The following is a 124494-nucleotide window of genomic DNA, read 5'->3' on the forward strand; positions in this document are numbered from 1 at the left end:
CTAGATCTGTATCATATACAGATATAGCTTATATATCTGTATCATATACAGATATATCCTTACATATAAATGTAAGGATAATAGCCCCTTACATTTAGATAACACTTTTCCACTTCACAAAGCACTTTAACAACAATTAATCTCATTTAAGCTGAGCCACAGCCCAGTGATGGAGGCAGCCTGCTTATTATTCTTATCTACATTTTACAGATGAAGCTGAGGCTCAAAGAAGTTAAGTGACTTCCCTGAGGTCCTATAGCCAGGACCTGGTGGAGCTGGGACTAGAACCCAAGCTCCTGGTTGGTGGTCCTCTGCACTTTCTCCTGCACCTGTTGGCTTCCTGCACTCCTAAAGAACGCGAGGTGTCCTTTGGACACCCACCATTTATCAGCACATCTGCTTAACTCATTGTGGGGCGAGCAGCATCCATCTCCTGAGCTCCTGAGATATAAGGCAGAATGTGTTGAGAAAGTGATCATAATAACAGATAGCATGTTTAAGTGACCAGGTTGTGTCAGGTGCTGTGCTAGATGTCTTTTAGAGATCTTATCTCTAATACCACTGCCATACATAGTAGGCATTATTATACCTATTTTACAAATGAGGAAGCAGCCTCAGAGTAGCTAGCTTGTCCAAAGTGATCTGCTATATCTCTAGAAATTTCTCTGGCCTCTCACAGTTGTTTGGAACAGGTCACTGTGCCTAGGCTTTGACATCAGGCATACCTTGGTTTAAATGCTAGCTCTAACTACCAGCTTGCTGTATGACCATGAGCTCTGAGCCTGTTGTCCAAAAAATAGGAGGAAAAACTGCTCATTCACGGAGCGCTCTACTGAGGATTGACTGTCAGGCCTAGCTGAGGCTTGGCTGACGGGAAAGGCGATTAAGCACCAAGCTGGATTCAGGAAGGTGCCAGGGTCATTAGGGCTGGAGAGGAGCAGCAGGCTAGCAGTGTGTCTGTCTGCCCAGTATGCTGGAGGGGTCCATGCTTTAGTTTTAGTATTTCCCTCATTTGGAAGTCTTGTCAGGTGATGCCTTTTGTCTGTAGCTGTAGACTTCAGAAAATGAGGTACAGCTTGCTCAGTGTTACACAGGCCTAATAAAGTCATCTATTGAAATCGGTATTATTTTCTGCCTACTTATTACAATTCAACACCTGTCATTCATGTCTTTCTTCCTCTTCATCCTGATATTTAGTAGAAGATTCTTCATGGGTACAACTCCCTATAACCCCTGGACTGCAGGTGAAAGCAACCATCGAAGTGGGCAGGATGCTTAATGCCACACCACACCTGGTGGGATGTGCTGGTTTTCATAGCTTGAGCTCAACCAGAGAGAGCACTTTTGAAATGGAAATGCACTGTCATCCAAACAGTGAATGGTGTGCCCTGCCCTGTGCCAGCCACAGCCCAAGGCAAAGAACACTGCGTACAGAGCCTGGGAGCCAAGTGCCCACCAAGTTGAGGCAAGAGGTAAGAGGCTCCCTTTGCCCAAGGGAGCCTCTTACCTTTCTTGGGTGGAGCCCAGATTTTTACGATGACTGGGTGGGCACTGTTGGATTCAGGGTGGAAGATGCTGACTTGACTCTTGGGCATCTAATTCTCCATGCAGGCTTTAGGCAAGCTACTTGGCTTCCATTTATCCATCAATGAATTCACTCAGAAGTATTTGCCCAGATCCTGGAATGGCCCTGGCTTTGGGCTCAGGGATGAACAAGGGTAGACCTCATGGAGCTCCCATCTAGCCATGGGATCCACCTGCCTTGGTGACAACTCCTTGCATCCATATCTTCTGGCTGGGTTTGGATGGGTAATTCATCCATCCACACTGAACTGGACTCAGAAGCTGTGGGGTAGCAATAACGAACAATGTAGATTGGATTGCATCATCACTCTTTCTTCCATGGCTCCCCATAACTCTTGGGGTCTTGAATAAGGCCCTGCATGGTCTGTCCTCCTCTCCCACCCTCTCTCTCACACTTTCTGTGCTCCTATTCCTCAAACAGGCTATGCTTCCTCCCATTCTAGGGTCTTTGCACATGCTATTCCCTTTACCTGGTTGTTCTCTGTGGTGAACAGACTTTAAGGTTGCCCTCATGATCCCCATCTCCTGGTGCTCACACCCTTAAGTGTGGGTGGGGCCTGTGATTCCAATATGGCAAAGGTAATGGAATGTCACTTCTGTGCTTATATTAAGTTATATAAGACTCCATCTTGGTAGTAGATTCACTCTAGATTCTTCTGTCATGCACACTAGCTTTAAATAAACATGAGTCCTACAGCCACAGGAAATAAACTCTGCTAAGAACCAAGAGAACTTGGAAGCAGACCCTTCCCCAGTTAAGCCTCCACATGAGAACTCATCCCTGGCTCGCATCTTAATTGAAGCATTGCAAGAGACCCACTTCTGCAGAAACTGCAATATAATAATTGTGTTGTTTTGGGCTGGGTGCAGTGGCTCACACCTGTAATCCCAGCACTTTGGGAGGCCAAGGTGGGTGGATCAACTGAGGTCAGGACTTTGAGGCCAGCCTGGCCAACATGGTGAAACCTTGTCTCTACTAAAAAAATACAAAAAAAATTAGCCTGGTGCAGTGGTGTGTGCCTGTAATCCCAGCTACTCAGGAGGTTGAAGCAGGAAAATCACTTGAACCTGGGAGGCAGAGGTTGCAGTGAGCCGAGATTGTGCCATTGCACTCCAGCCTGGGCAACAAGAGCGAAACTCCATCTCAAAATAGTAATAATAATAATAATAATAATTGTGTTGTTTTTGCTGGGTGCTGTGGCTCACACCTATAATCCCAGCACTTTGGGAGGCCGAGGCAGGTGGATCACCTGAGGTCAGGAGTTCAAGACCAGCCTGGCCAATGTGGCAAAACTCCATCAATACTAAAAATATAAAAATTTTTTAAAAAATTAAAAAATATATATAAATTAACTGGGTGTAGTGGTGGGTGCCTGAATCCCAGCTACTCAGGAGACTGAGACAGGAGAATTGCTTGAACCGGGGAGGCGGAGGTTGCAGTGAGCCGAGATCACGCCGCTGCACTCCAACCTGGGTGACAGAGCAGGACTCCTTCTCAAAATAATAATAATAATAATAATAAGAGTAATAATAATTGTGTTATTTTAAACCACTGAGTTTGTTGTTTGAAAAAAAAATTGAGCAAATTCATTATTATTTCTTATATGCAGCACAGGAAACTAAAGTATTCTCTAATATTCACCTAGTTGACTCCTACGCACCTCTTATAATCCTCTTCCCAGTCAGATTAATTTTGTCAGGGAAGCCCTCCTTACCCTCTCTGCCAAGGCCCAATCTCCTTGTCATAGGCTTCATGTCCCTGTGTGCCTCTCCTCCACATGACCTGTCCAGTTATAATTGTGTGAGGATTCAATTAATATCTGCCCCTCCACTAAAATTGTATGTTCTATGAAAGCAGCCTGTCATGTTCTCCACTTTTTCTCAGGGACTAGCACAGTGTCTGGCACATGTAAGGTGCTCAATAAATATCTTTTGAATAAATAAATGATTTGTAGGACATTCAGAGTGAGGAGAAGTGGAGTGATAGGCAGGGGCTGGATTGCTCAGTGGTTAGAGGCTAAAATGTCACAGGGAAATGTTTAATGATGTAGTGCTAAAAACTCACTTTTTTTTTTTTTTTTTTTTTTTTTTTTTTTTTTTTTTTTTTTTTTTAGACAGAGTCTCCCTTTGCCACCAGGCTGGAGTACAGTGGTGCGATCTCAGCTCACTGCAACCTCTGCCTTCTAGGTTCAAGAATTCCCCAGCCTCAGCCTCCTGAGTAGTTGGGATTACAGGCACCTGGCACCATACCCGGCTAATTTTTGTATTTTTAGTAGAGACAGGGTTTCACTATGTTGGCCAGGCTGATCTCGAACTCCTGACCTTAAGTGACCTGCCCACCTTGACCTCCCAAAGTGCTGGGATTACAGGCATGAGCCACTGCGCCCAGCCAAAACTCACTTTTATTGTGACATATCTGGACAACTGGAGCTAAAGCGTGTTTGGGAACATCCTTGATGGGAATATGTTTCCATAAAACAGTCACACCAAGCCACCCCAGGGCTTGGCTTCTCTTGGAAACTCCAGGGTCCTTCCTCCTTCTAGATGTTCCTTCTAGAAGAACATCTTGTATTCTGATCCCCAGATAACTTTCTTAACCATATCCTCCCTATGAGTTCTACCTTCATGGTCAGAGAAGGGAAATGCAGGGGGAGAAGAGAGGGGTGCAATGAGGAGGAGGGAGCTACAGCTTGGCAGTTTTAATAAAGCCCACAAAATGCCAAATAGCTGATAGATAGAAAGGTGAGTCCATGGGGTGCTATGGATGGAATTCTCCTCAAAATTCTTATGTTGAAGCCCTAACCTTCCAAGTGACTGTCTTTGGAAATGGGGCCCATAAAAAGTTAATTATGGTTAAATGAGGCCATAAGGGTAGAACCCTAATCCAATAGGGCTGGTGCCCTTTTAAGAACAGGAAGAGAGGCCAGGCATGGTGGCTCACACCTGTAATCCCAGCACTTTGGGAGGCAAGGCAGGCAGATCACGAAGTCAGGAGATTGAGACCATCCTGGCAACATGGTGAAACCCCATCTCTACTAAAAATACAAAAATTAGCTGGGCATGGTGGCGTGTGCCTGTAATCCCAGCTACTCAGGAGTCTGGAGCAGGACAATCACTTGAACCAGGGAGTCGGAGGTTGCAGTGAGCCGAGATCATGCCACTGCACTCCAGCCTGGCGACAGAGTGAGACTCTGTCTCAAAAAAAAAAAAAAAAAAAGAACAGGGAGAGAACCTGGAGCAAGCATGTGAGGACACAGAAAGAAGGTAAGAAGGTGGCCATCTACAAGCCAGGAAGACAGCCCTCACCAGAACCATCAGCCAGCACCTTGGTCTTGGACTTCTCAACCTCTAGAACTGTGAGAAAGTACATTTCTATTGCTTAAGCTACCCAGTCTATGGTATTTTGTTATGGTAGCCTGAGCTAAGATAGAGGGTTATCCAAAAGGCTCCATTTTGTGCTATAAAAATAAGGTTGAGAGGCTTCAGCGTTCTTAGTCTTGTGTTCTCCACTATCTTCAACTGGACTTTTTCTGTCCCTTCTGTTTTGTTGGCATCAGAATTTAAATACGTCCAAGTCTCTCCAGCCTTAAACATCCCTCCCCAGGTCCTGGGGCCCTTCCTAGCTATAACCATACTTTCCTCTTTCCTTCCAGCCAAGCTTCCTAAAAGCATTGTCTACACTTGCCAAACACTGTCTCATTTCCATCCATTCACTCCTCACTTACGTTTTGGCCTCTACCCAGTCAGAAACTGCTTTGATGTCACATCCAGTGGATATTTTGGTCCTCCTCTGACTGTTCTCTTTTTTGACCATTTGTCCTCCCTCAAATTTCTGGACACTGGTCTCTTCTGCTTTTCCTCATTCCTTCTTGGCATCTTCTGTTTGTTTTTGATTTTGTTTTGAGACAGGGCCTCCCTCTATTGCCCAGACTGGAGTGCAGTTGTGTGATCTGGGCTCACTGCAGCATAGACCTCCTGGGCTTAAGCAATTCTCCTGCCTCAGCCTCCCACATAGCTGGGATCACAGGTCCATGCTACCACATGTGGCTAATTTTTTTTTTTTGAGACGGAGTCTTGCTCTGTCACCAGGCTGGAGTACAGTGGTGCAATTTCAGCTCACTGCAGTCTCCGCCTCCCAGGTTCAAGTGATTCTCCTGCCTCAGCCTCCTGAGTAGCTGGGATTACACCCAGCTAATTTTTTTTTTTTTGTATTTTTAGTAGAGACGGGGCTTCACCACATTGGCCAGGATGGTCTCGATCTCCTGATCTTGTGATCTGCCCACCTCGACCTCCCAAAGTGCTGGGATTACAGGTGTGAGCCACCACGCCTGGCCACATCTGGCTAATTTTAAAAAAAAAATTTGGCTGGGCATGGTGACTCACCTGTAATCCCAGCACTTTGGGAGGCCAAGGCGAGAGGATCACTTGAGGTCAGGAGTTCGAGACTAGCCTGGCCAACATGGTGAAACCCCGTCTCTACTAAAAACTACAAAAATTAGCCAGGCATGGTAGTGGGCGCCTGTAGTCCCAGCTACTTGGGAGGCTGAGGCAGGAGAATCACTTGAACCCAGGAGGCAGAGGTTGCAGTGAGCCAAGATCACGCCATTGCACTCCAGCCTGGGTGACAGAGTGAAACTCCATCTCAAAAAAAAAAAAAAAATTCTTCTTTTTTTTTTTTTTTGTAGAGACGAGGTCTCACTATACTGCCTAGGCTGGGCAGCGAACTCCTGGGCACAAACTGTTATAACTGTCCTGTTAATAAATAAATCCTCCTGTTTCCCATATCAGTCTCTCTGGTCCTCTGTTTCCCACAGCAAAATGATCCTCCTGCCTTGGCCCCTCAAAGTGCTGGGATTACAGGCATAAGCCACCATGCCCTGCCCTTTTTGGTCTTTATCTCCAGTCTGCTGCCCTAGTGCCCCTCACAGAAATGTTGATGTTCCCCAGGTTTTGCCGTTGGTCTTCTTCTTTTCTCACTCCACACCTCCCTCAGGTGAGCCTGCCCACTCCTGTTGTTTCAGCTTCTTCCAATGGTTCCCAAATCTGTAGCTTCAGCCTAGATTCCTTGCTAAGACCCCAGCTCAGATATCTAACTTCCTCCGGGTGTCCCTCTAACTGGATGTCTCCTAAATAAAGCCTGCTGTCTCCCCCTGCCAGTTCCCCCGTCCCCTGCATGCCCTCTCTTGGTACATGACATCACGATCCTTCTGATCATTCCATCTTGGTACATGACATCACGATCCTTCTGATCATTCCAGCCAAAAACTAAAGGTCAACCTCAATTCCTCTTTTTCCTTACTCCTCATATCTAATCAGTTACAATGACTTGTCTTTTCTATCTCTTAAATATCTACGTGCCTCTCTCTGTTTCTGTCTTTTCTGCCTCTTAGTCCCATAGGGAGAAGCTGAAAGACTGTGACGTATCTGTTGGCTCTGTATGGCTTTAAAAAAAACAAAAACAAAAACAAACAAACAAACAAAAAAAACACAGGCAAAAGGGAAAGGAGCAATGGATGCACAGGGGAAATGTTCTTTTGCTCTTTTTTTTTTTTTTTTTTTGTATTTTTAGTAGAGATGGGGTTTTGCCATGTTGGCCAGGCTGGTTTTGAACTCCTGACCTCAAGTGATCCGCCCATCTCGGCCTGCCAAAGTCCTGGGATTACAAGCGTGAGCCACCACACATTTCCTTAGTCTATTCTATTTATAAGAAATGTTGGTATTGGGAGGCGAAGCTTGCAGTGAGCCGAGATCAGGGGCCACCGCACTCCAGCCTGGGCGACAGAGCAAGACTCTGTCTCAGAAAAAAAAAAAAAAAAAAAACAGAAAAGAAATGTTGGTATCAGCCACTGTGATTGGCACCAGCTGACATGGTTCCCAATGATTTCAACCTCCTGGTATTCTTGCCATGTGTAATTCAGTCCCCTTGAGTGTGGGCTGGACCTAGTGACTTGCTTCTATTGAATAGGACAAGAGTATTTAACCGCCCTATAGGTTCACCTTGCCCACTGCCTAGACAGAGCCGCTTTATCAAGACAGGGGAATTGCAATGGAGATAGAGTAATTCACACAGAGCCGGCTGTGCAGGAGACCAGAGTTTAATTATTACTCAAATCAGTCTCCCTGAACATTCGGGGATCAGAGTCTTTAAAGATAATTTGGCAGGTAGGGGCTTGGGAAGTGGGGAGTGCTGATTGGTTGGAATGGAGATGAAATCATAGGGTGTTAAAGTGAGGTTTTCTTGCCATCTTCTGTTCCTGGGTGCGATGGCAGAACTGGTTGCGCCAGATTACCTGTCTGGGTGGTGTCAGCCAATCAAGTGCAGGATCTGGAAAATATCTCAAGCACTGATCTTAGGTTTTACAATAGTGATGTTATCCCCAGGAGCAATTTGGGGAGGTTCACACTCTTGGAGCCAAAGGTTGCATGACCCCTAAACTGTAATTTGTTTTTTTTCAGATATTTTATCTTTTTATTAAAATCTCTTACTAAAGCCTGCTTACACTGTCTTGATGCTTCTTCAGTTTGGAGATTTGTTTTCCTTTAATTTCCATTTTCTTAACTAGACACTCTAGTTCACATTCTATGTCGTCACAGACTGAATGGCTTTCAGTTTCCTTCATTTGTTTGAGTAGTTCTTGGTGCTCCATGCTCATTTGGTCCAGCTCATCTTGCATTGCCATCAAAAGTTCAGATAAATTGTCACAAATGGAAATGGACTTTTCTGAGTCAGGAGGAATAGCTTTACACCAGGAAGTTGTTCTAGAAGGCTTGGGGAGACATCTAGTCTCAGTCACGTTAAAAGGTTTCTGAAGGATATGTGGGTCACGATGTTGCCTCATCTTTTCAGCCACAAAAGGCAGTGCTCCAAACTTTGAACAAATTTGCCAAGGTGGTCCTCTCCTTATATATTTAGTTTTCTTTGAAGATTTCTTCTTTTCCTTGGAGTGCTTTAGATTTGAAACTGAAGGCATTATAATTTTACTGATTTCAAGTCCAGTTTGAAGCTCAGAAGCTTTGTCTTGAAATAGCTTACATTGATGTTCTTCTTCCTTAAGTTTTTCTTCTAAATGTTTAATCTTGTCCTCAGCAGTTCTCTGAGTTGTTGTAAGTCTAAAACACTCTTTTTCTAAGACATCAAGCTTTTCAAGTTTTGCATACAGCTTCATCTGATCTTGCTCTTTTTCCTTCTGAAGCTGGGCCTGTTGTTCTAGGATCATGTTCTTTTCTCGCTCTCCATTGAGAACCATTCTCTTTGTATATTCTAGTTGCTTCTCTAGAAGAGTGCAACGAGACTGGGCTGAGCTTAACTGTATACTTATATCTTTTTTCTGCTTTATCAGCTCCTGATGTGCCAGATTTCTCTCATTTGTTTCATTCTCTAAGGCCTTCTTATACTGTGCTGCTTCTCTGGAAAGAATGTTCAGGTTATCTTCAGCTTGTGTTCTCTCCAGCTCTAAACAATGAATTTTTTCCTGAAGAGTTTTTAAGGCTAAAATAAGAGCTTGGCTATTTGGGCTATGAAGTATCTTAGGAGAGGTAACTTCTAAGTTCGCAAGATGGCAATTCTGAGATGGTTCATTCTGGGTGAATGAGGGAACGAATACTCTTTCTGGAGGTTTATGATAGCTTCCTACTATACTATGCATTAATTCAGAATCCATTATCAAGCAGACGCTGTCAGTCAGCCCCTGCCACCGCTAACCGTTGGTTCGCAGGCACCCCCCTAAACTGTAATTTCTAACCTTGTAGCTAATTTGTTAGTCCTGCAAAGGCAGAGTGGTCCCTGGCAAGAAGGGAGTCTTTTTTTTTTTTTTAGACAGAGTCTCACTCTGTCACCCAGGCTGGAGTGCAGTGGCATGATCTCGGCTCACTGCAACCTCCGCCTCCTGGGTTCAAGCAATTCTCCTGCCTCAGCCTCCTGAGTAGCTGGGATTACAGGTGTGCACCACCATGCCCGGCTAATTTTTGTATTTTCAGTAGAGACGGGGTTTCACCATGTTGGTCAGGCTGGTCTCGAACTATTGATCTCATGATCCGCCTGCCTCGGGCTCCCAAAGTGCTGGGATTACAGGCATGAGCCACCATGCCCGGTCACAAGAAGGGAGTCTTTTTGGGAAAGGGCTATTATCAATTTTGTTTCAGAGTAAAATCGTGAACTGAATTCCTTCCCAAAGTTAGTTCAGCCTACGGCCCAGCCATGAACAAGGACAGCTTAAGGATTAGAAGCAAGATAGAGTCGGTTAGGTGTGATTTCTTTCACTGTCATAATTTCCTCAGTTATAACTTAGCAAAGGCAGTTTCAAGTATAGATGTCACAACCAGGATTGGATTCTAAAAGACTGACTCTGCCTTTTTTTTTTTTTTTTTTTTTTTTTTTGAGACAGAGTCTCACTGTCGCCCAGGCTGTAGTGCAGTGGCGTGATCTCTACTCACTGTAGCCTCCACCTCCCAGGTTCAAGCGATTCTCCTGCCTCAGCCTCCCGAGTAGCTGGGACTACAGGCGTGTGTCACCACACCTGGCTAATTTTTGCATTTTTAGTAGAGATGGGGTTTCACCAGGTCTGCCAGGCTGGTCTTGAACTCCTGACCTCATGTGATCCGCCCACCTAGGCCTCCCAAAGTGCTAGGATTACAAGTGTGAGCCACTACACCCAACCAAGGCCCTTTTTTTTTTTTTTTTTTTTTTTGAGATGGAGTCTCCCTCCATTGCCCAGGCTGGAGTGCAGTGGTGTGATCTCTGCTCACTGCAACCTCTGCCTCCTGGGTTCAAGCGATTCTCGTGCCTCAACCTCCCAAGTAGCCGGGACTACAGATGCACGCCACCAAACCCAGCTAATTTTTGTAATTTTAGTAGAGACAGGATTTCACCATGTTGGCCAGGCTGGTCTCAAACTCCTGACCTGAAGTGATTCACCTGCCTCAGCTTCCCAAAGTGCTGGTATTACACGCATGAGCCACTGGGACCAGCCCCAAGGCCCTATTTTTAAGGTTACTTTTTATCTATGGCAAATGACACTATTTTCCACTTGTGGAATGATATACAATTCCTTTTTAAAAATAAATGTTTTTTTTTAAGTTAAAAAGTGAGTTGAAGGAAAAATATAAGTAAATAGTACTATGGTGTGTTGGTAAAGCATTTCCTTCAGAAAAAAAAAAAAAGGTCATGATTTGTAGTGTGTGCTGATTTCTATGGTGTAAGTTCTTCCACCATGCCTATTTCTAGTAATCCAGGTGATGGCACTGTACCCAGAGCTGGGAAAAAATGGGCAGAAGGAGCAAGCTCCGAGTCTGCACAAGTGACTCCGGCTCACCACTGGATGGGGCTCAGATATAGCAAAAATCAGGAAGGTGGTATGGCAACAACTGAAGCTTGAGAAATGCTTTTTGAGTCACCTTTGATAAGAATCGTATTTTCCATAGCAGAGCACAACTGCCTTGAGTTCTTGCTAATTTGACTACTTCTTGCTAATTTTCGTAAACCTGCAGTACCTGGCAGGGTAAGAGGGGTGGGCACCTCTCAACAGGCTGAACCTTCTGGAAGAGGTACTGGGGTAACTACTCTTCTGCCTTAGGATGGCAGTGACTTGGAGTGACCTCTAGTTCCTGGCTGTTGGTAGCTCAGCTCCAGGGAGAGGTGCGGCCCCAGGTGGAGGACAGAGTGAGAAACAGGATGATGTGTGGGGGCAGGGTCTGACTCACACCTGTGGAAGGTAGGAACTTCTCGGTTCGTTTTTATTTAAATGTTCCTTCCTCCCTTCCTCCCTCCCTCCCTCCCTCCCTTCCTTTTTTTTGCGGGGTGGGGACGGAGTTTTGCTCTTGTCACTCAGGCTGGAGTGCAATGGCCCAATTTTGGCTCACTGCAACCTCTGCCTCCCTGGTTCAAGCGATTCCCCTGCCTCAGCCTCCCAAGTAGCTGGAATTACAGGTGCCCGCCACTGCGCCCGGCTAATTTTTGTATTTTTAGTAGAGACAGAGTTTCACCATATTGGCCAGGCTGGTCTCGAACTCCTGATCTCAGTTGATCCGCCCACCTCGGCCTCCCAAAGTGCTGGGATTATAGGCGTCAGCCACTGTGCCCGGCCTCTTCTCTTTTCTTTTCTGTCTCTCTCTCTCTCTCTCTCCCTCCCTTCCTCCTTCCCTTCCTCCCTCCCTTCCTTCCCTACTTTCTTGCTTTTTTTTTTTTTTTTGAGATGGAGTTTCACTCTTGTGGCCCAGGCTGGAGTGCAATGGCACAATCTCGGCTTACTGCAACCTCTGCCTCCTGGGTTAAAGCGACTCTCCTGCCTCAGCCTCCCTAGTAGCTGGGATTACAGGCACCCACCACCACACCCAGCTAATTTTTTCTATTTTTAGTAGAGACGGGGTTTCACTATGTTGGCCAGGCTGGCCTTGAACTCCTGACCTCAGGTGTTCCACCCTCCTCAGCCTCCCAAAGTGCTGGGATTACAGGCATGAGCCACCGCACCTGGCAAAGATGATTTTCTTTCAAGAGGTGTGAGATAAGGGCCAATATGAGGAGAATAGAGTGGAAAAGGAGAGATTTACAGTTTTATATTGTATTACAGCTACTGCAACAAAGTGCTGCAGGCCAGGTATCTTACCAACAGAAATGCATTGTCTCACAGTTCTGGAGTCTAGAAATCTGAAATCAAGGTATTCGTTGGGTCCTTCTGAAAGCTATGAGGGAAGGATCTGTTCCAAGCCTTTCTCTTTAGCTTGTAGGTGGCCATCTTCTCCCTGTGTCTCTTTACATGATCTTCCCTCTATGCATGTCTGCCTGTCTACCAATAACCACTTCTTATAAGGACACCAATCATATTGGATTAGGACCCACCCTAATGACCTCAATTTTAACTTGATTCCTTCTGTAAAGACCCTACCTCCAAGTGAGGCCACATTCTGAGGTACTAGGGGTTAGGACTACAACATATCTTTTTTTTTTTTTTTTTCTGGTGGATGTGCTAGACCAATTAGCAGGCCTAGAAGTTCTTTGATGAGGAGTAGACTCCATCAGGGTCTTCAGTCACAGGAGTTGAGATGCTGACTCTGTCAATGGGATACTGTCCCTTTTACAAGTGCCCTGAGAATTTATCCTGCCCAGTGAGGGGCAGACCCTTCAGGGAATAACCACAGAACAATTTTGTCTTAGCACAAGAGTCTTCCTATCTGCAAGTAATTTGCAAGGATTTCAAACATCTCCAGAGGCTGTGGCCAAGCCCTGGCAAACATCCGAGTCTGTTCAGGGTGTACAGCTTCTGACTCAGGTGGCCAGGCTTGGACCACCTCGCTAAGGGGTCCAGGCCTCTAAAGACGCTCTGGGTCTCTTCAGAGGAGACTATTTGTTTGGGGCCAGTTGAGCTTCTTCACTGAGAAGCCTCAGGGCCTTCCCTTGCACAGCCCTACCTTCCTGATTCCCTCACTTGCTGTTCTGAAACTGAAAATGGCCATGAACGGCGTGAGGCTTATAGACCCTAACAGTGAGGGATAATATTTTGCCAATTGACTGCATTGAATGGAGTCAGTAAACATAGTGACTGAAAATCTTACCACTGTTGATACGTATTTTCTGAGTACCCAATAGGTATTGTAAGAATACTTTTTTTTTTTTGAGACCTGGTCTTCCTCCTGGGCTCAAGGGCTCAAGCTATCCTCCCATCTCAGCCTCCTGAGTAGCTGGGACTACAGGCCCATGCCACCACGCCCGGCTACTTTTTGTATTTTTTGTAGAGATAGGGTTTCACCATGTTGCCAGGCTGCTCTCAAACTCGTGAGCTCAAGTGATCCTCCCGCCTCAGCCTCCCAAAGTGCTGAGATGACAGGCGTGAGCCACGGAGCCCAGCCCAAGAATACTTATGGAGTCCTGTGACAGATTACAAAATTAGCCCCCACTCTCTGCTCATCCCTGTACTCATATTCTTTGCAATGTGACTTTGCTGCTCCTCCCATCAGGAGATGGAGTCTATTTCTTCACCCTTGAACCTGGGTTGGCCTTGCCATTTGGTTTAGTCGATACAACTGTGGAAGTGGACTAGTGCCAATTTTGAGCCTAGACTTTGAGAGACCTTGCACCATTCCACTCTTGCTCTCGGAGCCCTGCAGCTCCATGTGAACAAATTAGGCTAGCCTGTTAGTAGATGAGAGACATGCGACCTACTTGCCTCAGTTGGCAGCTAGCCACTTCCCAGAAGCAGAGCCTTCTGACTGCCTGGCGATGAACCCGTATGCATGAGGGAGTCCAGCTGAGACCAGAAGAACTGCCCAGCTAAGCCCAGCCTCAAATACTGACCCATAAAATCATGAACTAAGTAAGTATTGTTTTAAGCCACATCTAAGTTTTGGGGTGTTTTATTATGCAGGAAACACTGATGGATACAAGCACTGAACATGCATCAAGTTCTGGTATTTGCAATCAGGCAGACTCTCGGGAGTAAAGACTTGTGTAGAGATGATAGAATAATGGGTATAATGCACTAAGTGCTCTGGAGAAGCAAAAACAGTAGGAATAGAAGAGGTGGATTTGAGCTAGGGAGGGATCTTGTCTCTGTGGAGTTAGAGGGTCCAGGATGAACTGCCTGGGACAGGGAACTGGCTGAGGGAAAGCATGAATGTTGGAAACCCCAGGCTGGGGCCATCAGCCAGCAGTATCTACTGAGCCCTTACCATGGGTACAGAAACACTGTACTGGCTGTCTCAGGTCTGCGTATGGACTAGCAGGGGAGAGAAGACATCCACGTGTAAAAGTTGGGTAGAAGTGTCATGCTGGTTTTCAGTGAAAACAGAAGTAGCTATGTCTGCTTTGTCCACAGTGGCAAGCAGCATCTCTCGGCTTGGGCAGAATGGGACTCTACCCATTAGTTATTTATATCTGGTACTTGGTATATATCTGGCAGGGATGTGGTGTTGATGGGTTGAGAGAGGTCTCCATAGTTTTCCCTGGGAAGGCACAAGGGGTCAGAAAACACGGCTGCTTAAGTATCCACTTGACTGGTAACCCCTTGAGGGCAGGATCTGTGTCTGATTCGTGTCAATATACCCCAAGACACAGGGTCTTGCACATACTAAGCATTCAGTTTCAAAAGACTTAGTTTGGAGATATTTATCATCCTCTTCTCTTTATTCCTACTAACCTATTGCAGTTTTTTCCTAGGGCTGCTATAACAAATGGACATAAACTGGGTGGCGTAAAGCAACAGAAATTTATTCACTTACAGCTCTGGAAGCTATTAAGTCCAAAATCAAGGTGTCTGGAGGGTTAGTTCCTTTTTGGAGGCTCTGAAGGAGGAATTATTCCCTGCCTGTTCCTAGCTTCTGGTCCCTGCTGGCAGTGCTTGGCACTCCTGGCCTTGGAAATGCATCAGCTGATCCCTGCCGCCATCACCACCGGTGGTTCTCCCTGTGCGTCTCTTCTGTGTCTCTTCTCTTACAATGACACCAGTCTCAGTGGATTAGGGGCCTGCCCTACTCCAGCATGACCTTAACTCATTACATCTGCAATGGCCCTACTTCCAAATAAGATCACGTTCTGATGAACTTTAACATATTGTTGGGGGTGGAGAGGGCATAAGTAACCCTTAACATCCATCGAGGCCCAAGGGAATGTGTATTCTTTGACTGCCTAGACTCCCTAGAGGAGGAATTAAATATTCTTTTTTTTTTCTTTGAGACAGAGTCTCACTCTGTCCACTCAGGCTGGAGTGCTGATCTCGGCTCACTGCAACCTCCGCCTCCCGGGTTCAAGCGATTCTCCTGCCTCAGCATCCCGAGTAGCTGCGGCTACAGGCGCCCGCCACCACGCCCGGCTAATTTTTGTGTTTTTAGTGGAGACGGGGGTTTCGCCATGTTGGTCAGGCTGGTCTCGAACTCCCGACCTCAGGTGATCCGTCTACCTCGGCCTCCCAAAGTGCTGGGATTACAGGTGTGAGCCACCGCGCCCCGCCCTCAAGTCATATTTTATAGATGAGAACATTAGGATTGGAAACGCAGGGCCGAGACACAGGGCCTTGCATATACTAAAAACCTCAGTGGGCACCCGAAGTCATCATAGGAAAAGTTCCCTATGCTCCATGTTCACGTGTTTCGAAGTATCCCTGATCTGGCTAATTCAACTCCATTCCCTCGAGAAAACCCAATCTGGAGCCCCGGTCCTAGAGATCCTGGGATGTACTGCACGTCCAACTCTGTATCTCCGCCCTCTCAGGCGTTCTCCCTCTAGAAGCAGCACACAAAGCGGTTACTCCCTGCGGGCGGGAGCGCGCGGGCTGCCCTTCCGCGCGTCACCCTCGCGCGCGCCGCTCCCGCGCTGATTGGCTGCGCGCAGCCCGGGCCCTGCCTGCTCCCGCCGCGGCGCCGGTCCTGGGGCGGGGATTGGCGGAGTGGCCGCGCGCGCAGATCCCGCAGCCCCGCGCGCCCCGCCCCGCCGGCTCGGAACCCGCCTGGGGCGCCGCCGGCGGCGGAGGGAGCGTGACTGCGCTGCGCAGGGCGCTAGGAGGCATTGTCGCCGTAAGTGGAGCCAAAGCGGCCCGGAGCGGGACCACACGCTTCTTGCCCCGCAAAGTAAACGTAGTCCGAGGTCAAGCGTTGCAGGGGCTGGGGGAGAGAGGGCGAGAAGTGTCCCGATTTTTGCAGCGTCCCCTCCCCTCCCCCAGGTCACCCGGTGGAAAAGAGCAGCGGTGCACCAGCGGAGGCTCTGGCGGTGCCAAGGGGCCCGACATGCGCGGGCTCTTGCTTGCTCACCGCACCTGGACCCCGATGGTTCAGGGGAGTGGGTGCAGAGGTGCCAGGAAATAGGGAGCTCGGAGAAGCGCTCCCGGGCGGGCCTCCATTCCTCGCGGGAGGCGCCCTTGCTTGGAGAGGCTGCTGTGCATTTCGTCCCCGAAGCGACACTTTCGGGGTTTGCTTCCGCTCTGGGGAGCTGCAGACGCCTGCTCCAGAGCGTGCCTCTCGGCCTCCGGGCAGCGTGGGAGCCCCGGGGCCTCTGCGATCACTACCATTCTTCCCTCTGCCAGCTTTATTCTCCCAGTCCCCGCCTGCCAGGCCAGCGGACGAGGTGCCATTGGCTGCAGGCACCGGGGGTGAGGCGGGTCCTGGCACGCGGGGCGGGGGGACCCTTGCCTGGCTACCGTGCGTAGTGCTGGAGGCTCAGTCCGAGGATACCTAGATGTTAGCGAGGGAGCACGCGCTGAGCTTCCCGAACCCCATGCTACAAAAACAAGGCGCCAGCAGGTCCCGCTCACGTCCCAGCAGGCTTCTTTCCCTGGGGTGGGAAAGTGGGTCAACTTCGTTCTGATCTGAAGGGGGGTTTGGGACTGTTTGGGTCGCTCCTCACCTCCCCACCCGCTCCCCGGCTTGGCATGGTCCAGAGCCCGGGCTGGAGCCCGCGGTAGGGCCAGCTTGCACACATGGCTCCGGAGGCTCCGGTTGCCCATCCGAGCCGCTGCCAGGCTCTAACGTTCCCAACTGACAACACCAGTAACTAAATATAGGAGCAAATGGTGGGGACGGGCTGTCGCAGCGGCTCCTTTGCAGAGGTCTCCGGACTGCAGATAAGGTAGAGTTATTGATGGTAAGGGCTGGAGTCTGGGGGCCAGGTCAGGGTTTAAGCAAAAATCACCCCTCCCCCAGCCAGCCTGAGTCCAGGTGAAACCAGGTTATAGGGACAGGAGGGCTGTATTGCCAGCTCCCCCAAAGCAGGACAACGTTTTTGTCTGGCATTGAATTTATTACATCCAAACTTCCTCTCTACACCTGTTTGATTACCTACTGGTAATGCCTTGGTGTGGGAAACATGTAATGGTTTGCAAAGTCCTTTCCCAAAAGTTACATATCAGTTACTTCCCACAATAATCCAGTGAGGAAGGTGGTATTTCCATTTTACAAATGGGACTGCTCACAACACTGTTAACTTTGCAAAACTATGGATTCGGCTGCCTTCCTCAAAAAACTCTTAGTTCGCTACACAGAAGCAGAGGACAGCCTTGTAAGAGGGCTGCAGTTCCCTTCCTCAGTAATCTGGGAGCCCATTGGCTCCCTGTCTCTCTCTCTCCTGAATCTCTCTGTGCACCTGTTGCTCAGCCCCTGTCCCTTCCCCCTGGCCATGCCACGTGCCTTCATGCCCCCCTAGGCCTGGCCCTGTAGCCTTACTAGTATCAGGCTCATCCTGCCTCCCAGTGGGAAGCTTGTTCTAGCCCATACCCGGTCTTTGCCCCTTTACTCCCACAGTGGGGGCCTTATGGAAGGTGTCCAGGAGACATCTGCTGGATTTAAACATTTCACCGGACCAGGATGCTCACTCTGAGGAATGGGGTTGGGGGTGTGTGTGGAGAGGGCCATGCTTTGAGGATGTAGGCAGTGTGAGTATGAGCTTCGACCCTGTGCTGAAGTGTCGGATTTGGAGTGCTTTCCTTGACATTTTCGAAGGCCTACCGTCTATTGCCTGGGACTGGCTGGGACCAGTAGTGCCAGCTGGCTGGGGTGCCCCAAGCGGCGATCTGGCCCATGTGGGCTAATGGTGTCTGTTTCTCCCTTTTGGGACACTCTGACTCTCCACTACCACCATCCCTGCAGATGGCATTGACCAGGTACCCTGAGGAGCCCAGGCCTGTCAGCTGGACTTCATGAAACAATTCTTCCTTGTGGAGGAAGGGGCAGTTTTAGGTGAAGGGAGGATGGCTTCCTAGCTAGTTAATAAGTGTGGTGATTTTAAACAGCAGGAACCTTTTGGGGGTCCTGAGCACATTTGTGCTGTACTCAGAGCATCCTCCATCCTCTGGCATAGAAGGAAGGGGCCCTTCTTCCTACTGAATTGCCCTGACACCCAGACTTTACATGTTTCTGTTCCTGTACCTGTGTACACTCTGACCCACACAATAGAATGTCTGAACTTGCCACCAGTGGTGAAATTTTTAATCTGACTAGTTTTCATCAGTGGTCTAAGGCAAAGGTCCTCAACCCCTGGGCTGTGGATGGCATAGGTCCGTGGCCTGTGAGGAACCCGGCTGCACAGCAGGAGGTGAGCACCAGTAAGCATTACCGCCTGACCTCTGCCTCCTGTCAGACCAGCGGCCACATTAGATTCTCCTAGGAGCCTGAACCCTATTGCGAACTGCCAATGCGATGGATCTAGGTTGTGTGCTCCTTATGAGAATCTAATGCCTGATGATCTGAGGTGGAATAGTTTCATTCCTCTCCCGCTTCAGTGGGAAAAATTGTCTTCCAGGAAACCGAAAAAGTTGGGGACCGCTGATCTAAGGCACCACCTCCCCCACCTGGTGGCAGCTAATAGAATTGCAGGCATAGTGCCTGATTGAAAGTATTCAGCCCAGGTGATCCCACCAGGGATACCCCCGACCCTGGGCAGCTTGGTGGCTTCCCTTCCTTTCCCTCTCTGCTGTGAGGCCAGGATTGCTTCAGTGCTGTTCTTCAGAAAGCTCTTCCTCATCAGAATCGCAAGTCAGAGCTGTTTCCTGCATTTCTTTCTCCCTCTTCATTCTTATCCCTCATAGCTAGGAGATGCTTAGTAAATGTTTATGATTATTGATGATGAATTGGAGATGGAGAAAGGAGGGAGCATGGAATGGTGGGAAGAGTCCTAGGCTGGGACTTAGGATACCTGGGTTTTTTGTTTTCATCTAGCTGATTTGCCTCCCCTCTTGGGTCCTCAGCTTTCCCATTCATAAAGGGGTTAGAACAAGTCACCAAGATGCTAGCAACATGGCTATGATTTAGGCTTAGGGGTACGGTCTTCGAAGCAGCATGGTGAAGTTGCTGGGTCCAGTTTGCCACAGTCCTTTCTATTCCCTTCTGCCCTGCACTGGCTCGCCTTATGCAGATTGGCCACCTGGCACTGTTAGGCATTTGGTTTTTGACCCTTCTCAATTTTGACAATGTCTTAGACTTGTTGTAAGAGTCTCTTGACCTGTATTCAGATTGGAAACACAAATGATGTCTGCTGATCATCACCATTAGGGGATACTAACTAAGCACCTGTGTTCAGTGTGTGGAGAGAAGCACAGTATAGGTCTATTCCCTGCCCACAAGCTGCCCACAGGCCAATGGGGGAGACAAGTGTTTGTTTGTTTATTTATTTATTTTTGAGACAGAGCTTTGCTCTTATCGCCCAGGCTGGAGTGCAATGGCACGATCTCAGCTCACTGCAACCTCTGCCTCCTGGATTCAAACGATTCTTCTGCCTCAGCCTCCCTAGTAGCTGGGATTACAGGCATGTGCGACCATGCCTGGCTAATTTTTTTTTTTTTTTGAGCCCGAGGTTCACTCTTGTTGCCCAGGCTGGAGTGCAAGGACACAATCTCGGCTCACTGCAACCTCTGCCTCCTGGGTTCAAGAGATTCTCCTGCCTCAGCTTCCTGAGGCGCCTGCCACCACACCCAGCTAATTTTTGTATTTTTAGTAGAGATGGGGTTTTACCACGTTGGCCAGGCTGGTCTTGCATTCCTGACCTTAGGTGATCTGCCCACCTCGGCCTTCCAAAGTGCTGGGATTACAGGTGTGAGGCACTGCGCCCAACCATTTTTTTTTTTTTTTTGTATTTTTAGTAGAGACAGAGTTTTACCATTGTCGGTCAGGCTGGTTTCCAACTCCCGACCTCAAGTGATCCACCCGCCTAGGCCTCCTAAAGTGCTGGGATTACAGGCGGGAGTTACTGCGCCTGGCTGACAAGTGTATATTTAAAAGCTCATAAGTAATCCAGGTGACTTGTGCTAAGTCATTAAGTGCTACTGAAACTCAGAGGGAGGAGAGAACACTGAGGCAATAAGAGGAGATTTCCTGGAGGTGGAGAGATAGAAATTCCACTCATTCCTCAAAGATGAGTTCCCTCAGTGTTTTGTTCAGACTCACATGAGTATTAAACTGGGGTTATATGCTGCTGTTACATCCACATGTGCACTGCTTTATCCTCTTAACTTTTATTGAATATTTACGTGTCCTGGGCTCTGAGCTAGACAGGTATATATATTTTGTTCAATCCTCATATTAACCTAGCAAGTTGGGTATTACTAGATCTCCTATTCACATGAAGAAGAAACAGGCTGAGAGGAGTTAAGAAACTCTCCCAAGGCCTCTCAGCTAATAAATGGGGGAGTTGAGCATTTGACCTGTCTCCAAAATCAGTGTTTTCCCACTGCTCTGTATGAGTGTGTCTCAAACCTTTAGTGCCAGCCTGTTTAGTGGAAATGCACACACATACTAAACTCACAGTAACTCCCTGAAGCAGATGGGTGGGCTTGGCCAGCCCTGGCTTGGCCTTGCCTGCCCTGCTTGTCCAGCCCTGGCTTGGCCTTGCCTGCCCTGCTTGTCCAGTTGACCACGTGGGAACTTTTTCTTGGTGACTGTTAGCTCTTAGCACTGTCCCCATGCCCCTTCTCTCTGCCCTTCACCTTCTTCTGCCTTCGGCCCTTGGAGTGAGTTCACTGGAGCTTCTTGAGCTGTCTGTGAAGCTGGGACTGGGGTCTGGGGGCAAAGAGGGGTGCTGACCTTGGACTTGAGCTCATTCCTCTCTCCATGGGGTGCTGTTATTTTTATAAAGAAGTGAGCACTGGCTATGGAGCTGGGCTGACCTGATTCTTGCCACTTACTCACTTTGACCTTGGCCAGGTCACCTAGCCCCTCTCTGTGCTTGTTTCCTTCTCTGTAATAAACAGGGAGTTGAGGGTGTTTGCAAGTCCTTATGTCTTAACACCTTATCATTTTGTTTTCCTCACCTTTCTTTCAGCCTCTTTTCCTCTAGTGATCCAACTTCTCTTCTCTCATTTCCATCTCCACCCCCCCGGCCCCTGCCCGCTTTTCTTGCAGATAAACTCAGCATCAGGCTGATAATCAGGTCTGCAGGCTAGTACTGTAACCTCTCCTTCCTATTGGCACATGGGAAAGGAATTCTTAGAGACCACCCACCGCCAGTCCGTGTGTTCTGATGGGCTCACAGGGCTCTGATTTGCCTTCATGTCCCCACTTCCTGCCATGCACAAGGCAGATATGGGTGGGGTGAACAGGGGAGATGGGGAAATTGTCCTGGGCAGGGGGTGGACAGGGGACCAGCTTAGAGCCTGTGGGATGGAGGGACGGGTGTCTTTCTCCTGCAGTTGGCTGCGCCCTACCTCCTTCCCAATGCCCCGCCTATAGAGTGAATCACAGGCCAGCACACCCCTGAGTCCTCACACCTCCCTGTCTGCTGGCTCAGGCCTGGTCCCCATGTCTGGTGAGGTCACATGTTGATCCTCCCAGAAAACCAGTAGAACCCAGCTGCCAGACTGGCAGACCAGCTTGTGCAAAGGCCAAGCTGGATGTGGCCTGAGCTCTCGGCCCTGCAAGAGGAGGTGAGTGGCCTGGGGCCCTCCCTGCAGGCCTCCTGACAGCCTGGGTCCTGGGGGAGAAGGATGCTGGAGGGGGATGCCTGGGTGGGCCCCTGGCTGGCAGGCGGGCACTTCATGGCACTGCGTCTTCCCCAGGCTCAGGCCCTTTTGTGAGCAGCAGACCAGCCTGGGGGCTGGCAGCAGGACACCTGTGTCTGCATGCTGAAGAAGATGGGTGAGGCCGTGGCCAGAGTAGCAAGGAAGGTCAACGAGACGGTGGAGAGCGGCTCTGACACTCTGGGTGAGTGAGGGCAGGGCTTTTCCCAACTTCCCTGGAAGCAGTTATGAGATCAGCTTAGAAATGAAACAGAGATGAAAGACACAAGCATCAGTGTGCAACCTCATCCTGAGAATAAGTGTTTTGTGGAACTTTCATTGCAACAGTGTGTAATTTGTGTAAGACATTTCTTACTGTGGGTCCTGGTCAAAGAGGTTTGAAAACCACTGAGTGATGGGGCCTGCCTGCTTGTCCTTTGACTGCTGATGACTGAGTGTGTGTGCCCTTGGACCACGTGAAAATACAGAGCTGGTCCTGGCCAAGTAGCATCTGTGTGCCAGGCCCCGTGCTGGGCGCCTCCTGAATGTTATCTTGTTGAATCTTCACAGGCTCCCTGGGGTGAATGAAGCCAGCTGAGCGTGGTTAGCCTCAGTCATCCCATGAAGAAAGTGACGGCAAAATGGGTTCTTTGAGGTTGCCCAGCGGGGAGACCCCTTTACACTCCACTATTTTTCTTGAATTGTGTCTTATATATTTTTTTGCTTTGAATTGGCCAGGGCATTTTATTCCATCAATTACCCCAAGACTCCCAAGCATTTAGGCAAACCATCCCATTTAATTGAATTCAGCAGATACTTACTGACTGTCCACCAAGTGCAAGGGGCAGCAGGGGATACAGTGCAGTTACCTGTGTGTGTGTGCCTGTGTGTGCGTGCATGTGCCCGAGTGTGTTTGCATGTGTGTATGTGCATGTATGTCACCTCTGGAATGCAGGCACCACTGTAGAGGCCTGGAGCACAGTCCTGCCTTGGGGATGATCTTGCAGATAGGCAGGCAGAATTGGAGTTAGGTACACGGAGAGGAATTTCACAGGCAGGTAGGGTTGTGTGTGTGTGTCTGTCTGTCTATCTCACAAAGGAGCGCTTCCTTCCATGGTAGTTACTGCCTTAGCAAAGTCACAGAGACTGGAAAGGCAGTCAGAGGCAGAGAGAGGTGGTCCAGGAAGTGGAGAGACTCAGCCTTCAGGATGAGCTTGATCACTGCCTCTTCCAGGAAGCCCTCCGCCTTCCCTCATCCACCCTTTGCTCCCTTCCTCCTCCGTAGCACTCCTTCAGCATCTGTAGAGCACAGGGACCCTGTGGTTATTTGCTTCCCCCTGCCCTGCGCCAGAGCCCAGCTCAGTGTCAGGCGCTTTGTAAACGTGTGGAAGTGTTTGCTGAGCTTAGCTAAGGCCAGAGGCATTTCCTCTATCAGCAGGCTTACTGAAGATTGTCATTGGTGTTGGAGGGAAGCCTTTGGAAGGAGCTTTAAGCTAGTGAGCTGATGACTGTGAGCCCTCAGTGAAGGAATTCCGGAATCCTGTACTGGTCAGTAATATGGTTGTTTAAGGCTCTCTACCACTGAGACTGCGGTTCAGAGCTAGGCTTTGAGTCACATGGGCCTGGATTTGAATCCCTACTCTGCCACCCACTCACCTGGTACTGTAGCAGATTGCTTAACCTCTCAGAGCCTCAGTTTCTTCATCTATAAAATGGGAATGGTAATTGTGTCTACCTCATCAAGGTAGTTAAGAGTAATTGGAATGTCTTAATTCCAGTAATTGGAAGAGTAAGGTGTTTGGCACATAGGGAGCTCAATAAATGGCAGCTATTATTTTTAATTTTTGCTCATTCCCAAAAGCTGGTGGCGGGATCTAAGCCCTTCCCCTTGCAAATGCACCTTCTACGGGTGTCAGCCAGCCAGGTCTGCGCTGGGTGTTCTTCTCACTGCCTTCCAATGGAGGGTTCAGTGCAAATTGACAGATGTCTGTGGTAAGTAACCTACCCCTGCTTCAAAATGTCACAGGGGGCCGGGCATGGTGGCTCATGCCTGTAATCTCAGCACTTTGGGAGGCCAAAGCAGGTGGATCGCTTGGGGCCAGGAGTTTAAGACCAGCCTGGCCAACATACTAAAACATACTAAAAATTCAAAAAATTAGCTGGTATGGTGGTACACGCGTGTAATCCCAGCTACTTGGGAGGCTGAGGCAGGAGAATCGCCTGAACCCAGGAGATGGTGGTTGCAGTAAGTCAAGATCTCGCCACCGCACCTCCAGCTTGGGTGATGGAGCAAGGTTCCATCTCAAAAAAAAAAAAGGTGTCACAGGGGATAGGGACACAGCAGCTCCACTTCATTCAGATGTGGCAGGAGTGGAGAGGCTGCAGGGGAGGGAAAACAATTCTCACCGGGGCGTCGGGGAAGCTGCTTAGGGGGTGGGTGCTGTTTGAGAGAGGATGTTTCAGGAGGCAGCGGTGAGGAGACAGGCACTCCAGGCAGTGGCGGGGGTGTGCCTGAGTTGGAGGAGAGGCCCTGCCCAGTTACCACAGCAGCATTGGGGCAGGTGGTGAGGGATGGTGCCTGGCAGGCGGAGAGCCTGGAAGGCCGTGTTGAGGAGCCCTTGAACTTCAACCTCTGTGGACTGGAGATTGCAAGGTCAGGTGGGCTGGTGGGCAGGTGGGCATTTCTGTGAGCTGAAGAGTGGGCACCCTGCATCAGGTGAAGTGTGCAGGGCGGCTAGGGCAAGGCATGCTGCGACCAGCTCCCCTGCACTGCCTGGGGGCCATACCCACCAAGGAACCCAAGCAGTTCTCTGGCCACCCTGCCAGACCACTGCTATGCCTGGGATTGGAACCTTGATTTCTCACACCAGAGCCTGGGCCCTGTCTCCACCATGCAGCCCTGGGGTGGGGGCAGATGTTTGGTGATTGCCAGGGTCATGACTGCTGTGAAGCTCTAGTCAAGTTGGCAGAGACTTTAGCTATGGCAATCTTGCCTGAAGCTCAAGACTTTCATGTGGAGGGGACTGGGTCTAAAAGTTGTGGTTGAATAACAGGGATCTTTTGCATCTGTGCAGTGGCCAGAGAAGAAGCAAAATTTCCAACCTGGCCATAGTGGGCATCTGTAATCCTGACCCTTAGGAAATGGAGCTGACCAGGCTTATACAATCTAAGGGGGCTGGGTCTAAGCAGTTAGCATGTATTGAGTACCTGCTGTATACTGGTTGCTTGGGGGCTCCCAGGAATGTGTGTAGTAGAGTCCTGGACCTGAGACCAGCCCATCACCCACAAGACAGTCTTCAGAGAGCAGTGACACACAGGCTCCATGCTAAGGTGTGTCGGATGGAACACAGGTTGTCCTAATTCAGAGGTGGGAGATATTGCTGGGTATTGAAGTAGACCAGGAAGGCTTTCTGGAGGAGGTGGTAATTGAATTGAATCATAAAGTAACTCTGTATGGTTCTTATGTAAAATAGCTAACAATCTGAAGCATCCTAAACATCCAGCACCAGAAAATTGCTTAAATAAATTTGGTTACAGGTATACAATGCTTTTTTTTTTCTTTCTTTTTTTTCTTTTTGTTTTGAGATGGAGTCATCTTGCTTGCCCAGGCTGGAGTGCCATGGCACAATCTTGGCTCACTGCAACCTCCCTCTCCCGGGTTCAAGTGATTTTCCTTCAGCCTCCCAAGTAGCTGGGATTACAGGTGTGTGCCACCATGCCTAGCTTATTTTTCTTTTTTTTTAGTAGAGATGGGGTTTTGCCATGTTGGCCAAGCTGGTCTTGAACACCTGGCCTCAAGCGATCCACCTGCTTCAGCCTCCTAAAGTGCTGGGATTATAGGCGTGAGCCACTGCACCCGGCCTATATAATGCTATTTATGTAGCATCAACAATGGCACGTAATATTTCATTGTATGATTGAATAAAGACTGGCACATTCTTGGCCGGGTGCAGTGGCTCACGCCTGTAATCCCAGCACTTTGGGAGGCCGAGGCGTGCGGATCACAAGGTCAGGAGATCGAAACCATCCTGGCTAACATGGTGAAACCCTGTCTCTACTAAAAATACAAAAATATTAGCCGGGCGTGGTGGCGGGCACCTGTAGTCCCAGCTACTCGGGAGGCTGAGGCAGGAGAATGGCATGAACCTGGGAGGCGGAGCTTGCAGTGAGCTGAGATCGTGCCACTGGACTCCAGCCTGGGCGACAGAGTGAGACTCCATCTCAAAAAAAAAAAAAAAAAAAGAAGAACTGGCACATTCTCATATATAACGTGAATTGGAAAAAATCAAGAATGCCAAACTGTATGTAGGGTAAGGTACGAATTATGTTAAACCTGTGCATATATATAGGAAAGAAAATGGAAGGAAATAACCAACGTGGAAATGGGAGTTAGAAAATACTATTTTGCATTTTCTAAATGTTCTATAATGAACGTATTACTCTTAAAATTAGAGAACAGATTTTAGGGAAAGGACCACCTGCCACTATGGAAATAAAACACACATCTTGACAACAGATGAGAGTTCAGGGGTAGCTCATTCTCAAAGCCGAGGCCCCTGGGAGAGACATAGGCTTCCCTGGCTTTTCCCGTCCTGCTGAGTTCCCTCCTGGGGTGGTGCTCCAGAGCCACAGGTGCTGCTGCAGAGTGGGAGATCCCCTGTAGAGACTGGGCTGGAAGAGCTCAGTTACAGGCTTGCTCTCACCTTACTCACGCAAGTAACCCTGGTAAGCACTTCGCATGCTCCCCCAGTGCTCCTGCGGCACCCCTGGCTACAGCTGGAGCCGGGCCTGCTTCCTCCTGTAACTCGAGGCGAGGATCCAGCCTTTCTCACTCCACTCCAGGCTTCTCCATCCCCGGAGATGTGGGCTCCTTTCCGTTTGGCCCCTGGGAGGCCTTCAGCTTGAGTTGAAGCTGCTTTCCTCCCAGCCTCTCACCCCTCCTCAGCATCATCTTCTAGATGCTTCTAAGGAGCATGCAGAGTTGCAAACTGCCCCTTAGGTAATCTGCCTCCCCTGAGCCAGGCTCTCTTTCCCTGCCCCTTTTCTATCTGGGCTTCCATGGGTCCTGGACCGCTGAGGGGCCTCAGTCTGACCCCACCCTTCACTCCAGCCTGTGGTTGTGGGGCCAGGCTTCCCTGCACCCCGCTCCTCTCCAGGTCTTAGGCTCCCAGCTCTGCAGTGTGCACGGGGGCTGGCTTTTAAAGAATGATCGTGATGCAGAGGAGCAGGATTTGAAAAGGCCTGAGGCCCGAGACTCTACTACACACATCCCTGGGAGCCCCCAGGCACCTAGTACGCAGCAGGTACTCAATACATGCTAACTGCTTATATTTTTGGTAGAGACTCTGTCTCTACCAAAAATAAAATTTAAAAAATTAGCCAGGTGCAGTGGCACGCACCTGTAGTGTCAGCTACTTTGGGAGGCTGAGGTGAGAGGATTGCATGCGTCCTGGAGGTTGAGGCTGCAGTGAGTCATGATCGGGCCACTGCACTCCAGCCTGGGCAAGAAAAAGTTCTATTTAAAAAATCTGATATAATATACTCTAGTTTCTCTTCAGATCCAATTAATCTTTTGCTTCTTACTGAAAAAAAAATCTGATTTAAGGGAATAATCTTATTTCTTTCTTATGCTCTATTTTTTATTTCTTTAATCATTTTAGAAACAAGGTCTTGCTCTGTCACCCAGGCTGGAGTGCAGTGGCGCAATCATAGTTCCCTGCAGCCTTGAATTCCTGGGCTCAAGTGATCCTCCCACCTCAGCCTTTCAAGTAGTTGAGACTACAGGCACTTGCTACTATACCGACTAATTTTTAAAATATTTTGTAGAGATGGGGTCTCACTATGTTGCCTAGGCTGTTCTCAAGCTCCTGGCCTCAAGCTATCCTCTTGTCTCAGCCTATGCTTGTTTTAAATCTTTACTGCTTTTTCTTTTTTTTGAAACGGAGTCTCACTCTGTCGCCTAGGCTGGAGTGCAGTGGTGTGATCTCAGCTCACTGCAACCTCCACCTCCTGGGTTCGAGCAATTCTCCTGCCTCAGCCTCCCAAGTATCTGGGGTTACAGGTGCATGCCACCACACCTGGTTAATTTTTAATTTTTGTACTTTTAGTAGAGACAGGGTTTCATCATGTTGGCCAGGCTAGTCTTGAACTCCTGGCCTCAGCCTCCCGAAGTGCTAGGATTACAGGCTTGAGCCACCATGCCTGGCCTGCTTTTTCTATAACAGGACGTTCTTGAGGGTTTGAGTCTGTTGTTCCTGCTGACTCTTGCTCACAGTAGGTTATTCTGGGTGGACTTTATATAATAATTTGGACCCTGTGCTCCTGTCTGGTGAACTATCATTTGTGTAATCCTGGGTTGCAGGGCTGTGTCCTCTGGAGGGGTCGTGATTGCTTTGGTCAGGTGCCTGAGTGTGACCAGCCTAGAAGCACGTCTTCTATTAATGTCTCAGCCCTAAGCGCTTCTGTATATGAATTAAGGGCTGTGAATATTCAAACGCTAAGTATGAACAGGTCTGTGATTTCAGAATCTTAGTGGAGATTTTTGTTTTTTAACAATTCAGTGCCCAGGCAAGGACTAAACTGCTTTTTGTCTTATCAGGTAGTAGATTTTTATTATTTTATTATTTTTTATTATCAAGTAGTAGATTTGGCTAATTACAACCTCCACTTCTCGGGTTCAAGTGATTCTCCTGCCTCAGCTATCCCCCAAAATTAGCTGGACACCTGCCACCACGCCCAGCTAATTTTTGTATATTTAGTAGAGATGGGGTTTCACTGTGTTGCCCAGGCTGGTCTCGAACTGCTGACCTCAAGTGATCCACCTGTTTCAGTCTCCCAAAGTGCTGGGATTCAGATTCTCTATTTTTGGTCTTTTGGACTTGCCCTTATTAAATGCCAGGCATCGTGGTAAACAGTTTGCTGGTTTTAACTCATTTAATCCCCCATGACAACCCTATGACAAAGGTGATGTTAATACTCCCATTTTACGGATGAGGAAAGAAAGATGTGAGAAACATCTTTTATCCAGTGTGTGTGTGTGTGTGTGTGTGTGTGTGTGTGTGGTTTTTTTTTTTTTTTTTTGAGACAGGGTCTTACTCTGTCACCCAGGTGCTGGAGTGCAGTGGCACCATCTCTGCTCACGGCAATCTCTGCCTCCCAGGTTCGAGCATTTTATCTGGTGTTTTTAAGTGTTTTGTTGTACAAGGGTATTCAACTTCCCTCCTCTCCTGCTTTGCTTTTGCGGTAGTTTTCCTCTGTTTTATAGCTGCTGGAGCTAGGCTGAGTGTAGGTGACCTGCTGGTGACACAGCTGTTTGGAGTGGGAGCAGAGTTCATAGGTCAGCCTAGGGCACAGCCCTGCTTTTCGCCATCCACCCTGCTGCCTGCCCCGAGGGATGGGGGTGGAGATGAGGAGGAGGGCTGAGAGAACTAAGCGAGGCCAATGATGTGAACTTCCCTCTTCCCGCCTTCTCCCACCCACACACCTGCCTCTCCTCCCAGGTCTTCTTGGAACCGCAGTGAGCCCACCCTGTTCCTTGAAAAGGAGGAAAAAAAGCAGAGGTGAACATCTACCTTTGTACTTAATATTTACATCATTGTTAGGCTGTCTCGAGTTAAAGAAACGATGGGGACAGCCCCCATGGACTGCTTTCATGGGCAAATGTCCCTCTGTCAGTTCCTTCACTCCTGCAGGATTTTCTACAGGGTAGGTCCTGGGTAACCAATATCAGGAACTGTAGGAGTACTGGTTAAAAATGCAGATTCAGGCTGGGCACGGTAGCTCACACCTGTAATCCTAGAACTTTGGGAGGCTGAGGCGGACAGATTGCCTGAGCTCAGGAGTTCGAGACCAGCCTGGGCAACACGGTGAAACCCCGTCTCTACTAAATATACAAAAACTTAGCTAGGCGTGGCGGCATGCGCCTCTAGTCCCAGCTACTCGGGAGGCTGAGGCAGGAGAATTGCTTGAACCTGGGAGGCGGAGGTTGCACAGTGAGCTGAGATCGTGCCACTGCACTCCAGCCTAGGTGACAGAACAAGACTCAGTCCCCCCTGCCGCCAAAAATAAATAAAAATAAAACCTCAGTTAATTTCAGAAAAAAAATGCAGATTCAGGTTGGGCGCGGTGGCTGACGCCTGTAATCCTTGTGGTGGGTAGCTCACTTGAGGTCAGGAGTTCAACACCAGCCTGGCCAACATGGTGAAACCCGTCTCTACTAAAAATGCAAAAATGGCCGGGCACAGTGGCTCACTCCTGTAATCCCAGCACTTTAGGAGGCTGAGGCGGGCGGATCACAAGGTCAGGAGATCAAGACCATCCTGGCTAACACAGTGAAACCCCATCTGTACTAAAAATACATAAAATTAGCCGGGTGTGGTCTTGGGCGCCTGTAGTCCCAGCTACTTGGGAGGCTGAGGCAGGAGAATCACTTGAACCCAGGAGGTGCAGCTTGCAGTAAGCTGAGATCGTGCCACTGCACTCCACCCTGGGCGACAGAGTGAGACTCCGTTTCAAAAAAAAAAAGCAAAAATTAGCCAGGCATGGTGATGCATGCCTGTAGTCTCAGCTACTTGAGAGGCTGAAGCTGGAGAATCTCTTCAACCTGGGAGGTGGAGGTTACAGTGAGCCAAGATTGTGCTACTGCACTCCAGCCTGGGTGACGGAGCGAGACTCCATCTCAAAAATAAATAAATAAATAAATAAATAAAAAAGGCAGATTTATGGGCACTACTCCAGAGCTGTCAAAATAGAATCTCTGAGGGTGGGGGCTGGTAGTGTGGATTTTAGCAGGCCTCCCAGATGATTCTGCCATGCCTTGACCTTATGTATTTTATTGTTATAATTTATATATATAAAATTTACCCTTTTTAGTATATAGTTGAGTTCTGACAAACATATGTTTTTATAACCAACCACAACAAGACTCAGAACCTTTTTATCACCTCGTGCTCCCCGGCAGCCAAACCCTCCCCATCCCTGGTACCTGGGAGTCACTGATCTCTTTTCCATCCCTGAGGTTTTGCCTTTTCTAGGATATCATGGAAATGGAATGATAGAGTAAATAAGCTCTTGAGTCTGGCTTCTTTCACTTTAGCATCACATGTTTGAGATTCATCCATGTTTGGTGGGAATCAGTAGTTTGTTCCTTTCACTGCTGAATAGTGTTACATGGTGTGGGTGTTCCATGATCTGTTTATCCTTTCATCTGCTGAAGGACATTTGGACTGTTTCCAGTTTTTTAACATCACGAACAAAGCCTGTAAACATTTGCGTGCAGGTTTTGCTGTGAAGCAAAGTTTTCTTTTTCTTTTTCTTTTTTTTTTTTTTTTTTTTTGAGACCGGGTCTCACTCTTTTGCCCAGGCTAGATAGAGTGCAGTGCAGTGGTATGATCTTGGCTCACTGCAGCCTGCGCCCCCTGGGCTCAAGCGTCCTCCCACCTCAGCCTCCTGAGTAGCTAGGACTACAATATGTGCACCACTGTACCTGGCTAATTTTTGTATTTTTTGTAGAGATGGGGTCTCCCTGTGTTGGCGAGGCTGGTCTCAAACTCCTGGGCTCAAGCATTCCTCCCGCCTCAGCCTCCCAAAGTGCTGGGGTTATGGGCACAAACCACGGCATCTGGTCAGTAAAGTTTTCATTTCTCTCAGATAAATACACAGGAGTAGGATTGCTGGGTTGTACAGTTGTCCCTCCATATCTGAGGGGATTGGTTCCGGGAGCCCCACAGATACCAATATTCAAGGATACTCAAGTCCTTTATATAAAGTGCTATAGTATTTGCATCTAACCTACACACATCGTTTTATATACTTTAAATCATTTCTAGATTACTTATAGTATATAATACAATGTAAATGCTATGTAAATAGTTGTATTGCTTTTTAAAATTTGTATTATTTATTTATTTTCAAATATTTTCTGTGTTTGGTTGAATTTGTGGGTACAAAACCCACAGGTATAGAGAGCCAACTCTATATATTAAGTATATGTTTGACTATAAAAAACTGCCACACTCTTTTCTGAAGAGATTGAGAACTCCAATTCCTTCACATCCTTTTCAACACTCGGTATGGTTTTTAATTGTATACATTCTCTAGGGTGTAATGTATCTCATTGTAGTTTGATTTATTTTTTCTTTTTTTATAGTATTAAGAGGTGTATCATTGTAGTTTTAATTTACAGTTCTCTGATGATGAGTGATATTGAACATCTTTTATTTTTATTTTATTATTATTTTTTTGAGACAGAATTTCACTTCTTGTCACCCAGGCTAGAGTACAGTGGCACAATCTCAGCTCACTGAAACCTCCGCCTCCCAGGTTCAAGTGATTCTCCTGCCTCAGCCTCCCGAGCAGCTGGGATTACAGGCGCCTGCCACCATGCCTGGTTAATTTTTATATTTTTAGTAGAGATGGGGTTTCACTATGTTGGCCAGGCTGGTCTTGAACTCCTGACCTCAGGTGATCTGCCTGCCTCGTCCTCCCAAAGTGCTGGGACTACAGGTGTGAGCCACGTGCCTGGCCGACGTTGTACAACTTTTCATGTGCTTGTTGGCTATCCATTTGTTTTTGTTTTTGTTTTGTTTTGTTTTGTTTTGAGATGGAATCTTGCTCTGTCACCCAGGCTGGAGTGCAGTGGCACAATCTCGGCTCACTGCAGGCTCCGCCTCCCACGGTTCACACCATTCTCTTGCCTCAGCCTCCCGAGTAGCTGGGACTATACGCGCCTGCCACCTCGCCCAGCTAATTTTTTGTATTTTTAGTAGAGACGGGGTTTCACCGTGTTAGCCAGGATGATCTCGATCTCCTGACCTCATGATCCGCCCGCCTCGGCCTCCCAAAGTGCTGGGATTACAGGCGTGAGCCACTGTGCCCGGCCTATCCATTCGTTTTTGATTAAATCTCTATTCAAATCTTTTGCCCATTAAAAAACATTGGGTTTTCTTTCTTTTTAGTTTTGTTTTTTCGAGGTGGGGTCTTGGTATGTTGCCTAGGCTGGAGTGCAGTGCTGTTCACAGGCACAATCATTGCACACTGTAGCCTGGAACTCCTGGGCTCAAGAGATCCTCCTATTTCAGCTTCCAGAGTAGCTGGAACTACAAGTGCGTGCCACCTGCCTGGCTCACGTTTTTAATTTTGATGAAATTTAATTTATCATTTTTTCTTTTATGGATGATACTTTTGGTATTGTATGTGAGAAGTCTTTGCCTAACCCAAGGTCAAGAAGATTTTCTCCTATCAGGATCATTTGGGTATTGGTTAAGCATACAGATCCACGGACCCTAACTCTAGAGCTTTAAAAGTTGAATCTCGCCGGGCGCGGTGGCTCACGCCTGTAATCCCAGCACTTTGGGAGGCCGAGGTGGTTGGATCACGAGGTCAGGAGTTCGAGACCAGCCTGACCAACATGGTGAAACCCCGTCTCTACTAAAAATACAAAAATTAGCTGGGCGTGGTGGCGCACGCCTGTAATCCCAGCTACTCGGGAGGCGGAGGCAGGAGAATCCCTTGAACCCAGGAGGCGGAGGTTGCAGTGAGCTGAGATGGTGCCACTGCACTCCAGCCTGGGCGGCAGAGCAAGACTTCATCTCAAAAAAAAAAAAAAATTGAATCTCAGAGAGGATCTGGTGATCTGCATTTTAACATGAACTGTGTCTGATTCTTCTTTGCCTTGTATTTTGAGAATCACTGGCTTACTGTTTAAAATTTGGAGCTTCCTGTCCTGATGGCTGCTGCGGGGTGGGGCAGGGGCATTGCCTGGCAGGGTTCTGGATGTGCGTGTGGGAGATGATGAATAAATATGGACGTGGATGTGATGTGCTCCTAGGGAGAGACCTGAGCAGCTAGGCTGGGAGCTGTGGAATCAAAACAGGGAGACCAAGGCTAGTGCGAGGGGTGTGTCTACCTTTCGTCCCTCGCGGGCCCACCTGCGCTTTGGCTGAGCGCTTGCTTCCTTTTGTAGTAGCCAACAGATGGCGCCCTGTCACAGGCCAAGCCAAGGACCGGAAGCCGAGCCCAGGGACCTGGCCAGGCTGTTGCTGGGTGAGCTGTTGCTGGGTGTTCTGACCAAGGCTTCCACTCCCTTCTTATGTTTATGTTCCTGTCCAACCCCTGCAGGGACCTGATGTTGCAACCCCTTTTCTGAACAAGATTACTCAGCAAAAACTTAATAGATACCTACTGAATCACAACCTTTTCTTCGTTCAGAAATTGCCACTGGCTCCTCCTTCAAAAAACACACTTTGAGCAGCTGCTGTGTGTGCTCTGCCTGGAGGGCAATGCATGTGCCCGGGAGTGCCCAGTCTGGAGGGGAGGCAGACATCTCTCTAGCACATTCTTACACTGAAAGGGGGCAGCCAGGGACTGGAGTGGGAGCTGCTTTTCTGGTCTGGTGGGGTGGTGATCTTGGCCCTCACCAGGGCTTGTTGGCCTGTAGTTCCTGGCCCAGAGCTGAGGCCGGCACCTGGTAGGGGTGAGGGGAGTGTGTTTTGCTGTGATGTTTCCTGGCCTGGCGAGTCCTGAGGGTCCGCCTGGCACAGTCCAGCTCTGAGAGCATGGGGGAGGGACTGCGCTCTCACACGGCAGCTCCCAGATGGCTGGGGCTGCCTGGCTGTGTTTGCCACAGGGCTGAGGCCTCAGATCTGCCATCCTTGGCTCTCTGCCTCTCGCAGGAAGCAGGTGGGAGTTTGCCAGGCAGGAGAGGGGGCTGGAGGTCCCCACTGCAGGGTCTGTGCTGCTCTCCCAGGGGGACTGAGTTCCTCTGTAAGGAGACAGACCTTTCCCAACTCTGCCTCCTCTGTGGTGTGCTGTGGTGGGGGGTGACTTGGAGCCTTCTGCCTAGCATGCCACCTCTAGACTTGCTCTCTCTGGATTGGGGCTTCTGGGAGGCTAAGAATGACCCTTCTCCCTCTTCTCCTGTGCTCCCTGGGGAGGGCTTTCTTCCCTTGAGGGCTCTGCACCTTTTTGAAAGGAAGGCTTTGTATCCCTGGGTGGGCACATCTCTGTCTTGACACCTTTGGTTTTTGAGCTGGATAATTCTTTGTTCTGGGGGGCTGTCCTGTGCTTGGTAAGATGTTTAGCAACATCCTAGCCCCACTTGAGGCAAGATGCCTTAGTTCATTCAGGCTTCTATAGCAAAATATAAACAGCAGAGATTTATTTCTCACAATTCTGGAGGCGGGGAAGTCCAAGATCAAGGCACTGGCAGGCTCAGTGTTTGGTGCGGGTCTGCTTCCTGATTCATTAACAGATGTTTCTCGCCATGTCCTCCATGGTTGGGGGGCCAGGGAGAGACTTTTCTGGGGTTTCTTCCTTCCTCCCTTCCTCTCTCTTTTTCCTTCTTTCTTTCCTTGAGAGAATGTTCTGGGGTTTCTTCTCCTCTCCCCTCCCCTTCCATCCCCTCTGCCCTTCCCTCCCTTTGCCCAGGCTGGAGTGCAGTGGCTGAAACTCTTAGGCTAAAATGATCCTCCTGACTCAGCCTCTCGAGTAGCTGGGACTACAGGCACACATCACCATGCCTGGCTAATTTAAATTTTTTTTTTTTTTTAGTAGAGACGAGTCTCACCATCTTGCCCAGACTAGTCTCGAACTCCTGGGCTCAAGTGATCCTCCCACCTCAGCCTCCCGAAATCTTGAGATTATAGGTGTTACAGGTTTGAACCACTGCACTGGCCTGGGGGTCTCTTTCATAAGGACACTAATCCTGTCCATGGGGGCTCCACCCTCACGACCTAATCACCTCCCAAAGGCCCCATCTCAAATGTCACATTAGAGATTAGATTTTAACCTATGAATTTTGGGGTGACACATACATTCAGTTGATAACACTAGTAGCACCCCCTGCCCTCACTCCACCCCCAGTTGTAACAGCCAAATTTGTCTCCAGACATTTCCAAATGTCCCCTGGGGGCAAAACTGCCCCCCTTGAGGCCCATTGCTCTGGGAGGTCATGCCTGTAAAGGGCCGAGCCTGGCACTGGGTGGAGTCAGCTCTGTCAGGACAGGCCTCACACCAAGTGAAGTTGGGTGAGGTGAAAAGATGAGAGTTCTGTTTTATAGGAGGCTGTGGTCCAGAAATGAGGAAGCTGGGGTTCTGGTCCTCACTCTAAGTCCCCATTGCAGGGCCCAGTTCTCATCTGTCAAATGTGGGACTCCAGTGCTGACCTTTAGCAGTTCTGTCTGTATTAAACCTTCATTGGCTTCTTCTACACAATGAGTAAAACCCAAGCTCATACCACAAAGCTGTGGATGACCTGACACTTGCCAAATTCTCTGACCGCACTTTGAGTAGCTTGGGGCTTCCCTCATCTTTACAGCCCAGACTATCAGTCCTTTGAACTATTAAGCCTTTCTAGCCACAGGCCTTTGCACATACTGTTCCCTTTGCCTGGGATGCTCTTCCCTGTTCTTCACGTGTCTGCGCCCTTCTTATACTTTAAGGCCCAGCCTAAATGCTTCTTTTTTTTTGAGACAGAGTCTTGCTCTGTCACCCAGGCTAGAGTGCAGTGGCACAATCTCGGCTCACTGCAACCTCCGCCTCCTGGGTTCAAGTGATTCTCGTGCTTCAGTCTCCTGAGTAGCTGGGATTACAGGCGTGCGTCACTATACCTGGCTAATTTTTTGTATTTTTAGTAGAGACGGGGTTTCACCATGTTGGCCAGGCTGGTCTCGAACTCCCGAACTCAGGTGATCCGTCTACCTCGGCCTCCCAAAGTGTTGGGATTACAGGTGTGAGCCACCACGCCTGGCCTGAATTTAAGATCTTTTTAACTGGCACCTGCCTCAATCTCAGTTGACTGTTTTTCACTAAGGTGCATATTTTTGTCGTGCTCCAGTTCATCCCCGAGATTCCTGGTTTTGTCACATTCACTCCGGCAGATGTGTATTTATTGTGTCCTGTGTCTGTTTACCGTTCTGCAGAGGATGGGATGGGAGGGTGAGGGCAGGGGGAGGGAGCCAATGGCTGGGCCCTGGCAGGTGTGCCATCAAGCTGTGCGCTTGCTGTGATTTCCACCTTGATCATCCTTTCCCCAAATCTTTGCATGCCCTGCTCTTTTTTATTCTTTTTTGTTTGCTTGCTTATTTTAACACTGTACCTCTCAGATCTTATCCTTTTTATTCTTGTCTCAGCTAAATGTCACTTCCTCCTAGAAGCGCTTCCTGATCACCCTAGTGAGGGTTGCCCCTGCCCCTGCCTCAGTTACCTGCTCTCCCATTACACCATTTTGTTTTCTTGAGGGCAGTTATCACTGCTTGCCATTCCCTCATGTACTGCCTTCTCGCCACACTAGGGCGTAAGCTCCCTGAGAGCAGGGACTCACTCTGTATTGCTCACCATCATATCCTCGGACAGTGCTGGCATATAGTGGATACTCAGGAAATATTTGTCTGATGAGTGAGTGCATCTGATTTTCCCAGCTCTGGAGAGGTGATATTTCATGTCACTTATCAAAGGGGAAACTGAGGCCTCATGAGCTGCAGTGGTTTGCGTGGACGCTCACAGCCAGCAAATCTTAAAATCTTGTGCTGGGATTTGAACTTGAATCTGTTGGCCTCCTGTGCTTCATTCTCTCTTTCTCTCTCTCTCTTTCTCTCTTTTTTTTTTTTTTTTCTTTTTTAGAGACGGGGTCTCACTCTGTCTTCGAGGCGGGTGCAGTGGCATGATCATAGCTCACTGCAGCCTCAACCATCTAGGCTCAAGTGGTCCTTCCACCTCAGCTTCCTGAGAGCAGCTGCGACTATAGGCGTGTGCCATTATGACAGTTCCCATACCCTCTTTAACATGCCACCCATTTCAGTGGGACCTAATTTCTGCCTTCTGGGAGCTCTCTGCCCTGCTAGGAAGAGTGAGACAAACACATTGACAACTTTCATGTGAGACACAATGGGATAGGGGCCCTGACAGAGCTGGCAGAAATGCAGTGGGCCCGGTGTGGTGGCTCACACCTGTAACCCTCACACTTTGAGAGGCCAGGGCGGGAGGATCACTTGAACCCAGGAGTTCAAGACCAGCCTAAGCCATATGGTGAGACCACCGTCTCTACAAAAAAACTAAAAGAAAAATTAACCGGGCAGGGTGGTGTGAGCCTGTAGTCCCAGCTACTCAGGAAACTGAAGCAGGAGGATCACTTGAGCCTGAGAGGTCTAGGTTGCAGTAAGCTATGATCATGCCACTGCACTCCAGCCTTGGCTATAGAGTGAGACCCTGTCTCAAAAGAAAAGAAGTGAAGAGCAAGAGAAGGAGGAAGAAGAGGAGGGGGAGGGGGAGGAGGAGGGGGATGGGGAGGAGGAGGAGGAAGAGGAGGAGGAGGAAAGCAATGAGGAACCAGTGGTGACTCACATCTGTAATCCCAATGCTTTGGGAGGCAGACTGGGGTCACTTGAAGCCAGGTATTTGAGACCTGCATGGGCAAGATAGCAAGACCCCATCTCTAGTAAAAATAAAAATAAAAGAAATGTGTATGGGCACAGTGGCTCACGCCTGTAATCCCAGCACTTTGGGAGGCTGAGGCGGGTGGATCATGAGGTCAGGAATTCAAGACCAGCCTGGCCAAGATGGTGAAACCCCATCTCTACTAAAAATACAAAAATTAGCTGGGTGTGGTGGCGGGCACCTGTAATCCCAGCTACTCGGGAGGCTGAGGCAGGGAATTGCTTGAACCTGGGAGGCGGAGGTTGCAGTGAGCCGAGATCACGCCACTGCACTCCAGCCTGGGCGACAGAGGGAGACTCCATCTCAAAAAAGAAAAAAAATGCAGTGGAACAACGGGGGTTCAAGGGCAGGAGCAATTACATTAGTTGAGGACATGAACAAAGGCTTAGTGGAGAGGAGGCATTTAAACAAGTCCTTGAAATACAGTGTTGATGAGAACTTTTGAAGATAAGGGAGAACATTCTACTTAATGGGAACAGCACCAGCAAAAATGTAGAGGTGGAAAAATAAAGGGAGTTGCAGGGAATAATAAGCAGCCTGGCTTGGCCAGAGGGCAAGAGCTTTGATGAAGAGGTTCAAGAGGGATATCTAGAAAGGGAGGTGGGAGGTGGGAGCTGGATCCTTCTGTGTGGATGCTTGGCTGTGGACAGTGGGGTCAGCACCTCCAAACTAGCATGGAGAGTATTATTTTGAGACAGGGTCTCGCTCTGTTACCCAGGCTGAGGTGTGGTGGCGTGATCTTGGCTCACTGCAGCCTCAAACTCCTGAGCTCAAGTGAGCCTCCCAAGTAGCTGGGCCCACAGGTGCATGCCACCACACCCAGTTAACTTTATTTTTTATAGAGACAGAGTCTCACTATGTTGTCCAGGCTGGCCTTGAACTCCTGGGCTAAAGTGATCCTCCCATCTCTGCCTCCCAAAGTGCTGGGATTGCAGGCATGAGCGACTGTGCCTGGCCTGGCATGGAAATTCTTGAATGAGAGAGTGATGTAATGGAAAGTGGTGTTCAGGTGTTCGAATGGAAGGGTGGGGCTGGGGTTTGGAGGGCAGGGAGAGGGATTCTTCTGTGTAGATACAGCCACCACCTTTGTCAAGGCAGATTCCAGGATTACAGAGCTAGTTTCTTTCAGGCTACAGTAAAACCATAGTAGAATAATTACTTTGCTGCAGACAGTGTGGTTCTTGCTGTGAACTCAACACCTAGATAAATATTAGCTCATTCTTTTCTTCATTCCCTAAAAGTGAATTTGTACCCCCATTTTACAAAGTGGGATGCTGAGACCAAGCTTCCCGGTGGTGAGGGGTGTGACTATGTTCAGAGCATTTGCCCAGCACTGTACTGGGTGCGAGGGGTGGTCTGCAGAGGCTGCCGGTGCCCCTGCATAAGCTCACCTCTTGTGGGTCCTGGAGGCAGGCTGCAGATCTCTACCAGCAAGGAGAAAACAGTCCAGGTCATACGCTAAGACAAGTGTCCTAAGGTTTGAGGTGGGTGCCCTTTCTGGGGAGGTGGGGCTAGGCTGGTGGGCAGAGAGGGGAAGGAGGGGCATTCTAGACCGTGGTAGCCAGTCGGCATGGTGGGCGAGCTTGAGGAGTGGCAGGTGGTTGAGGCCAGCCATGCCGGGCAGTGGTGTTTGTCTGGGGCAGACGTGGTGCACAAGGCACTGGTTGGCAACGTTTGTTGCTGTTTCCTGGGTCCCATCAGTCATGCATCTGTGAGCTCAGGAGGACAAACAACTGCTCTGAGAAGCCATTGCTTACAGGGGTGGATTCCTTGCTATATCAAGCCCTGAAAGATTGTCCAAGGAGGAGAAAGGTGCTGTAGAAATCTGGTCAGTCGGTAACTGCAGCCCTCTATCCCCAGGGTGCTGTGTCAGTTCAGCTGTTGCAGCTCTCGCAGCTTCCATCTGCGGCCCCCTCGCCCTCTGCCCTGCTCCAGGTGGATTGGATTGTTTGGCATCTCATCACACCTGAAGATAACCTTGAGAGTAGTTTTGTGCATCCCACATTTGGAGAGACATAGGCTGTGTTCATTTCTGCGTTTCACAGATAGGGAGGTTGAGGCCCCACAAGTGACTTGCCCAAGGACACTGAGTTAAAGGCAGCAGCAGATCCAGGTTTCTGGACTTTCTCTGTAGGCGATGTTCTCAAGAAGAAGTCAAGCTCCACCCTTTGCCTACTTAGTGTGTGGCTTTGAGCAAGTTCTTAACTTCTCTGGGCTTTTGTTTCCTTATCTGCAAAAAGGGACTGATTGATGCTTTCCTTGCAGGAAGACCTCAGGGCCTGCCCAAGCCTCTCCAAGGTCTGGCTTGGCCACATGGCCTCCTCCACTTGGACCAGCTGTGGTCCCTTTAGAGCCATTGGTGGCCACACTGTTAGTGTCATCCTGGCTGCTGTTTCTATTCCCTTTTGTATGTATATGTTTGTGATGAGTCATCAGTTAAATCAAAATAATTTAATGTCTCAAATTGTTGACTGTGTGTCATTTGATTGTATTCTGTGTGGGGTTTACTTTTGATTTTAATTGAATATGGGCTTCTTTTCTCCTTACTGGCTTGCCAGGAAGATTTTTTTTTTTGGAAAGTCCCAAAGCCCATGATAGGACATGCAGTTGTCTCCTTGTCCAGGGGTTGTGAGAATAAATGCAATCCAGGGGTCATTTCTCTCCTCCAGGGATGACAGAGCTGAAGCACATCTTTGTCAGATTCTCAGATAAAAATAGTATTTTTTGCATCCTCATAGCAGCATCTCTTACTTACTGAGCACAAACTACCTGCCAGGCGCTGTGCTAAGAGCCTTGCAGATATTTTATTTCATGCTCAGAACCACCTGTTCGTTGGATCCTGTTGTCCTCATTTCTTTTTGAGGTATATTCAAATACTGTAACATTTACATTTTAAAATATACAATGCAGTATTTATTTGTATATTCACGAGATTGTATCACCATCACTGCTGTCTAATTCTAAGCCGTTTTCATCACTCAGAAAAGAAACCCCGTACCATGCGGAGTCCTTTCTCATTTCCCGGTCTCCGCCCAGCCCCAGGCCATTACCAGTCTACTTTCTGTCTCTATAGATTGCCTCTTCTGGACATTTTATGTAAATGGAATCATGCAACATTTGTCCTTTTGTGACTGGCTTCCTTCACATAGCAAAATGTTTTCAAGGTTCATTCGTGTTGTAGCCCATGTCAGGATTTCATTCCTTTTTATGGCTGAATAATATTCCATTGACTGGATATACGACATGTCCTTTATCTATTCATCAGCTGATGGACATTTGGATTGTCTCCACTTTTAGACTATTGTGAAAATGCTGCTGTGAACATTTATATACAGGTTTTTGTTTTGTTTTGTTTTGCTTTGTTTTTTGTTTTGTTTTGTTTTGTTTTGAGATGGAGTCTCACTCTGTCGCCCAGGCTGGAGTGCAGTGGCACGATCTTGGCTCACTGCAACCTCTGCCTCCCGGGTTCAAGCAATTCTTCTGCCTCAGCCTCCTGAGTAGCTGGGACTACAGGCACCTGCCACCACACCCTGCTAATTTTTGTATTTTTAGTAGAGATGGGGTTTCACCATATTGGCCAGGCTGGTCTGGAACTCCTAACCTTGTGATCTGCCCACCTCGGCCTCCCAAAGTGCTGGGATTACAGGTGTGAGCTACTCTGCCCAGCACTACATACAGGTCTTAAAACTTTATTTATTTATTTTTACTTTTTTGAAACAAAGTCTCAAAAGGTCTGGCTCTGTTACCCAGGCTGGGGTGCAGTGGCATGATCTTGGCTTACTGCAACCTCTGCCTCCCAAGCTCAAGTGATCCTCCCACCTCAGCCTCCCAAGTAGCTAGCTGGGACTACAGGCATGCACTACCACACCCAGCTACTTTTTGTATTTTTCATAGAACCAGGGTTTTACCGTGTTGCCCAGGATGGTCTTGAACTCTTGAACTCAAGTGATCCTCCCGCCTTGGCCTCCCAGAGTGCACTCCCAGAGTGCTTGGGTTATGGGTGTGAGCCACCATGCCCAGATTGCATACAGGTTATTGAAAGAGCTCTTGTCCTCACTTTACTGAAGAGGAAACTGAGATTGGAGTTAAGTAACTTGCCTGAGGTCCCACAGCAAGAAAGAGTTGGCCCAAGAAAGGACTCAATTTGGATTCTGAGAAGATGTTGCTTTCTAGGTCTCTTGTGTGGTTAGAAGTTATTCTGACTGTTTGAGTATGACAGCCACTGGCTGGAGGGCCACATGCTCAGCTTTCTTCTCTGAGGCCAACTCTCTGTAGCACATTATTTCCTAGAGAGGCTGGGGCCTCTGCAGCAGGACGTGAGAAGGCACCTCTAAGATGCAGAATTCGTGTGTGCGGCGTTTGTCAGAGGGGTGTCCACACAGCCCTCTGAGCATGCGGCTGGTCTCCCCAGCAGCTCCCGTGAGCTTTGCCCTGGCAGGACTTTAGCTCTGTTCCCCATGTCCCCATCAACACCCATCTCCACTGATCCAGGTTTTTGGGCGTTTGAGGAAAAACATACCCCAGGGGTCACCGCATGTTGGGAATATTCCTTTCTTTTTTTTTTTTTTTTTTAAAGGAAAATATTTTTAATTTACATAGAATTGAATGAGATTGAAACTACAGCATATCAAAATGTTTGGGAGGCAGCTAAAGCAGTACTGAGAGAAGTGTATAGCACTAAATACTTACATTAGGAAAGATAAGGTTTTACATCAATAGTCTAAATCCTACCTCAAGAAAGTAGAAAAAGAAGCAGCAGAATAAGCTAAGACAAGCAGAAAGAAGGTAATAAATATCTCTGTTACTGTATTGCAAAAGTTTTGGTGTGTTGTATTTTATTTTTTTTATTTTATTTTATTTATTTTTTATTTTTTTTTTAATTTATGAAGTATTTATTGATCATTGTTGGGCGTTTCTCGGAGAGGGGGATATGGCAGGGTCGTAGGATAATAGTGGAGAGAAGGTCAGGAGGTAAACACATGAACAAAGGTCTCTGGTTTTCCTAGGCAGAGGTCCCTGCGGCCTTCTGCAGTGTTTGTGTCCCTGGGTACTTGAGATTAGGGAGTGGTGATGACTCTTAAAGAGCATGCTGCCTTCAAGCATCTGTTTAACAAAGCACATCTCGCACCACCCTTAATCCATTTAACCCTGAGTTGACACAGCACATGTTTCAGAGAGCACGGGGCTGGGGGAAAGGCCATAGATCAACAGCATCCCAAGGCAGAAGAATTTCTCCTAGTCAGAACAAAATGGAGTCTCCTATGCCCACCTCTTTCTACACAGACACAGGAACAATCTGATCTCTCCTTCCTTTCCCCACACTTCGCCCCTTCTTTTCAACAAAACCGCCATCGTCCTCATGGCCCGCTCCCGATGGTTGCTGTCTCTTCGGAGCTGTTGGGTACATCTCCCAGACGGGGCGGCCGGGCAGAGGCGCTCCTCACCTCCCAGACAGGGCGGCCGGGCAGAGGCGCTTCTCACTTCCCAGACGGGGCGGCCGGGCAGAGGCGCTCCTCCCTTCCCAGACGGAGTGGCCAGGCAGAGGCACTCCTCACTTCCCATATGGGGTGGCGGCCGGGCAGAGGCGCTCCTCACTTCCCAGATGGGGCAGCCGGGCAGAGGCGCTCCTCACTTCCTCCCAGACGGGGTGGCGGCCAGGCAGAGGCACTCCTCACCTCCCAGACGGGGCGGCCGGGCAGAAGTGCTCCGCATCTCCCAGACGGGGCAGCCGGGCAGAGGTGCTCCTCACTTCCTCCCAGACGGGGTGACGGCCGGGCAGAGGCACTCCTCACCTCCCAGACGGGGCGGCCGGGCAGAGGCACTCCTCACCTCCCAGACGGGGTGGCCAGGCAGAGGCGCTCCTCACTTCCCATACGGGGTGGCGGCTGGGCAGAGGCGCTCCTCACTTCCCAGATGGGGCAGCCGGGCAGAGGCGCTCCTCACTTCCTCCCAGACGGGGTGGCGGCCAGGCAGAGGCGCTCCTCACCTCCCAGACGGGGCGGCCGGGCAGAGATGCTCCTCATCTCCCAGACGGGGCAGCCGGGCAGAGGTGCTCCTCACTTCCTCCCAGATGGGGTGACGGCCGGGCAGAGGCACTCCTCACCTCCCAGACGGGGCGGCCGGGCAGAGGCGCTCCTCACCTCCCAGACGGAGTGGCCAGGCAGAGGCGCTCCTCACTTCCCATACGGGGTGGCGGCCGGGCAGAGGCGCTCCTCACTTCCCAGATGGGGCAGCCGGGCAGAGGTGCTCCTCACTTCCTCCCAGACGGGGTGGCGGCCAGGCAGAGGCGCTCCTCACTTCCCAGATGGGGCAGCCGGGCAGAGGTGCTCCTCACTTCCTCCCAGACAGGGTGGTGGCTGGGCAGAGGCGCTCCTCACCTCCCAGACGGGGTGGCCGGGCAGAGGCGCTCCTCCCTTCCCAGACGGAGTGGCCAGGCAGAGGCGCTCCTCACCTCCCAGACGGGGTGGCCGGGCAGAGGTGCTCCTCACTTCCCATAGGGGGTGGCAGCCGGGCAGAGGCGCTCCTCACTTCCCAGATGGGGCAGCTGGGCAGTGGTGCTCCTCACTTCCTCCCAGACGGGGTGGCGGCCAGGCAGAGGCGCTCCTCACCTCCCAGACGGGGCGGCCGGGCAGAGGCACTCCTCACTTCCCAGACGGGGTGGCCGGGCAGAGGCGCTCCTCACTTCCTCCCAGACGGGGTGGCGGCCAGGCAGAGGCGCTCCTCACTTACCATATGGGGTGGCGGCCGGGCAGAGGCGCTCCTCACTTCCCATAGGGGGTGGCAGCCGGGCAGAGGCGCTCCTCACTTCCCAGATGGGGCAGCTGGGCAGTGGTGCTCCTCACTTCCTCCCAGACGGGGTGGCGGCCAGGCAGAGGCGCTCCTCACCTCCCAGACGGGGCGGCCGGGCAGAGGCACTCCTCACCTCCCAGACGGGGTGGCCGGGCAGAGGCGCTCCTCACTTCCTCCCAGACGGGGTGGCAGCCAGGCAGAGGCGCTCCTCACTTCCCATATGGGGTGGCGGCCGGGCAGAGGCGCTCCTCACTTCCCATACTGGGTGGCGGCCGGGCAGAGGCGCTCCTCACCTCCCAGACGGGGCGGCCGGGCAGAGGTGCTCCTCATCTCCCAGACAGGGCAGCCGGGCAGAGGTGCTCCTCACTTCCTCCCAGACGGGGTGGCAGCCGGGCAGAGGCGCTCCTCACATCCCAGATGATGGGCAGCAGGGCAGAGGCGCTCCTCACTTCCCAGATAGGGCGGCCGGGCAGAGGGGCTCCTCACATCCCAGACGATGGGCGGCCAGGCAGAGATGCTTCTCACCTCCTAGACGGGATGGCGGCGGGGCAGAGACTGTAATCTCAGCACTTTAAGAGGCCAAGGCAGGAGGCTGGTAGGTGGAGGTTGCAGCGAGCCGAGATCACACCACTGCACTCCAGCCTGAGCACCATTGAGCATTGAGTTAGCGAGACTCCGTCTGCAATCCCAGCACCTCGGGAGGCCAAGGCAGGCAGATCACTCGAGGCCAGGAGCTGGAGACCAGCCCGGTCAACACGGCGAAACCCCGTCTCCACCAAAAATACAAAAACCATTCAGGCGTGGCGGCGCGCGCCTGCAATCCCAGGCACTCGGCAGGCCGAGGCAGGAGAGTCACAGGAGCCCGAGGCAGGGAGGTTGCAGCGAGCCGAGATCACGGCAGTACAGTCCAGCTTCGGCAACAGAGGGAGACCGAGAAAAGAAGGAGAGGGAGACCGAAGAAAGGGGAGAGGGAGAGGGAGAGGGAGCGGGGGAGGGGGAGGGGGAGGGGGAGGGGGAGGGAGAGGGAGAGGGAGAGGAATATTCCTTTCTTTAAACTGAAGATATTTGTAAGAAGTCATTAAGTGCTTGTAAAACTCTTGCACAATATACAAGTCCATGAAATAGGAAGTGAAAGAAAAAAATCCCCCTAAACCCACTGGCACATTCAAGTTGAGTGGTTTCCCCACGTCTCAGAAGACGCCCCTTCCCGAAGTGCCTTTCTGCCCTTCTCTTCCCGACAACCCTCCCAGGCCCAGTAGCTGTGTATGCTATTGCGGTGGGACTTTCTGGACATATGTGGACCTCGGTGAGCTCTTCCTCCTATGCCCTTTTCTCTATAAGGGGCATGAAACAGGAAACAGGCTCAGAAACATTGCTGTAGAGATCGGGAGTTAAACACCCCCAAAGACCTGAAAGTGGTTGTCCATGGGGGAGGGGATTTGTCAAGAGGGAGCAAGTCCGGCTGCTTTTTGTCTTAAGCCTTTTAGAGCTAGCCAGCTCTGTAAGCACTACAACAAACAGCTTTGTTAAAGTGATGCCTAATTGTGCCCAGTGATGCACGGCGCGATCCCTTGATGAGCAGTTGTTTTGCTCGCTGTCTGCATCCTGTGTGTCCCTACTTTGGAAATTGAGTGACATTTCAGAGACTGGCAGCTCAAGTCGTGGGGGGCTCCTCTTTGACAGAGGGCTGCCTGAAGAGCCTTTGTTTAGTAGAATCATGGAGTCAGAGGATGTCTGGCCTGGTTGAGACCCCAAATCATCTAGTCCAAACCCTCATTTTACAGATGAGGGGACAAGGCCCATGAAGAAGTAGTGTCTCTGAGCCCCCCTGGCTGATAGTGGAGGGGCTGGGATGAGAATTTGGCCTCCTGAGTTACAGCCCAGGGCGGCCTCCACACCGAGGGTCACGTGTGCCTCCGAGTACCAGAAGCATGAACAAAGCAAGAGAAGAAGAGTGAAGAGACTCTGTCTCAGCGGCTCTGTCCTGAAATAGTCTGCTCAGAGGGGAAGCAGGAGGCACCCAGGGCACAAAAAATTTCCATGAGTGTGTAAACCTCACACCCTTAGGCAGGCAGGAGCAGCCAGCACTCAGTTACTGTCATTACCACCCCATTATCATCATCAATATGGGAAGCAGCTACAGCAGGAGGAGGCCTGGCCCCTCTAGGCCGGTGATGCTTCAGCTAAAACACAGATGCCTGGGCCCTACCCCCAGAGTTTCTGATTCTGTGGGACTGGAGTGGTGCCTGACAAGTTCTGGGGTGATGCTGATGCTGTGGGTGATGCTGATGCCCTTGGAGAACCACTGCACTGGACTAGCCCTTGCTACTTAGTGTGGTCCTTGGACCTGCTGGGTGGAAATGCAGACTCTTAGGCCCCACCCAGACATGTGGCATCAGAATCTGCACATTGGCAGTGTCCCCAGGTGGCACACTTTAGTTTGAGAGGTGATGGTATGGTGCAGAGTTCACCTGGCTGCACGTTAGAGTCACCCAGGGAGCTTTCACCCTCCCTTCCATTCCCAAGCCCCAGCCCCCACTAATTAAATCAGACTCTCTGGGAGAGAGACTTAGGCATCAAAAGTCTATAGAGCTCCCAAGGTGGCTCCTGGTTGTGGCCAAGTCCTAGAATCCACAGTGGCAGCTGCAAGGGGCCTTGGAGATGATCAGTTGCAATTTACCAAGATTTGAAAACTAAGGGCATAAGGATCCAAGGTCCCACAGACAGTAAGTGACAAATCCAGGCTGTTGATACCCTGATGACTCTTTGACCAGCTCTTTCAACTCTAAGTCCCCTTTTATATAGTTCCATGGGAACTGCAATATACCAGTGTTCCCGGGGAACCCACTGTAAATCATGGAAGATCTATCTGCTCATTGGAAACCCACCATCTCCTGTTCTGTTTCAGCATGGCAGGCTGTCCTGAATGCGGGTTACATATTCTAGGGAGGCAGTGTAGCATGGTGGTTAGGAGTAAACCCTTAAGCTCAGCAGCTTACTAACCAAGTAAGCTCTGCGGCTTACTAACCAAGACTCCTGGCTCTGTGTCTTGATTCCTCCTCTGTACAACAGGAATAGTGATAATAGTGCCCATCTTATGGATCATCTGAGGTCAGGAGTTCGAGACCAGCCTGGCCAACATGGTGAAACCCTGTCTCCACTAAAAATACAAAAATTAGTTGGGTGTGGTGGTGCATGCCTGTAGTCCCAGCTACTCAGGAGGCTGAGGCAGGAGACTCGCTTGAACCCAGGAGGCGGAGATTGCAGTGAGCCAAGATTACACCAGTGCACTCCAGCCTCGGTGACAGAGTGAGACTCTGTCTCAAAAAAATAAAAAATACAAAATAGTGCCTGTCTCATGGGGATGTTGTGGGGGTTAACTGAGTTAATGCATGACAATGCTGAGATCACGAAATGCAAGCAGCAGGCACTTTGTAAATGTTTTTTATTATTTCATTAACTGGTTGACCTTGAATAAGTCATATGACTTAGAACAATTTGTTTGACTTCTCCATGACTCAGTTTCCTTAAATGTTAACCAGGGGTAAGCATAGTAGTGACCTATTTATAGGGTGGTTGTGAGGAATGGAGGGAATAAAAGGTCTGAAGCCCCAGCACAGCTTCTGGCACACATCTGGTGTCAATCAGTGGTGGCTGCAGTTATGTATTAGAGACTCAACACCTGTGCAGGAGAAAGTTCTGGCAGGGCCAGAGTCTGAGCTAGGTTGGTCCTGCTCCTCTCATGGGAGCAGCCAGAACCATGAGGATTGAAGTTTCTGGGGATGTTTTTGCCTGGAAAAAAGTTTATAATGTTCTGTGGTTGCCAGCAGCTGGGGGATGGGAAAATCGGGGGTTAACAAGTAAAGAGTTTCCATTTCGCAAGATGCAAAGTCCTGGAGATTGGTTGATTGCACAACAATATAAATATACTTAAAGCTACTGAACTGTACACTTAAAAATGGTTAAGACGGCACATTTTAAAAAATACTTAATTTTTAAAGGGGAGTGTTAGGTTCACAAGGTTCACAGCAAAATTAAGAGTTAAGAATAGAGATTTTCCAATATACTCCCCACTGCCGACAAACAGGCATTGCCTTCTCCATGATCAACATCCCCCACCAGAGGGGCATATTTACTACAATTGGTGAACATACATTGGTGCATCATTGTTACCCAAAGTCCATGGTTCACATTAGGGTTCACTCCTGGTGTTGCACAGCGTTAGGCTCAGATTAATGTATAATGACATGTGTCTGCCACATGTCACTTTCACCGCCTGAGAATCCTCTGTGCTCTGCCTGCTGTTCCCTTGCCACTGATAAAATGCTACATTTTTTTTTTTAGCAGTTTTTAAAAGGAGGATTTATTTGACAAGTTTCACTTAGCACAATATACCTAAAAGGAAGTCACACTACAATGAAAGATTTAAATCAAGGCCTCAGAATTTCATACAAACACCAAGGCCAAAATTCTAAAGTATTGGTATTGCGTTTCAAATTTTTCCCATTAACTTAAAAAAAAAAAAAGCTTAAATGTACATGCCTTACAGGTTATTAAGTGAAACTAGAATTAACAAACATGCCAAAATGTTTCTAGACACAGCTCCTACCTTGAGTTTTACCAAAAAAAAAGCATGTCTTTCCACATGCATCCAGTGTTCAATGTAACATGGCAAAGGGCAACATTTAACGTAATTCAACTTCTTTCACCTAAATACGCTTACTAAGTACATCCTATAATATAACTAACTTGAGAAAAGCTGGAACTTGCTTAACAGTTGTAGTTTACTCGGCTTCACTGTTACATCCTAGATGAGTATTGTGTTACAAAATACTGAGCCTTAAGTCTTCATAACAATCCTGATTTCCACTAGTAAGCATAAATCACAAGCTTGTATTGCAGAAACTGGTAAGTTGACCAAGAGTCGGTGATTAGGATCGATCAGTTACGTTTCCCTCCACCACTCACACTGGACGTGTTAGACATCCCTCCCATTCCTCATGCCCATAGATGCATGGCTTCCACGACTCTAGTTGCTGCTATTCATTGCTCCTTGGCTACTTATGCAATGTTTGATTGAAAATCACGGAGTTTTCCTGTAAAACTTGGTCATATCGCTTGCTAAATTTTTATGTTATGTGTATTTTACAATAATTAAAAAGAAAATGTTTATAATGTCCTTTGTCATCATTTATGTGAAGGATTGCCATGCAGAAGAGAGGGCAGCAGGACTGGTGAGTGGTGAAGGGTGGCAGTTATTAATACAGTTCGTGAAAGAACTCTCTAACGGTTAAACTCATTCTATGGAAGGAGTGAGCCCCCCCCATCACCAGTGTTCAAGGAGAACTCTATGACCTCAGATGGAGACATGGAGAGATTTCAGGCCCCAGATTGGAGGCTGTGTTACTCAGTGTTTCCCAAGTTTGCCTATTGATAAGAATCACCGAGGATATTGTTAAAAACAGATTTCATGGCACCATCCCAGATTCACTGAAAGCTAGAATATCTGGGGGAGGATGAAAGGACCAGCCTCTTCAGATGATTCTCTCTCTTTTTTTTTTTTTCCCCTTTTGAGACAGGGTCTCACTCTGTCACCTAGGCTGGAGTGCCATGGGACGATCTCGGCTCACTGCAGCCCTGACTTCCTAGGCTCAAGCAATCCGCCCACCTCAGCCTCCTGAGTAGCTGGGACTACCGGTGTGCACCACCATGACTGGCTAATTTTTTATTTTTCTAGAGACAGGGTCTCACTGTGTTGCCCAGGCTGGTCTCAAACTCCTTGGTTCAAGCAATCCTCCCGCCTCAGTCTCCCAAAATGCTAGGATTACAGGCGTGAGCCACTGTGCCCAGCCTTCAGTTGATTCTAACTCGGAAGTTTGGCAAACGTGGGCCAAATGACCCCCAGTCTCCTAACCCTGAGATTCCATGAAGAAAGCTTCTCAGTGGGAGTGGGTCACACTGGCCACAGAGTTCCTCCAGTAGCCTTGGGAGCCTTACTTCTTGGCTAGGTCACAAGCCCATGTGCCTACTGGCCTGAGTCCCTGACACCCTCACCTCTGGGCCCTGTGACTTGGTTGGCAGGGAAGTCCCTCTCCATTTCCCACTCTTGGGCCCTGTCACCAGGCCCACTTCTCAGCAGGGGCTGGCAGGGGGTCAAAGTTCTATATTTCTAAGTCACCTTGCAAGCTCGATCAGGCGCTCCTTAATTGCAGCTGAGTGTTCTCTCTTCTTGGAGTTTGCTCCTTCTGCCCTGGTTCTGCCCACTGGTTACCTTTCATCAAGCATTCATTAGAATTAACGAGATAAGCTTTAATAAAGGACCCAAGCAATTTGAATAAAAGGCTTCTTTATTAACGCAAAAAACTGTTCTAATTAGAAGTTTGGGGACATGCAGTTTGGTCTTCTTGCAATAATAATTATAATTAGGAGGATTATCGCAGCTTGTATTTATTGTACTGCTACCGCCTCCCCCAAGGATCTTTCTGTTCCCTGCTGCAGCCCAGGTGTCAGCGGCTGGGGCTGCTAGGCAAAGTCTAGCTGCTGTCTACATGGTGCTGGAGGAGCCTGGCATTGCCCCTTACCTACCACACCATTCCTGACCCCTGTCGGGGTCTGTGACCACCAAAATGATGCTAATCATTTAGCACTAAATGATTCCAATGCCAGGAGCCTTCCTCTCTGAGCATTCATGCAGCACGGGCGAGGCTCTGAGAAATTGTAGAAGAAGGCAGAGCTCAAGGAGGGAGTCCCAGAGGGGTGACAGTCCATTGCTCATGCTGTGGCTCACTCCTGGGTTCCCTTCCCTCTCTCCTTTTTGTCTGTAGAACTCTCATCCATCCACCTGAATCCAGGGTGACCCTAAACATCCCAATCTGCCAATGACTGAGGAGGGATTCCCCAGGATGCAAGACTCTCAATGCTAAAATTAGGAAAGTCCTGCTTAAACTGCCCCACTCGTCACCCTACTTGAATCTTTGGTTTTGAATCTTTGCATTCAGATTTTTTGATCCCATCACTGTACCACAATGACCATGGACGATTTACCTATTAACACGTGCCTCATTCTCCTGCTGTGAGGGTAACTCAGGTTGTTAAAGGAATTAAATGAGTTAATATAGAAAAAGTGCCTAGAACTGTGTCTGGCATATAGCAAATACTCAGTGTTGTTAGCTGTGTTTATTTATTTTATTTATTTATTTATTGAGACAGAGTCTTGCTCTGTTGCCCAGCCTGGAGTGCAGTGGCACGATCTCTGCTCACTGCAACCTCTGCCTCCTCGGTTCAAGCAATTCTTCTGCCTCAGCCTCCTGAGTAGCTGGGATTACAGGCACGCACCACCGCGACCGGCTACTTTTTGTATTTTTAGTAGAGAGGGTTTTACCATGTTGGCCAGGCTGGTCTCGAACTCCTGACCTCAGGTGATCCACCTGCCTCAGCCTCCCAAAGTGCTGGGATTACAGGCATGAGCCACTGCACCCAGCCCTGTGTTTATTAACTTGAATGGGACCTTTGAGATCACCAGTTCAGCCTCTGTCTGGTTTAGGAATTCTCTCTGTGGGGACTCTGCCTGACCATGCTGCTTGATGTGGTCCTCACGTCCTCACCCAGGAGCCTTTTCTTTATGCCTTGGTGAACTATATACTGTCTGTGCTGAGGACCCATAGAGAATGAGAGCTTCTCAATGACATCCCATAGCTCCTTGAGGACCACTCTCTCCTGCCTACAGCCTGGATCTTCTCTTCCCTGGGTGGGGTCCCCCTTCCCTAGTGGGACCTGGCCCCCAGTCACATCTTGGCTGTGTTCTCTGGCAGCAGTGCTGTCTGTTCCTATAAACTCAGGGCCCAACATTGAACTTGGGGCTCATGGGGCTTTTTCCTTCTGCAAACAGGTAGAATGGGTATAGATGGTGCCCAACCTCCGAATTAGACCTGCAGAGGAATTTCCGGAGAACAGAAGGTGACTGGCTCATGCAGAAGGCTGTTGGCCCCTTTCCCCAGAGGCATTGAGGGCTCCAAACTTGAAGGACCTACAGGAGTTTGTAGTCAAGACCTCGGTTTCCTGTAGGGGAGTTCAGCATATACTCCCTTTCTCTGGCCTGGCCTAGAGGCAGGCACCTAGGCATGTTTTTGACTCAAGGAGGCAGTAGAGTGGAGTGGTTGGGACCCCTGGCTTCCTGATCCACCTAACCTGGATCCAAATCTCCCCGTCCTCACTTCTAGCTGTATGACCTGGGGCAAGTCACTTTATTACAGTTTCCTGTGTGCAGAGGGGATAGTTCGTATTTACATAGCACATGTGAAATAGTAAGTGGTGTTGTTGATGGTTGTTATTATTCCCATCCCCGGTGTGTGGCATGCAGTATATTGTTCCTTGTGTACAGATGGGAACATGACTGTGTAAGGATGAGATTTGCTCCTGGATCTCCATTTTCTTGTCCCAGGACCATGGAGAACTGTTCTGGAGATCATGGACCTCTCCTCCCAGCAGGGGTGAGAGTCCACATGCTGTGTTAGTGGCTGGTGATGGGGCTGGGATGAGGTGTTTGTATCACTTCCCAGCAGGGCCCTTCTGTGGAACTCCTGGATTGTCTTTGCCGTCGGTGGCAGCCAGGCTGTTCTGGGTAGGAGCTTGGTGGTGCACCTCTCTCACATGCATCCTGGCCTCTGGTGGGTACTGTAGGGGTCACATAATGGAGGAAACAGATGGAATCCCTGGGGACACAAAAAAGTCATAGGTAAGTCACAGGATACCATGCAGATCAGTACCTGGCACACAGGAGGGCCTCGATAGCTATTTGTGGAGAGTGAAAGAAAGAAGCAGATGTCAGAGGCAACATTCCAGGCCCTCGGCATCCTCTAGTGTTAGGGAAGTATGGTCTTGCGACATGTCAGTTGGCCAGATGAAGCCGCTTGTATGTTGCTGGTTTTTTTTGTGTGTGTTTGTGTTTTGGGATTTTTTTTTTTTTTTGAGACGGAGTCTTGCTGTGTTGCCCAGGCTGGAGTACAGTGGTGTGATATCGGCTCACTGTAACCTCCACCTCCCAGGCTCAAGCAATTCTCCCACCTCAGCCCCTCAAGTAGCTGGGATTACAGGATGCGCCACCACATCTGGCAAATTTTTGTATTTTTAGTAGAGATGGGGTTTCACCATGTTGGCTAGGCTGGTCTCGAACTCCTGACCTCAAGTGATTTGCCCGCCTTGGCCTCCCAAAGTGCTGGGAATTACACATGTGAGTTGCCGTGCCCAGCACTTGTATGTTGCCTAAATCAGAGACTGGAAGGGTGGGTGGTGTGAGGTTGAGATGGTGTATGGATGGCCCAGGTGGTTGGAATGAGGCTGTGGGCTGGACATTTCCGGGCTGATCTACTCCAGGAAGACAGGCTGCTTTGAGTACCCTTGGAAATAACTTGCATGGCTTTATGGCTTCTTCCTCCTTTGTAAGCACTTTCTCTCCCCACTGTGGAGAGTGGTGGTGCCTGAAAGCTCCTATTCACAGCTCTGCCCCAGCCCAATGCAGAGTTCCTGTGTTTCTTGGGTCCTGCTTTTCCCTATTTCCCTCACTGACAAAGAGCTGGCTGCCCTCAATTTATCTGTGAATTTGCCAGGTTATTTTTTCCAATAAAAGTTAACTTTAGCACTTAGGGAGCATGAGGTAGGTGGATCGCTTGAGGCCAGGAGTTTGAGACCAGCCTGGGCAGCATGGTGAAACACTGTCTGTACTAAAAATACAAAAATTAGCAGGGCATGGTGGCACGCACCTGTAGTCCCAGCTACTTGGGAGGCTGAGGTGGGAGAATCACTTGAGTTTGGGAGGTGAATGTTGCAGTGAGCAGAGATCGCGCCACTGCCCTCCAGCCTGGGCAACAGAGAGAGATCCTGTCTCAGAAAAATAGCTAATTTTATGATACATTAATTTTTTATTTTAAAAGTAAAGTATCACTGTATACAGATACTTGGCAAATGGTTTTATATAAATATAGAATGGTATTTTACTTACTTTGTAGAAAGTAAACAACCATGAAGACTATACTTTAGTAACAAATTGCTCAAACCCTTTGAAATAACCACTGTTAGCATTCTGGTTATTTTTCTTTCTATTGTCTTTCCCAGGCATGTATCCTTTTATACCTAGTTGGAATTACAGTGTGCGTATGGTTTTTATGTCCTGCTTCAGAAAAAAACCCTACGCTCTGTAACATGAATGATTCAACAAGAGAAACAATCAACACACCTGGGCTGATAATACTATTTAAAGAGCTCTACCAACATTTGGGAGAAAAAAATGCCAGAGCTCCAAGTAGAAAAATAGTGAGACATGAATAGGATTTTCCACAGGGTAAACAAATGGTTGATTAATATTTATTTTATTTTATTAGAGATAGGGTCTTGCTCTGTTGCCCAGCCTGAGTGCAGTGATGCAATCATAGCTTACTGCAGCCTTGAACTGGGCTCAAGTGATCCTCCCATCTCATCCTCCCGAGTACCTGGGACTACACACAGGCACCACCATGTCAAGCAAATTTATTTTATTTATTTTTTTGAGACAGAGTCTCTCTGTCATTCTGTCGCCCAGGCTGGAGTGCAGTGATACAATCTTGGCCTCCCGGGTTCAGGCAGTTCTCCTGCCTCAGCCTCCTGAGTAGCTGGGATTACAGGCGCCCGTCACCACACCTGGCTAAATTTTGTATTTTTAGTAGAGATGGGGTTTCATCATGTTGGCCAGGCTGGTCTCAAACTCAAGTGATCTCCCTGCCTCGGCCCCTCAAAGTGATGGGATTATAGTGTGAGCCACCACACCCGGCCGTATTTTATTTTTTGTAGAGACGAGTCTTGCTGTGTTGCCCAGGTTGGTTGTGAACTGGCCTCAAGTGATCCTCCAACCTTGGAGATTACGGTTGTGAGCCACCACGCCTAGCTGAAAAACAGTTAATTAACCATGAAAGATAATCAGTCTCATTAATGAAAATATTGCAGATTAAAGCAGGATACCATTTCCGTTGATCAACTTAGCAAGGCTTTCTTTTCTTTTTAATGATTCTATTATTTGTTGGATAGGTTACATGTAAATTGGCATAAATATTCTGGAAAGCAATTTGGAAACACATCAGGAGCTATATATTTGTTCACTAATTATGGTTTTTCCTTTGTAAATATCTTACGTCCTTTCCTTCTCAAGTGGTCTTAATTTTTTCTTTATTCAATTATACTGAGTAGTTTCAGTAATAAAGATGACTCTGTACGCATCCTATTTACAGATGCCTGTTGCTTGCTTTATTCTTTTTAAGCTTCTAAGTGTTTTATATTTTTTTAATGCAGTTAGTTTTGTTGATCTGTTCCTTTGTGATTCTGTTATGCTCCTAGATTTGGGAAGTCATCCTCACTTAAGAGGTTGTATAAATGTTCAATTATGTTTACTTTTTAAAATTTGGTTTAAAAATATTTAAAGTGTAATTCTATCTAGGATGTATTTTGATTCTTAGATTGAGTCTTTCTCAAAATTGTTAAGGGGTTATTCTGACATCAGTTGATTAATCCTTCCTTCTCCAGTTTATTTGTGAAGCTTCCTTTAGCATTTATTGTGACATTATTTCTGGACTATATTTTCTGAACTATATAATTTCTTTCTATGATCTATTTTCCATTTTTCCCTCTGTTTTAATTATTTTAGGCTTATAATATTGGTTATAACCTCACCTTTTTAAGAGGGTCCTGCTTATAAATTTCCCTAGTTGAACTTTAAAACCATTTAGTTAACTTAAAAATAAATAAAAAACCTTGTGAGGATTTGGGTAGTAGTTACATTCAACAATATATAAATTAATTTCTTTAAAAAACCAGTGTTTCAGTATTTTGACTTGTCATCAATGGACATGATATATCTTCACATACAAAATTATTTTTAAAAATGTCTTTGTGGGCCGGGTGCCGTGGCACGTGACTATAATCCTAGCACTTCGGGAGGCCTAGGTGGGCAGATCACTTGAGCTCAGGAATTCAAGACTAGCCTGAGTAACATGGCAAAACTCCATCTCTACAAAAAATACAAAAATTAGCTGGGTTTGATGGCATGTGTCTGTAGTCCCAGCTACCCGGGAAGCTGAGGTGGGAGGATCGTTAAAGCCCAGGAGTTCGAGGCTGCAGTGAGCCGAGATTGTGCCACTGCACTCCAGCCTGGGTGACAGAGCGAGACCCTGTCTCAATAAACAAAACAAAACGAAAACAAATATCTTTGTGAACTTTTCTACTTTTTTTTTATATTGGTCAGATACATTTTTCATTATGCTTATTTCTCTATATTTTATATGGTTGTTAGGAATAGTATCTTTAAAAACTGTATTTTCTTGCTGGTGCATAGGAATATCATTGCCTTTTGCATGCTTATTTGATTAGCCGCTTTGCTGAGACCATTTTAATTTATGTTTGTGTGTCAGATGACTGTTTTGGGTTTCTGAGGTTATACAGTCATTTCATATGCACCTAAGAATCATTTTGTCTGTTTTCAATGTCTGTGCTTTCTATTTAATTGGCCAGACCCGACTTGACTTTTCTTTTCTTTTCTTTTCTTTCCTTTTCTTTTCTTTTTTTCAGACAAGGTCTCACTGTCACTCAGGCTAGAGTGCAGTGGAGTACAGAGGCTCACTGCAGCCTTGACCTCTTGGGTTCAAGCGATCTTCTTCCCACTTCAACCCCCAAGTATCTGTGACTACAGGCACACACCACCATGCCCAGCTAGTTTTAAATTTTTTTCTGTAGAGACAGGGTCTCACTATGTTTCCCAGGCTAGTCTCAAACTCCTGGGCTCAAGCAATCCTTCCACTTTGGTCTCCCAATGTACTGGGCTTACAGACATGAGACACAATGCCCGGCCTGGCAAGAACTTTCATGATGCTATTTAGGGATACTGGTGATGAAAGACATCCTTATTTTCTTCTTTGTTTTAAAGGGAAAGCTTCTTCCATTACTTTGATGTTGCTCCTGGGATGTATGATGAGATCTGCCTACTCCTACCCAAAGGGACTGGTGTAATTCACAACAACTCTAACAAAACTTCTTTCCAGCCCTTAATATATCTGTCACAGAGCACTAGAGGGCTTGTTGTTTGGAACTATTACTCTTTTTAGAATCCCCAGCTTGCCCCAAGCTCTGAGCCCACAGTGCCTCTTTGCTTCCAGCTCAGCCCTTGCTCTCTTTCTTCTGAAAGCCTGACTTTTGGGAACTTGTTCCTCCCTGGCAGGATTTAGCAGTCTCTCCTGCCAACCCCACCTGCTGATAGAAGAGCTGGTGTTTGACATTGGACAGCCACAGGGCTGGGTTACCAAGAGCAGCCCTGGACCAGAGGAGGCATTAACAACACCCCTTATAGGCTGCCTGGCAGAGGAGCCCTGTGGACCCTCAGTCATCTGGACTTTTGCCCTTTTCCCACCTGTCCCTTTTTTCCCCCCAAACCACATCTGTGAGGTCAACTGGAACCCCTGCCTTGCCCATGAGTCTGCTGGACTTCTGGTACTATGCTCTGGGGGTCTTCCCAGTCCACTGGGAAAATAGCACAAAAAGGGGTTAATACAACACAGGGCGAAGAGGTCTTATTCGCATTATATGAGGCTCAGCTCATGGAGCAACTAACTGCTTAGGACAGTCAGAGAAAGCTTCATGGAGGAGGTGACATTTGAGCTGGGTCTTGGAAATTCTATGAGGCAGATGAGGGAGAAAGGCTTCAATTGTGATTATTTCCATGTATTTCGTATTATTGTTGCTGTTAGGAACAGAATCTTTTAAAACCATATTTTATTGCTGGCATATAGAAATATTGAGTTTCACATGTTTATTTTGGAGCAATCTTCAAAGGCTTAGAAGCCTGGGAGAGCCTGGCCTCTTTGGGGAAAAGATGAGAGTTTTCTGAGACATAAATGAGGTGGTGCTGTCAGGGTCGATGAGTGCTGTTGGGGTTTGAGGTTGGGGGCTGACTGGACACCAGCAAAAGGGGTGACCCACAAGACTTCTGGAAGAGATGAGATGGAAGCTGGCCTGAAAGCATAAAGAGGCATTAGATCCAGTGGCAAAGGAGGTAAAGTGGAAGGGGAGGACTGCTACAATATTTGTAGCATTCCTGCTAAGTATCTTCTAGGCGCTTTGTTAGTCATTATTTTACTACATTTAATTTTTCCCAACAGCTCTGCTAGGCGTGATGGTACCTTCATTGTGTGGATGAGGAAACTGAGGCTCAGGGAACTTGTGTGACACCTTGATGAACTGGACAGACTAATTTCTGAACCCTTATGCTTTTAGTGTCTGTCTGCTGCTGTTCATATATATAATAATATATATAATTATATATGTATATATAGCAGTTTTATTGATATATAATTCACATGCCACACAATTCATCCACTTAAAATGTACAATTCAGTGGTTTTACTATGTTCAGAGTTGAGCAGTTATCACCACAATCCAATCTTAGAACTTTTTTTTTTTTTTTTGAGATAGTCTCACTCTGTTGCCCAGGTTGGAGTGCAGTGGTGTGATCTCAGCTCACTGCAACCTTTGCCTCCCAGGTTCAAGCGATTCTCATGACTCAGCCTCCCGAGTAGTTGGGATTGCAGGCATGTGCCACCATGCCCAGCTAATTTTTTTTTTTTTTTTGTAGTTTTAGTAGAGATGGGGTTTCTCTATATTGGCCAGGCTGGTCTTGAACTCCTGGCCTCAAGTGATCTGGCCACCTCAGCCTCCCAAAGTGCTGGGATTACAGGCATGAGCCACTGCGCCCCGCCCAATTGTAGAACATTTTTATTACCCCTACAAAGAAATCCCCCACCCTCCATCCCCTGCAGCCTTGGCTAATCTACTTTCTGTCTGTATGTATTTGCCTATTCTTGACATTTCATATAATGAAACTGTACAATATGCAGGCCTTTGTAACTGGCTTCTTTTGCCTGGCATCACATTTTCAGGGTTCAGCCATGCTATAGCTGCTATAACATACATTGGTACTTTATTTCTTTTTAAAAATTTTTTTTTGGTGGGGAGACAGAGTCTTGCTCTGTTGCCCAGGCTGGTGTGCAGTGGTATGATCTGGGCCCACTGTAACTTCCACCTCCAGGCTCAAGTGATTCTCTTGCCTCAGCCTTGTGAGTAGCTGGGATTACAGGTGCATACCACCATGCCCGGCTTTTTTTTTTTGTTTTTAGTAGAGATAGGATTTCACCATGTTGGCCAGGCTGGTCTCGAACTCTTGGCTTCAAGCCATCCACCCGCCTTGGCCTCCCAAAGTGCTGGGATTACAGGCGTGAGCCACCACGCCTGGCCACTTCATTTCTTTTTATTGCTGGATGATATTCCCTTTCATGGAGAGACCACATTTTGCTGATCCAGTCCCCAGTTGGTGGACATTTGGGTTGTTACCACTTTCTGGCTTTCGGGCCATTGTGAATAATGCTGCCATGAACATCCACATGTAATGTGTTTTTGCATGGACGTATGTTTTTGTCTCTTGGGTATATACCTAGGAGTGGAGTGACTGGGTCATATGGTAACTCTGTGCTCTGTGTTTAATCATTTGAGGAACGGCCTGACTGTTCCGCACAGCGGCTTCCCAGCTGCTGCTTGTACAAGGCTTGCCTTCAGCGTGACAGGACTAGGAAGAAGATCAAACCATAAAGTCTGTGTGAATTGCCTGTTTTCAAAGAAGTAGACTATTGTAAAGCAGTCTTTAGACTGCATCTGCGCTGTCGAGTCTTTGATGATTCTAAAGGGACTTGTGGATTCTGCAGGATCTCAAGGGCACTGCTATGAATGCCAGTCATCTTTGTGCTGGCAGACACGATTCTGGCTAGTAGGCTGTGGTAACAGAGATGGTGCTAACATAAATCTTCAGGTTCAGGGTGCAAGGGACGGACAGGTGTGAGTTAATGCCTATGAGGAGGGCTCCTGGAAGAGGGAGGGCAGGGTCTGAAGCCTGGTCCTGGGGAGACAGGTGGGAGGGCAAGGAGGCTGGAAGGGGGCATGGAGGTGGGGTCTATGTGAGTCTGGGACAAGTTCTCGAGCAGCTGTGGCTGATAACTCTGGTTTGTCTTTGTTCTTTGGCTGCAGACCTGGCCGAGTGCAAGCTGGTCTCCTTTCCCATTGGCATCTACAAGGTCCTGCGGAATGTCTCTGGCCAGATCCACCTCATCACCCTGGCTAACAACGAGCTTAAGTCCCTCACCAGCAAGTTCATGACCACGTTCAGTCAGCTCCGAGGTAGGCCCTGGTCAGCTCCAGCCAGGAGGGCATGGCCAGCCCTCATCCCTCAGGCTCTGACCCTGTCTGGGGAGTGCCACCAGAGCTGGTCCCTGGTCAGCGACACCCATGAAGTCATTCCCATGGGTAGACTTTGAAAATGGACCTGTGTTCTCCCTGCAGCTTGGAACTCTCTAGGTCACTTCTGCCTCTAGCTGGCCGTGAAGCAGATTGAACAAGGGTCAAGGGTGTGGTTCCTGGAGTGATTCTCTTGTTCTGAACAGACCAGCAGGGTGTTTGGGTCCTGAGGCTCTGGGAGTCGTTATTTCCCAGTAGTCTTGAATGAGCCCCCTTCTCACCTTCCAATCTAGTGTTGTTCTCCTGTGTTGCTCTCTCAGTTCAGGAGTGACAGATGCCAGGGATGTTGGCATTTTCTTTTCTTTTTTTTTTTTTGAGATGGAGTCTTGCCGTGTCACCCAGGCTGGAGTGCAGTGGTGTGATCTCGGCTCACTGCAGCCTCCATCTCCCAGGTTCAAGCGATTCTCCTGCCTCAGCCTCCCAAGTAGCTGGGATTACAGGTGTGTGCCACCACACCTGGGTCATTTTAACATTTTTAATAGAGGTGGGGTTTTACCATGTTGGCCAAGCTGGTCTCAAACTCCTGACCTCCGGTGATCTGCCCGCCTCAGTCTCCCAAAGTGCTGGGATTACAGGTATGAGCCACCGTGCCTGGCCGATGTTGGCATTTTCTCTGCTGGGCATATTCAGAGCATGTGGATGTAGGTGCTTGGCATCAAGGTGGCAGGAGTCCAGCAGGTGGGCCTCGTAGATGCTCTAGAAATGGTTCCTCTGGATGGACAAGCAGTGTGGCCTGACTGCTGCCGTGCCTGCCCTCTTCTCCAGAGAGCAGTCTCTCCATCCTTCTACTAGAGGTCACTGCTGCTCAGTGACCCATGTGGCAGAGCTATGGCGTGGGCGCCTGTTGTACGTTTGTGAAAGAGTGGAGTGGGAGAATTGTGGAGGGCACAGGAAGCCTAGGGGGGCAGATCCTGCTTCATCCCAGACTCACATGGACCCCAACTCCATGCCCCCTTCCAGCCTCCTTGCCCTCACACCTGTCTCCCCTGGAGACCAGGCTTCAGAGCCTGCCGTCTGTCTTCCAGGAGCCTTCCTCACAGGCATTAACTCACACCTGTCCCTCCCTTGCACCCTGAACTTAAGGATTTGTAACAGCACCATCTCTGTTGCCACAGCCTACTAGCCAGAATTGTGTCTGCTGGTACAGTGACGACCGGCATTCATAGCAGTGCCCTTGAGACTTTGCAGAATCCACAAGTCCCTTTGGAATCATCAAAGACTCAACAGCGAAGATGCAGTTTAAAGAGTGCTTCACAATAGTCTACTTCTTTGAAAACAGGCAATTCACACAGACTTTCTTCCTAGTCCTGTCACACTGAAGGCAAGCCTCATACAAGTAGCAGCTGGAAAGCCGCTGTGTAGAAAGGTCAAGCAGTTCCTCAAATGGTTAAACACAGAGCACACAGTTACCATATGACGCAGTCACTCCCCTCCTACATATATACCCAAGAAATGTAAAAACATACGTCCATGTTGCTAGGTGCAGCGGCTCACGCTTGTAATCCCAGCACTTTGGGAGGCTGAGGCAGGTGAATCCCCTGAGGTCAGGAGTTCGAGATCAGCCTGACCAACATGGCGAAACTCTGTCTCTACTAAAAATACAAAAATTAGCCGGGTGTGGTGGTGCACACCTGTAATCCCAACTACTTGGGAGGCTGAGGCAGGAGAATCGCTTGAACCTGGAAGGTGGAGGTTGCAGTGAGCTGCGATCGTGCCATTGCACTCCAGCCTGGGTGACAGAGCAAGACTCTGTCTCAAAAAAACAAAACAAACAAACAAACAAAAACCAAAAAAAACAAAACCATACATCCATGCAAAAACACATTACACATGGATGTTCATGGCAGCATTATTCATAACAGCCTGAAAGCTGGAAAGTGGAAACAACCCAAATGTCTTATCAACTGGGAAATGGATCCACAGAATGTGGTGTCCCTATGAAAGGGAATATCATCCAGGATCTACGTGATAGGGATATGAAAAGGGTCTAAGATCCTGTTTAGAGAAAGAAATACATGAAATGCTGATGATGCATGAGGGACCCGAGCAAGCCTATCTCATAGGGCTGACTTTAGGCTGGGCAAGCTTCCTAGAGGAGGTGTGGGCATTGGACAGGCCAGGAGGGAGAGGGTGCATGAAGTGGTAAACACAGTGCAGGGACAGTGGCTCAGGCGGGAGCTACAGGCAGGACCTGGAAAGGCCACCGTGCAAACAGAAGGACAAGGAGGAGGCATTAGTCTACATAGCTGTTTCTGAGTGAAGCTCACAGAGTTTGTTGCATTTGTGCCTGAAAAGCTAAAATCCCTATGACTTGGAGGACAGGGAGAGGCTCCTAGAGCAGGATTTCCAGGTCTGGAACTATCCAGGCCATGGCTGCCTTTCCAGGCCACCTGTGTTAGTCCCAGGGTCCTCTAGTGCTATACTCAGCCAATTGGGATTGGATGTTTGCTTTCCCGAGGAGAATAGAATGATTGAAAATGGAGGGCGGGGCTGTCTAGGCCCCCAGAAAGGGCACAGTCAGGCCCTTTGGGTAAGAGGAGAGTTCACTTGTGCTTTTCCTTCATTAGACCTTCCCTTGAACACCTGCGTCTCCCAGACCTAGGTCCGGAGGCCCAGAAACAAAGGCCAATCCACCAGGGTCTCCCCCTGAGGAGACCAGGGTTGCAGGACACATTGTCCTCACCACCCAGTGCTGTGATATGGGTATGGACAAAATGCTGGAAGGGACTGCTGGGAAGAGGAATGAATTCTTCCTGAGTGACATGGGCAGGGCCTAGGTATGGATGCAAGAGCTTTGAAACTGCTTGACATTTGGGGAGAGCCTTGTGGGATGAGTAAGTAGGCCCTCTCCAGAGGGCACGGGGAAAGGTGCCAGAGAAATGCTACTTAGCCCATGCATCTGTGGGATGCGGAAATGTATTTACGTAGCACCTTCTGGTTAGAAGTCTGTTGAAGTTGCTGTTTGAACTCCTTCTCTGCTGCCAGTGGCTCCTGACTCCCTCATGCTGCCTTGAATCACAAAGTGCCTGCTAATTGAATTCACAGAGGCAGCAGATTGAGGGATGTGGTGGCAGCAGGGAGGGTGGGAGCTGAGCACCCCGTTGAGCTCTCCCCCTACCCTGAGAGATGGCTCTGGGCCTGAGCCTTTGTTGTGGTTTCTCTTTCAAATAGAAAAGCCCACTTTTATGTGTGAAGAGGAGGCTTAAATAGGCCTGGCTGAGCTCAGCAGGCCTGCTGTGCCCTCCTCTGGGTGCTTGACAGAGGTGGGCTGCCTTGGTGCTGGGGAGAGAACAAGCTGCTTCCTCCCTGCCTGCCACAATGTCTCCTGGGGCTGCCCTGGGGACTCTTCTGCAAGGCCCAAGGACCTGGCAGGGGTGGGTCATCTCTAGGTGATTCCATCCCCTTGATGTCCTTCATCTCTTTTATGGAAGGAAAAAATAAGACATGAGAAAGCCAAGGGCACACATGGAATTGGTCTGATGGCAGGTGGGCCCTGCAGAGAGTGGGTCCCCTTGTCCCACTCTGGCTCTTCTGTCCCTTCTGCTCCTGTATCCCTGTTTCCCCTCTTCCTCAAGTCTTAGCTCTTTTTAGTGAGTGTGTCCTGGGACTGCCAGACCAGAGGTGTAGGAGGCACACCTATGGCAATAAACGAAGACCACCCAAATGAGAAAAGCAAAGGCTATGTACTCGGAGCTTGCTACAGCGAAGGAGTCAGTCACCATCACTTGTGTGTCGGCAGAGACTCAAAGGCAGGCAGCAGAGTGGTAGAGCGGAAAAAAGTGAAGACTTCAGGTACTCTCTGTTGGCACGGGGGAGTTCTAACTAGAGGCGGAGCATCCTCTGCAATTGACAAGGAGGGCATATTGGCTTTCTTTTGTTGGTCCTTAATTGGAAGTGGGGACAAAAATCGGGAAGCTGTTAGTTGTTAATTGAGTCCCGGCCATTTGGGACCAGTTGTTACAGGGATTATTGTTTAGCTTCCTGAATGATTGCTAGAGATAGCAGTCTGACTTCCTGCAAATCTGATGTATGGCAGGCTGGCGTCCTGGCTAGTTACTGTAGATCATGGGTTGGTTTCCTGGGCAGGCTGCTGCGGGTTATGAGTGGAGTTCTATTTTTATATTTGGCTTGGTCATTGTCTGTTTGTATATTCAGTCTCTCACACCCCTGCCCATCAACTCAATCCAGCAGATTCCCACAAGCATTGGGTTTGGTGTGGCTGTGGGGATGCACGGGTGAGTGATAACAGCAGAGCCCAAATTCACAGGCTGCTCAGCTCTCCCAGCTCCATGCTGAGCGTTCTCCCTGTATCATATCATTTAGTCCTGGTAGCACCCATGTCATTTGGGAATGATAAGAAAACTGAGAGCTGGATGTGGCCCTGGAGGAGCCCCTCATCTTGCAGGGGAGGCAGGTTTATGAGCAGACACCATGTCATAATGTGAGGGGCGGTACAGCAGATGTTTGTCCACAGTCTGTGGGTGTCCAGGTGGTGGAAGTCAGTTTTGCTTTCAGTGAGTAGGGAATCAGAAAGCCTCCAGAGGAAATGGCTTAAAGCGTGGATTTGACAGATAAGTAGGAGTTTACCAGGTAAATAAGAAGGAGTTTCTAAAGCATCTTTGGGACAGTGAAAGGTGTGTTTGGGAAATAACTAGAAAAATGGTACAAGACTGAGTGTTACAGAGTGGAGGGATGGTGTGTTGTTAGGGACTGGCTGGAAGGAGTCATCTGCCTGGGCGGGAATGTTTGGGAAGAGTTCTGGGAGGTTGGGAGGGGATAGGCCCTGTGGAAAAGGCAGAGAAGCATCCTAGCAGGGAGAAGCAGTGTGAGGCCAGGCCGAGAAGGCGCGGAACAGGCAGGGCCTTGAAGCCAAGTCATAAGGGAGGTTGTGAGCTCCTTCTGCCCTCCAAAGCGATGAGTTCCCTCATCTCAAGAGCCTGGGCCTGGGCCAAGGCAGCAGGAGGTGGCTGCTGGGGCTGCTGCAGGGCAGGGGGGCGGCTTTGGTTGGTCGGGAGCAGCTGTGTGTGGGTGCGGATGGGCGGACTGGGAGGTGGGTTGCTCCAGTCGGCCGGCCTGGGGCCTCCATGGAGACTTGCTGACCCCAAGACCCTGCATCTGGAGGCAACACAGCCTGGCGGAACTGGGCCCCAAAGGGCTTGTGAGTAGTTGGGGAGCATCCAGCAATATGGAGTTGAGACATTCCCTGGGGCTCGCGGCTCATTTTCTCTGATTTTTCAGCAGCACCAGACTTCTTGCCTCTTTCTGTTTCCCCAAGTGTGTGTTCTTTACACTGTCCCTGACAGGGAGATGCCCGCCAGCCATAAACTCCGGGAGGAAGTGTGGTTTCCTCCTTAGAGCCAGGCCCTCCCAGGGGTGACCTCGGAGATGTACCCAGGGTGAGCCCACAGGGTGCATGACACCTGGGGGGAGCCTGTCTGCAGAGGGCTCCTGGCTGCTCACTGGGCTGCCTCTTACCCTCACCACAGGGCTCTCCAGGCAGCAGCTCCTGGTGCCTGCCAGAGAAAATGGGGCGATTTTCCTCATTATCTTAGCAATTAGGACAGGCAGGAGGGAGGCACCAGGCTTTATCTTTACCTCTGGCAACCGCCTTGGTGCCAGAGGGGGCCACGCCTCAGCCTTGGCTCCTCTCTGCACACCTTGGGGAGTGGTCTTCCTGCTCCAAGGGCCCTACATGCCTGGTGCCTGGGGGTGGGTGTGGGCAGAGGGCATGGAGAAGCTAGGTTAAAGCAACTGAGTTCATGCTAACAGGCCAGGGTGGTGAGGACGGGGCGGGTCCCTCTGTTCCTCAGGCCATGCCACAAAGCTGCTGCCGTCCACGCGTGGTCAGGAGTCTTAGACGGTATTTGGGGGTGGGAAGGGGGTGTGCCAGTGAACAGTGTATGTGAGGGCCCCACAGGACTTACTATTTTCTTGAGTTCTGGGAAGGGAGGAGACGGGGGGTGTCCCCTGGGCACATGACATTTCCAAACCCGGGGAGCAAGGGAACCGTCCTCAGAAAGGCTGTTGGGGTGGTGGGGTCACAGTGTGCTATTCCTCTCCAGCTTCCTACTTCACTTCAGCCCACTGGGTTTACTTTTTCTAATAGCTGATGTTACTTAGTGGACAAAAGAGAAAAGAAGAGGGGGCTCAGGAATGTTCAGGGAGAGCCGGGCAGACATGGAAGCTTTGTGCGGTCAGTGGGATGCTGAGGTTTGGTTGTGGCCTGGGATCAGGCAGATCTACTCTGTCAGAAACACATTTTCTTTTTTTTTTTTTTAAGATGGAGTCTTGCTGTGTCACCCAGGTTGGCGTGCAGTGGCACTATCTCTGCTCACTGCCACCTCCACCTCCCGAGTTCAAGCAATTCTTCTGCCTCAGCCTCCCGAGTAGCTGGGATTACAGGCACCTGCCACCACACCCGGCTAACTTTTGTATTTTTAGTAGAGATGGGGTTTAACCATGTTGGTCAGGCTAGTCTCACACTCCTGGCCTCAGATGATCCACCCATCTTGTCCTCCCAAAGTGTTGGGATAATAGGCCTGAGCCACAGTGCCCGGCCAGAAACACATTTTCTGGTTCTTTCAGTGCAGCCCACCACTGGAATAGTGGGGTCTGGGAGAGTCCATCTCCCCTGAGTTATGCACAAGGGGCAGACCCCAATTGCAGATGATCAAGAGTTCCTACCTGGTACCAAGGCAGTGACAAGGTTGTGTCCTTCTGCATCAGTTTTTGCCATCAGTCCTCACGGGCGCCCCACCCCTGGAGCTACCTGGATGACCTCAGTGAAGCAAAGGCCAAACTGTTTGTGACCCCTGCATGGCTGCTTCTGGGCAGTGGGTCAGCCCTTCCTAGCAGTGTTAAGGAACCCAAGCGTCATGGGCTTCAGCATCCTTAGTAGAATCCCAGAGATGGGATCACTGAGGTCAGAGGGCATTTTGAGGCTCTACTACATATAGCAGAAGAACCACCCAGCAGAGACCAACCAACCTACAGAGCTACAAAAAATAAGTTAAATTCCCTGTGAAGGGGAGTTGGGGCAGCCTGGAGATGTATTGCTGCTGCACCAGCAGGAGAGCATCGCTTCCATCCTGTGTCTTAACCACCCCTAGAAACCAGCAGACCTTGACAGCACCCTTGCACCCCCAGCCCAGAATTCTGTACAGTGTGTTGGGGGAGGAGGGCACACCTGGAACACCAGGACCGTGTGGCTCTGAGCCTCTGGTACCTCTGTCCTCCAGAGCCCAAGCTAACACTTCTTGCAACCCTGTAAGGCAGAAGACTGCAGTTTCCCTTCACTTCCCTCTTCTAGGCTCTAAGTGCAGCTCATCCTTTGCTCTGCGATTCAGATGTTTCCATACCTGCCTCTGCCCTTCTTACCCATTCCCAAGCACCTCTCTTGTTGCTGTTTATGTCTCTGCCACACCTGCAGAGCTCTAAGGCTTCATTTGAAAAAGTATCCTATTTACTTATTTATTTTTGATTAGGCAGTAGATGCACACAATGTGATATTTTGAGGATTGAAAGGCTAGTGGGGAAAAATAAGTCTGCTCTTCTACTCCTGTCCCCAGACATCCAAGTCCGTGTCCAGAGACAACCACCATTACCAGTACTAGAGATACTCCATGCCTATGTAAATATAAATATACTTCATAATAGTAGCATTTATAATATACCACCATGGGTAGGTACTGTTGTAAGCAAACAGAGCATAAGTAACAAGTAACTTGCCCAAGTTTACACAGCAAGAAAAAAGAGCTACCTTAGTCTTTTCTTTTGAAACAGGTCTCCCTCTGTCACCCAGGCTGGAGTGCAGTGGTGCAATCTCGGCTCACTGCAACCTCTGCCTCCTGGGCTCAAGTGATCTTCCCACCTTAGCCTCCCGACTAGCTGGGACTACGGCACACACCATCACACCCAGCTAACTTTTTGTATTGTTTGTAGAGACAGGGTCTTGCCATGTTGCCCAGGCTAGTCTTGAACTCCTAGACTCAAGTGATCCACCTGTCTCAGCCTCCCAAAGTGTTGGGATTACAGGCGTGAGCCACCACACCTGGCCTGCCTTAGTCTTTTTTACGGAGGCAGAATGTTTAGTACTTCATTTTAGTCTGTTCCAGACCTTGTTAAAAGTGCTTTTTCTCCCCTTCCCCTTGTCCACCCCCAAGGAGTGAGTGTGGCATCTGGAAATGCCCTCTGACCCCTGTGGGCAGCAGCTGTCTCTGTGTGAAGCCTCCTCAACACTGAGCATGGGCTGGTGGAAGGACACTGCCACCTGACCATCTGACTCTGCCCTGCGGGGGAGTCCGTGCAGTCAGGGACTGTGATTGCTCATTGATGCAGGTTCAGAGCCGAGGTGCTGATTGAGGTTTGGTGAGCAGGTATTTTTGGAGCTGGCACATTCCTTCGAGCATGGGTTGTATAATTACTGCAGGCCAGCCTTGTCTGTCCCCTAATGGAATTGGCAAGCTTCTCTCTCAGCTGGGGTTAATCTAAGGCCTCTGAGTCAGCCTTGGCAATTGTCCAAGATAAGGATGGTACAGGAAGTAATAAGAGGAACTTGGGGAAGAAGAGGTCCATTTAACAGACACCGGAAACCACAGTTCAGTAGGTTTAATCAATAAGGAAATGTCATGATGGGGGCTGCTCTCAGGCTGGGTACAACGTTGGGAGTGGAATGGAGTGGGATCTTTTTCCAGAGCCCCAGTCCATCCTGGGAGCCCTGGTTGTTCCACTCTGAACCCTGGCCTGAGTGCAGGAAGAATCTTTGGAACCCCTAATGTAGTCTTCTGGGACCAGAAGATCTCAGCCCTCTCTGTCCAGAAGAGGGGGCAGTGAGACCTTGGGCAGATGGCCTGGGTGCTGTGACTCCAGAGGTGAGAAGCAAAGCCAGACGTGGCTGTGGCTGTGTTAGGCTGGAAGCCCAACACACTGGCCGATCCCGTGGCTGGGGCTTTGGCCACACTTTTGTTCTTCCTCTGAACTGGAAACAATAGAGAAAACCTTAAGTGCCCGGTTTGGGGCCATATAAGAGATAAAAAGAAAGCCAAGGCATCAGCAGCCTTGCTGGCCCCAGTTGGCCTTTGTGGACCTCAGTTTCCCTATCTGAGAAATGGGGAAACATCTACTCCGTAGTGATTTTGTGAGGTTGGAGATAATGCATATAAGGTGCCCTGTGTAGGGTTTGGTGCATGCAAGATTCTTGATGAATGATGCTTCTGATATGGTGATGGTGAAGACACTGGGGGGCTTAGTTGCAGACAAGAGAGGTCTCTGGCCAAGTAGTCAGGATGATGGTCCAGTCATAGGAATCTCTCTCCACAAGGAATTTCAGTGAGAACAGAACTGGAGAGATCCCAAGTCCACGTCTTCACGGATGGGGACCCTGAGGCTCAGAAGGGAGAAGTGGCTTTTCTGACCTGCCTCCAGGAAGATGTAGGGCAAGACCTCAGTTCAGGGTCCCCGGGTCCCCGGTCAGGCTCTTTGCCATGGAAGCAGGTGGTGTGGTCACTTGCTTCTCAGCTAATGCTAAGAGGCTGTTTTTAACTGGTTGTGTATATATACCCCACCTTACCACACAGAGGATTTGTGGAGCTTGTGACACAGGCAGCTTGGGTAGAGCAGTGGACACCACAGTGGGAGCAGAAGCAACTCAGAGACCCTGCTGGGCTGTGGCTTCTGAGAAGTGAAGCTGGATGGCTGGGGAGAACTTGCTGTCTTGCCGGCGCCTCCCGCCCCCCTCCACATCAGGGTGCATGCCCCATTCTGTCTAATTCAAGGCCTTTCTGTGGAATGCTTCCTTCCCATGGAGCTCAGATTTGGCTACCTGGAGATTTACTCTATCAATTTTGGTGGAATTTGTCACATACATTGACATTCATAAAGCCCTAGGGGTTGGACAAGAGGGTGACTGACAGGGGTGGGACATCCATCCCCAGGAACCTGCTCTCTTTGCCCTCCCTTGGGGAGGGGCCTAGAAGCAGCTCCATGGTTTGGTTCCCACTCAAAACCTACTAGGTTTATTATAAACAACTTTATTCTTATAAATTTGGCAACTTAGAAGAAATGGACCATGTTCTTGAAAACCACAAACCACTAAAACTCAGCCAAGATGAAATAGAAGATCTGAATAGACCTATGACTATCAAATAAGTGGAATTCATAAATAAAAAGATCCCAAAGAAGAAATCTCCAAGCCCAGGTGATTGCATTGGAGAATTCTGTCAAACTTTTAAAATGAGAATTAACATCAATTTTACACAGCCTCTTCCAGAAAATAGAAGGGAAAGGCATGCTTCCCAATCCATGCTATGAAGTTGATATTACTCTGATATCAAATGGAGACAAAGACGGTACAAAAAATGTGAAAGAAAAAGAAAATACAGACCAATATCTCCTATGAACACAGATGGAAAGATTCGCAGCAAAATATTACCAGTCAAATTCAGCAATGTATAAGAAGAATATATGACATGTGTAAGTGGGATTTATCAATTATTCCAGGTGTGCAAGTCTGGGTCCAACTTTAGAAATCAATCAGTGTAATCTATTATATGAAAAGGCTAGGCTGGGCAAGGTGGCTCACACCTGTAATCCTAGCACTTTGGGAGGCCGAGGTCAGTGGATTGCCTGAGCTTGGGAGTTCAAGACCAGCCTGGGCAACATGGGGAAACCCCGTCTCTAGTGAAATACAAAAAATCAGCTGGGCATAGTGGCAGCATGCACTTGTAATCCCAGCTACTCGGGAGGCTGAGACAGGAGAATCGCTTGAACCCGGGAGGCAGAAGTTGCAGTGAGCCGAGATCGTGCCACTGCACTCCAGTCTGGGGGACGGAACCAGACTTCATCTCAAAAAAAAAAAAAAAAAAAAGGCAAAAGAAGAAGAATCACACAATCATATCATTTGACAAAGAAAAAGCATTTGACAAACTCTAACTCTCAGTACACTAGAAATACAGAGAAACTACCTCAACTTGGTAAAGAGCATCTTCAAAAATCCTACAGCTAACATCAGACTTAATGATGAAAGGCTTTCCTCCAAGCTGGGAACAAGGCAAGTATGTCCACTCTCATCCTCAAAGTTCTAACCACTGCAATAAAACAACAACAAGAAGAAGATAGCTTTTCCCTGGGCTTTTTGCAGAACTGTTTTTTTTCACTCTGACCTCAAATTCCTTCCTAGCAATCTGAAATAACCTTTTCTTGTTTACTATTTCTCCCTGCACTCGTCTGTAAGCTTGTTAAGGTTAGGATCTAGTCTGTCTCATTGCCATGATTTCCCGCTGTCTAGCAGAGCCTGCCCTGTGGTAGGTGCTGAGTAATATTTGTTGAGTAAGTGGAGGCTGTTTTGGCATCATTGGCTCTGACTGGCTTCCTGCAATCCATGTGTCACAGCTGCGCTGACCCTCTCTTATTTTCCCTTTTGATTCCTGCTATCATGTTGGCTTTCAGTTTTGTTTCTGCAAAGGTTCCATAATCCAGGAACCAAGTGTCATATGTCTTCTGTCTCTAAGAAAGTCTCACTCTCACTCCGTTGCCCAGGCTGGAGTGCAGTGGCATGATCTTGGCTCACTGCAACCTCCACCTCCCGGGTTCAAGTAATTCTCCTGCCTCAGCCTCCCAAGTAGCTGGGATTACAGCTGTGTACCGCCATTCCTGACTGATTTTTGTATTTTTAGTAGAGACAGAGTTTCACCCTGTTGTGCAGGTTGGTCTTGAACTCCTGGCCCCAAGTTATCCACCCACCTTGGCCTCCTAAAATGCTGGGATTACAGGCATGAGCCACTGCGCCTGGCCTTGTTGAGTGTATTTAATTTTCAAAGATTACCCTTTTCTGGTCGGGCATGGTGGCTCCTGCCTGTAATCCTAGCACTTTGGAAGGCCGAGGCGGGTGTATCACCTGTGGTCAGGAGTTCGAGACTAGCCTGGCCAACATGGCAAAACCCTGTCTCTCGTAAAAGTCCAAAAATTAGCTGAGTGTGGTGGTGGGCGCCTATAATCCCAGCTTCTTGGGAGGCTGAGGCAGGAGAATTGCTTGAACCCGGGGAGTGAAGGTTGCAGTGAGCCAAGATCACACCACTGCACTCCAGCCTGGGCGAAAGAGCAAAACTCCATCTCAAAAAAAACTCCAAAAAACAAAGATTACCTTTTTTACGTTCAGTTACAAGGCTGAGCATATAGCAGGTGCTTAGTAAATATGTGACTAGGCTGAGCATATAGTAGGTGCTTAGTAAATATGTGACTAGGCTGAGCATATAGTAGGTGCTTAGTAAATATGTGACTTGTGTAGCTTATCCTGCCTTTCACAGCTCTCTCAGCTCATCATCACAGCCTGTGATAAACAGGCAGGAAAGACCTTCTCATGAGGCCACCTAGAGAGAGAATGGGCCCAAGGACACCTGATGAGTTGGAACATAACCAGGTCCTTCCTGGTTCTCCTCTTGTCATTCTTTGGCCACTGAATAAGCAAGGATTTAATGGTTATGTATTCTGAGAACAGGTATTGAAGGGATTAGGGGTGTAAAACTGGATGAAGTGAGGTGCCAGGGTGGCCTGCTTCTCTTAGGGAGGGGAAAAATGCAGAGCCCATGAGACAGGACAATGATGGACGAGATGAGGAGTCAGGCTCTGGACATGGCTGGCTGGGGTTCAAATCCTGGTTTGGGGGTTGGGAGAGGAAAGTCACATACCTTGGGGAGAGGCTGGGGTTTCTGTGACCTTGGGCAAGTTATTTCACCTCTTTGTAAATTGATGGTAATGGGTTATAGAAAAATCACAATGATGATTACATGTAAATCCCTAGAACAAGTGCCTCAAATGTAGTAATGCTCTATTAGCGTAGTAATAGGTGTTAGCTATCATTATTACTTTTTTTTTTCAGATAGAGTCTCACTTTGTAGCCCAGGCTGGAGTGCAGTGGTGCGATCTCAGCTACTGCAACCTCTTTCTCCTGGGATTCTTGTGCCTCGGATTCTCGTGCCTCAGCCTCTCAAGAAGCAGGGATTACAGGCACGTGCCACCCTGCCTGGCTAATTTTTGTATTTTTAATAGAGATGGAGTTTCACCATGTTGGCCAGGCTGGTCTCGAACTCTTGATCTCAAGTGATCCGTCTGCCTCAGCCTCCCAAACTGCTGGGATTACAGGCGTGAGCCACTGCGCCTGGCTGAGATCTTCTTTACTCAGTCCACTGATTTAAATGCTGATCTCCTCCAGAAAAACCTAACAGAACATCCAGAAATCATGTTTGACCAGCTGTCTGGGCATCCCTTAGCCTACTCAAGTCGACAAATAAAATTAAACATCACAGCCCCCACATCAGCTTCCACGGCCGCGTCGGCCATGACCCCCAAGACTGCAGACAGGGGCAAGCTCCCAACAGGCTCTTGGAAATGTCTCCGGGGTAGATGCTTCTTATTTTTCTCAGCCACTGTGGAAATATAATTAGACTCATGCCTGAGTTGGTTTGATAAAAGGCTATTTAAAAAAATTCTGAACATGTCGGCCGGGCGCGGTGGCTCACGCCTGTAATCCCAGCACTTTGGGAGGCCGAGGCGGGCAGATCACGAGGTCAGGAGATTGAGACCATCCTGGCTAACATGGTGAAACCCTGTCTCTACTAAAAATACAACAACAACAAAAAAATTAGCCGGGCGTGGTGGCAGGCGCCTGTAGTCCCTACTACTTGGGAGGCTGAGGCAGGAGAATGGCTTGAACCCGGGAGGTGGATCTTGCAGTGAGCCAAGATCGCACCACTGCACTCCAGCTTGGGCAACAGAGCGAGACTCTGTCTCAAAAAAAAAAAAAAAAAAAAAAGTCTGAACATGTCAAAAAATTGGGGATAACAAAATCAAGTGAGGGGAGATTCTCCTCCCTACCCTCTGGCAGTTATCCTGGTGGCCCTGCCGAGCTGTGTGTGGAGTCTGGCCCTATAGTGTGAGAGCCCAGGCCAGCAGCTTCTGAGATTCCCCCCAAGTGAATACGCTGTGTGTCTGTGACACTGGCTGTGTTTATCAGCTTCCTGATGCTTGGTGCTCCAAACCCGTGTTCCCAAATGCCTCAGGGCCCCTTGGGAGATTTTTTTTTTTTTTTTTGAAACAGAGTCTGGCTCTGTCACACAAGCTGGAGTGCAGTGGTGTGATCTTGGCTCACTGCAACCTCCACCTCCAGGGTTCAAGCAATTCTCCTGCTTCAGCCTCTGAGTAGCTGGGACTACAGGAGCATGCCGCCACGCCCAGCTAATTCGAGGGGGCTTTTTGAAGCATTTTCTTCTTTCCTCAGCCTAAGCATGGGCAGTTAGCCATACAGGTCTAGGACATAAGTAACTCAGTACTAACAAGATTCCTGGGTTCCTCTGGCTGCCCTGTGTGGTTTGCCGTATCTATCAGTCCGTCCGTCCATCCATCCTCCTGTCTATCTCAATATTTACGTGGTATTTACTATGTGCCTAGCACTGTTCAAAGTCTTTTTCATGTATTATTTCACTGAAACCTTACAACAACCCTACAGAGAAAGAGGATCTAGTACAGTCCTCATTTCACAGATGAAGAAATGGAGACAAAGACAAACAGCCTGCCTGAGTTCACACAGTCAGGAAGAATCCTGGGACATCTAGCCCCAGAGCGTGTGTTTGTAACCCCCATAACCCACTGTACAGCCTCCCACCACAAGCCTCAGGGGGAGAGGTTCAGGGCGGCCCGACTCCCCCACTGTGCATGGGGCTGTACACCACTTCTGGACACTGGCTCATGTCCTGGGCGTCTGTGTAGGCGAGCGGATCTTCTGGTGGGGTGCAGGATGCAGCAGGTCCCAGGGAGGGAGGGGTGAGAGCTGGGTGGGCTGTTGGGGAGCCTTCCTGTAGGTGGTGCAGGCATGCTGGGATTCCAGACATGGAAATGAAACAAACCTGGGCACAGCTGGCACCATCAAGGACTTTGGCCACCTCCCTGTCTGCAACACTGAATGGTACCTGGAAGCAAAGCTGTGTCCTCAAAAATGCCCTGTGATCACCCACTGATGCCCCACGGAGGCCAGGCTGCTCCCTCTGTGGCCCATACAGGCCTTGCTGACAGACAGGCTGCAAACTGCGGATTTGGAGGTGCTGTTGGCAGCCAGACCATGGAGCATGGCTGCCTGTTCCTTGGAAATGAGGGCTTAGAGAAATAAACTAAACAAGAACCAAATGGCCAGAGAAAGTGGGCCATGTTCTCAGCTAAGAAGAAATGTCTGTTCCAGCAAAGTGACTTCTGAGCAACTCCACAGGGCAGCTGCTCCCAGCCTGGAATGTGCTCTTCCCCCCAACTCCAGACTGGTGTAAATCCACCTAGGGCCCAGATTCCTCATCTGGCAACAGTGTCCAGAGAGAATTGAGTAACATTATTTTTGTGGAACACAATAACAACTATTTTCTTTTTTTTCTTTTCCTTTTTTTTTTTTTTTTTTGAGATGGAGTTTTGCTCTGTTGCCCAGGCTGTAGTGCAGTGACACCATCTCAGCAACTGCAACCTCCACCTCCTGGGTTCAAGGAATTCTCCTGCCTCAGCCTCTGAAATAACTGGGATTACAGGTGCCCGCCACCATGCCTGGCCAATTTTTTTTTTTTTTTTTTTTGAGATGGAGTCTCGCTCTGCTGCCAGACTGGAGTGCAGTGGCGCGATCTTGGCTCACTGCAACCTCCGACTCCCGGGTTCAAGCGATTCTCCTGCCTCAGCCCCTCAAGTAGCTGGGATTACAGGTGCCCGCCACCACACCCAGCTAATTTTTGTATTTTTAGTAGAGACAGGGTTTCACCATGTTGGTCAGGCTGGTCTTGAACTCCTGACCCCAGGTCATCCGCCCACCTCGGCCTCTCAAAGTGCTAGGATTACAGACGTGAGCCACCGCGACCAGCCTATTTTTCTTTTTATATAAGTAAGAAAGAACAAATCAATTTTAAGGAAAAATAGTAGTGTATATGGAACAGATATTTGGCAGAACTGGAAGGGTGATAGATTCATTCATTCATTCATTTATGTACTCATCACTAATTCATTTATATACTCATCATAATGTACTCATCATTATCGAGTGCTCACTATGTACTGGGCAGTGTCATGCACACGTTTCTACAGTGTAGGCAAAGCCTCACCCTTGTGCAGCTTCTGTTCTCATGGGAAGAGTCAGTGAATACACAGATAAGTCAGCATGTTAGGTGATAACAGATGCTATGAAGGTTAATACTGCAGGGAGTGGGAACCCAATGGGAAGGGATCTTACTTTAGATAGAGTAACATTTGAGCAAAGACACACATAAAGTCAGGCAGCAAGCCTCACAAATGTGTGGGTAAAGAGCATTTTATTTTTATTACTTATTTATTTTTGAGACAGGGACTCGCTCTGTTCCCCAGGAAGGAGTGCAGTGGCAGCATCATGGCTCACACTGCAGCCTCCACCTCCTGAGCTCAAGCGATCCTCCCACCTCAGCCTCCTGAGTAGCTGGGACTATAGCTGCACACCACCATGCCTGGCTAATTTTTTTGTATTTTTTGTAGAGACAGGGTCTTCCTATGCTGGTCTTGAACTCCTGGCCTTGAGTGATCCTCCTGCCTTGAGCTCCCAAAGTGCTGGGATTACAGGCATAAGCCACTCTGCCCGGCCTCTAACACTGTGACCTTATGAGCCACTCTGCCGGGCTCCCAACACTGTGACCTTATAATGGTGATCTGGATAGCAGCGTTCTGTGGTTTAAGGTGTGGCTATTCAAGAACCTGGCTGCCAGGGGAAGCCTGGGTTTGCATGAAGCAAGCACTGGACCTGTTGATGGAACCTTGGGTTCTGACGTCCCTGAAGATGGAAAAATGGAAGGCAGTCCAGGCCCCCTGCACTGTCTATTTGCCTCCTGAGGGGAGAAGAGTCATTATTTATCACATATTTTCTGAGTGACACAAGGTGCCTGCAAGAGGCTGGATGTAGGGACAAAGATGAATCAGATGTAGTTCCTCCCAAGAACCCCAGTGTGCTGGAGCAGGGCACTTGCAGTGGGGCTGGTACCCAGGCGCGCGCGCGCGCGTGTGCACACGTGTGTGTGTGTGTGTGTGTGTGTGTATACACAGAGACGCTGGGAACGGGGCAAGGGGTCAGCTTTCACTGTAGGGATACCTGGGAGGGGCTGTGGGGACCTCAGAGCAGCTGCATTGTGGGGCTGTGGAAAAGCAGGCATGGAGCACTGAGGGAGGGGCAGGGCCAGCTGCAAAATTGGTGGTGCACAGAGATAAATGACTCCAGAAATCAGGGGTCATTTTTCTAAAAGTTACATAGGAAGCTTTTCCCTTTCTTTTACAGTCTCTCTCAGCATGTCATGGTGCCTTTCATTTACTATTTCATGTCGTTCTAAGTAAGGAAAGATCAAAATTTAGCATGAATTTTACCATTTATGTTGTGGAATGCTAGTTTTAAGTGCAATTATGAGAGCATTAAAATCATATATAGAATCATGAAATTATATAATTCATATTTTGTGGCTTATTTTCTCCGGAGGTGCCTGGAGTAGGCCAGAAGGACAAACTCAAACCAGACTCAGAAAGGTTGGAAGGCAGAAGGGAGGAAGGACAGACTCAGAGGGCCCAGGGGCCCTGTCCACAATGCAGGGCACCCACACAACCACCCTCAGGCCTGACAGCTGCTAGGTTTCTGCCCTTACCAGATGCTGGACTGACTGCCTTCCACCCTGGCCTGGGGTGATCTGAGGAAGCTGAGCCAGGTCTTCCCTGCCTAAGAGTCCACCACCCTCAGCCTTGGCAGGCAGGCAACTCCAAGGCTCTTTAAACCTGTGCGTCAGGACCTGCTCAGTGCCTAGCTCAGGGGTGGGTAAGAGGCTCACTCCTGCTAAGCCCCAGTGGCCCTGGGTGAGGGTGAGGGAGAGCTGCTGCCTGCGTGCTCCACCCTGAGACACATGGAACACACGCCTGACTCTGACCCTCCCTGCCGAAGTGGAGGGTGCAGTGTCATTGCAGAGCAGGGATGAGGAGGGGGAGGCCAGGCAGGAGAGCAGGCCGCCATCCTGGGGAGGCAGTAGGAGGTCGGATCATGTGCGAGCTCAGACTCCATGACCCAGCTCCACTGATAAAACTCAGATTCAAGGATAAAATTATTAAGACATTCAAGATGGCCATACAAGGCATTCCACCCCAAGTGTGGGGCCCTTCTGATCATGAGACCTCATGTGAATACACTGGCCCCATGCCCACAAAGCCAGCCCTGGGAGAAGAACTGGGGGGCATTCTTCAGGTTACTCAGCATTTCTGGGCCTCAGTTTCCCTCGGGTCAGACAGGGTGGGGAGACACTCACTGTAAGGCCACACCTGGATGGGGACTGGACAGCCCCTGGGGTCTTACCTCTGCCTCTCCCTGTCATGCTGCTTCACCTGTGTTCACAGACTTAATCCTCTCACAGCCCTAGAGACAGGCATTATGATGTTAGCTCCTTGCTACAGGTGAGACGAGGTCCTTTCTGCGGGGATTAAATAACGTCGTAAGGAAGAACAGTGAAAGTAGGGGCACGGCTGGTGTGTACCCAAGCATGGGGACTCCAGTTCCTCCTCCCATCAGCCCTGGGCTGTGCTCCTCTACCACCTGCTACCCTTGCTTCCTGCCCCCCAGCTCTCCTCCCTGCACAGGGCCCTGTGGGCGCCCAGCTTCTCTCACTAGATTGTGGCATCTCAGCTTCAGCCCACACTATATCTGGCCCCGTCTCTTGGTACTGCCTCAGCCGAGTTCCCAGCAGAGGGACTCCCCCGGCCCAGCTGCCTTCCCATGTAGGTCCCTGCACAGGTCGCTGACCAGCTTTTAGAGCGGCTGCTCTCGGAGCAGGAACTCACCCACATTGGGTCAGCTGTGGTTGGCTAGGGGAGAAGGGGCACGTGACACTGAAAGAATGTGGCTGCCTCTGGTGGCTCCTTGAGCAGGGAGGGCCATGGAGAGTGGTGTCCCCTAAATGGAGTATGGGGAGCCCCGAGGGGGAGAGGCTGCCCATCCTGACCTGCCCCATCAGGGCCTGGAGTTGAGGCTTTGTCTGAGGGAGGAGCCAGCACCTCCTGACCCCTCGCTGAGGCCCGGGCTTCTGCTGGGAGAGCCTTCCATTCCAAAGTCAGCAGCAGGCGGCCTCAGCTGGAGTGACAGGTGGCAGGCCCCAGGCAGTGGTAGGAGGGTGACCCCTCCTCTAGCACAAATAAACATGGAATCAGCCCTGTGTGGGGCTCCCTCTGTGGCCTAGGGCTTCCTCTATGCCTTCCTGGCCCAGGCAGGGTGAGAGCCACAGCGGGCAGTCACTGTGGTCTCAGGGTGGCCCCCTTCTCATCCTGTTCTTTCTCCTTCCCTGCACGCGGCAGAGCTCCACCTGGAGGGGAACTTCCTACACCGCCTCCCCAGCGAGGTCAGTGCCCTGCAGCACCTCAAGGCCATTGACCTGTCCCGGAACCAGTTCCAGGACTTCCCTGAGCAGCTCACCACCCTGCCGGCGCTGGAGACCATCAACCTGGAGGAGAATGAGATCGTAGGTGAGTAGGCCTGGCCCACCTGGCCCTGGGCTGCTGCACGCGGCACTCATGGGACACAGGATTCTGGAGTCGACCTTCACAGGTGGGAGGAGAAGCTTGGGCTTTCTGTCTGAGATGCCTGAGCAAAGGACATGGGGCTTGGGAAGGTAGACATTTTGAGGCCCTGTTGCCTACCGGGTGCTGGGTGGGACACTGGCTTTCCCTGGCAGGTAGACGGCCTTGGCTTTCACCACAGTGCAGCTCTGAACTAGCCAGGCCACTGTGGGCCACAAGCTCTCCCTCTCCAGGTCTCACCTGCCAGCCTAGGCGGTCTCAGACCCTTTGGCTCTGGCCCTCTGTGTGCTTTTTCCTCCCTGAGCCCCCTGGCTTCACAGAGACCTCTTCACAGGAGTGAGCAGGGCCCACTAGACAGCCATGATCAGCACAGCCTCTCTATGCCTTCCAGAAGAAACACGCTGCTCCCTGTCAGCCCAGCCCGCCAGGGCCCTCACCACCAGGGAACCAGGGGTCTGATAGGTGCCTTCTGCAAACAGCAAATCCCAGGAGGTTGAGTTCTGCTGAGGTCAGGAAGCGGTCCCTCCTTCCTCTTGCAGCGATTATGTGTCTCCTGTCTCATCAGGACCTCAGAGAGCCGAGCCTCAACTCCAGCTAGTGGTCTAACCTGCCCAGACAACCTGGGCACTAGGTGGGGTCTCTGTGTGCCCTCCCCTCCACAGCACCCTCCTTCAGTGGCTTGGCCCCAGTTCATCCTCTCTCACGTGGCCCCTAATGTGGAAATGTTGTTCTAATGCCGATGATGTTCATAATAAGCCCCTTCAGTTATGCTTTCATTTTCTTAAGCCCTTTTATAGCCATTATGCCATTTGATTAAAAGCAACATGAGGCAGGCCATTCCCCATCAGATGAGTCCTAGTAGTTTGGGCCCATCTGATGGGGAATGGCCTGCCTCATGTGGTGCGAGTGCCCATCTGTCAGCAGTGCCACAGGCAGGACTCTGACCCTGGCTGGGGGGGAGGTGGGACCAGCTGACCTTTGAGGTTCTGAGTCTTTCCTTGGACAGGTGAATCAACCGAGGCCCAAACACATCATGAGAGTGCATCAGGTTGCACAGTGAGACTGCCGTGGTGCCAGGATAGGAATACGTGATTCCAGAACAGCCCTGTGCCCAGGATGGACGTCTCTTGCCTGGCCTCTGGGAAGCTCCTGGGGGTGGGCTCTGGTTTAGTCTTACGCTCCCAAGACCAAAGTCCTCAAGTAGCTTGCACCTGGATTGGCTCCTGGATCACTGGGGCCTCTGAGTATTCTCTAAGCAAAAGGAGCCTGCCCAGAAGTGCCTTGGCCTGCGTGGCTCTCCCTCCTGTGCTGTCCTGCTCACCCAGGGGCTTGCTTTTGAGCACTTCGCCCCCTGCATTCCTGGCCAGGCCCTTCTTGCCTGGGTCCTTCCTCTCCTGTCTCTGTTCATTGTGGCCCCTCGTGATGCCTCCACTTCCTTCTGCTGCTCATCCAAATGGGGCAGTAACTGAGCAAGACCAGAGCTAGGTGTGCAGTGGGTAGACAGGTGGGTCTCACCAGCACCGGCTTTGGCTTCCCCATATCCTAACTGTGGCCTTGGAAGGCTCACAGCAGCTCTGTGAATCTCAGCGCCCTCTCATCTTTCAGATGAAGCTTATCCCCCACCCCCAGAAGGTGGTTCAAGATAAGAAGGTGGCTTTTGCCCAGATAGGGGAGCAGGTCTAGTGGGTATCTATGTTGGCTGCAGTCCAAGAAGTGACTTGCACTAAAGTGGGCAGCAAGGGTGGCCCAGATCTCCTGGTCCTTCCCCTTCTAAAAGGCTGACAATATCTCTTAGCAGACACAGCCACAGAGCAAAGATCGGCTGTTTTGGCTCCTCTTGCATAGACATATCTTGCTTTTCTGCAGAATGACAGTAATAATTTCGACGTGGAAGCATCTTACATCTTACCAAGAATGGTCATGTGCAGTCCCACGTCCACAGGGTGATGGCCTCCCCTTGACACAGGTAGAAACCGAAGCTCTAAGCCTTCATGGCCAAGTGCCTATCACACACCTGGTCAGGTAAGAGAGACATCAGTGACTGGGCTGTGTTTCCCAGTCAGTTCAGCCTGGGACAGAGCCCCTGCTGCCTGGCCTCAGCCAGGCCTCGGTGATATGGAAATGTCAGGGGCTGTCGCTGTCCAGGAGGGGCTCCTGGTTTACCCCAAGTGGCCAGCTGCTCCTGAAAGAGCTTGACTGATCCCAGGGCCTTGTCCACTGCAGGAGGCCTTGGTTGTTCTTCCCCTGCCCCCGAGCTAGAGAGAGGGGGCATATGGAGGCAGCCACTGTTTCCTTGCTGGAGTCTCTCTGCTTCTATTTTCTATCTCTCCCTGATCCATCTGAGTTACTTGAGTGGCTTCTCAACTCCCAAACCAGCAGCAGAGCCAGGTCACAGCCTTCATCCCCAGGCTGGAGGGAGGTGAGAATGAAAGGGCCTGCTGGAGGAAGGAGGGGCTGCAGTGACAGCGACAAAGATAGGGCTGCACGGTCTTCCATTATGGAAATAGTTCTGCACTCTTCGCTGCTTGTAGCTGAGCTCCTGCAGCACCTCACTGGGATAATTGTAGAAACTTAGGATGCCTTCAGAGTGGCTTATTTTTTCCTTCCAGAATGCTTAGAGGGTGGTGGAAAAATAAAACAACATTTTTATGGGAAATAAATTTGAGATGCATGAGTGGCCTTTAAAGCTTTAGTAAGTGGAGAACAGGCAGCTCTGAAACAAGACCCAAGTGAATCAGAAGGACAGCCACCCTAAAGGGACCTCCCCAAAGCAGCCCCAGCCTGGCGCTGGAAAGACGTGGAGGCTCTCAGCATCCAGGCAGCTGCCAGGATCAACTCAGTCATCCTCTTATTTCTGAATAGAGCTGCCACGTGATCTTCCTCCACACTCTGAGCCATTCTCAGGGAGAGAAGGAGGGAGGTCTGGGATCTCAACAGGGCATGGAGGCTGAGCAGGACAAGGATACTTCTGTCTGCTTTCTGATGCCAACCACTGGGAGGTGGTACCTGACCTTGGTGCTCACTGGTGGCTAAATGCCCCCAGGTTTCAGGTCTGTGTGGCACATGGATGCTTTTGTTGCCACCTTGAGCACATGGCCCTCCGGTCTATGTGTGTGACCCTTCTCTGCTCTCCCCACCTCCGCCAGCATCGGGTGTGGTGTGTGACGTACAGCAGGTGCTCAGCAGGGTGGGAGCATTATGTAGAGCAGGAATTCCAAAGCCTCGAAGCTCCTCTGAAATAAGTGAGACATGATAGGGCAGAGTTTTTCAAGTTGCATACTATGACCTGCTAGTGAATTGTTAAGTCAAGTCAGTGGGTTGAGACCAGCAATTTTTTAATGCAATAAAATAGAAAATCTCAGAGTACATCACCACATATAAAATGGTAATTACTATGTTGTAACTTTAATTTCAGTTTTACTATGTGCATGCACAGATCTATCTATCTATCTATCTCTCTCTCTCTCTCTCTCTCTCTCTCTCTCTCCTGGGACATGATGAAAAATGGTATTTCTTACTCTTAGTCATGATGAAAAAATATTGAAAGCCACTCTTATGAGTTGTCCTGCAGAGATTTGGGGGTCTGTTCTCAGCCAACTCAGCCACCCATCCTCCCTAGCTCATGCCCTAACCACATTATACAGCCTTCCTCCTCTCATCCCTCCCCTTCTCCCGCCCCGCATGGCCCGTGCTGTCAGTCTGGAAGTCCTTTCTCATGTCTTACCATTTTCTCTGCCTGTGGCCAAATCCCCCGAGTCTGAAGGTCTGGGCTCCGTTCAGGTGAAAGGGAAGCAGAGCGGGTCAAGGGGCTTCTCCCTTTCCCAGCTGACTCCCTGGCAGACACACAGCAGCAGGTGTCTCCCACCCAGATGAGAGGCTTCCGGGGTCTTGGGGACTGGCCTGCCAGGACACAGTTGTTTACTCTAGGCACTCCTAAGAGGGAGAAAAGGGTTTGTAGCTTATAATATTTGTTCAGATAAGAGCCGTTTATAAGTTTCTGGGATATGAGATAGTTCCTGTATTTTTCAAATCAGAAAGTGGTGTATGGAAGTTTTTAAGTATTTATAAATAAGCCCACCTGGGAAATGTCATTTCTGAAGAAGGAGGGGCTACAGAGATGAATGAGATGCAAATCTCAACCTCAAGTTGCTTATAGGTATTAGTGTCAGCAAACACTAGACGGCTAGCTAGCACCTGGTCACAGGTGTAGGGGAGGGCAGATGTGCCGTTGAGAGCCAGGGAGAGGACTCTCAGTGGAAGGGTGGCTGTCCTCATGTCCTTGTGGGAGGGTTTCTAAGGAGGTGGAGGCATGTAGTCTGACTGAGTGATGACATGGGGACATGATGGGTCGGGGGCAGTCAGCTTGTTCACCCCAACAGCCAACACACATGACTTGAAGGTGGATGCAGGGGTAGCAGGGCCTCACCACTTGCTCACCAGTACTTGGTGCTGCTTAGCAATTCAATCCTGGAACATGTGAGGGTGAAGACAAACATCACGTATTTGAGAGACTTCATTTTGCCCAGTAAGAGACTATTATTTCAGTTAAGCTGGAATTTAACTTTCTGTAACCCTCAGTTCTCTGTTGCTTTTTTTATCCCCCCTATGCACCCACTGCTCCAGAGAGCACAAGAGATTAGAGGAAAACAAGTCTTCATTAAGAATTTAAGCTGGGCATGGTGGCTTATGCCTGTAATTCCAGCACCTTGGCAGGCCGAGGTGGGGGAATTGCTTGAGCCCAGGAGTTTGAGACCAGCCTGGACAACATGGCAAACCCCATCTCTACAAAAAGTACAAAAATTAGCCGGGTGTGGTAGTGTGAACCTGTAGTTCCAGCTACTCGGGAGGCAGAGGTGGTAGATCAATTGAGCCTGCGAGGTTGAGGTTGCAGTGAGCCGTGATTGCACCACTGTACTCCAGCCTGGGCCACAGAGTGAGACCCTGTCTCAAAAAACAAAAAACAAAAACAAACAAAAAAGAATTGATTACACAGAGTAATAACACTTTTTTTTTTTTCTTTGAGATGGAGTCTTGCTCTGTCACACAGGCTAGAGTGTGTTGGCACGATCTTGGCTCGCTGCAACTTCGACTTCCCAGGCTCAAGTGATCCTCCCATCTCAGCCTCTCAAGTACCTGGAACCACAGGCGCACACCACCATGCCTGGCTAATTTTTGTATTTTTGGTAGAGATGGGGTTTTGCCATGTTGCCCGGGCTGGTCTCAAATTCCTGAGCTCAAGTGATCTGCCCGCCTCGGCCTCCCAAATTGCTGGGATTACAGGCGTGAGCCACTGTACCCAGCCAGCGGCACTTTTAAGAGGAAAAGTATCTATGTCATATAGGATGCTTTGGGCTGCATTTACTTAATTCTGCCCTTGTCCTGTTTCACCTCTTACTATCCCAGCCGATATTTCTCAAAGTGTGGTCCCAGGACCAGCAGTGGCAGCATCGCTAGAGAACTGGTTAGAAATGCACATTCCCTGGCCTCGCCCCAGACCTACATCAGAAACTCCTGGGAGGGCGCAGCAGTCTGTTGTAATACCTGCCCCCGACCCCCAGCTTTCTGATTCACATTCATGCTAAAGCCTGAGAAGCTCTGCCTGGGCTCTCGATTCTCAAAGTGGCTTCCATAGGCTGGCAGCATGGGCATCCCGGAAGCCTGTTAGAAATGCAGAGCCTTAGGTTTCACTTCTTACCTCCTGAGTCAGAATCTGCACCTGAGCAAGAACCCCCAGTGATTTGTTTGTATAATAAGTCCTCATTTAATAAGCACTGTGCCAATACCTGGCCTGCTGCCCATCCTGTAGACCCACCAACCCTCAGTAGAATGGGGTCAGCAGGAAGTAGGGAATCTTGGCCGAAACAAATGCTTTTGGACCCAAAGCTCTGCCTCCTGCCAGGCCAGACAGTGGCATAGTGGGAGGCTTCGGACCTCCCAGCTTGCCAGGGAGGGTGCTTTGACCTGCCAGTGCCAGCTGCCCTCAGAACTTCCTCTGGGCTCACGAGGCAGATTGAACCATGGTCACAAAAGGCTTCTCAGTGTCCCCTGGGACTGACTGCCTGTCTTCAGCCTGGATGACACAGAGAGGGAGACGCCTGACTGGGCCTGGGGGCTCACGCCTGTAATCTCAGCACTTTATGAGGCCAAGGCAGGAGGATCGCTTGAGGCTGGGAGTTCAAAACCAGCCTGAGCAACACAATGAGGCCCCCATCTCTACAAAAAATTAAAAAAAAACATTAGCCAGGCATGGTGGTGCATACCTGTAGTCCCAGCTACTCAGGAGACTGAAGCAAGAGGAGTACTTGAGCCCAGGAGTTCAAGGCTACAATGAACTATGATTGCACCACTGTACTCCAGTCTGGGTGACAGAGGGAGACCTTGTCTCAACAACAACAATTAAAAAAAAAAGAAAGAAAAAAGAAAGGGAGCCTCCCATGGTGAAAACAGAGGCAGAAGCAGAAGCCAGGGCTCCCTCTTACACCTCCTTCTGCTTCTCTCCTGATGACTTGTGGCTCCCCTGCAGGGTAGAGAGCCTCTGAATCAAACTCCGCTCATTCCTGACCACTTTCCATGTTCAACTCTTGCCTGTTCTCCCTCCCTTAACCTTGGCTTCTCAGAGTTTTGTAGTCAGAAAGGCAAAGGTCTGAAGCCCCACACACATCATTAGCATGAGCAGGCCTCCTCCTCTCTGCGAGCTTCCGTTTCCTCATCTGCAGAGTGGGGAGGACACTGCCACCCACTGGAATCGGGGCTGGAGGCAGCGTCACTGTGATCATCTCTTGCCTCAGCCCACCTCCTGCTGCTCAGCCCACCTAGAGTCCTGACCACATGCTGCCCGCTCACTCCTTGCCCTCTAACCCATGGGGCCACTTGTTGCATATACTTCTTGCATGCAGCCAGGGGCCAGGACAGAGGAGCCAGAGGGCACTGTTCAGAGGTATGATGGAGGCTAACCAATGGCTGCAGGGTCCAGGGCCAGAGGCAGCTGGCCAGGGAAGGTTTGCCACAGTTGGCCTTCTGGAAGGTTCTGAGCGTCCAGCCCCCAGCAGAGTTGTGGCGCACCCTCCCTGGTCCCCCAGAGCCCACCCCACCCCTCCTTCTCCCCATACACACACCTGGAAGCATGCTTCTCTGTCATTTCAGGTCTCAGTCTTGGGTCCCATTGTGGCTCACAGAGTGGGGACAAATAATTTCTGCAGAGAAGGTAGCTGACAGGTGAGAAATTCCCCACTTATCACTGTAAGGTTGACGGAAAGGGCATTGTGTGGGGAGGCTGCACGTCTGTGTCTGAGTCCCAGCTTCAACACCATCTGTGTGAGGTCGATTAACTGGAAACACAGACTCAGTTTCCAATCTGAAAAATGGGAAGATAGTCCTCACAGCCCTCTCCAGAGGATAAGATGAAATTAATGCACACACCACATTTTATAAAGCATAAAATCCTTCATGGACTTCGAGGGGATTGTTGACCCTCCCCCCATGTAAGTGTCTGCATATGTAAAGGGGCCCCTCTACGTCCTGGTTGGTAGATAATGATGACTAACCTTCCCATGCCTGATACATCCTGGTTATAAAGCACCTTCCCCCACTGTGCTTCCCCTAATCTCCCAGACACTGATCAGGAAGTACAGGAAACAGAAACCGTGTGGGCATTTTAAGTAAAAAGGGATTTTCATGGGGACTTAGGTTCTTACAAAAGCCTGGAAGGCTTTGGCAGTGGCTGCAGGCTGGGCTGCCAACCATTACTCTCAGAACACCGCTGATGAACCCTCCAGGTGAGTTAGTCCCTCCCATAGTCAGGAAGGGGAGAGCAGGAGGTCACCGTGGAACTGGTGAGCTCAGGTTGTTTTGCAGGACTGCCAAATAGGGATTGGGAGGCCACTGCAGGGGGCCTGGACCCTGGGATGCTGAGACAGAAACCCACACCCTGCCCCCTCTGGGGCACTTACTGGCCAACCCTAACTGCAGGGGATCAAGGAAATGTGGGTTTATGTTTCCAGCAAGTTGCTCAGTCTCTCAGCATCTCCATTTCCTTCTCTGGACGATACTGGATTCAATGAGAATAGTAGATTAAATGAGTCAGCATATGCATTGCACTTTGAACCATGCTGACATGTGGTGAGCTCTCTGTATGGTGGTAGTTGCTCTCTAAGAATGTAAGGGGCAGCTCAGATGAGGGCTTGTGGAATGTAATCATGGTCTGTTAGAGCTGGGCAAGACCTCAATGAGTTGGGCAAGATCTCAGAGTGACCCTGGTGTAGCATGGAAAGATTAGAGCCAGTAACTGGGCAGTACAGAACGGCAGGCTTTCTGCAAGGGACTGACAGTGCTGGGGTGGCGGGGGTCCTTCCTCTTTCCCTCCCTCCCTCTCTTCCTTACCACATCTGTAAAAGGGATTTGAGATGGCCACTTAGTATCTAGAAGAGGGAGCAATCATGATGCATAGCCTTCAAGCCTGACAAGGATTGGACTAGGCAGGGATCCTCTGGGCTGGCACATCTGGGAGGACAAAGTCAAACCTGTGGCACTTCTCTCCTGCCTCTGGATCTGGGGCTCCAAGCCCATCTGGAGGGATGTTGATTTGTTCCCTCCCTGGGCATGGAGTTTGGATTGCCCCCTGAGCACAGCCAGCTTCCCAGAGCCTGACCCTTGCCCTGACCCCTATGCGCCGAGTGTCACAAGTCCCATGACAGGATGACTTGCCCTCTGAGGTGGTAGCTTCTTGCCTGCATGCCCAGCAGCTTCATGCCTTCTGCCCCGCATGCCCTTGCTTGGTGTCTGCAGAGCTCTGAGTTGTGCTCACAGGCATTAAGCAGTAGGTGCAGGCATCGATTGTGTTAGCAGGCACTTAGGAGGTGGTCATTAGACAAACGGTGCAAGGAGCGCTTGCTGGCTGTGCAGCAGCACCGAGGGAGAGGTTGGGATTAAACAAACAGGTGTCAACAGCAATTAATGCAAATTAGACATGGCCCCCAGACACGAGGGTGCAGGAAGCTCCTGTTTGCAGCCCCTGCCCCACTTGTGTCCACCTGCAGGGAAGTAGCAAGCCACACACTTGGTCTTTGCCCAAATGGCATTCTCTGTGCCAACCACTGTGTGGTGAAACCTGGATGAACCAAAACCTCCAACTGTCCAGGATACTGTTGGTGCTCTGCTGGTAGCACACAGGCCAACAGCAAGAAGTTCTTTGACCCTTGTTTAAAACACAAGAAAAGGGCCAGGCGCAGTGGCTCACACCTGTAATCCCAGGACTTTGGGATGCTGAGGTGGGTGGATCACTTGAGGTCAGGAGTTTGAGGCTGGCCTGGCCGACGTGGTGAAACCCCATCTCTGCTAAAAATACAAAAATTAGCCAGGTGTGGTGGCATGCACCTGTAGTCCCAGCTACTCAGGAGGCTGAGGCAGGAAAATTGCTTGAACCCAGGAAGCGGGTTGCAGTTAGCCAAGATTGCACCACTGCACTCCAGCCTGGGTGACAGAGCCAGACGATGTCTCAAAAGAAAAAAATAAATAAAATTAAATTAAAAAATAAAACACAACAAAAGGCTTCCAGGCTCCATTTACTGCCACTCTCCACTACTGCCTGTCCCTGTCTCTGTCCAGAGTGCTGGAGAGCTGTCTGATGTCCTGATCTCCAAGCCCAGATTTGCAAGGATGCCTTATCCAACGAATAAAAGGCTTGTGGGGATATGGACATGGGTGTGTAATCATAATGGGTTTGTTGCCTGATGCACTCAGCAAGTCAGTACGCCGAGACACTGGGTTGCAACAGAGAAAGAGGTTTAATCATAGGGTCACTGAATGAAGACATGAGAGGATACCTCAAATCTATTACCCCAAGGAATTTGGAATTAGAGTTTTTAACAGTTTGGGAGTGGGCTGAAGCGTGGAGATCATTGTTGGGTGGAAGAGAGCAGGGTGAGGTCATGGGACAGGGAGAGGAAGCAGCTGTGCTTTCATGCTGATCCTGATCCTCTGTGGTGCGGGGGGGGGGTCTCCAAACTGGTTGCTGAAATTGGGGATCTGAAAAACATCTTAAGCTATCCTACAGCAAAAGTTGATGATTCTAATGTTAGTGATCCTGTCTATAGGAACAACAGGGTTGTGAATCAATTTGTAAACCGCCTTTGGACCCTAAAGTCAGAAATCCTATCTACAGGAACAACTGGGATACACAAGGTCAGGATCTTGTGCTGTGTGACTTTCAGCAACAAGGAAGTGGGCCAAAGTGCAGCCCAATTAATGCTTAATTATAACTCTATTTCAGTCCAGAATGTAGCATGCAATTCTTGTCAACCCTCTGGGGACACTTTTGAATTTAGGCATTTGGGGAAATGTTCCTTCATTCACCAGTTCTGTTTTTAACTAAGTGATTTGCTTTGTGCTGGAGCTGAGCTGCACCGAGCTGGAGATACAAATAGAACAAACACACTCCCTGCTCTCATGGAGCTCCTGGCATTGTCCCATGCACTAGTGACCATTTGCTGCACACCCAGCTCTTCTCTAAGCACTTTTCAAGGATGCTCTTGTTTAATCCTCATGACAACCTTATGAGGCAGATACTATTATTCTCCTCAGGTGAGGAAACTGAGGCACAGGGAGATTAAATAACTTGGCCAAGGTCACTCTATCTGAGCCGGGATTCCAACCCAAGTAGTCTTGCTGCATAGTCCCAGCTATTCAGGACAGTGCTTTGCATAGGGAGAGATTTTTGCAGATAGCTATAGGGGGATAGAAAGCCATAGGAACATTATGGCAGAAGCGCATAACTTTGGTTGGAAAGAAACCCCTTTGGAGTGGAGAGAACAGTATAAGGCAATGAGGCGGGTTTCCCTAGGCTAGGTAGGCAGTCAGCCCCACTCCTGCTAGCTCCAGTCAACTCTGCAAGCCGGGGGAGGGTGGCACCCAGAATGGAAGTACTGTGCAAAAGTTTTCACCAGATTCTCTCATTAATCTTCACCGAGAAGACTGGAGGTGCTCAAACTATCTGTGCATTCAAATCATTGGGCAGGCTTTTAAAACTCCATGTCCTGACTACACCCCATGCCAATTAAATCAGAGTCTCTGATGGTGGGATTCGGGCTTCATGATTTTTGAAAGCTCTCAATGTAGTTGCCCAATGGTTTCTTCTGGCCTGCTGCCCAGGAAAGCAAATTCACTGAGAACAGCAGATTTTGCAGCAAAGAAAAAGTTTAATAATCACAGGGCCAGCCAAGCCAGAGGATGGGAGAGAATTCTCAAATCAACCTTCTTAAGAATTTAGAGGTTAGAATTTTTCAAGGATAGTTTGTCAGGCAGGGGGCTAGGGAATGAGGAATGCTGATTGGTTGGGTTGGGGATAAAGTCATAGGGGGTTGAAGCTGTCTTCTTGCACTGAGTCAGTTCCTGGGTTGGGGGTCACAAGACCAGCTGAGCCAGTTTCTTGGTATGGTTACTGGTTGATATGGTTTGGCTGTGTCCCCACCCAAATCTCATCTTGAATCGTACCTCCCATAATTCCCATGTGTTGTGGGAGGGACCCAGTGGGAGATAATTGAATCATGGGGGTGGTTTCCCCCATACTTTTCTCATGGTAATGAATAAGTCTCACGACATCTGATTTTTTTTTTTATTATACTTTAAGTTTTAGGGTACATGTGCACAATGTGCAGGTTAGTTACGTATGTATACATGTGCCATGCTGGTGTGCTGCACCCATTAACTCGCCATTTAGCATTAGGTATATCCCCTAATGCTATCCCTCCCCCCTCCCCCCACCCCACAACAGTCCCCAGAGTGTGATGTTCCCCTTCCTGTGTCCATGTGTTCTCATTGTTCAATTCCCATCTATGAGTGAGAACATGCGGTGTTTGGTTTTTTGTCCTTGCGATAGTTTACTGAGAATGATGATTTCCAATTTCATCCATGTCCCTACAAAGGACATGAACTCATCATTTTTTATGGCTGCATAGTATTCCGTGGTGTATATGTGCCACATTTTCTTAATCCAGTCTATCATTGTTGGACATTTGGGTTGGTTCCAAGTCTTTGCTATTGTGAATAGTGCCACAATAAACATACGTGTGCATGTGTCTTTATAGCAGCATGATTTATAGTCCTACCCAGTAATGGGATGGCTGGGTCAAATGGTATTTCTAGTTCTAGATCCCTGAGGAATCGCCACACTGACTTCCACAATGGTTGAACTAGTTTACAGTCCCACCAACAGTGTAAAAGTGTTCCTATTTCTCCATATCCTCTCCAGCACCTGTTGTTTCCTGACTTTTTAATGATTGCCATTCTAACTGGTGTGAGATGGTATCTCATTGTGGTTTTGATTTGCATTTCTCTGATGGCCAGTAATGATGAGCATTTTTTCATGTGTCTTTTGGCTGCATAAATGTCTTCTTTTGAGAAGTGTCTGTTCATATCCTTCACCCACTTTTTGATGGGGCTGTTTGTTTTTTTCTTGTAAATTTGTTGGAGTTCATTGTAGATTCTGGATATTAGCCCTTTGTCAGATGAGTAGGTTGCAAAAATTTTCTCCCATTTTGTAGGTTGCCTGTTCACTCTGATGGTAGTTTCTTTTGCTGTGCAAAAGCGCTTTAGTTTAATGAGATCCCATTTGTCAATTTTGGCTTTTGTTGCCATTGCTTTTGGTGTTTTAGACATGAAGTCCTTGCCCATGCCTATGTCCTGAATGGTAATGCCTAGGTTTTCTTCTAGGGTTTTTATGGTTTTAGGTCTAACGTTTAAGTCTTTAATCCATCTTGAATTAATTTTTGTATAAGGTGTAAGGAAGGGATCCAGTTTCAGCTTTCTACATATGGCTAGCCAGTTTTCCCAGCACCATTTATTAAATAGGGAATCCTTTCCCCATTGCTTGTTTTTCTCAGGTTTGTCAAAGATCAGATAGTTGTAGATATGCGGTGTTATTTCTGAGGGCTCTGTTCTGTTCCATTGATCTATATCTCTGTTTTGGTACCAGTACCATGCTGTTTTGGTTACTGTAGCCTTGTAGTATAGTTTGAAGTCAGGTAGCATGATGCCTCCAGCTTTGTTCTTTTGGCTTAGGATTGACTTGGCAATGTGGGCTCTTTTTTGGTTCCATATGAACTTTAAAGTAGTTTTTTCCAATTCTGTGAAGAAAGTCATTGGTAGCTTGATGGGGATGGCATTGAATCTATAAATTACCTTGGGCAGTATGGGCATTTTCACGATATTGATTCTTCCTACCCATGAGCATGGAATGTTCTTCCATTTGTTTGTACCCTCTTTTATTTCACTGAGCAGTGGTTTATAGTTCTCCTTGAAGAGGTCCTTCACGTCCCTTGTAAGTTGGATTCCTAAGTATTTTATTCTCTTTAAAGCAATTGTGAATGGGAATTCACTCATGATTTAGCTCTCTGTTTGTCTGTTATTGGTGTATAAGAATGCTTGTGATTTTTGTACATTGATTTTGTATCCTGAGACTTTGCTGAAGTTGCTTATTAGCTTAAGGAGATTTTCGGCTGAGACAATGGGGTTTTCTAGATATACAATCATGTCGTCTGCAAACAGGGACAATTTGACTTCCTCTTTTCCTAATTGAATACCCTTTATTTCCTTCTCCTGCCTAATTGCCCTGGCCAGAACTTCCAACACTATGTTGAACAGGAGTGGTGAGAGAGGGCATCCCTGTCTTGTGCCTGTTTTCAAAGGGAATGCTTCCAGTTTTTGCCCATTCAATATGATATTGGCTGTGGGTTTGTCATAGATAGCTCTTATTATTTGGAGATACGTCACATCAATACCTAATTTATTGAGAGTTTTTAGCATGAAGGGTTGTTGAATTTTGTCAAAGGCCTTTTCTGCATCTATTGAGATAATCATGTGGTTTTTGTCTTTGGTTCTGTTTATATGCTGGATTACATTTATTGATTTGCATATATTGAACCAGCCTTGCATCCCAGGGATGAAGCCCACTTGATCATGGTGGATAAGCTTTTGGATGTGCTGCTGGATTCTGTTTGCCAGTATTTTATTGAGGATTTTTGCATCAATGTTCATCAAGGATATTGGTCTAAAATTCTCTTTTTTGGTTGTGTCTCTGCCCGGCTTTGGTATGAGGATGATGCTGGCCTTATAAAATGAGTTAGGGAGGATTCCCTCTTTTTCTATTGATTGGAATAGTTTCAGAAGGAATGGTACCAGTTCCTCCTTGTACCTCTGGTAGAATTCGGCTGTGAATCCATCTGGTCCTGGACTCTTTTTGGTTGGTAAGCTATTGATTATTGCCACAATTTCAGATCCTGTTATTGGTCTATTCAGAGATTCAACTTCTTCCTGGTTTAGTCTTGGAAGAGTGTATGTGTCGAGGAATTTATCCATTTCTTCTAGATTTTCTAGTTTATTTGTGTAGAGGTGTTTATAGTATTCTCTGATGGTAGTTTGTATTTCTGTGGGATCAGTGGTGATATCCCCTTTATCATTTTTTATTGCGTCTATTTGATTCTTCTCTCTTTTTTTCTTTATTAGTCTTGCTAGTGGTCTATCAATTTTGTTGATCCTTTCAAAAAACCAGCTCCTGGATTCATTAATTTTTTGAAGGGCTTTTTCGTCTCTATTTCCTTCAGTTCTGCTCTGATTTGAGTTATTTTTTGCCTTCTGCTGGCTTTTGAATGTGTTTGCTCTTGCTTTTCTAGTTCTTTTAATTGTGATGTTAGGGTGTCAATTTTGGATCTTTCCTGCTTTCTCTTGTGGGCATTTAGTGCTATAAATTTCCCTCTACACACTGCTTTGAATGTGTCCCAGAGATTCTGGTACGTTGTGTCTTTGTTCTCATTGGTTTCAAAGAACATCTTTATTTCTGCCTTCATTTCGTTATGTACCCAGTAGTCATTCAGGAGCAGGTTGTTCAGTTTCCATGTAGTTGAGTGGTTTTGAGTGAGTTTCTTAATCCTGAGTTCTACTTTGATTGCACTGTGGTCTGAGAGACAGTTTGTTATAATTTCTGTTCTTTTACATTTGCTGAGGAGAGCTTTACTTCCAACTATGTGGTCAATTTTGGAACAGGTGTGGTGTGGTGCTGAAAAGAATGTATATTCTGTTGATTTGGGGTGGAAAGTTCTGTAGATGTCTATTAGGTCTGCTTGGTGCAGAGCTGAGTTCAATTCCTGGGTATCCTTGTTAACTTTCTGTCTCATTGATCTGTCTAATGTTGACAGTGGGGTGTTAAAGTCTCCCATTATTATTGTGTGGGAGACTAAGTCTCTTTGTAGGTCACTCAGGACTTGCTTTATGAATCTGGGTGCTCCTGTATTGGGTGCATATATATTTAGGATAGTTAGCTCTTCTTGTTGAATTGATCCCTTTACCATTATGTAATGGCCTTCTTTGTCTCTTTTGATCTTTGTTGGTTTAAAGTCTGTTTTATCAGAGACTAGGATTGCAACCCCTGCCTTTTTTTGTTTTCCATTTGCTTGGTAGATCTTCCTCCATCCTTTTATTCTGAGCCTATGTGTATCTCTGCACGTGAGATGGGTTTCCTGAATACAGCACACTGATGGGTCTTGACTTTTTATCCAATTTGCCAGTCTGTGTCTTTTAATTGGAGCATTTAGTCCATTTACATTTAAAGTTAATATTGTTGTGTGTGAATTTGATCCTGTCATTATGATGTTAGCTGGTTATTTTGCTCGTTAGTTGATGCAGTTTCTTCCTAGTCTCGATGGTCTTTACATTTTGGCATGATTTTGCAGCGGCTGGTACCGGTTGTGCCTTTCCATGTTTAGTGCTTCCTTCAGGAGCTCTTTTAGGGCAGGCCTGGTGGTGACAGAATCTCTCAGCATTTGATTGTCTGTAAAGTATTTTATTTCTCCTTCACTTATGAAGCTTAGTTTGGCTGGATATGAAATTCTGGGTTGAAAATTCTTTTCTTTAAGAATGTTGAATATTGGCCTCCACTCTCTTCTGGCTTGTAGAGTTTCTGCGGAGAAATCCACTGTTAGTCTGATGGGCTTCCCTTTGTGGGTAACCCGACCTTTCTCTCTGGCTGCCCTTAACATTTTTTCTTTCATTTCAACTTTGGTGAATCTGACAATTATGTGTCTTGGAGTTGCTCTTCTTGAGGAGTATCTTTGTGGCGTTCTCTGTATTTCCTGAATCTGAATGTTGGCCTGCCTTGCTAGATTGGGGAAGTTCTCCTGGATAATATCCTGCAGAGTGTTTTCCAACTTGGTTCCATTCTCCCCGTCATTTTCAGGTACACCAATCAGACATAGATTTGGTCTTTTCACGTAGTCCCATATTTCTTGGAGGCTTTGTTCGTTTCTTTCTATTCTTTTTTCTCTAAACTTCCCTTCTCGCTTCATTTCATTCATTTCATCTTCCATCACTGATACCCTTTCTTCCAGTTGGTCACATCGCCTCCTGAGGCTTCTGCATTCTTCACGTAGTTCTGGAGCCTTGGCTTTCAGTTCCATCAGCTCCTTTAAGCACTTCTCTGTATTGGTTATTCTAGTTATACATTCGTCTAAAGTTTTTCCAAAGTTTTCAACTTCTTTGCCTTTGGTTTGAATTTCCTCCTGTAGCTTGGTGTGGTTTGATCGTCTGAAGCCTTCTTCTCTCAACCCGTCAAAGTCATTCTCCATCCAGCTTTGTTCCGTTGCTGGTGAGGAACTGCGTTCCTTTGGAGAAGGAGAGGCGCTCTGCTTTTTAGAGTTTCCAGTTTTTCTGCTCTGTTTTTTCCCCATCTTTGTGGTTTTAACTACTTTTGGTCTTTGATGATGGTGTTTTACAGATGGGTTTTTGGTGTGGATGTCCTTTCTGTTTGTTAGTTTTCCTTCTAACAGACAGGACCTCAGCTGCAGGTCTGTAGGAGTTTGCTAGAGGTCCACTCCAGACCCTGTTTGCCTGGGTATCAGCAGCGGTGTCTGCAGAACCGCGGATTTTCGTGATCTGCAAATGCTGCTGTCTGATCATTCCTCTGGAAGTTTTGTCTCAGAGGAGTACCCGGCCGTGTGAGGTGTCAGTCTGCCCCTACTGGGGGTGCCTCCCAGTTAGGCTGCTCGGGCGTCAGGGGTCAGGGACCCACTTGAGGAGGCAGTCTGCCCGTTCTCAGATCTCCAGCTGCGTGCTGGGAGAACCACTGCTCTCCTCAAAGCTGTCAGACAGGGACATTTAAGTCTGCAGAGGTTACTGCTGTCTTTTTGTTTGTCTGTGCCCTGCCCCCAGAGGTGGAGCCTACAGAGGCAGGCAGGCCTCCTTGAGCCGTGATGGGCTCCACCCAGTTCGAGCTTCCCGGCTGCTTTGTTTACCTAAGCGAGCCTGGGCAATGGCGGGTGCCCCTCCCCCAGCCTCGCTGCCGCCTTGCAGTTTGATCTCAGACTGCTGTGCTAGCAATCAGCGAGACTCCGTGGGCGTAGGACCCTCTGAGCCAGGTGCGGGATACAATCTCCTGGTGCGCCGTTTCCTAAGCCCGTCAGAAAAGCGCAGTATTGGGGTGGGAGTGGCCCGATTTTCCAGGTGCCGTCTGTCACCCCTTTCCTTGACCAGGAAAGGGAACTCCCTGACCCCTTGCGCTTCCCGAGTGAGGCAATGCCTCGCCCTGCTTCGGCTGGTGCACGGTGCGCTGCACCCACACTGTCCTGCGCCCACTGTCCGGCACTCCCTAGTGAGATGAACCCGGTGCCTCAGATGGAAATGCAGAAATCACCCATCTTCTGCATCGCTCACACTGGGAGCTGTAGACCGGAGCTGTTCCTATTCCGCCATCTTGGCTCCTCCTCTCCATCTGATGCTTTTATAAAGGGTTTCCCCTTTCACCTGGCTCTCGTTCTGTCTTGCCTGCTACCAGTAAGACGTGCCTTTCACCTTCTGCCGTGATTGTGAGTCCATGAAACCTCTTTTTCTTTATAAGTTACCCAGCCTCTGGTATGTCTTTATCAGCAGCCTAAAAATGGACTAATATACCAGTCCAGGTGGTGCCAGCTGGTTTATCAGAATGCAGAGTCTGAAAGATACCTCAAACACCAATCATACGTTTTACAGTTGTGATGTTATCTGTAGGAGCAGTTGGGGAGGTTAGGAATCTTGTGATCCCTGGGTACATGACTTCCAAAGCGTAATTCTAACCCTTGTGGCTAACTTGTTAGTTTTACAAAGGTGGTCCCTGAGCAAGGAGGGAATTAGTTTTGGGAAGGGGCTGTTATTGTCCTTGTAAACTGTAAACAAATTCCTCCCATAGTTAGCTTGGCTTATGCCCAAGAATGATCAAGGACAACTTGTGAGGCTAGAAGCAAGATGGAGTCAGCTATGTCAGATTTCTCTCCCTGTCATAACTTTTGCAGAGGCAGCTTTATCCAGATGATTCCAGTGTGCAGGCTAGATAGAACCACTGAGCTAGACAAGAACTTCTGATAAACCCTTCTGCCCCAGGTGTGCACCACCAGTTCTGAGGCAGGGAACACAGGCACATGAGAGGGGACAGCAAAATTGTCATTCTTTTCTGAGGCTCTTCCCAGAGCACCTTAACCAAAGCAGAGGAACTAAGAGAGGCCTGAGAGCAGCCTGTGGGAGGGCATAGGCCTTCCAGTGGCCGGAGTGCAGAAGGAAGGAGGAGGGTGCAGAGGGCGGGGAGGATAAATGTCAGGCATGGGCCCAGCAGTTTCAGCTGCTTATTTGGCTGTCTCCAGAGTGGCCAATAAGAAGACTGAGTCATTTTTGCAAAGAATTGTTATGATCTGGCTTTGATTGCATGTCAGATATGGGTTCAGGGGAGTCTTTGGAGGGAAAGGCTGTGGTGGGTGGCCCCCTCGATGCCCATTGGCCCACCGTTGCTGGCCAACCTGGGGCAGAGAGGAGGAATCAAAGCCAAAGGTTTTTCTCCTTTGCTTTTCTTTCCCTGCAGCTCATACTTAAGGACAGAAAAATGTCTCTAGGTTTATTGGTAGATTCTTAAAACATCCTGTGCCTCCCATCCTATCGATGGGGGTGCCCGCCATACTTCCTGCACCTCACTAACCCCCTCCTCCCTGGAGAGCACCGATGGTCCCACCCCACAGATCATGAGGTGGAAGGATGGTCTTAAAGATGAAAGGTTGTGGTTCAGAGATGTGAAGGGGCTTGCCTGAGGGTGCACAGCTTTAAATGGCAGTGCCAAAATTAGGGCCTGTGTCCCTGGCCCTGTTCACCCTGCCAAATGGCCCATCGTCAGCAGGAGACTCAGAACTCCAGTCCACCCAGCTTTTTCTGCAGGCTAGAACTCAGCCTGCAGGGTTGTCAAGGCTGTGCAGTGTGCTCCTGGCTCTCTGAGGGCTGGAGCTGTTCTATTTCCGTTTGCTTCCGCCCCACCCCTGCCAGGATGCCCAGTCCAGGGCCCTGTGGAGGTAGGGAAGGCTCAGCCCCTGTCCCCACCTGACTCTGCCCAGCAGGATGTGGTGGAGTGGTCTGAGAGATGTGTGTGTGTGGCCCTGGAGCCTTCTTGTTGTGGCATGACCCCCTGTCCCTGCCAGGTTACCGCAGTCTGCTTGCTTGTCTCTTGTGGCATTTTGAGAGGGGGTGTGCAGCTCAGCGCAGCACAGCAGGGCATCCTTGATCTTGGTTGTTTTTGTGTCCAGGCACCAGAGCTGCCTTGAGGCTGAGATGTGGGGCCAGGGCTGGCCTGGATTCTCCAGCAATGCTGGAATCAGAGGCCAGCCAGCAATTCTGGTTACCTCTGTGCTAGGTGCTCACCGCCTTTGACACTTCCCCAGGTCCTGACCCCTCCTTCTCCCAGGGTCCCACTGTGGGTGCCACACTGGACCAGGAAAGCGCTCTGGAGCCATCATTTGTAATCATCCTGTTTCTCAGCCGGTTCCACTGATGTGAAACAAGTTTACCTGTCAATATTGCTAACAATTAGTGAGATGGGGGCAAGCTGACCTCAGGGAAGTAATTTTCTGTAAACACTGCCCACTCTGCTTCTACTATTTTTGATTACTCTAAACTTCCCACAGACATAGGTGGGAGTCCAGGGTGGCTGTCTGCAGTGGGAGGAGAGCCAGCCAGTGCATAGTTTAATTCTGCTTGAGGTTTTTGCCTTGCCATAGGCCACTGAGTCCTTGACTTTAGTCCTCACCTAAGACATGAGGCCTTGCAACAGAAGCCCATACACTTGGGGGCCATGGGAAAGTTAAAGGAACATTCCTCTGACTTCATAAAAGGATTCTAGAACTTCACATCCTACATTCTACAGTCATAGACTGAAAGAGATGGAAGTAACCGCAGAATGCCCTGTAGACTCAAAGCCTCTCATTATCTGGAATAGTGGAATGTTGGAGGCCGAGTGCGGTGGCTCACACCTGTAATACCAGCACTTTGGGAGGCCGAGGCAGGCGGATCACTTGAGGTCAGGAGTTCGAGACCAGCCTGGCCAATATGGTGAAACCCCATCTCTACTAAAAATGCAAAAATTAGCTGGGTGTGGTGGCGTGCACCTGTAATCCCAGCAACTAGGGAGGCTGAGGCAGGAGAATCACTTGAACCCAAGAGGCAGAGGTTGCAGTGAGCCGAGATTGCGCCATTGCACTCCAGCCTGGGCAACAGAGCAAGACTCTGTCTCAAAAAAAAAAAAAAAAAAAAAAATAGTGGAATGTTGAAAACAACCTGGATGTCCAACAACAGGAACAGGAGCCAAAGTGGTACATCCATCCCATGGACTATGATGCAGCCATAGAAAGTCACCAATTTGTAACCTGAAAAGATATTTACGGCGTGTCATGAAGAACAGCATGTCATGGCATGCTATCCAGGAGGCCATTTGGAAATACATAGGTGTGTGAGTGTATATACACACATACACAAACGCATTAAACAGTGGGGAAGGCCATATACCAAGACATTAATAGTGATTCATTCTAGGTGATGGGACGTGATGATTTTACTTTTGTTCATCAGTATCTCTGCATTTTCTAAATTAGATTACTAGTGTCAAAGGGGAAGGCTAGGATAAGTGTCTTATCATAGCGTTGGTCCACAGAGGCCTGACCCTGACTGGCAAATGTGCACACAATGGGTGAGGCCAGGGAATGGGCCCCAACTCTTGAGTGTAGCTGTGGTCACAGAGTGGATTAAGCAGCATTGATGGTGAATCTGCTGTTTGCCCAGCTCAGGGTGGTCTCAGCCTGAAGGGACTCATGGTCTAGTTCAAAAGGTTAGATATTCATTCATCCAACAGATATGGAGCACCCGTGAGCACTGTGCTTTGTGTCACATTTACAGGAGTGAACAGACATATTCACAGGTTGCAGAGCATGGTGCATGATATGAGTGTGTATAAAGGAAATGTTCAGAGAGTTTGGAGGGGGATGCAGGGGAGTGGCAAAGGAAGCAGCCCTTGAGCTGGGATTTGGGGAGCAGCGGGATGTGGTGAGTGGTGATGGGAGCATGGCCCATGGTACTGAAGGCAAAGCTGAGGTCCCTTTCCTCTCCACAACAGAGTCCAGAGACCACTGGGCTGTCTAGCCTCAGGACATTTATTTAACCTCTCCTAGCCTCAGTTTCCCCATCCACAAAATGCAGGTCGTTTCATATTCTCCTCTGCAGCCTCCAGCTATCTCCCTCTCTTGTCAGGATGCTGTGAGCATAAATGATCTTTCAGCTTTATCTGGAAACTCCCAGTTGCCTTCTTGGGCTTGTCACTTGCGAGTTTGACTGCTCTGATGTGTTGGTTCTGCCAGCTTTGGTATGTTTGATGGTCCCATCGCTCCTTCCTCTAAGCTGCTCAAATGACTTTTGCAGTTAAATTAGGGGAAAGAGCTATACCTAATCCCTGCTCTGTGCCTGTGAAAGCTATTACTGGCCTTCAGTAGGGTGGTTCAGAGAATGCCACAGACCCTGGAGAGGCCAGCTCTGTGGCAGACGTGGAAACAACAAGCTGAGACCCTGGCAGTGCCGCTCCCACTAGGCCTGGAGTCGCGGGGATGTGTTCCAGGGCTGGGCTGCAGTGGGTCTTCCTGCCATGCCCAGCAAGCCTGTGGCAGCAGCATGACAGGGGGACCCCCCTCCCACCCTCAGAAGTACTAGCCACTGTGTGGGCCACTGGCCTTCCCAGCTGAGGGACAGAGGAGAAACAGAGTCCTGAGTGGGGAGGGTCCTTAGCAAGCCCCTGTTCAGCCTCCTCTGGAGAAACTGGGGCAGGATCAGTGGTCTTCAGTAGCGGATGGGGAGAAGGGTTGACAGCAGCTCTGAGCCCCCATTTCTCAAGTGGCAATATCTTGACAACTGAGGTTGTGATCTTTTAGCCCAGGCTCCAGCCCTTACTGAATTGCTCAGCGAAACTTGCCTGTCGTTGTTATCTTCTGGGGTCCAGAGGCCAGTGCAAGGAGACCAGGTTCTGGCCTTGGCCTTGCCCCTCTGTGTTTTAGGTTGAAGTGTATGGACTCTGGGATCAGGAACTGTCCTGCCTCCACCACTTACTGGTGTGGCAACCTTGGGCATCAAGAAACTGAGAATCAAATTCTTACCTGAGAAATGGGTCATTGTGAGGAACTGTCTAGCGCAGGGCCTCAAACATCAGTTCCCAGAAGCAGCCCGCTTTGCTGGGCCCATTTAGACAAAGGTGCTACACCTCCTTGCGCCTTGATTTCCTCCTGTGTCCAATGGAGTTTGATGCCCCATGAAATAAAAGCCAAGTGCGAGGGGTCTTTCTTACTCTGGGTGATCAGGAACAGAGGGGATGGCATCTGTACCCCTGCCCACGCTGCTGGCTGTGCCCCTGGGGAGTGGCTGCAACAGAACTCCTGAAAGTGAAGATGTGCAAGAGTCCAAGGAATTAGCCCTTTTCTTCCCAGCCATTATTAATAGGGAAAATGGGGGCCCTGCTTGAAAGAAGAGACTCAAGAACTACCATAGGCAGCACTTTTCTTTAGCCCCCACACCCAGCAAGAGGCTGGGACGAGCGAGGCCAGGCTGCTGGCAGCTGTGTGGTATGACATTTGTACCCGCATGAGCTCCAGAGAAAGCGAAGGAGGTGAGTGGGCACTCCTAGCACTTGTTCTTGCTTTTCCTCTTCTCCGAGGATTCACGTCTGCTTATAACCCTGCCTTCTGAAAACAGCCTGTCTCTGCGTCTTTTCCTGTCTGAGCCTCCATTTGCCGTGGACTCCTGGCCTCTCCCACCCCTCCTTGCTGGCTCGCTCGCCTGTCACGTGGTTCCTGCTTCAGGCAGGTGATAACCAGCCCCTCCCCGCCACACCCCCCAACCCCGGCTGCCCTATAGCCAGTCTTCTTATTGGGGACACAGCTCCTGGAGTAAGCAATTCCTGTGTCCCCCAGCATTCAAGGCCATGGACTGGGCCCCTGGTCTCATACGCAGAGCCTGCCTTCAGGGAACTGAGAGGCCAGGTCACCCCAGAGTCTAAGGGTGGGCAAGCTCCTCCTGTTAGGGAATCTGGCTGCCAGTTTACGGGGCTCGGGGACTCCTGCATTGCACTTCTCTGTGGTCAAGATTCTTCTCCGTCTCTGTGTCAGCCCTGCTACCCACTTGCTGGGTGACCCCTGGCAAAATTACTTCCTCCCACTGAGCCTGGGTTTTCACAACTTTCAGGACCCTCCTTCCTCCTGTGGTCTCTCTGCCATGATCTGTACAGCTTCTTGTCAATGGCCTATGAATGTGAGTGTGTCCAGGAATTTTCTAGTTGGTGCTCTCAGCGGAGGCCAAATCTGGGGCTTTGGCCTTCTGTGAGTGGTGGTGAGGGGCTCCAGGAGCCACAGTGCTTTTAGGAGACATCTGAGGCTCAACCCTTGTTCCTTTCTATGTGAGCCAACATCTGGGTTATCTGGATGGTGAACTCAAGCTGAGACTCTGCTGGCCAAACTCTGTGGGCTTATCCCCAGGGATCTGGGCTGCTGCTCAGCAGATGCAGGCCCCAGACGAGTGACAGGGAGCAGGAAACCTGCACTAGCTGGACACATGTTGCTGGAGCACTGTGCTGTTGTAGTGCATGCAGGCATCTTGTTGACTTCTGGGACCTCCCTGCAAGGTGAGCAGTATGACTCCATTTTACAGATGAGAAAGCTCAGGTGCAGGGATCCTTCCTGAGGCACCACAGTCGCTGGAAAGCCGGGCGTATCCTTCTGACTCCAGAGCTTGTTTATCTTAATAACCACTACCCACCCACTCTCAACTATCACGTGAAGCGAAGGATCTGGGGGCCTTTGCCTAAATAAGGTGGTGGTGTTTTCTAAGCTCCAGGCTTCAGAAGTGTCATGGACAAGAAGGGATAGGTTTGTTCTGTGTTGTGACCCACAGCAGGACAAGGAGGCCTGGAAGATTCCAGAAGCAATTTGAGAACATCTCCAGGAAGCTCTTTCTCTCAGGACGGGTCAGCAGCCTCTTTGAAAGCCTTTGTTGGGGGTGCAGCATAGGAAGCTCCTGGGAGATTCGACAGGAATTCTAGAGAGCAGTTAGTGGAGGTATATATACATATTCTTTGACAGAGCAATCAGTCTTGCTCCTGGGCATACATCCAAAGACTTTCCCACATTGGCTCCTAAGGACAGATAGAGGCCACTTGGGTGTCATTGCTGGCAGAGTAGAGAGGTAGAGTGTGTTGGGTACACAGCATGGTATACTAAGCAGCAGTCAAAAGCAGATGGATTCGATGTACACAGTCCTCATGGATGGAATGTAAAACATGGCTTAGTCAGTCACACTTACTATTGGGCACTAATACTCTTCCCCATTGAAAGGAACCAGGACTTCTTGGAGAAGTGGCTGATTCCAGGGCTGGGAACAGGGAAGCCTCAAGATGTGTCTTCCTAGAAAGTCAGGCAATGCATCCAAAAAGTGCTGGAGCCATGTCAAAAGATATAGGAGCCAGGCCAAAGGGGCTCCCACTGGTCAAATCTGGACAATTTGAGCATCAGAATAATGAAGTCCAAGAATGAATTGTAAATCACTAGAAACATAGGAGTCTATATTGATAATAGATAAATGGAAGAGAAGTAGAATGCTGAGGACTGTTGACATTAGAAAATCATTTTGCAGCCATCATAAAGATCAGGTCAGGTAAGAATCTTTAGTGGATGCTAAGTCTAAGGGTGATGGATGCTAAATGTTGGTGAGAACCAACATTTAGGATATTTGCACGCTGTTATGATGTGTCCCCACAGACTTCCTGTTAGATGCAAGGGAGAAAAAAAAAACACAATAGCAATTATATAGTGGAGAAAGCAAGTTACACATTGATCAAATGATCAAAAGTAACGATAAAGATGAATTTGGTGTGCCTCTGACTTGATACCCCAGGAAAGACATGCACCCATGCACCTGTGAAGTCTTCAGCTGAGGATGCAAAGTCTCAGTCGAATAGTGAAGAAACACCAGACAAACACAAAATGAGGAACTTTTAAAAAGGGAAGGGGGTAGTGCACTACTCCTCCAATGTCAATGTCATAAAAGACAAAGAGGCCCAAAGAGTTAGAAGTAAATGCAATCCTTGATTCCAGACTGGCTCTGGTACTAGAGGGGGAAGTGCTGTACAGGATGTTAGGGCACCTGACCACACGGAACTGTGGGCCATGGGTTAGATACACATTCTATCAGTGTGAACACCTGGAACCCTTAACTGCACTGTGGTTATGTAAGAGAATGTCCCAATTCCTAGGAAATACACACTGAGGGCCATGACGTATGTATGGTACACTCAAATGATTCAGAAAAAAAGCGCGTGTGTGTGGGGTGGGGGAGAGAGAGAGAGAGACAGAAAATGCATGCACAAATGATAGAACAAATAGGGTAAAATGATAACAATTGGCGAATCTAGGTCAGGCACTGTGGCTCACGCCTGTAATCGCAGCACTCTGGGAGGCAGAGGTGGGCAGATCACAAGGTCAGGAGATTGAGACCATCCTGGCTAACACGGTGAAACCCCATCTCTACTAAAAATATAAAAAATTAGCCAGGCGTGGTGGCGGGCACCTGTAGTCCCAGCTACTTGGGAGGCTGAGGCAGGAGAATGGCGTGAACCTGGGAGGCGGAGCTTGCAGTGAGCCAAGATCGCGCCACTGCACTCCAGCCTGGGTGACAGAGCGAGACTCCATCTCAAAAAAAAAAAAAAAAAAAAAATTGGCGAATCTAGCTAATGGTCATGTGGTATTTTTGCTAGTTTTTATTTTTAGTTTTGCAGCATTTTATACATTTGAAATTATTTCCAAATGAAAAAAGGAGGGGGGAAGAGACTTAAGACAATAATATTCAACTTTTCTGAGTAAAAAAATTTAAGACTTTCTGAAACTGAAAGTCCTAAAGACATTTGAATAAAAGCCTGGCCCCATGCTATGTGGTTCTATTTATATGAAGTTCAGGAACAGACTAAATTAATGATGAAGAAGATCAGAGGGTATAAACTGGAAAGGGGCATAAGGGAACCCTATTGGGGGTTCTTGAAATGTTTTCTATTTTTATCTGGGTGGGGGTCACATACATCTGGGTATACATCACATATATACCCAGATGAATGGAAAGCAGGGTCTCAAAGAGATATTGGCGCACTCGTGTTCTGAGCGGCATTGTTCATCATAGCCAAGCGATGGGAGCAACCCAAGTGACCATGGACAGGTGAACCTCAAGGTTCATTCATGTTATGACATGTGTCTGAAGTTTCTTCCTTTTTATTATTTATTTATTTAGATAGAGTTTCGTGCTTGTTGCCCAGGCTGGAGTGCAGTGGTGCAATCTCGGCTCACTGCAACCTCTGCCTCCCAGGTTCAAGAGATTCTCCTGCCTCAGCCTCCCAAGTAGCTGGGATTTCAGGCATGTGCCACCACACCTGGCTAATTTTTTGTATTTAGTAGAGACAGGGTTTCACCGTGTTGGTCAGGCTGGTCTCGAACTCCTGACCTCAGATGATCCCCCCGCCTTGGCCTCCCAAAGTGCTGGGATTACAGGTGTGAGCCACCGCACCTGGCATTTCTTCCTTTTTAAGGCTGAATAATCCTGCATTATCAATGCCACATGCCATAATGTGGATGAGCCTTGAGGACATTATGCTCAGTGGCATAAGCCCATCACAAAAAGGCAAATACCATATGATTCCACTTATATGAGGTAACTAGAGTAGTCAAATTTATGGAGACAGAAAGTAGAGTGGTGGTTGCCAGGTGCTGGGAGGAGGGAGGGATGGGGAGTTTTTGTTTAAATGAGTATAGAGTTTCAGTTTTGCAAGATCGCGTTCTGGAGATTGGTTGTAAAACAATGTGAATGTACTCATGCTTCTGAGCTGTACACCTAAAAATGGTTAGATGGTAAATTTATTTGTATTTTACCACAATTAAAAATTAAAAATAATATTTAAAAAAGATTGTTATTGGTGCTTAGTAAAATATATATATATATATATATATATATATATATATATAAAGAAGTGGCCTGATATCTACATAGCGCAGTACCATTTGCCTAAAGTAAAATATGTGTATAATATCCACCAGTGTGTTCTAAAATTAAACACAAAACAACCACAAAAACAAAACCCCCCCCAACTCTCGGTAATATTTTGTGCCTAGGAGAGGACAGGAGCTGGCTCTTGCCATCACTATCAGCCTGAGGTTGTGTAGGACTCCATGGGATGAGGTCTGGCCCTGTCCTGTGCTAGGGTGGGAGGTTTTATGGGGTCTGGCTGCTCGTGGAGTTGGATCGGGGAAGAGCGGATGCAGCCAGAGCCTCAGCCTGGATAGGGCATGCATCGAGGGCAAGCGTCCTAGTGTTGTCTGAGTGATCCTAAAGGTTAGGTGGGAGGAACTATAACAGGTTACCAAGTATTAGTATAGCTGCTGCCTTATTCTGGTCCTTAAAAAAAAAAAAAAACTGAGGCAAAATTCACATAACATAAAATTAACCACTTAAATTAACCACATAAAGTGTACAATTCACTGGCATTTAGGACATTCACAGTGTTGTGCAATCATCACCTCTATCTAATTCCAAAATACTTCTGTCACCCCAAAGGAGTCCCCATATCCTTTAAGCAGTTGCTCCCCAATTTAATTCTGTTTGAGGAAATATTAGTTATGTCCATTTTCAAGATTAGGAAAACAAGGTATGGGAAGTAATACAAATTTTTAGGTGGTAAAGCTGGGGCATCAGCTTAGGGCTGTCTTAAATTTCATGTCTATGACACTAGGCTGCGTTGCGTCTTCAGTTATAACTGAGAATATTGGACCTGGAATTAATTAGTAGATCACTACTATCTTTATATTTATTACACTGTGGCATTTTTGATGAGTGTTGGAAAATGCCCTAGTATCTTATGTAAGTTAGGTAGATGACAGCTTGAAACTTGATTTCCAAATTCTACATGTTAAATTTTGGAAACTAGAGCTTGGACAGGAGATATGTTTGTTTTGATTCCAGAGGACATTCCATCTCTAAGTGATGATCCAGCATAGTGATGATCCAATATATCTGGAACTTTCCAGGTAGCTCTTATGGAGCAGTGATATAGGTAGGGCACATTATCAGGAGTTCTGATAAATTCAAACTGTAACTAACCTCTCTTAGATAGACCCAAGATAGTCATGTCTGCTTCTTTAGGGACTCTTTAGGGGTATGATGGAGCAGATGGCATGATATAGAGTGGCATTCCCACAGTTAAGAAGAATTTCCATAGGCCACTGTATGCGACTTCCTCTCTCTTGGCAAAAATATTCTTTATGCACATAATAGTCTTTGTTTTTTAATAGTTTTATTGACACATACTATACAATTCACCCATTTAATATATGCAATTCAGTGGTTTTGGCATATTACATTATTTTTTAATTGTGATAAAATATATATAACAAAATGTTCCATTTTAACCTTTTTTTTTTTCTTTAAAGAAATAGAGACTGGGGTCTCACTATGTTGCCCATCCTGACTTTGAACTCCTGGGCTCAAGAGATTCTCCTGCCTCAGCCTCCTGACTAGCTGAGACTATAGCCTTGGCTGATTTTAACCATTTTTAAGCATACTGTAGCTCAGTGGCATTAATTACTTTCACCATGTTGCCCGACCATCACCGCTATCTATTTCCAAAATATTTTCATCACTCCAATAGAAACTGTAGCTATTAAGCAATAAATCCCTACTTCCCCTTCTCCTAGCCCCTGGGAACCTCTGTTCTACTTTCTGTTTCTATGAATTTAACTACTCTGCGTACCTCACATAAGTGGAGTCATGCGGTATTTGTCTTTTTGTGACTGCCTTCTTTCTTTAGCACAATATTTTCTTTTTTTTTTTGAGACGGAGCCTTGCTGTGTCGCCCAGGCTGGAGTGCAGTGGTGCGATTTCCCCTCACTGCAACCTCTGCCTCGTGGGTTCAAGCAATTCTCTGCTACAGCCTTCCGAGTAGCTGGGATTACAAGCGCCCACCACCATGCCTGGCTAATGTTTTTGTATTTTTAGTAGAGACGAGGTTTCACCATCTTGGCCAGGCAGGTCTTGAAATCCTGACCTCGTGATCCACCCGCCTCACCCTCCCAAAGTGCTGGGGTTACAGGCATGAGCCACCACGACTGGCCTAGCACAATGTTTTCAAGGTTCATTCATGTTATAGCCTCTATCAGAATTTCATTCCTTTAAAAGGCTGCATAGTATTCCATATATCATATATATATGGACATATATATGGACAACATAGTATATATCATGTTGTTTATCCATTCATCTATTGGTGGACATTTGACTATTATAAATAGTGCTGCTATGAACATTTGTGTAAAATTATTTGTTTGAATGCCCGTTTTTAATTCTTTCAGTTCTACCTAGGAGTAAAATTGCTGGGTTGTGTGGCAATCCTATGTTTAACTTTTTGAAGCAGTTGATTCTTATTTTTTAGGATGCTTTCCTCCATGTGGTTGTTATATCCTGGTGGGCCTGATGGCCCTTCGCACAGGGCTTGGCACCAGGAGCTGAGCCCATGTGCAGTGGGCAATGGAGAGCTGCCCCTCACCATCAGGTGCTCAGAGTCCTCATGGCCCATTGTCCTTCTTTTCTGTCTGGTTGGCCTCCACCACTCTAACCTGTCCATTCTGTCCCCAATAGATGTACCCGTGGAGAAGCTGGCCGCCATGCCAGCCTTGCGCAGCATCAACCTCCGCTTCAACCCACTCAACGCCGAGGTGCGCGTGATCGCCCCGCCGCTCATCAAGTTTGACATGCTCATGTCTCCAGAAGGCGCAAGAGCCCCCCTACCTTAGGCCACCCTCCTCATGCCCACCCAGCAAGGGACAGAGGGCACTGGCCTGGAACGCTGGAAGGGAGGGAGGCCCATGGGAGGCCAAGCTTGGGGGCTGGGGGTGGGTGGGTCGAGCAGCACGTGGTGGGTGGGGTGCAGCTGGTCTGGATAGATAGCTTACAGCAGTAGTGGGCTCTGGAATGCCCAAGGTAAGAGGCAAGGTGGGGCCTGCAGCCTGGACTCGGCACTCACAGCTGCTGTGCAAACTCAGGCAGATCTCCTGCCCTCTCTGAGCCTTGTCACTTGAAAAAAATAGGACCCTTTACCTCCTTTGGGCTCCCTGGAGGTTTTTAAGCAGTACGTGCCTCCAAGTTACCTCCAGATCAGCAGGCACAGGTGGGCATTGCCGGGTATTTTCTGAACCCCTGCGGGTTTGAGGCCTTGTTTTTAGTGCTGAGAGCCAGTCGCTGACCTGAGAAGAGAAGACAACCTCCATCTATTTATTGCTTCCTGAGAACTGACCTGGATGCGGCCCTCCACAGGGCCCGGTCTTCAGTCCTGTGGTCCCTGGACTGGTGGGAACCTGAACTAGGAGTCCTGGGAGAGCTGTGGTGGGAATATGGGCTGGCACTGCTGCAGGGCAAGAACATTCATGTAGGAACCCGAGGACCAGCAGGCTGGGAATGGGGAGCAAGTCACGTCAGCTCTGTCATTCCCCACAGTTAACAAATTGGCGGGGTGGGAAGTCCTGAGTGCTCCGTCCCTCTAGCATCACTCCTGAGCTGTGGGAGAGGTGGCCCAGAGAACAGCAGAGTCAATTACACCTGCAGCTCTGGTCTTAAGTGATTAGATGGCCACCCTCACCACTGTCCTGTCCAGCAGCAGCCTGGCTGCCTTGTCATGGCCCCCTGGGGGCAGAAGGCGATGTGGACCACGGGATTTGTAGCCAGCCAGCTCCCAGGCCAACGCCCAAAGCCCTGATGACCCAGTTCTTTTGAGGCCCTCAACCTGGCATCTTAGGGTATGGTCAGGCAACAGGGTGACCAGCTGTCCTGGTTTCCCAGGACATGGAACTTTCAATGCTAAAACTGGGACAGTACCCGGCAAGCGGGGATGGTTGGTCCCCTACCAGGAGAGGGCCTGGGGCTCTTGCTTCCTGAGAACACCTGTGGCTTGAAGAACCTTGACTGCTTGGTCCTCAGGTATCTACCTCCCACCTTCTCCTCATCTGCGGAGCAAGCCGACTCTGCCCCACACCCCACCTGATCTGCACCTTTGTTTGAATCTCCAGAGACACCTGAGGCCCCAGGGCTTGAGGCAAAGCCAGGCCATCCAAATCCTGTGTGCTGTGGACGAGTGGCCACTGTACTACTCCTAAGGCTAAGATGTTGAGAGCTCAGACCACTGCTCAGAGCAGTAATCCCTGCTCAGAATGCTCCCAGTTCCCTCGTCCCTGCCCAGGTCTCTTGTCTCTTGGCAAGGAACTGATAGGTTGGGCCATTGTTGGGCCATCACTGAGTGCTCAGTATCTCAAGAGACTCTGTTCATTCTGCTCATATCCCAAGGCCTGGTTGGTCAAACTCTGGGCAAAGGGTTTTCAGGATGAGGAGGTCAAGACAGGATCTCCAGAGCTACCGAGTTCATCTGTGGGTGTTGGGGGTAAGTGGGGGCTGAAGTCCTGTCCAGGCTGCGCTGGCCCCACCTGCCTTGTGTCCTGGAGTGGGGTTTCTCCTTGTTGAAGAAGAGGCATGCTTCTCTGATGTGCACAAACACAATGTATGACCAGAGCCTTGCAACTCAAAGTGTGGTCTGTGGACCAGCAGCGGCAGTGACACCTGGGAGCTTGTTAGGAATGCAGAGTCTCGGCCTCACCCTATACCTCCCGACTCAGACCCTGCATTTTAGCAAGACCCCCAGCTGATTCCTATAAGCACTTTAGAGTTTGAGAAGCAAGGACCTAGGCTGGAGATGTCCTCCAAGCAGAGGGTGAAGTTTCTCTCAGTTCTCTCCCTGCCACTTCCAGGGATCTGAGCCTGTACTCAGCCTCCTCCTAACCCACCCTGGGAGACCCTTGGCCTGTTAGATTGTTCCAGAGTCTGCATGGCACTCCTGAGGAAGGGAGTGACCTGCAGTCACCAGGAGATGAGGGTTAGGTGTGCCCGGCCCTCCAGACCCGGCCTTTGTGGTTAACCCCTGCATGCCAAGCTGCCTGCTGCCCCAGGTCCTCACCTCAGGCCTTTGAAGGGGCAGCTTCTGGAAGTTGTTTTCTCCTCTGCTTGAGGAGTTTGCCCTTGTCTCTCTTAGAAAGCGTGGGCAGCCACAGACGCCCCCAAATCAGAGCTCACAGTGAGTGAGCCCCTAAGCTTCAGTCTGCAATAAAGAATGCATTGGTTTCATCTGCCTGGTTGGTGTTTGATTCATTCTCACTGTACAGACCTCCTATAGCCTGGGCGTCAAACCAGCCCACATGCAAGAGGGGTGCCCTCTTATTGAAAGCACGAGGTAAAGAAAGCTAGAACGGGATGAAATGTGGATTATTCACAGGTGGGCACAGGTGCAGCCAAGCAGAATTGGTGCGTGCCCCCCAGCTGCGTTACTGCAGGATGGCTAAACATCAGGGGGAAACTGTATCTGGGAAAGGATGAAGAGACCCACTATCTCCAAATTTCTCTCTTACCAGTGCCAGAAATTATTCCCTTAGTAATTTGTTCCTCTGAGTCCATGGTTCTCAAAGAGGGATCTCTGGGCCAGCAGCATCCGCAGCACCAGGAAGTTGGTTAGAAATGAGAATAGTCGACTCCACCCTAGATGTGCAGAATCTGAAACTCGGGGGTGGGGCCCAGCACTCTTTTAACAAGCACTCCATGTGGTTCCGATGCCTGCTGAAATTAGAGAACTACCGCCCTGGGTTCAATGTTAAAGTCAGGTTTTGCTTTTTTTTAAGTCTGAAAGGCCAACTTAAGTTTGCCTTGAGTTTTAGTCCAGATGCTCCATTGTTTCTAATTATTATTATTATTATTACTATTTGAGACGGAGTTTTGCTATTGTTGCCCAGGCTGGAGTGCAATGGCGTGATCTCGGCTCACTGCAACCTCTACCTCCCAGTTCAAGTGATTCTCTTGCCTCAGCCTCCCAAGTAGCTGGGATTACAGGCGCCCGCCACCATGCCTGGCTAATTTTGTATTTTTAGTAGAAATGGAGTTTCGCTATGTTGGTCAGGCTGGTCTCAAACTCCTGACCTCAGGTGATCCACCTACCCCGGCCTCCCAAAGTGCTGGGATTACAGGCATGAGCCCACTCCCAGCCGATCCATTATTCTTTTTATTTTATTTTTTATTTTTGAGACAGAGTCTCACTCTGTTGCCAAGGCTGGAGTGCAGTGGCACGATCTCAGCTCACTGCAACCTCCGCCTTCCAGGTTCAAGCAATCCTCGTGCCTCAGCCCCCTAGTAGCTGGGATTACAGGCACGCGTCACCATGCCTGGCTAATTTTTGTATTTTTAATAGAGACCGGGTTTCACCATGTTGACCAGGCTGGTCTTGAACTCCTGACCTCAGGTGATCCACCCGCCTCGGCCTCCCAAAGTGCTGGGATTACAGGTGTGAGCCACTGCGCCTGGCCCAATTATTTTTATTTAACAAACACACATAGAGCTTAGTGGGTACCAGGCAGTGTCTTAGTGCATTATAGCTATTAACTCATTTAATCCCGATAACAATCCTAGCTAGCTTTGTGATTTGGATAAATCTCTTTTCCTCTCCAGGCCCTGTTTCCTGTCTGTAAAACTAAGGAGCTGCACCAGGAGACCCCTAAGGGCCTTTCCAGAACTCATATGGTCACTATTTCTCAGCTCCTGAAGGCCCTGTGATCACTTATAACTGTCCCCTGTGGATTAGCCTGGACTCAGGCCACTGGCCTCCCCTACCCCAAAGGTCAGAGGTCAGAGAGAGGACTCCCACCTGTGTAGTTTCCTGTTGAAGGATGCCTCACCGAAAACATCACCAGATCCACCTGTTAATCAGGCGAAGCTGATTCTACGTTTCCTGCTCGAACTTGACAGTTTTCCTAGCGTGTCAGACTTGGGAAGACAGGAAGTGATGAGAGATTTCAGAGTTTGGTTTTAGGTGGGACTTTCAATGCAGAGAAGGAAGCCTCGATTAGGATTGGGTAAAGATCAGGACATAATTTAGGATCGGTGGACACAGCAAAGGGGGATTTTGAGGCAAAAGGTTCAAAGAGTCTTGGTGCATAAACTCTCTTTTGATGCGATTAAGAGTTGATCAGTTTGCTGTTGCTTTAAATGATTCCTTCAGAAAGCTCCTGGAACGAACAGTAAAGTTATTTACAACTTTTTCTTCCTGGGCAAGAGTTTCCAGGACTAGTACTGTTATGCTGGAAAGGATGGAGGAATCATGTGGACGGGAAGCTATGTGGGGCTACAGGATTCTAATTGTAGTCTCACCCAAATACCATGTTGTACCCCAGAGCCCCGCTTTGGGTCTGTTCTTCACATGAGATGTGCCCGTCCCTTCACAGAAAGCCAGCCCTGGGAAGCAAGCAGCAGTTCCTGACAGGGCAAGAATTGGCACCTACCCCAGAAGGCCTCGGCAGAGCCCTGAACCAGATGTGAAGGGCAGGAAGGGCGGGCCTGGGGGAAGAGCGTGACTCAGGCAACTGGGCAGGAAAACCTCTCCAGCCCATGAGCAGCCAGGCCGTGCTCTGACTGTGTCTCCAGGACAGGCAGGCTCGATCCATGCCTGAGAAAAGGGACACAGCCGAGCTGCGTTAGGTCCAAGCAGGAGCACCCCTGGAGCTCCTAGTGTTTATCAGCACCAGGCAGGCACTGGTATGTGGTCTGGGGTTTTTTGTTTTTTGTTTTCTGTTTTTGACACAGAGTCTCACTCTGTCACCCAGGTTGGAGTGCAGTGGTGTGATCTTGGCTCACTGCAACCTCCACCTCCCAGGTTCAAGTGACTCTTCTGTCTCAGCCTCCCGAGTAGCTGGGACTACAGGCGCACACCACCATGCCCGATTAATTTTGTATTTTTTTAGTAGATACAGGGTTTTGCCATGTTGGACAGGGTGGTCTCGAATTCCTGACTTCAGGTGATCTGCCCTCCTCAGCCTCCCAAAGTGCTGGATTACAGGCGTGAGCCACCACACCTTGCCAGTGTGTTTCTCATTTATTGTTAACATCACCCCTCTTGGTACCCACTCTATGGATGAAGAAACAGGCTTAGCACATGACTAGGAAGGAGCAGGGCTGGGGTTGGTTTAAACTGGGTTGCAAGTCCCGAGTTTTTGCTGTGAGCCCCGGGTCCCTCAGGAGGCCGGCTTGGACTGAAGTGGTTGATTGCTTTCTTTAGCTGACACAGTCCTTCTACCAACCCATTCCTGTGAAAAGGCCTCTCTGAAGCTTTACTTTCCTCATTTATAAAGTGGGTGCTAACACTGCCTTTCCTAATCCCATAGGGTTAAGAACAGGTGACAAAGGTAAGTGCATCAGCATGGTGTCCAGTTCACACTCCAGAGAGTTTCCTCTCACATCTGCTTATGCCCACCCTTGTGTGGGCACAGCCTTTAGTGCCCAGATAAGAACCTCACCTCTCTCAGTGCCGTGCAGAGCTGCATGCCACACATACCTGGAGCTCATCTGGCCAATGGGAAATTTAGTCCCACAGACGATGAGAAGATTGACAGGTCCCCGCTCCCTCCATCTTCATAGTTCAGGAATCTACAAAGTCAGGCCTTTGAGGATGATGAAGTACTCAAGGTGTTGGCTGGGAGCCAACTGGAGCTCTTGCTACCCTATGTGTGTACATTCAAGTTCATGCCAGCAAAAGCACCTGGGCACCCTGCTTCCTGTAGCTGGGAAGCACTTAAGTTGGGGTGCCTTCCAGGGTGGACTCTGCAGGACTGCCTCAGTGCATGACTGCAGGGGGTGTCACTCACGATGCAGTCTCAGTAACTGGCACCATTTGCATAGAAAACTGTGAATGGGCCACCTGGCGCTGTGCTAGGGCTGGTGCTGCATCTATGGACTATTTCCAAGAGAACCAATCACGGGAGCTTTCTCAAATGTAGATTACCAGGCCTATATGAGCCCCATTAAACCAGACTCTGGAAGTAGGACTCATACCTCTGCACCTTAAAATGTCCCTATTCATCCTTCACACAGTGCGCAGAGGATCCTTCTAAATCCCAACTCTCTCATCTGCTCCGAGCCCTGCCATGGCTCTCCACTTATTTCATATAAAAGCCCAGGCCTTACCATGGTCTTCGAGTTCTGGAGTCACCCACCCTCTGTTACTTCTGTGATCTGTTTCGTACTCCAGACACACTGGCTTCCAGCTGGTCCTCCAACACCCCACATGTGTTCACATCTCAGGGCCTTCGCATTTGCTCCCCGCAGCCCTCACACACCCACCGAGATATTCCCATGGCCAACTCCCTTATTTCCTTCAAGTCTACTCGAACCGAGGTCTACCCTAACCACCCTACTGCAGCCTGCCCCATTGCACGTCTGTCACTTTTATCTCCCTCAACCTGCTCACCTTTTCCTTTACCTATAGTGCTTCTCCAATATACGCTATAATTTACTTATATCTATTGCTTCTTGTCTGTCTACTCTCGCTAGAATAAAATTCCTATGAAGGAAGGATCTTTGTCCTTCTTGGTCTCTGCTGTGTCTCCAGCACCTGGAGTGATGCCTGGCCCATAGTGGGTACACATGTATGTTTACTGAATGACTGAATGGACAGGTGGTTGATGTGCACTGATGCTTGGGGGCCTCTGCTTGTGGGAGAACTGCTGTGTAGTATCCACCTACCAGCCCAAGTTCAGGTCCCATATTAAATACCTGTGCTCACCAGCGGAGTTTGCTTCCAAAGGACTGCAAAACACCAGGAAGTCTTCCTCACTTTGGTCTTTCCAGACACTCACAAGCCATGGTACTGTGGCTGGGGCTTTTCCTAAGTGTAGTGGCCAGGAGTCGGGGTACATGAGCTGAGAGAGAACAGTCAGTCCCCAGTGCTGTCCCTTAGACTGCCACTGTGCCTGAAAGCCCACCAGGATGAGACTGCTGCTGTTGATGAGGCATTGCCCTGTCCATATGATCTTATTTTAACCCCTGCCAGGATTCAGAAGGGAATTCCTACTGGACCAGGCCCTTGCTACTCAAAGTGTGGACCTCAGACGATCAGCATCAACAGCACCTGTGAGTGTGTTAGAACTGTAGTGTCAGCCGGGCGCAGTGGCTCACGCCTGTAATCCTAGCACTTTGGGAGGCCAAGGTGGGCGGATCACTCGAGGTCAGGAGTTCGAGACCAGCCTGGCCAACATGGTAAAACCCCGTCTCTACTAAAAATACAAAAATTAGCCGAGCATGGGGGTGTGCACCTGTAATCCCAGCTACTTGGGAGGCTGAGGTAGGAGAATTGCTTGAACCCGGGAGGTGGAGGTTGCAGTGAGCTGAGATCGCGGCATTGCACTCCAGCCCAGGCAACAGGAGTGAAACTCCATCTCAAAAAAAAAAAAAAAAACTGTATTGTCTAGGTCTCTCCCCAGGCCTATTGAATCAGAATCTGCATTTTAACAGGATTCCCATGTGATTTGTGGGCATGAATGTCCTGCCAGCTGATAAACTCAACTTGGGGTTATTTTTTTCTGCTGGACACGAATCCATAAGTTAACAAGTAACCTCACAGAGTCTGTGCCTTTAATTAATAGTAACTAACAAAGTTACAGTGGTACATTTCTCACAGGCAGGCCTGTTGAACAATGCAGTTAACATCTTTGTCTCTTTTCTAGATTTTGGGTCATATTTCCTTAAAACAGATTCTCCTAGGAGGATATCTTGAGCGTTAACATTCCTGGGACCAAGTTTATCAGCTGCTCCGTGTTTCTGTTAGAGAAAGGCAAGAGCCACCCAAAGCTTGAGGTGAAAGGAAAAAACCAGAGGTGTCAAAAAAAGAGTAGAGGAAGTGAAAAGCATCAATAAAAATACGTGCTAGCAGCTCACCAGGTGTCTGTGACCACACTAAGTGCTCTCCACTTCTCACCTCGTTTAACCCCCACAGCAACGTGGTAGGCAGCTACCATTATTTCAATTATATAGATGAAGAATCTAGGGAGAGGAGGAGGTGGACAACCTGGCCAAGATCAGACATTAGTCAAGGTTGGTGGCAGGGGGCACAATTCAGATTCAATTCAGGTCCAAATCCAGCTTTTTTTTTTTTTTTTTTTTTAAGAGACGGGGTCTCATTGTGTTGCCCAGGCTAGAGTATAGTGGCACAATCTCACTGCATCCTCAAATTCCTGGGCCCAAACGCTCCTCCTGCTTCAGCCTCCTAAGTAGCTGGGACTACAGGCACGTGCCACCATCCTCAGCTAACTTTTAAATTTTTTTGTAGAGATGGAGTCTTGCTATGTTTTCCAGGCTGGTCTCAAATTCCTGGCCTCAAGAGATCCTTCTGCCTCAGCTTCCAAAACACTGGGATTACAGGTGTAAGCCACCATGCCCAGCCTCAAATCCAGAGCGGAGTCCATGTCTCATAGAATTGGTGTCCAGGGCCCAGGAAATGGTTTACAGAAGGCCGCATCTAAGCTGGAGGAGGCCCCAGGGCTGCCCCAGCTAACCCAGATAACTGTCCACCTCTTCCCAAGAGGCTTCACCACTTTCCCACCACCTTGTGGAGATGTGTTTTTCCTGATACAGTGGCCTGAATCCTTCTTGACCTAGTAGTGCTCACTCCAAAAGCTCTCATTGCACCCAGGGTGCAGAACCTCAGACAGAGAGCTGGAGTTCCTCAGGGCATCCCAGTCTACCCTAGGAAGACTCCCTGCATGCAGATTCTCTAGAGGAGAAGGTGGGCTTTCAGAGGGGAAAAGTTCTGATCCAAACCTCTTCTGCTTCGTAGATGGGAACCCCGAGTTCTAGAGGGAATGTTCCACAGTGTTCAAGGGGCAAGTGGAGCAACCCACCCAAGGATGTGCAGGGAGTTGGTGGAACCCAGACGAATGCCCAGGTTTCCTGGCTGCATGCCTTGGGTTCTTTTGGTGGCCCTCACTGGGCGCTGGGGTTTGGGAGCTCCTCTACATGGCACTCTTGGCATCTCCTCTGTGGCCACTGCTGCCCTGGCTGTGCTGTGGAAGTGAGTCAGCCATTGGAACCCTCACTTGTCATTTATTAATGCAGATAATGACGCTGACCTGCTTCCCTAGGGAGAGCTGACTAATAAGCATTTTAAAACCTTTTGAAGCAACTGCTCCTCCAAGGCTGGTTAAGGAGATGGAGGGATGCCTCCTGGCTCCTAGGAAGGGACCTCACTCCTGCCTAGGCCTCAGCCTCTCTGCAGCTCCCCTGGCCTTGCTTTTCAAGGGGACACTCCCTCCTTTCACACCACCATAAACAAACACACTGAAAATGCTAGGGATGTGCTGGGGGTCTGACTCCAGGGGCCATGTTTTCACCACATGGAGACCCCCTTCCCTGTGGATTCTGTGCCTTTTCAAAATGGTAGCTACACCAATGGCCTTGCCCCAAAGGCCCATGTGCATTTCCAGCCAGGGAGAGATAGACTGAGTCTCCATGGAGATGCCTGGCTTCCCCACCACAGGGGAGGTATGCCACAGGGCTCTCTTGGACCTCATGCCAACCCTTCTCTCAGGCGCCTACCAACCCTCTCAGGCATCTCAGAACACACCTCTGACTCTGCTTAGAGGATGAGGAATGTGTGTATGAGGCCAATACAGGCCTTGTGGGTTCCATCAACACCCACTGAGGGCCTATGACCAGGGAGGATGCTAGGATGGGGCCTACTGCTGTGCAAGAGAAAGGGTCTCTGCCCTTGGAAGGCATTAGGGACTGAATGTGTCCCTCAAAATTCCTATGTCGAAGCCCTAACCCCACAATGTGACTGGAGATAGGGCCTGTAGGAAGTAATGAAAGTTAAGTGAGGTCCTGGGGTGGGGACCTTATCCCCTAGGATTAGTGTCCTTATAAAAGGAGACACCAGAGAGCTTCCTCTCTCTCTCCTGTGCACACACCAAGGAAGGGCCACGGGAGGACATGGCGGGAAGGGGTGTCTGCAAGTCAGGAAGAGTACCCTCACCAGAAACCAAGTCAGCCGGAACTTTGATCCGAGATTCTCAGCTTCCATAACCATGAGAAAAAAATTTCACGCCTGTAATCCCAGCACTTTGGGAGGCCGAGGTGGGCAGATCACAAGGTTAGGAGACAGAGACCATCCTGGCTAACACGATGAAACCCTGTCTCTACTAAAAATACAAAACAACAACAACAAAAAATTAGCTGGTGTGGTGGCATGCGCCTGTAGTCCCAGCTACTCAGGAGGCTGAGGCAGGAGAATTGCTTGAACTCAGGAGGTGGAGGTTGCAGTGAGTCAAGATTGTACCACTGAACTCCAGCCTGGGCAACAGAGTGAGACTCCGTCTCAAAAAAAAAAAAAAAAAAAAAATCTGCTTGTTTACCACCCAGCCTGTGGGAAGTTCATAGACTAGCTGGGGAAACAGGCATGGGAAGAGAAGTATGACTGGAATGTCCCAGACAGTAATTCTGAAATCTTGCTGCACATTGGAGTCACCTGAGAATCTTTAAAAACTCCTGATCTGGGACCGGGCATGGTGGCTTATGCCTATAATCCCAGCACTTTGTGAGGCCGAGGCAGGTGGATCACTTGAGGTCAGGAGTTTGAGACTAGCCTGGGCAAAATGGTGAAACCCCGTCTCTACTAAAAATATAAAAATTAGCCGAGCATGGTGGCATGTGCCTGTAATCCCCCCCTACTTGGAAGATTGAGGCAGGAGAGTTGCTTGAGCCCAGGAGGCGGAGGTTGCAGTGAGCCAAGATCGCACCACTGTGTTTTGAGACAGAGTCTTGCTCTGTCACCAAGGCTGGAATAAACAAACAAACTAAAAAACTGATCTGGTTCCCACACTGAGACATTCTGATTTTATTGGTATGGGGTGTGATGACTTCAAGTCTCCCCAGGAGATTTTAAAGTGCAGCAGTTTGGGAATCACTGATCTAAGAGCTATTCTAGATGTGGGAGCAGAGAGGATGGGACAAGAGACAGGCTGATGGGCAGGTGAGGAGGGGGACAGGAGAGGGAGCACCAAAAGATAGCCAGGCAGAGGGCATAGCACATTCCAAGGCGCGGAGCAGTTAGTGGAACAGCAAGGTGCTCAGTGAGGAGCGGGTCAGGTGGGAGGGAGAAGCGGTAGGATTGGAGGGTGGAGAAATGGACAAGGACTGGGCCGTGGGCATCTTGGGTGGCCTGCGGAAGAGATTGGGTTTAACCAGGAAGTACCTGGAAGTCTGCAGGGGAATGGAAATGGACGGTGAGGGGCATGATTTGGGGAGATCACTGGGGAGAGTATGGTGTGTGGACCACAGACAAGGTCATCATTCATTCATTCATTCACTCACTCATTCATTCATGTCTCCCGCAGTTGACCACAAGCTCTATAAGACCAGGACCCTTGTGGCAGGTGAAAAGCCAAGAAGGGTTGCAGCAGTGATTCTCTATCTTGCCTGAATGTCAGAGTCACTTGGAGAGTTTTGAAAACTCACTGATGTGCAGGCCCTATCCAAACAGAGATGAATACAATTGAATTGATCTGATTCCATAGAATCAAGTGAGCTTCAATTAGTCTGCGTTAGAGGCTCAGTGCCAGTGATTTTTCTTAAAGCTCCCCTATACACTTCTAATGTGCAGCCAGGATTGAGAATTCCTGGTCTCTAGAGATGTTAAGAAGTTGCAAGAGGGTTTAGAGCCAAATTCAACCCATTGACATATTGTTTGGCCTGTACCATGTTTAAAAGTAATTGTGAATTTGTTGCCCAGAATTTTTTAATTGGGAGCCGAAATTTTTTATGAAAAATATCTGGACGCCAGGCACAATGGCTCACACCTATAATCCCAGTGCTTTGGGAGGCCGAGGGAGGCAGATCACTTGAGGTCAGGAGTTCGAGACCAGCCTGGCCAACATGGTGAAACCCTGTCTCTACTAAAAATATGAAAGTTAGCCAGGCATGGTGACACACACCTGTAATACTAGCTACCTGGGAGGCTGAGGCAGGAGAATCGCTTGAACCTGGGAGGCAGAAGTTGCAGTAAAGCCAAGATTGCACCACTGTACTCCAGCCTGGGCAACAGAGTGAGACTCTGTCTCTAAATAAATAAATAAATAAATATCTGGATTTCTGGCTTTCTATTGTCTACTTTGACTGCCCTCACTATTCCCGAGAAAGTCTGATTCTGAGATCACCCTCCACCTCCTCCTCCACTGCTCCTTTTAGATGCTTCTCCAAGCAGGTGTCCACACGGATTCCAGTGTGCACAGGAGACTTTCCCCTTTTAAAGAACTTCTCAATTCCACTTTTTTCCTGCCACCTCCTGGCATCTAGCTTTTCAGATGGAAATCAGTTTCCAGGATGGTGGGGCTTCCTGCAAAAAGGCTCCCTAAGCCACAGCACATGTGCCCAGCTGTAGCTATTGGAGGTGGGGTGGGATGGGGAGTAGCTCCCCTGAGGATGAAGGTGCAGGTCAAGCTCTTGGGCAGAATGCATGCAGCTGGAAACCCTGCAGGCCAAGAGGTGGTGGGGCTCCTTGAGATGGACAGGGATTGCTTCTACACCTTGGATGGGTGCACCCTTATCTTTCTCAGATGCTCCCCCAAAGGGCCAAAAAAGTTGAGGGAAGCAGGGCTAAGGTCCAGCAGGGCCAGTGCCCAAGGAGTCCAGGGGAGTGTTCTTGGCCTCCTCTCCTCTCTCTTCCACTCTAGCTGTGTAATATTGGGCAAGGCATTTCCCTTGATGGCTTCATCTGTAAGATAGGAGCAATGGTGACTTGTTTGACTGAAAGACTCTGCATCCAAGGTTCAGGGCAGAGAAGCACCCCAGCCCTGCAGTCAGGTGAACTTTGGAGAAAAGCGTGATCTGCAATGGAGAATAATGTTGCCTTAGGTTTCCTGGGAGCTGCTTTGGGGTAGGAAGCTATCTTGGTTTGCTAGGGCTGCCATAACAAAATACCACAGACTTAAACCAGTGGTCCCCAACTTTTTGGCACCAGGGACTGGTTTTGTGGAAGACAATTTTTCCACGGACTCGGGGGTGGGGGCTGATGGTTTGGGGATGAAACTGTTCCACCTCAGATCATCAGGCATTAGACTCTCAT

General features: G+C 49.0%; 2 protein-coding genes across 3 annotated transcripts; one reads left to right on the forward strand and one right to left on the reverse strand.

Annotated features, from left to right (window-relative positions):
- Positions 1 to 8069: 8069 nt before the first annotated feature.
- On the reverse strand, positions 8070 to 9285 carry LOC129006323 (centrosomal protein CEP57L1-like). Its single transcript, XM_054435872.2, has one exon. The coding sequence runs from the start codon at positions 9243 to 9245 to the stop codon at positions 8070 to 8072; it is 1176 nt and encodes a 391-aa protein (XP_054291847.1). The 5' UTR covers positions 9246 to 9285.
- Positions 9286 to 15988: 6703 nt separating this feature from the next.
- Positions 15989 to 113690, forward strand: LRRC20 (leucine rich repeat containing 20). Of its 2 annotated transcripts, XM_054436957.2 has the most exons (5): positions 15989 to 16083; positions 22047 to 22191; positions 61293 to 61442; positions 80916 to 81083; positions 111162 to 113690. In XM_054436957.2, the coding sequence occupies exons 2-5, from the start codon at positions 22110 to 22112 to the stop codon at positions 111314 to 111316; spliced, it is 555 nt and encodes a 184-aa protein (XP_054292932.1). In that variant the 5' UTR covers positions 15989 to 16083; positions 22047 to 22109; the 3' UTR covers positions 111317 to 113690. The 2 variants fall into 2 exon arrangements, with proteins under 2 accessions (XP_054292932.1, XP_054292933.1); XM_054436958.2 differs by lacking the exon at positions 22047 to 22191 and having other exon boundaries at positions 16006 to 16083.
- Positions 113691 to 124494: the final 10804 nt, after the last annotated feature.

Source organism: Pongo pygmaeus, chromosome 8 (genome assembly GCF_028885625.2).
Source record: "Pongo pygmaeus isolate AG05252 chromosome 8, NHGRI_mPonPyg2-v2.0_pri, whole genome shotgun sequence".
Classification (NCBI taxonomy): domain Eukaryota; kingdom Metazoa; phylum Chordata; class Mammalia; order Primates; family Hominidae; genus Pongo; species Pongo pygmaeus.

What these genes read in the sequence shown, in the direction of transcription:
- LRRC20 (XM_054436957.2), top strand. Translation starts at nt 22,110, where the DNA reads ATGCTGAAGAAGATGGGTGAGGCCGTGGCCAGAGTAGCAAGGAAGGTC. An exon ending in GAGCGGCTCTGACACTCTGG is followed by an intron (nt 22,192 to 61,292) that starts GTGAGTGAGGGC and finishes CTTTGGCTGCAG; the next exon opens with ACCTGGCCGAGTGCAAGCTG. An exon ending in CACGTTCAGTCAGCTCCGAG is followed by an intron (nt 61,443 to 80,915) that starts GTAGGCCCTGGT and finishes TGCACGCGGCAG; the next exon opens with AGCTCCACCTGGAGGGGAAC.
- LOC129006323 (XM_054435872.2), bottom strand. Translation starts at nt 9,245, where the DNA reads ATGGATTCTGAATTAATGCATAGTATAGTAGGAAGCTATCATAAACCT.